Source organism: Mytilus edulis, chromosome 3 (genome assembly GCF_963676685.1).
Source record: "Mytilus edulis chromosome 3, xbMytEdul2.2, whole genome shotgun sequence".
Lineage (NCBI taxonomy): Eukaryota > Metazoa > Mollusca > Bivalvia > Mytilida > Mytilidae > Mytilus > Mytilus edulis.
This window is the reverse complement of record NC_092346.1, coordinates 80,664-224,842: the sequence shown is the minus strand read 5'-3', so window position 1 is coordinate 224,842 and position 144,179 is coordinate 80,664. Positions and strand designations below refer to the sequence as shown.

At 33.9% G+C, this 144,179-nt stretch overlaps 3 protein-coding genes and 1 long non-coding RNA gene across 5 annotated transcripts in view; 1 reads left to right on the top strand and 3 right to left on the bottom strand.

The window, feature by feature from the left end:
- The window catches only part of LOC139515576 (uncharacterized), a 23,105-nt gene extending 17,195 nt beyond the window's left edge, over positions 1 to 5,910 (bottom strand). Inside the window, exon 1 of the long non-coding RNA XR_011662802.1 lies at positions 5,730 to 5,910. This is a non-coding gene — a long non-coding RNA (uncharacterized lncRNA). The remainder of the gene's footprint in view (positions 1 to 5,729) is intronic.
- A 24,190-nt stretch (positions 5,911 to 30,100) lies between these two features.
- LOC139515575 (furin-like protease 1) lies at positions 30,101 to 53,643 on the bottom strand. The gene is made up of 15 exons (XM_071305153.1): positions 53,440 to 53,643; positions 49,341 to 49,457; positions 48,361 to 48,441; positions 47,026 to 47,154; positions 45,052 to 45,119; positions 44,568 to 44,656; positions 43,674 to 43,849; positions 42,784 to 42,987; positions 42,318 to 42,421; positions 41,880 to 41,989; positions 39,326 to 39,443; positions 36,170 to 36,486; positions 34,066 to 34,122; positions 33,141 to 33,254; positions 30,101 to 30,389 (listed from the first exon to the last, which is right to left on the bottom strand). The coding sequence occupies exons 1-15, from the start codon at positions 53,605 to 53,607 to the stop codon at positions 30,238 to 30,240; spliced, it is 2,004 nt and encodes a 667-aa protein (XP_071161254.1). The 5' UTR covers positions 53,608 to 53,643; the 3' UTR covers positions 30,101 to 30,237.
- Positions 53,644 to 58,960: 5,317 nt separating this feature from the next.
- On the bottom strand, positions 58,961 to 108,655 carry LOC139515574 (furin-like). 2 transcript variants are annotated; one of them, XM_071305151.1, is made up of 15 exons: positions 108,014 to 108,655; positions 106,322 to 106,441; positions 83,640 to 83,720; positions 77,905 to 78,033; positions 76,357 to 76,424; positions 73,603 to 73,691; positions 71,529 to 71,701; positions 70,557 to 70,760; positions 69,802 to 69,905; positions 67,962 to 68,071; positions 67,356 to 67,476; positions 66,145 to 66,458; positions 64,198 to 64,254; positions 61,746 to 61,877; positions 58,961 to 60,109 (listed from the first exon to the last, which is right to left on the bottom strand). In XM_071305151.1, the coding sequence occupies exons 1-15, from the start codon at positions 108,188 to 108,190 to the stop codon at positions 59,949 to 59,951; spliced, it is 2,040 nt and encodes a 679-aa protein (XP_071161252.1). In that variant the 5' UTR covers positions 108,191 to 108,655; the 3' UTR covers positions 58,961 to 59,948. The 2 variants fall into 2 exon arrangements, with proteins under 2 accessions (XP_071161252.1, XP_071161253.1); XM_071305152.1 differs by lacking the exon at positions 77,905 to 78,033 and having other exon boundaries at positions 108,014 to 108,486.
- Positions 108,656 to 115,379: 6,724 nt separating this feature from the next.
- Positions 115,380 to 140,726, top strand: LOC139515572 (furin-like protease kpc-1). Its single transcript, XM_071305150.1, has 15 exons — positions 115,380 to 115,544; positions 119,169 to 119,279; positions 121,417 to 121,497; positions 122,111 to 122,239; positions 123,628 to 123,695; positions 124,670 to 124,758; positions 126,898 to 127,070; positions 127,442 to 127,645; positions 131,097 to 131,200; positions 132,189 to 132,298; positions 133,163 to 133,280; positions 133,747 to 134,057; positions 134,925 to 134,981; positions 136,433 to 137,119; positions 140,274 to 140,726. The coding sequence occupies exons 1-15, from the start codon at positions 115,392 to 115,394 to the stop codon at positions 140,438 to 140,440; spliced, it is 2,562 nt and encodes an 853-aa protein (XP_071161251.1). The 5' UTR covers positions 115,380 to 115,391; the 3' UTR covers positions 140,441 to 140,726.
- The last annotated feature ends 3,453 nt before the right edge of the window (positions 140,727 to 144,179 follow it).

Here is a 144,179-nt window from a genome sequence, read left to right as displayed (position 1 = left end):
AAACCTACCTTTCTTTTGTCTATTGGTGTTCCGTCATTGTGCCGGATGTTAGATAGCATCGAGTCCGAGCAAATTTTGCCGGTGTGGTTTAGACACAGTGAATAAGTATACAAGACAAAAAGAAAAGGACAGTACAAAATATGTTAAGAATCTAATCTAAAATAAAAATGAAATTATCCTCGTACAAAATAAATATTTATATATAAAAAAGGTAACTAGATGCTCTGCAAGGGTAATTAGCATATTTCGAATTTTACTTAATATGTTTTTGACCAGCAATTTAAAAATAAAAAAATACATATTTGAACAATAAAAAAAAGAATTTTTCATCATAGGATCGGGATATTGTAACTTGATAAAGGAATTCGAATGTGAAATGATGGTAGCTAACCACGGATCCAAGAAAAGACACGTATTATATGTCAATAAACACGATATTAAAATAAGAAGATGTGGTATAATTTCCAATGAGATTTCTGTTTACTACAAGCTATAACTACTGGAAGAAAAAGCTCAAGTAAAATTAAATGTTATCAAGGATTGGAGAGGCCTTGTTATCTGAAAGACAGAGAAAACAACATGATTTTTTTTTATATCGGGAACTTTTCAATATTCCCAACTATAGAATCCGACAAATTAACGGAAATAGAATCCGACAAATTAACGGAAAAGTTTTTTTTTAGTGAGAACAACATTTTATCAAACCATAATTATTTATTTCTTCAATATAAGAAGAAGGAGATGTGATAGGATTTTCAAAGTTAAAAAAATAAATGGATTTAAGCAATTATAGTCGGCAATAACAGGTTCCGGCATGAAAAATAAGAATTAATACACAAACTGACGGCCTAATTCATAATAAAACAATTTACGAAAAACATATATGACATACACGAAAAAACGACAAACACTGAACTACGGGCTTTTGACTTAAAACAGGTACATACAGAATTTGGCGGGGTTAAAAATGTCTGTTTGCGCTCAATTTCTAAAAAAAAAAACCTATCACAACACAAGACCAAACTATAAAAAAAATCAGTTGAATGATCGGATCATCATTCAATACTATCAATGACGATATCAGATCAGGTGCGGGATCGAAACCACGGAACACCCTGAAATTCCACAAAATAAAAATAAAATCGAAAAATTTGAATGGGGTTTCAATCACCAACACTCCCTCTCCCCTCATGCCGGATCCGCTCAGTCAGACTCAACTTTTGAGTGTGTAATTTAGGTATAAAAAATTGATTACAATACAAAATAAATAACTGATATTAAATTGTAACACAAAAAGGAGAGAAAATCATTCCAGACATGTGTTGCAGCATTGGATTACAGTAGTTTTAATAAATATTTATATGACAGAAGTATCATGGAAAACATAAACTAATCATGAATGTGGCAGAAGAGATAGTACACGGTTTATGTTCTTCTCATTGATATTGTCCAGGAAGGCTCAGAGTGATTGTACAGTAAACTTGCAAGCGATTGTACAGTCAATAAAAATATCCGACATGGAGAAAATGAATATATTTGGATTTCTACTGGAACAATGACTTCAAAACTTTCAGACAGGTACGACTATATATCAGAAAAGGTACATGTGGAAATTCAGGTAGCAAACATTGATTTTTCGATGTTTTTTTAGACATTTTTCGTCGGTTTTTTTATACATTTTTGATCCCTGTTGTGTGGCAAATTTGATCGTTTCACACATCATGGAACTCCATCATTCTAAGGAAAACGTTTGGATGCACATAGCTTTCTTATTATTTTATTGGTTCTTTATGAGAATATTTAAGCTACCAAAACCTGAAGCAGAAACGTTACATAGCTATATATAGTAACATAAGAGTTCATCCAATTTTCTTCAAGCAACTTGTTATTTTGCAAATGTCGGGGCCCCTTTTGACAGTCTCCCGAATGACCAAATTATAAGAAAACCGTACAGTTCCGTTTCCACACTATGGTACTGGTCATTTCGAATAGAATCACGCTTTCACTACGATCTCGCTATAATGATACAGCGACCTTTGCGATCTTACAACGACCTTAGTGCGAACTCACTAATACCTGATTCCACCACGATTGCTTTGAACATGTTCAAAGTTGTATACGCTCATTACGAACTTGAAGACCTCGCCACGACCGTGATACGACCTCACTGTGATCTTCAAGATCGCGCTACGATCGTCAACATTTGCATTTTTTCACAGATCGTAGTGCGATCGTTGCCTAGTGTGATCGCAGAATTAAACTTTATTAGTTGAATAGAGCTAAAGAGCTTAACAAAAAAATATTACTTCCCTTAGCCCCATATGTTTACCATTTCCTGGTAACAGGACTCAATTTGGCAAAAAAGAGGGAAAGTGCAGAGTTTATAAATTAGCCAAATTATGTTTAATAAAAAGAAATAATATAGATATTCAGACATTTAAAACTTTTTTCAGTTTAAAAAATCAAATAAAAATAGTGTTCAAAAGTAAACTTTCGTTAAAAAAATATGGATTATTTGAAAAGAAAAAAAAACAACAAATTGCACACATTTAAAGAACATTTTATGACATATATTGTCGAAATGCGCATCTGGTGCAACAAAATTGGTACCGTTGATTTTATTACTACCACTGGGTCGATGCCTCTGCTGGTGGACTATTAGTCCCCGAGGGTATCACCAGCCCAGTAGCCAGTACTTCGGTACTGGCATGAAAATACGGATTTTTTGTGTTATTAAAATTTGCTGTTACAAAATATTAGAAATTATTATAAATTAAGGAATGTATCTCCCTCATGCAAAGCTCTGATTCCTTTCACGAATTTGGCTATACTTTTTTGACCTTTTGGATTATAGCTCTTCATCTTTTATATAAGCTTTGGATTTCAAATATTTTGGCCACGAGCATCACTGAAGAGACATATATTGTCGAAATGCGCATCTGGTGCAACACAATTGGTACCGTTGATTTTATTATATATAAAACAGAATTTACAAATAATTTAACATAAAACAGATAATGTTTATCTGTTTATCTTTTAATACAAAAAAGTTATGTATTCCTGTCGACAGGAAAAATATGTCCACAAATCCGAATTTTGAGCGTCCGTCGTCGTTAACTTATAAACAATTTTTCTCCTCTGAAACTACTGGGCCAAATTTTACCAAACTTAGCCACAACCATCATTGGGGTATCTAGTTTAAAAATTGTGTCCGGTGACCCGCCAAACTAACCAAACTAACCAAGATGGCCTCCATGGCTAAAAATAGAACATAGGGGTTAAATGTATATTTTTGCTTATCACTCTGAAACCAAAGCATTGAACAAATCTGACAAGGGGTAAAATTGTTAACTAGGTCAAGATCTATCTGCCCTGAAATTTTCAGATGAATCGGACAATGGGTTGTTGGGTTACTGTCCCTGAATTGGTAATTTTAAGGAAATTTTGTCCGTTTTCTGTTATTATCTTGAAAATTATTATAGATAGAGATCCACTGTAAACAGCCATTATGTTCACCAAAGTAAGATCTACAAAAAAATCAACATGATTGAAATGGTAAGTTGATCCCTTAAGGAGTTATTGCACTTAAAATAGTCATTTTTTTACCAATTTTTCGTAAATTTTTTACAAAAATCTTCTCCTCTGAAACTACTGGACCAAATTCAACCAAACTGAGCCAAACTCATTATTAAAGTATATTTTTATATATCTGCTCTAAAAAAATTCATATGAATTGTACAACTGGTTGGTTGGTTGCTGTCCCCCAATTGGTAATTTTTAAAGAAATTTAGCCGTTTTTGGTTATTTCCTTGAATGCTATTATATATAGAGATAAACTGCAAATAGCATTAATGTTCAGCAAATTAAAAAATACATATAATTCAACATGACCGAAATGGTCAATTGACCCCTTTAGGAGTTATTGCACTTTATAGTCAATTTTTAACAATTTTCATTAATTTTGTAAATTTGGGTAAGTTTTTACAAAATGTGTTCCTCTGTAACTAAAGGGCCAAAATCCTTACAGATAGAGAAAATTGTAAGTAGCAAGAATGATGAGTAAAGTATGATCTACGAACAGATCACAATCACCAAAAAACAATTTTGTCATGAATCCATCGTTTTCCTTTGCTTAATACACTCATAAACCAAGGTGCGCAACACAGGCTCTTAAGAGCCTCTAGTTATACTTCATTGAACTTTTGATGTCGTCCCTTAGGCCGTTAGTTTATTTCGTCTTAATTGTTTCACATTTTTTTGTCGTGGCTTTTTATAACTGATATACAGTATGGGTTTTTGTCATTTTTTGTCAAAGGCCGCACGGTTGGTTATAATTGATAATACTACTTCATTGATCTCCAGTTGATAGTTGCCAAATTGGCAGTCATACCACATCTCCTTACTTGTTATCATATTGTATACATTTTTCGTAAATGACTTTAAATTTCGCGTCCTGTCTTAACTATATATGAAATATTAGTCGCTTGACATTAAAAGCAAACAACTAACAATCAATCAATTTAAACTCGTGTTTAATAAGTAGAAAATCAATTAATTTTTGGAGTTAAAAGGGGGAGGTGCCAGGAGGTCTTTGAATGTAAATATGGTGGCCTGGTAAGAGCTGGAATCAATAGGCATGCTTAGCGACAAGTTAAGACTTTAAAAATAATTAAAAAAATCCGCAAAAAATCGTGCTGCCCCATTCCCATCCTTAGAATAACAAAAGTTCGTACCCTTACTGTTATTGTCCGTGTGTTTTATTATTTATCCAGCTAGTTGTCCATATAGTGTCCTTCTAAGGAGGCAACTGTTTAATATTCGGGGGGGGGGGGGGCTTGATAATCACAAAAATAAATGGTTTGTTCTGTGGTAGTTTCAAAATACATAACCTGACTTACAATGCATTGAAAATAAACTCTAGGTCTATTCGAAAGTATTAGATGGCAACAGATACTTCATAAAATTCATTTTTTCCCTCAAAAAAGTCGTGAAACACTTCCGAAAAGTTCATATAATAAAATTATTAATATTATTTAAAATATACTTGAAATGTCTGAAAAAAGGTTTCATTTAACTTGAGCTATATTGTGTCAGATACACATACCTCACTTTTATTACAGGGCACTAACTACATTGAGGCAAATTTTATGCTTACGTTATAATTTTATATATACTCAAAATTGGAATAAAAAAGAAGTATCAATTTAGATATTTCTCATCAGACTCGTTATTTTTCCTTAAATCTTTTATTTATTTATTTATTTATTTCAAAGTCTAATTTTCTGTCAACCAGTGTATTCGCTGATACTGTTTTTCTCTTTAGCCCTTTCTAGCCTATTTTGCTGCAATATACTTGATACATAATTTTCTAAAGTTGTTACTTTACAATTTTTTATGCCTCAATTATGGGCATTATGTTTTCTGGTCTGTGCGTGCACTCCTCCATCTGTCTGTCCCACTTCAGGTAAATGTTTGTGGTCGAGGTAGTTTTTAATGAAGTTGAAGTCCAATCAACTTGAAACTAAGTAAACATGTTCCTTTTGTCTTTGTCTGAGTTGTCATTATAGATGGTCCTAGCTGTCTTTTTTAGACGGTCCGAGTTGTCCCAGGACGGACATGTTCTGCAACTAACTAAAATGCCCCAAGTTTGAACACGTTATTTGATTTCGTGATCACCAAACTAACCAAATGAAATGAGAACTACATTGATATATTTCGTAACTTTTTACCTTAAAAAATCCTGGTCCTATGTAGATTTGGAAGTTGTCGTCAGCAAAAGATTAAAACACCGTTCATGGTGGGCTTCCGTTGTCGTTGATTTCTATATTTTATGCAATGTCAATTTCATCATGCAATACTTTCTCCGCAATCAGGGGTTCATTAAGGGATACACACAGTTTGATATTCATGCTAATAATATATGGGTCATTTTCAAAAAATGTCGAATTTTGAAATTGAAAAAATTATTAAAAGTTACTTATTCAAACAACCCTCTACATAAGCAAATCATAACAAACAGTACTTTAAGAACAACATATTAAAAGATGCAATCTTAATGATGTCATACAAGAATATGTTATAACATTTTTTGATCGGTGGTACATTATTTTGTCTATCCTGTTACCATTTTCAAAAGAAATTTTGGGTTATTAAGAAAAGGTTAAGATAAAATGTTAAGCTTGTTTTACGTAGAAAATTAGATGGTTTTCATGAGAATAAACTTCTATATATATTCATTCTGTAATATAATAGATAATTTGCCAATTTTCCAGGTTGTACTGAAAAATGCCTCTAAAAATTGGTTTTCAAAGGTTGTAAAAATTAGCACCAGTAATGCAAGTCTAAGATAGCAATTTATATTGTTCGGCATTTTTTCACCCTTTCAAATAAACCCAACATCAAGTAAATCCCTCATAAGTTAGTTTACTTTTCTCTATATTTCATTGGTAACAGGAACGTACGTTTCTGATATATTACTATATAAAAGTCTATCCTGTTACCTTTTTGTCTATCCTGTTACCGATATCAGTATTGCACCTGCGAATGCTTAATTGGGAAGATTAAGACGTTATAACCTGAAGATGACTTCAAACAACGAAATATTTCATTCGTTTTGCACCTATATGTTAAGATAAAAAAATTAACGACGTTTTTGTCTACAATTGTCTATGCTGTTACTGTAACCATAGCAACCATAGTAACAGGATAGACATAACAGGATAGACAAATTTCTTCGTTTTTGATTGCTGTTGTGAAATAACTACTCCCTTTGGAGAAGTGATTATGTTTTTCTATTGTGAATTTGGTTTCCAACACGTTATTGCACTTTTTACAAATATACTGTTGGTGTATTTAATCAAAATTGGTGGTAACAGCATAGACATAAAAAAAAGTACGCTATATTTTTTTCACTAAATGTCTTGAAATTTCTTTTCTCTACACTGTCGTTCAAGAAACGAGGCGTTTTAAATGTAAAGATTACTTTGCACTTTTGAAATCAACACTGACTGATTCAATATTCATAGGGAGATTAATTTCACGGCTGATATAAGTAGCGGTAACAGGAAAGACATGAACCTCCTGTACGCAGATTCAATTTAGTTTGTAGATAATATGTTACATACAGTGATATAGAAGCTATGAATTTTCGTTAGAATAATATTTAACGTTCTTAAAAAGTCCCTTTTGTTGATATCAAGGCGATCAGAAAATCGCAAAAAAAATCATTTGAATTGTGTTTTTCTGACACTGTACGCAGACAAATACCCCCAAAATGGGTCTTAAATGCAGTTTAATCTTATCAAAATAGATGTAAGGTGTGTTTGTTATTAATGTTCTGAATCACAAATCCGACAAGCTTTCATTTAAACCATTACAACTGAAATTTCCATTAGAAATAAAAAAAGTTAGCATGGGTGTACTGAAAATTCGACGTTTTTTGAAAACGACCCATATAACAGTTACGATTTAAAAATCAATTTGAATTTAGGTTGCAGTAAGAAAAAAACAATATTAGGTCAATGTCATAAAGATATAAACTTTTTAGTATTCTGAATAAAACTGGGGAAAGGAAGGGCGCATTTAAATCTTGCCCTATCCCAGTTTCGCAGTCTCATACATATTTTTTGTATGAGGCTAAGAAACTGGGGAAGGACGAGGTTCTGCCGAGCCCTTCCCCAGTTTTGCGCCAAGCACAAAAAAAGTTTATATTTTTCTGTCATTGACCTAATATTGCTTTTATACTGCAACATAAATTAATAAATTGATAGCTATTCAAATCGTAACATCCCTTCATGGACCCCTGATTGTGGAGAAAGTGTGCCATGATGAAATTGACATCGTACACAATAGAGCTTTGTTACAATATTTTATATAAAATAAACACAACTAGTTGCAGTATAAAAACATTTTATATTTTTCTGACATTGACCTTATATTGTATGTGTAGAAGTACTTAAAGATGACAAAAATTTTTAGTACTGAAAAATGACTGAAATTTTCAGTACTGAAAAATGACTGAAATTTTCAGTACTGAAAAATGACTGAAATTTTCAGTACTGAAAAATGGCTGAAATTTTCAGTACTGAAAAATGGCTGAAATTTTCAGTACTGAAAAATGGCTGAAATTTTCAGTACTGAAAAATGGCTGAAATTTTCAGTACTGATAAATGACTGAAATTTTCAGTACTGTAAACAACTTTTTCTCAGCATTACTGAAAATGATATACAAATTTATGTACTGAATAGTAATGTTTCCTTAAAGTACTGTTTATATAGCGGCATTTGATGTACTGTTTAGTAATGTTTCCTAAAAGTACTGTTTATATAGCGGCATTTAATGTACTGTTTAGTGATGTTTCCTAATAGTACTGTTTATATAGCGGCATTTAATGTACTGTTTAGTAATGTTTCCTAAAAGTACTGTTTATATAGCGGCATTTAATGTACTGATTAGTAATGTTTCCTAAAAGTACTGTTTTTATAGCGGCATTTAATGTACATGTAAACGCTAGTCAAATTGTTGGTAGTGTACTCCTGGTAGTTTAAGTTGACATGTGCAATCCCATACCCAAAGGTTGGCGTAAAATATATTTCACCAATATAGAATGCCGCCGATGGAAAACATAAATAATGCGCAACAAATGACGAAGCTGACATAATTTTAATTGACAAACGTGGGATCATCTCATAAGACTATTTATATTACCGCGTAATTAATAAGCTAACATAACTTTAATATATATGTTGTGTACAAATTGTAATCTTGTACAAATTATAATTTGTACAGATTTTTTGTACAAGTTATCAGTGTTTCCTGAACTGCTGAACAGAAATTGACGATGCAAGCACACAGTATTTTGCTTCTCATATTTCTGTCATATTTTCACAACTTTATAAATAATGCAGTCTAATACTGAGTGTTGATACAAAAACATGTTAATACCACACAAAGATTTTGTATGGATATAAACATGGTATAAGGAAAAAAATAAAATTAGAAATTAAAACAATGACAGAGGTATAATTATTTCCAATTTGAAGACGAGGAGAATAGCACTAAATTTTAGGATGAAGTGTATTTTTTGGAATTTAAAACATTACACTGGTACATTTTGTAAGATAAACCTGTATCACCTGTTGCAAGAAGATAGGTGTCAAAATATTTATAACTTGTATAAAAACCCTGTGAAAATTATAATTTGTACAAACTTACATCTTGTACACAATATTTACATATTTGCTCACTTTTATAACTCCTTCTTGTATTGCAGATTTTGTCAAAACTCCGGGGTCCCAAAAACCATACCCATCTGTCGGTCCCCAACTATTAGAATATATGTCTACTTTATCAAGACAATGACTGAGGGCCTGTGCCTCTTGTGAATCTGTAATTCCATTACTACCAATAAGCCGTACACCTCAGTAAAGAAATACATTATCTGTCTATGTTAAAATATACTTTTAAGAAGAATATCAATGATAAAGTTTGGACTGCTTATATATATAGATGTGCTAACTGAAATTTAAAAAAAAATATCTTCAATTGGAACTGAAACTAAACATGTTTGTTATGATGAGGTCTGACGATAAGGTTTGTCTTTATATTATATAGGATATTGCAGTTGAAATAAAAACTAGAGGCTCTCGAAAGCCTGTGTCGCTCACCTGACTCTACTATGGTTTTGGAAATCATGTAAAAATAGATAAAAATCATAACAGATAATCAAATAATGATTGATGCCAAATTTAGTTTAATATTCGTTACGTAATCTAATGAAAAATCCTGGTGGCCATCTTAAACAGCAAATCGACAACAAATTAGCAACACTAAGTCTTCATAAGCACCTCATAAGGAATATTTTGTCATGTGTAGTTTCAATCCATTAAGTGGTTCTCTAAAAGAAGACATTTGTATGTATTGTTCATAGGATCCTATGTTTAACTAAGTCCCGTGATGGCGACCATCTTTGATAATTGACCGGCTTCAAAGTAACAACACTTGGTCATCACTTCATAAGGAACATTTATGCAATTTTTGGTTTCATTCCAGTTTGTTCTCTAAAACAAGACATTTGTATGTATTTCCCATAGGGTCCCTTGTTCATCCCTAAGTTTTTGGTGGGATTCGTGTTGCTTAGTTTTTAGTTTTCTTTATTACGTCTTATGAACTATTATTTGTCTGTTTGTATTTATATTTTTGTGCCATGGCGTTGTCAGTTTGTTTTCGATCTATGAGTTTGACTGTCCCTTTGGTATCCTTCGCCCCTCTTTTTCAACTCAGTCCCCCGCTGACGGTCACCTTTGATGATGAATCGGCTTTAAAGAAACAACACTTGGCCAACACCTCATAAGTATACTTTATGCCATGTTTGGTTTCATTTCATTCAGTGGATCTCTAAAAGTAGGCATGTGTATGTATTTCGCATAGGGTCCTATGTTAAACTACTTCCCCCGCTGGCGGTAATCTTGGATGATGGATCGCGCAGCTTCCAAGTAACAATACTTGGTCAACAACTTAAAAGGAACATTCATACCATGCTCTGCTTAATTCCATTCTTTTGTATGCAACTTCCTTAGGGTCCTATGTTAAACTATGTTCCCCCGCTGGCGGCCATTTTGGATTTCATACTTTCCGACAATATTCATTTGTTGATTTATTTTCATCCACTGTGACTAGTTTAAACATCATGAACATTTTCAAATATTAAATGTATTTGTATATATATCCGCCGAAATTAGGATATGTCTTTCATATTTGTTAATTGTTAATCACGGCCGATTAAATAAAGATTGTGCTTCTCAAAATAATGATTTCATTTCATTAGTTAAATACAGAAATGTGTGTTCCCCACCTATTATTTTACAGGCGTATGCTACTCCCACAATACATTCATTGTTATCTCTTTCTGCCGCTATCAAACCTGCAACATTGGTACCATGACTGAAATATATTTATAAATCATGCTTTATTATTTGCACATAATATCTACACAAGGAAAGGTATTTTTAAGGGTAAACTTATTGTACTGAATAATTCGTTATGTTTTGTTACAGGAGTAAATAAAAACGAAATATACAAGAATTTAGTGATTCAATAATTAGGATTACGAAACAAAAGAACAGTGCTCTTCTATGAATCCGTCTCTACTACAGAACTCTGTGATCAATAAATACTTACATTTCCATTTGCCAGATATTTTAAGTACATGTATAAGTCTTTGACTATCTTTAATTTTAGCATCTTATTTTATGGATCTTTGTATTGTCTTCTTCTTTGCCATTATCTTATCTGTTCTTAAATTATTTGGTATCGCCGTACTTTAGTCAAACGCGTATATTTTGACTTGGTTTTACTGCTTGGATTATTTTGTTACATTGAAATAAGGAAATGATATGTGATATCCAAAATGAACCGCAGAAGTGATCATAGTGATGACAGATAACCGCGTCCACATGAACTGACTGATCAGGGTTTTAGGGGTCAAAGTCCACATCAACTGACTGATCAGGGTTTTAGGGGTCAGAGTCCACATGAACTGAATGATCAGGGTTTTAGGGGTCAGAATCCACATCAACTGACTGATCAGGGTTTTAGGGGTCAGAAACATTCCATAAAAACTTCAACTAATTTCTAAAAGTATAGTTCTCGATATATTATCTAAAAAGCACATTTGTGACTGACAGGCAAAATGATTCCCAACCGAACTATTTCCGACTGTCGAGCTGGGGTATAAAAAGACATAGACTATTTGTATCCCTATGATGACTAAAGACTCTTTCAAGTGATTTTATAGTTCGCTCTTATATATGTTGTACGATAACACCGCTAACATGTTTATCCACGCCATGCACATTCTGTATGTAAGTGCCTGTCCAAAGTCAGGACATAATTCAGTGGTTGTCGTTTGTTGATGTGTAACATACATGTGTACTTGTTTTTCGTTCATTTTTTGTACATAGATTAGGCTGTTAGTTTTTTCGTTGAAATTAATGTCCCTTTGTCATTTCGGTGCTTTTTATAGCCGACTATGCGGTATGGTCTTTGCTCATTGTTGAAGGCCGAACGGTGATCTATAGTTTTTAGTTTCTGTGTCATTTTGTCTCTTGTGGAGTGTTGTCCCATTGCCAATCATACCATATCTTCTGTTTTATATAGAAAAAGGAATAAGATTTGAAATAAACATGTCCGTCCTGCTTATGCATGTAATATTTGCCACTGAACCAACAGGAACATTATAAAAACCATCATTTTTACCATTTAGCAGGCCATTTTTATTAAATAAACTTTAGAATATATACAGTTTATCATCAAAGGGCACTGGTATATATGTATCACGTTATTTAACAAATTTATGATATCATGATACTTCTTTTCCTTGCTAGTATTCTGATCAAACTTTGACAAGTTATTTTTCGGAATAAGTACCTGCTTCCATTCGGGGGCATTGGAGAGTCATCCCAATCCTGATAGTCATAATCATTAATTGTGTCCTAAAAAAAATATATTGTGTTAGGATTGAATTGTTGTTTGCAATTCATCATTTTTTAGAGTAAAATGCTGGTGAACCAGTTCTATCTTGATTGTATTCGAAGTTTATATTTCCTCTCTTTGTTCGCCTCAAATTTCAAATACTTAATGTTTCAGTATATATATCATACTTCTTAGCAGGGTTTATAAAACCAAAAGTTCATTGTTAACCTTTTTAAATTATTTTTGCATTTCATAAATTATTGATTAAATTATTTTTACTGATCAGAAATGTTTCGGTTACACAAGCATCAACATTCATTATCCTCATCGTCATCATGAATAATGAATGATCTATTTATATATATAATTAGTGTCGCTATTTTAAAGAGAAAAAAAACACACCACGTTTGCGTCAAGATCCGAATGATTTGTCTGCAAACCATCATCTAGTATTGCAACCGTTATACCACTCCCATTGTATCTGGCGCTCCAAGCCTCGCCCACTTTCATTGAAGGATATACGTCTTCATTCTAAAATTATCAATAAATGATTTACGTAATATGATGTCGTATGCGATTTACAAGCTAAAATACATGAATAACAAGATCACTGCTGAGTCGAATAGGATTAAAAGACAAGATTATATACTGACCATAAAAAATCTAGCATATTTATACAAACAGACGGAGATGCGAGGTATGAGATGAGACAGCAACCCAACAACTAAATTAATTATTTAGAACCAGACAAATGTTTGCCATTTATCCCTCATTATTTATTAGCCTTCTTTAGAAACTGTGATATTGTCGCGCCGTAACGGTAAACCAAGATGTGATAATGTAAGTAAAAGAAATAAAAGTTTATCCGATTTTTAAGGTAGTTTTATTTAACGGAATTTAATACAGATCGACTAAAAGTAGAAAAATGTGTTATGATAAAAAATTGAGAACGCAACTCTCTAAATATCGTACATGTTTTCTTTATTAAAAATTATTCATTCATCCCAAAATAAACAACTTCTTTCCGGTCGCTGACATGTCTGGTGTACAGTATGATTTATCAGCTTTTGCTCGTATTATAATTTAGGTCAGTTGTGAGATGTAGAAAAGTTTATAAACTTTGCTTTTAATTCATGATTTTGTTCTCGTATGCATGTAAGTTTCATTTACATCATATACCGCGTCTAAGATAATAATTCTAACAGTTAATCTGTAGTTCGATGGATAACATTTTTACATTGTTCACTTAGTGATAGAAAATGCCTCAACATAAATTGGAGTCGATGCATCAAACAATTATACAAAATATTATCAAATATAAAATGTACATATATTGTTTTTATCCTGCAATTTACACCCGATTAATTGTTTTAATCCAAATCATTGCGTCTGATTTTTGCAAAGAAATCGACATAGTTAAACGCGGACCGCGAAGAGGACACCAAAATGAACTGTTACCTAGAAAGAAATATCCGTATTACCGATTGCTCAACAAAGCGGGTAATAGGCCTATAGCTAGGAGACTTTATCTGTTCATCTTGTATTTTCTTTTGAGGCGGGATGTATAGTAGACACACACACGATAATTTTTATCTCTGAAGTCGCTCCTCACTATCCTACTACCTGTCGATACATTTCTTTTTTGGCATTGCACAAGTCATGTCTTCTATGAATGTTCATGACGTTAACATGCTAAATCCCTGGGATGTGTTTTAGTTGATTTTAGTCTCTGATGCATGATTTTTTTTTATTAATTGTTTTTCGCTTTTAACTAGCTGTCAGTAACTGAGAGTACTCTCAACTCGTACTTTCTTGTTAATTTAAATTTGACCTGTTGATACTATTTGTAATGATTTTTTGTTATTTTGTATTAATATTGATCGTGTCTATATACCAGCTTTGATTATTTGGAATATCTACTAATTTTCACTTTTGTGTACTACATTTGTATGAACATCAAGACTAGTATTCTCCTTATATCTGTACGGGGAAGTTTTATCCAGCTCTAATTGACAATGTATAGTTTTATTGCTGATATTCACCCCATATGTATCTAGTGTTAAATTAGCTATTTGTATGACAGAACTTTCTTGGTATTCCTTATTATTGGAAAATTTTATAACACAGAAGTAGTATACCTAAAACGACAAAGTTATTTTTCATTTACCTGTATATATTATGAAAACCGGTTTTTTTCTAAAGTGAGTTGTTAAATATTTCGCGGTGGTGTCTTGCCATGGCTTTGTTTGGACTTGTTTGTTTGCTTTTTGGCCTTGAATGTTTGTCCCTGATATTTGATTAATTAAACAAAAATGTAACTATGTATTTGCATTCAGGTATCGCAAATCAAATTCATTCGTTCATAAAGTGTTTATTTACGTTTTTTGATTGAGTTAAGCCTTCCAATTGATATTTTGTCGTGTGTTTTTCTATGTTGTGATGTTATTCTATCAATTCAGAAAAAGGAAGAAGGTTTGGTACCGTTAAAACGTTTAATCCCGCTTCAAATGTTTGCACCTGTCCTAAGACAGAAATCTGATATACAGTAGTTGTCGGTTGTTTATGTAATTTATACGTGTTTCTCGTTTCTCGTTTTTTATAAAGATTAGACCGTTGGTTTTCCCGTTTGAATGGTTTTACACTGGTAGTTTTGGGGCCCGTTATAGCTTGTTGTTCGATGTGAGCCTAAGCTCCGTGTTGAAGGCCGTACTTTGACTTTTAATGGTTTACTTGTATACATTGTTATTTGGATGGAGAGTTGTCTCATTGGCACTCAAACCACATCTTTCTATATTTATGTACAAATAAAGCAAAACATCATTTGTATACATTTTATTTGTACAAGGGTAGTCTGATTGCAGGATAAAATCTTTTTTGAGAACGAACAACATCTCTGGAATCATATAATGAAATTTGGGTGTATTTTTAACCGCAATATATTAAGTTTCCCATTCAAAATAAGAAATCAAATTCTCACCAAATGCCACAAGTTTTCCCATTCTGTATCTGCTGTCTTTAGGACTCTATGGTATCGTCTTTCTTGTTGTACATATTCTATCTACAAACGTTCTGTACTTTAGTTACTTGCATGTAGATACATTATTTTAGCAATTTAGTATGTGGACATTGATTGCATGAGTCAAGTTCAAGGTCAGTTGTAATCAGCTTTAATGTTATAAGAGACATTCATAGTTGCAACCAGAATAACCGGACAAGATTGCTCTATATCGTACGTATCGTATTGGGATGATTTTGTATCTAAGTCTAAATTGTTTACATTAGTTACATTTGGACAGAAGCCTTATTTTATACATTTTTATAATACTTTTTTAAAAAATAGAAAAGAATAAGATGTTTGGCGGATAAATCTTGGGTCAGATCAAATGTAAAGGAGTGTTCCAAATGAAACTGTAATACGAGTAATGGGGAACTTTGGTAGAACAACCCTCATTCAAGAATGGTACGGCTTCCATCGGGGTATATAAGCAGGTGACATTCTTAGATCAGGATCGACCGTGCTAGGGATGCATATCCAGTCAGGGTCGTTAAACACTTCCAGTTAGCTCAGGGTCGATTGTCATAATTCTACAGAGACATAAGACCACGGCACGTTGATATTTGAGATCGGTATTTCTTATATAAAAGTTATTATTACTTATGTGTAATAAGGAACAGGTTGGTGCCTGTTAGAAATACGGACTTGTACAAATTGGAGTTTACAAGCTGAACCGTAGTGTACCAAATATGACAAGTGTAAGTCTGTGTAACAAACTTGTAAGGTACATAATTGTACTAAGAGAACGAGTGACGTATTGGACAAGTGGGTTAACTTTTAGGGTACTAAATTGTACCAGGAGATCAGTTTGTTCCTGACACATGACAAATTTACCAGTGTATATATGTATTTAAATTAGAACAGTTATACAAAGAATATAAGGGTGACGCAAAGAGCAATTGTATAGATCATGGTTTATAGACGTTAATTTATGAATCAAGTTTACTTGTTATATTTTTCTGTAAATAGAATTTTTTTAGACTCATTCTAGAATAGAAATAGACACGCTTACCCTGTGTACACGTAACAGTATGTTTAGTTACACCACCCACAGGGTTTTAATAACAATAATAACAAAAACTCAAGAGGAAGCAATATGTTTAGAACCAATTGTAAAAAATGAAACAATAAAATTATTTTCTCATTTCTTTTCATTTTTTACCTCGTAAATCTCGCGCACTTATTCTCCTTTCAAATAAAGCAATTTGAAATGAAGTGGAATCCTCTAAAAGTATATTGCAAACTGTAGTTACATTAGTTAGTGCATGATACCTTTTAATACAATATGAAGCAGAATTAAAAAATCGATATATTTAGACTTCATGCTTGTACAGAATAATTATCGCTGAATCTTATTTCTGGATTTGAAACGTATATATATAACTGTATTTAACTTTTATAATATTACCGATTACATTGCTAATCCTTATAGTTCTCAAAGGTATCATATGTGCAGAAATAGATGTAAATTATATATAACCTTGTATACATGTTTATGGGAGCTTGGTGTCTATGGCTGTATTTAAATAAGTAGTTAGGTTCAAGTACCGGAGTGTACGTATACAAAAGGCAAAGCCATGATTAACTCGATTCGGAATTTATCTAAGACAGAATATGCATATAGTTTTGATTGGTTTACTTATATAAATTGTTATTTGGATGGAGAGTTGTCTCATTGGCACTCATACCACATCTTCCTATATCTATATAGATCTGTATTAAAATCTATAAATGATTATTAAAATTATCTTAATACTTTATACATGTACATAGTGACAATAACGATTTTTTTTTGTTATGATTGAAAGTAAACTCGAAACAAAAATCCATGTTAAAGGTTAGACAGTATTAACAAGTGTTGCTGATCCTTAACGTTATGATTTGACATGTTATCAGCTTCAGCTCCATACATAGTTTTATTTCATGTAAAGACATACCTCAGGATCCGACCTTATGTTTCTAACATCTTCATATTCTGGCTTGAAACTTCTGGAATTCTTTGGCTGATACAATTTGAAAATGAAGTAGAATCTAGTACCTATCTGAAACTTAAAATACAATGAAACATTACTGAAGATCGTTCAGAAAAATAAAGAATTAACAGGAATACCGAGCTCCCAGGAAAATTCAAAAGGCGAAAGTCCATAACACTTGACAAAATCAAACGCTCCACTTTGTCAAGGATTGTAACGGAACAAACGGAAAGCAATTGTCATATTCCTGACAATGTACAGGTAGTTTCGAACCATCCTGAATAGTAAGTTATAAAATGCATCGAAATGACATATTCACAACAGTTCAAACGAGAAAACTAATGGTTGGATTTTTAAAGAAACAATAAGCAAAAAAAAAAAAATGATATACAGAAACATATTTCAACCTTTGAATTACTAGTCTTATAACATAAGCATTCATAGATTCATATCGTTTGCTTTCGACGTTTTTTATCGGAAATTGCTGAACCCCCTATTAACTGTGCATTAACTACAATACGAACATCGAAAGAAATTTACTCAATAAAAAGATTAAAAATTACACCCATCGCATTAATTGTAAATTATATTGAATAACATTGTATCCTTTAGACAATTTCATTAATCTATAACATTATTCCCAGCATTGTCCTGTATTTTCATAGAATAAATTCTTTATTTTCCACTTATCCTGTACACACGGATTATTTTATTGATAATTCCTATAACGATCAGAACGACAGGAAAGCAGAAGTAAATCCTATCCCTAACAGTAGTTGTCACTAAATATAAACCATATTTGATGTGTGGGTCACTCACTTATTCCTGGGGAAATCAAAAGTCAATCCTATTCCCAGTCGTAAGCATCCAAAACATAAAAAACAAAACTCGTTTTCTGATGAGTAATCTGAAACATTTACATTTTTTGTACAACTGATTACCGGTACGTATTCGGTCGAAAGTTCTCGTACTTTTTCCGCTTGACAATTTAAAGGAGAGAAATAGTGAAAAAACGTTTCAAAATAGGCTATATATACCTCCACAATTTGATAAGATCAAAAAGGACAATTATTTCTAGTATTAATAACAACGTCAGAAGCAAACGATCTGAACATACAAAGGCTTGTTGTATGTTATAGGACTACTGAATTACAGGCTCGTGACTTGAGATGGGCACATACAAACATGTTGTGTGGTTAAACGTGATATCGGTGCCACACCAAGGAAGAAGTTATATTTCACTACGATCATTTTAAAAGTTTATATTTCCCACAAAAATTACTAAGATTGCTGATTTAATTTCAAGTTATGATAAAACTTTATACGGAGTCATCTTTGACATATTGCCCTTTGAAAACCGCTGCAAATGTACTTGATGGTCGATTTTGGACACATACGATGTATATAAACTGATTATGTATTCTTCAGAATGAACCAAAGGGTAGACAGACCGGTTGTGTTGGTAGGACTAGCTTCTCCTGCTATGCATGTACCACACGCAATTCGAGTCAACACTCAGTCATAACGTCACTATCGGGAATAGTGATCGGAAAACTTACAGTTAACACGTCCTCGGACTTGTCTGTTTCTGAATACATTAGACCGCCAAAAGATGTCGCTAAATAGTTGAGACACAGACACTTTGATTCGGTCAATACAATCTGCATTTAAACTGTAAAACGTATATATAATGTCTTTTGCAGTCGTTCTTCCTCTTAAGACTTTTAAAGCAATGTTTGCAGATCCCTTTAAATGAAGTCCATCATGTGTGAGCAAAGGAAACGTAAAGATTCGGATAAGGGAAATTGACATTTTGAAACTTATAATAATCATAATTACATCTTAGTTTGAGGTCGTAAAGATGTGTCAACATCGAACGAGAAAACCAAGATATGAAGCATATATTTTCAGTTCATTTCAGAAATAATCAAACGAAACAAGATATATTTTGAAAAGTAATTCGCATAACTAACAACACAACGAGTGTCACCTGCATACCCTTCCGAAGCACATGCTATCACCCTAAGTTTTTGATTGGTTCGTGTTGCTTAGTCTTTAGTTTTCTATGTGGTGTCTTGTCACAATGTGTACTATTATTTGCCTGTTTGTCTTTTTCTTTGTTATCCATTGCGTCGTCAGTTTATTTTTGATCTATGAGTTTGATTGTCCATCTGGTATCTTTCGCCCCTCTTTTTTAACAATTGCACCATTATATACATATTAAGCTTGTGTATCAATAATTTATATGCCTTTTTTCTTAATTCTTATAGTAAATCGATTAACCAGTGTTTATGTTACACAACTGTACATGCACAGTCCTAACGGTGACTATGCATAATTTATATCAATTTCGTCTAGGTATATAGGTGGTAAAATACGCTCATGGGACCGTCTGGATACAGTACATTGTCAATAATTATAAGGAAATAAATCTGTGCAGGCTTGTTTTTTTTGTTTGTTTTTTTTTCTAAATTTTATTTAACACCAAACAGCAAGCTATAAAGGGCCACAAGAATGCGTATTGTAAAACCATTCAAAGCATGTATCAAAATGCATAAATGTTGCCAATAATAATAAGAAAAAGCATTAGACATGTCTGCACAGATAACTATTGACGATACACTGTATCAAGTCGGTTCCACGAGCGTATTTTACCACAATTACCTCATTTTATTCAAAATTACATAGTTTGAAAAAATTAATTAAATTAATTCAATTATCCATATCTAGACACAATTTCAATTAATATATACTAGATATATAGATCTATCGTAACTTGCATCGAAGATATCCGAGCTCAATATTTTAATTAAATTGAAACTGTATCTAAATATGGATCTGTGTAATTTTGCATTATTGTTTTAAAAAAAGAGTGATTTGTTTCATATTAAGGAAAACATGTTTGAGTTTATACTATACATTTATGAAATCTAAAGTGCGTAATTATGTAACTAAGTGATCCAAATATCTAATTAACTTATATCCAATACCTTCGATTTTTACGTTACAGAGTAAAGGGACAATGGACATATAAAATGCTATATCGTTCTTTTCTTCTTTTAAATTCTATTTTCTAACCCTAACCCAAGTATGGCAAGCCGTTCTCGTCAAAACTATGTTTAAACCATTTTTCGAAAAATTTACAAACTGAGAATTACAACAAAGCACACTGAGAATTACAACAAAGCACACTGAGATTTAAAAACTTCAAAACGCACATTGAGAATTGAGAATTACACACTGAGAATTGAAAATTACACACTGAGAATTGAAAATTACACACTGAGAATTGAAAATAAATTACACACTGAGAATTGAAAATTACACACTGAGATTTCAAAAAGACACACTGAGAATAAATAAACTGAAAACACACACTGAGAATTTTAAATTACACACTGAGAATTTAAAATTACACACTCAGAATTTAAAATTACACACTGAGATTTGTGCGCATAAAAAGCTTTAGAAATACAAGAACAAGAAAAATACCCACTTACTCTTATTAAAAAGTATAACCAAATGGTGAAAAACTTTATTAAAATTATAAGAAAACATTGGAACTATCTGCAAAAGAATCCAGTGAAATTTTTACTCAAGTGTCTATATAGCATGTAAACGTAACAAAAATATAAAAGATTAACTAGCGAAATCAGGGAAACAGTTGGAAGACTTTGAAAAGGGACACATGTTTAATTACTGGTAGTAATGATCTGAATTATAGGCAACAAACTTATGAATATGAGCGATGTTAAGTCTTGAAATTTATTACGAATGTTGGTTGAAGGAATCGCATTTCATTATAATGACAAGAGTTCTTGAGATCAAGATATAAATCTGTTGAATTATTCATCTCATGAATATTCATTAGTAATTTGCATATTAATCTCAGTGCGTATTTTTGAAATCTCAGTGTGTAATTAACAATTCTCAGTGTGTGTTTTTCAATTTATTTCATCTCAGTGTGTCTTTTTAAAATCTCAGTGTGTAATTTTGAATTCTCAGTTTGTGTTTTTTATTTTTTTAAATCTCAGTGTGTTATTTTAGGTTTTTAATTCTCAGTGTGTATTTTTTTCGAAAAAAGGGTTTAAACATAGTTTTGACGAGAACGGCTTGCCATACCCAAGTACAAAATTACCCCGGAAAGAGTTTCAAACCTCAGAAAAAAGAAATGTTAAGATTCCAAAGCACAGAGGGCTAGGTGGAATTTATATTCCTTTTTTCAGGATTCTAGACTACGTTACTAGAAATATGTACAATTGATAAAGGGCTACTAGCGCTTTACAATACCTATATAAAAAAAAAAGATGTGATATGATTGTCAATGAGACAACTCTCCACAAGGGACCACTTGAATGTCGAAAGACGCTCTTTTACCCTCCCTCGTTTTGTAAAATTATTGAAAAATCTATGTCCCCGTGGCTGTTCGTAATATTCATCTGACTGTTTAGTTACCATCCGAAACATTTTTATCGTTTTGATTTGAGCTTTGAATTATTATTTTTTTATTTGTATTTTCTCATTTATAGGATACCATATAAATTGAATGATACATATTTGATCGGTTGCGGAATTAAAGTAGGGGAGGAATTGGTGCGCAGAAGGCTGTAATATTGAACGTTGGCTTGGGGAGAGAAGGCTGCAATATTGAACATTGACTGTAATATTAAACGTTGAAGAGAGGCATACAATTTTGCCTAAAATAAGTAAGGTAAATAGAGATCACCAGTTCACGTAAGTCACTTAAAATTGGTACCGTTGATTTTATTACTACCACTGGGTCGATGCCTCTGCTGGTGGACTATTAGTCCCCGAGGGTATCACCAGCCCAGTAGCCAATACTTCGGTACTGGCATGAAAATACGGATTTATTGTGTTATTAAAATTTGCTGTTACAAAATATTAGAAATTATTATAAATTAAGGAATGTATCTCCCTCATGCAAAGCTCTGATTCCTTTCACGAATTTGACTATACTTTTTGGACCTTATGGATTCTAGCTCTTCATCTTTTATATAAGCTTTGGATTTCAAATATTTTGGCCACGAGCATCACTGAAGAGACATGTTTTGTCGAAATGCGCATCTGGTGCAACAAAATTGGTACCGTTGATTTTATTAAAACATACATTTTTTTCTGTATCCTTCTATGCACATCTTGGTTTTAAATAAGACGTGTATAAATTTACCGATTGCCTCTTAGTAAAAAGATCTTCCACTTAATGCGGGGTTCACACATTGCCGATTAATGCCCCCGTTTGAAATCAGACAGCGATACGACACGAAAAGTAAAAAAGTCGGATTACTATCCTTTATTCTCTGGAATGTTCTATCATTGTCTGAACGCAGTCGTTTAATTTCGTAACAGATTCCTACGGGTCGGGAAGGGTCCGTAACATTCGGGAAAACTCAGCCTTGTCTTTGTCTTTGTCTAGTCGGATTTCAATTCTGTTGTATCGGATTAAAATCCTTAAAATGTTCTGTGTATTCTGGACGGTATCCTGTGGAACGGAAATGATCTGAAGAAAATTTTCATTGCTGTTTTCCTGCCGATTGAGTCCAGATTGCATCCAGATCTTGTCGCTTGCGAACCGTTTTTGCCGAAACCGTTCCGGAACAGTCCCTTTATTAATACGAAATTCGTCAATGATACCCACGTCAGAGTCCCGACAATTACAGAATAAAAGACCAGACAAAACCGTTTGTAATGCGATAAAGCGGACCGTGATAGGATTACGTTCCGACAGTACCTGATCATCCCGAGTATGCGGACAGTTTTTGAACGGATAACTTCCGTCAGCATCGGTTTACTGTCTGATCTCTGTCGGATTACATTCGGTAAAATCGGGACGCAGTCGTGACAGACTCGGTCGAATTTTACCAGGCGAAAGATACAAATTGAAATAGAAGCGGATTGAACACGGGATTATCGGGATAAATTCGCTTGAAACGGTTGAATATCGACGCTTCCTGAACATAATCTGATTGTTGTCGTGATTAAATTATTTTTTTTTACAAATTTGAATTAAAGTTTGAATTTCCATCCACGATTCACAGAATCTTGATCTGGCGTTTGACAAAGCCAGTTTAAATCGGGAATGGTCCTGTCAAGGACGGCAGTAAAAATCGTGAATGTGTGACCCCAGCTTAAAGACCTACTCCAAGGGGTGTGATCAGTTACACAGAGGTGTGTATAAAATGAGATATGCATTGGCATCATTATAATTTATTTATGGAATCACTGTAATATTTTTTTCATTTCAGTGTATGAAGAAATAACATAAAAAATGTAGCGAGTTATCTAAAAATGTTAACTAAATTTTTTTTCGTTATTTAGAAAAGACATTATTGGAATAGTCCAATCTAGAAATGACATAAAAAGCAATTAAATTTGTACAAACAAAGCTCAAAAATAGTAAATGAACAATAAAACATTAATGTTTAACCTACCCTATGCTCAAATATATAACCAGTATGTTTTTCGATAAATCTTTCTACAAAACCGTCTGGTTTAGTTGGGTTAACTATTATCTGTCCTGTTAATTCTCCGTCTTCTTGCAATGCACAATGACTCCATTCATAAACAATGAAATATGCTAAACAAAAGTCTAACACAATAGTCTTCATCGTAAATGTTTTTGTTGTTACATGTAACGTACATGTACATGTTTTGTAATATAGAATAAACATAAACTGTTCTACTGTAATTTTCTATCTTGCAACGTGAGTTATGCTGCCTTACGGGAATTCACATATCATAAAACAATTAGTGTGTGATAAATAAGTATATCAAGATACTTTACAAGTAGTTCGTATTGCGTATCATTCACCGAAAGAAGAACCAACGATTTACATAAATTGAATGACAGTGAGGTTTAGTAGACCAAAAAAGAGGAACGAAAGATACCAGAGTGACAGTCAAACTCATAGATTGAAAATAAACTGACAATGTCATGGCTAAAAATAAAAGACAAACAGACAAGTAATAGTACAAAAGACACAACACAGAAAACTAAAGACTAAGCAACACGAACCCCACCATAAACTGGGGGTGATCTCAGATGCCCTGAAGGGTAAGAAGATTCGGCTCCACATGTGGCACTCGTCGTGTTACTTATGTTATTACAAACCCGGTAAATAGTCTTAATCGGTAGGTCACATTTGTGAAACGGGAAGTGTATTAAAGTTACGACATAAGGAACATATCCGATATCATCTATGAAACGGTTATTCCATCACGGTCAACCAAATCGTGATGGCGTCCGTAAAATTTACGAAGGGATGCTTTCAACTTCAACATTTGGAACTCTTGGTTTAATAGTTTCCTTGTGAGCAGCAATCCTCTATCAAGGAAATCATGATATAGGAAATACAAAAACTGTATTCAGCATTATGTCGTCAGGTTTGCTTCAATCGCAATTATAGACGAGAATGATGTACCTGAATGCTGACATTTAGGACTTGCAAGGTAGTAAATTACTTCTTCATAAATGGTAGAAATGGAGTATATATGGTGTGGTGCATTACATGCATTTCAATGCAATCTGAGGCATTTACAGTTTTTGCTGATTGATTGAGATAATACAAATTGAATGCTATTCTTTTCAATTTTGTACTTGTTTGGCTTAATGAATATTTTGATATGAGCGTCACTGATGAGTCTTTTTTAGACGAAACGCGCGTCTGGCGTACCCAATTTTAATCCTGGTACCTTTGATAACTATTTACACCACTAGGTCAATGCCACTGCTGGTGGACGTTACGACCCCGAGGGTATCACCAGCCCAGTAGTCGACACTTCGGTGATGACATGAATATCAATAATGTGGTCATTTTTGCTAATTTCCTGCCTACAAAACTTTGAATTTTTCGAAAAACTAAGGATTTTCTTATCCCTGGCATAGATTACCTTAGCCGTATTTGGCACAACTTTTTGGATTTTAGAGCCTCAATGCTATTCAATTTTGTACTTGTTTGGCTTAATAAACATTTTGATATGAGCGTCACTTACGTCTTATGTAGACGAAACGCGTGTCTGGCGTTCTAAATTATAATCCTGGAAACTTTGATAACTATTTATTTGATAATGTTTTTGATATTATGTCATTTTGGTCATTCGGCTTTTCGTGTATGATTTTATGTATAAATTATTGAGTAACTATTTGTAGAGCTGAACATTACCGATAAACAAGTAACAAAGCTTATGACACCCTCGTGTACTAGAAGCTCAACAGCAGCGGTTTCGCACAGTGCTAGACAATACAATATGACAGTCTCTGCATTTGGTGACTCAAAACCGCTTCTTTAATACTACCATCTTCCACAACGTTATCACCTAAAGTTTGAAACCCGAGGCAGTAAAAATATTTGAATACAGGCGGGGGTTATATGATCAAAGTAACCTAAAAATAAAATCAATACCGGCTTGTTTTGCATCCTCTCTCTTAGTATTTGAAGCTTGCTTGTAATCTACATATAATAATATGAATGTAAATGCAATCAATTACCGTGAATGATTGTGTCCTGTCTGTGATTTTGTTTTTATGTTTTTCTTTGTATCAATCTGATGATCTGTGCCTTTTTCAATCTTTCTAGTTTTTTCTCACATTGTGCTGTTACACCACTTTCCGAGGTTAGAGGGAGGGTGGAGCGCTAAAACATGTTTAACCCCGCCACATTCTGTATGTGCATGTCCCAATTCAGGAGACTGTAGTTCAGTGGTTGTCGTTGGTTCATGTATTTCATATTTGTGTTTTGTAAATTGTAGTGTTATAAATTAGCCCGTTAGTATTCTAAATTAAATTGTTTTATATTTTCATGCCGATGCCTTTTATAGACGACTTTGTGGTATTGTTTTACTTCTCATTGTCGAAGTCCGTATAGCTGTCTTTAATAATAATATTTGTACATACATGTCTCGTTTGAATTGTTTTACATTATATATAAATATTGTCATTTCGGGGCCTTTTATAGATGACTATGCGGTATGGGCGTTGCTCATTGTTGAAGGCCTTACGGTGACCTATAGTTGTTAATTTCTGTGTTATTTTGGTCTCTAGTGGAGAGTTGTCTCATTGGCAATCATACCACAACTTTGTCTTATATTACATCCACTTCATGTGAGCATTGATATATAATTGTCTCATTGGCAATGATGCCACACCACTTTACTTTTGTATATAACAGGTCTGCTCTATATTTTAATTTCTTCTAGTGTGCAAAGACTATCTATTGCTAAACTAAAAATCATCTCTTTAAACCTTTCATAGACACCATCCTGGTTTGGAAGACAGTTATGGCAGCCATGTTATGCCACATTGGACCTTATTTTGACGAGAGATGACTGGTTGTCTCTTTTCAAATATCATATTTCTTTTTTGTCGTCATAACGCAAAATAAATCTAAGATCATAAAAACCCTGGACGGAAACCAAAGTTTGTTTTAATCTGTTGATCATCTATATCTTTAGACAAAACCATGGACAGAAACCAAAGTTTCTTTTAATCTGTGGATCATCTATATCTTTAGAAAAAAACAAATTGTCTTTCATAACCCAAAAGTTTTATTATCATATATTGGTAGTGTCAGGTACATTCTCCAAAAGATACAGGGGATAACTATTTTCATGACAAAAAATGTTTGATTTACCATTTTATCAATCGTTTAGTGAATCTTTTACAAATAAAGACTTTTTTTCTAATTCTAAACTTCCCAAATGGAGCAAATTAAGACGGCAAACATCCTGATTTTCATATCTCATAAATCGAAAGAGAAACAAGATAGATAATGGGTACAAACAATGGGTTCCCCTGAGTTATAATAGCAATACAATATACATGAATAACTCATCTTTTATTCAAGTTTTACTGCAAACATAACAAATAAAAGACAGTGTTTATGGAGACTTTTTTTTTAATCAATCGATAACATAGATAACATTAACAGTTCTTAACAATTACATTATATATATTATAACAACATGGGAATATCACAGATATTTTCTTTAAAAATGTAATACATGAAACTCTTTCACAACACGTTTTCATTAATATATATTGGAACTGATAAAATAGGTTTGCAATTAAATTCACGAATCCCCAATTTTTTTTTATGCATCATTTTGATATTTGCTTATAGATTTTTATTGATACAGCGCCGCAACGAGATTTTCTTTCCTGTAATTGACGAGGACGGTTTTAATTGCAATCATGTTTAGTTTGATCAGATCTTTAAAGTAATACAAAACTTCAAATTTAAAAAAAAAGTTTAATGTTTTATTTTATAAAAAAAAAACCTTAATATTGTCAAAATCTTAACAAGTGTCCCGAAATCGAATTATTGGCTTCCAAAATACTAATTCGCCGACTTTTTCCGTATGCAGTGACCTTATCTACGAGAGCTCTTGTTATAACTTCGGTGCTCTTGACGGTAAATAGAAATATTAAAGATTGTTAAAGATCAAATTTACCACAACAAATCATCGAATACCTGTTAAGAAATAGTCTAGTTAACAAATGGGAACACTTCGAAAAAGACAAAAACACAAATGTCATGACTCTTTCAATTCCCTGATCTGTCACCCTTCCCACTTGCTTTGTTTTTATTGTTTATCAATGTCACGATCCGGTAAATATCGGCAACACACTTGGATGTTAATAAGATTGATACCAACACACACTGAATGGAACAATATTTGTCGATAATACGTTATAAATGGGTAATAAGTATATAAAAAAAAATAACAGTGCATGCAAGACTAGGTTGAGTATGTATGCATGCATGCATTTGGTTGAATAATGTCGATGACATTAAAATTTCAAGATATTCGTATCATATGAACTAAAAGTTTGTATTGTTTTTTTTTATTTTAATTCATTTTGGCCTCGAAAAACTCGTCAAGAAACTACGCGCATATGATGTATTACAGTTGTACTGGAAATAAATAACATGCATCAGTATAAAGTTATAGAGTTTGGAAACCAATCCTACCTTAAATTTAATACAAACAGGAAACTGTAGGGAAATACGCTCAAAAGAAGAAAATTTGGACAAAAACAAGAGCTATTATAGCGGTGAATATACGGTCATCAATAAGCAGCTATAAAATGCCAAGAATCAGATATAAAACTTTTGTTCAATTCAAATCACTTCGAAAAAATAAAAGATTGACCAAAATAATTTAAAAAATGAAAAAAAAACCATTTGATATGTCATTCCTCACGAAACGTTTCGGACTTTGACAGAAACATAGCAATTTTGCTGGTTCTAACAAGATTTAATATAACCGCATCATATGTCTCCAACAGTAAACAACCAACCATTGGAAACATACTTCAAAACTAACAAAAAGTCACGAAAACGCACAGTATAAATGTTTTTGATAAATAACAAAATCACAGATCACAATCAAAGCAATAATGAAATTGTAGGAAACGCTTGCAAAGAGCACATTGCATTTCTTTAGAATGTTTTGTAAGGTTGTTTGGAAAAACATAACGCTAAATTAGAGATGGATCAAGTACACAATGGTTGCAAAAAAGGAAGCGCACTCGAATAAAATTGTAACAAATATTCAACTTGAAATAATTTAAATCACATGAAACAAAGTCTTTCTACGAACACATATTATTTTTGACACTTTATCAAACATATCTAACATTCGAAAAGAATTGTCCGCCTTTTCAAGTTCTTCTTTCAAAATTGAAAATATAAATAAAAAACATTGCACATTAATTAAACATTGATTGAACATATTGGAAGGGACGAATAGTTTTTTTTTTGTAATTTGCTTCTAGACATTATACAAATATAAATTAATAGATTATATCTGTATATCTCTGTATCATCTCAGTGCAATCTAACCGAGATTTGGAAAACATCAATTCACGTTTACAAGTTTTTTAATACACCTTGCCATTTATTGAACTAGAAGATTAATAAAAACTGGAACAATTTTCGTATCATTCCAACAAATTCTTCAACTATTAAATCCAGTTTCTTTAAAGGAAGATTTCGGATTTTTTTTTAATATAATTTATGTACAAATTAATGTTTTGAATGATGTTAGGCCTGTGTTTCAATTGAAAAAGTGGTCTTTTTCAAGCATAATTTTATAACCCCAAAGTAAATTTGTGAAAACTTCTCAAATGAAGCCAACAGGTATATTATTTGTTAGCATTAGCTGATGTTCAGATCGTATCTTCTAGAATATTGCTGGTTGTATTCTAAAACCAAAGATATGCAGTTTAGTATGACCGTTGGTTAGTAACAACCATTTACATTCATTATTCAATGCATTTTTATCCAATTAATTAAGTGACTAGAATTGTCAGATTCCTTACTGCAGGTCTTTTGATCTGTCCGGACACTTTTTTTCATCAATCTTAACTCACCTCCAGGAAACAGTAAAATAGTGCTGAAAGTTGCGTTAAAATAAATATGGCAGTTTTCCATACATTCGTTTGATATGTTTGAGCCTTTGATTTTGCCCCTTGTTAGAGGACTTCCGTATTTGATTTTCTTCTTTTTAAAAAACGCCCCCCACCCCACCCCACCCAAAGTTGTCGGTCATACCTAAGGTTAACCCCTTTAACCCCTTTAATTCACAAAATGTCAAATTTAAAAGTATCTGAATATTTTTTTTTTAAATTGCACTGCATGAATGCAATAAATAGCCCTGATCTTATAATGCTGTGTGTATGATTAGTTATTTTTTAAACATATCATCATTCCTTCTTGTTATGCAAATGTACCACCGGCAGGACCCACTGCTGCTCCAGCTGCAACACACTTTACAACTACACCTATAATGAAACCAACCACAACTACACCAATAATAACACCCACTGCTATTGCTACAGTTGAAGTACTTGAATCACTATCATCAGCAGCTGAAAATATGGAAAAAGTTTCGTGCAATAATAGTATTTTAAATATGTTATGACATCATTACTGGCGTTCATCAGTAATAGTAATAGTAATGTTTATAACTCATAAAATTATTAACGATTCTAATAAAAAAAATGAAAAAATACACTGGTGATATTTCGACCTGATTTCATACAACGCCTTAGTTAAGTTATTTTTATCACTGGCTTAGTATATTTCTAGGATTTTGATTGGTTAACGCACGTCGTTACAAAACCCATAGCCCCTGAGCGTTGCTAACCCATATCCCGGACGTTGCTACCCATTACATCGGGGGAAATTCACGTGCGTTCCTTACTTCCATGGTTGTTACTTATGAAATATCGAACTCTGTAGATTATTCATGATGTCTGTATAATTAGATACTTAATACACTAACGATTTTATCTTATTGTGTCGATTATTTGCACTCATTTTAATAAATGCATCACTATTTTGCCACATTGTCAATGAATGGGACTACTGACCTAGCTATGCAAATGACCCATGTTGACGTCACACCGTCTATGATGTAACTCTTACAACTTTGAGCGCCAAATTCGACCTATTTCACTTTCTCTGTCTTTAGATTAAAAACGTCTTATATTTGTCTACCTGTAGGGTTCTACCACAAGTTAGTACCCTACACCCCGTTAAAAATATGTCAAAATCCCAAAAATTTAAAAAACGTTACTTTCACGGTAAACTTTGTGGTCGGATTTCTCTAAAAATTGCCAGATTTAGACTAAGACCCGGGATAAATTCGTTATCTACGTTCATATTCGTAGATATGGCTATTTCAATACCCTGAAGTATCTTAGAACACCATGAGGCGCAGCTTTGTGAAATCATGTTTTGACAGCCCAGTCCGTGAAATATTAAGAACATTTCTACAAATACGAACACTAAACATTTCAATGAGAACTAGTTGGTTTGGTGCGTAAATACTATTAAAACTAGTTTGTTTTTCCACGTTTAGAACACGCGTCTTATGTAGACGAAACGCGCGTCTGGCGTATTGAATTTTAATCCTGGTACCTTTGATAACTATTTATCCATCAAAAAATATGTACTTGTTTTTCTTAGTCTGACAGCTAATCATTGAAAATATAAAAACTAACAAGGAAGACGGCTCTTGGTTTGACAGCATGTATAATCAACAGAACGTTTAAAGGTAGGATAAGTAGGAAATTGCACTGCACGCTATGTCGTTCAATGATAATATTCTTTCACTCAAACACATTGTAAATAGTTATCAAAGGTACAAGGATTATAATTTAATGCGCCAGACGCGCGTTTTGTCTACGTAAGACTCGTCAGTCGACGCTAAGATCAAAATAGTAAAGCCAAACTAGCCCGAAGTTGAAGAGCATTGATGACCCAAAATATGTCTGTCTCATTTGTCATCTAGCTATAAAGGAATTGACGGATAATTTGTCCATAAACATGCATCATGGTACTAATAACTATAGAAGTATTCGTGTTTTTCTACATTTTCCCTCACTCTGACATGTAAATTATCTAACTCACGAAACAAAAAGTTATAACAAGGCAATTACAAAAATCGCATACACGATATAACTACCGGAACTTTAAAATGCATATTTAAAAATACTATCAAGTTATATCCAAATACCTTGTACATGCACACGCACAAAAGCCTAATGAAAATTAATATATTTCCATGTATAGGTAGAGGAATACTTGGACAAGAGTTTTAATCCTCTTTGTCGTTTTTTTGACGTGGTCGTATTCTACTGTTATACCTCTAAATAACTTTTTTGTCGTTTCAACACTCTTAGTTAATATCCAAATTTTATTACATTCACACCAATGCGAAGAACCCAAATTCCAAGACAGAATAGCACTGTCTGTTCTTGAATTATGCCCGTTTTTCACTCAGGAAATTTCAATTGTTTTCGTTACTGGACTGTTACTAAAGTTTATCTAATCATAATTTTATAAAATTAATTCACAATGATAAGAAACACACACGTATACCGAGTTAAAATGTGTGTTTTGAATTATGCCACTTTTAACTAAGAAAATTGCAAAGCTTGAGATGGGGGATCCGATCTGTCAGACATATTCGTCCTTTGATTACTTTTACTGGTTATATTTTTTTCGATGTTTGTATATCAGAACAGACCAATGTCTTTATGATGTTTTTACCTGCACTCGTCAGTTTTTGGTTATTAAACAAATAGGACATTAACAACTATTTAAAATCAGACATTATGAAAACAACAAGACGATCTATGTCTTAAACACGAATATATGAACCAGATTAATCCCTCTGATCACGTAATGAGGTACTACCACGACATATCGAACAATATTTGACACGGCCTTACTTCTCATCATACATTATGATTAGAAGAAATGAGGAGCTATCATATGTTATGATCAGCAGTTCAGCATTAATTACTTACATGTTTAATTCGTCGTTTTCAACATAAAAAGTTGCCTGTACCAACTGACAGATATTATCCAAACGTTTGATGTGTTTCAGTTTTTGATATTCCCATTTGATTGGATACTTTCTCTTTTGAATTTTTTTTTAGTTCGGTATTTTTGTGATTTTACCTTTTGCACGTCTCTTATAATGTACAAAATAGATTAATGCATAGTAATCATAAAAGAATATTAAGGTTCAGTATATTCTTGTCTTTCTCGGCACTTTGTCATTATGTAACAGTCCAAAAATTGAGATTGATAGTATAATATGTACTTACATGTCTGACAGCTTGTCCCTGAATAACCATCAGGGCACTCACAACTGTAGGAATAAACGTTATTTGTACAGGTCCCGTTGTTCTGACATGGTGTTGATATACATTGGTCTATATCTAAAAAATGAAATATCTGCTAAATGAACCGAACAAACTAGACAGTCAAACACTTATAACATATCGCACCTGGTGACATACAAAGATAATTTGCACCTTTTGTACATATTGTTTTTTTCTCAACACAAATTACTGGCCTGGTGTTCTTTTTTATATTTAAATGCAGGATAATTATAAAAACAATCATGTTAAACACATATTGCTATTAAAATTATCTTTGAACGTGGACATATTTTTTTTAATGTGCTATTACATATATTCGATGGTCTAACCTGTGATTGAAAATCATGATTTGTTTTGTATATACATTGTTCTATGTGAACGAAACCATCGTTTGAAAGCAAATAAGAAATTGAACATTACTACATCAGGAAATCCTTAACAATAAAAGTCCAATTCGAATTTAAAATTCGAATTTCAAGTTTTGTTTTTTTACAATAAACCATTATAAAAAATGGTGGCATGAGTGCCAATGAGACAACTCTCGCTCTAAGTCACAGTTTGTTAACTTAACAATTGTAGGTCAAAGTACGATCGTCAACACAGAGCCTAGGTTCATACCGAACATTAAGCTATAGAGGGATAAAAAAATGGACTAGTGTAAAAACATCCAAATAGTAGAAACAACGACATGAAGACTGTTTGTTATCATTTTGTTATATGGTTGTATTTGGATTGAGGCTTTATTCACGACCCTTGAGATTTAATTTAGACTTGCATTTTAAAATTGTCAATTGTATATGCATATATGTGTATGTGTTCTTTCGTGAGTGAGAGTGTGTATTTATACCTTAAAGTAGTTCCAACTTACTAGGAAGAGGATCTGTTGCAGTTCCGTAAAATGTCATCGACCAAGAACTGACAGTAACTGAAATATATTGAATAAAAATACTATAGGAAAATCGTTCAAGTGGCATTTTAAAGGTTGACTGCGATGTAAACATACACATTCCTTGTCGGTAGACTATGCTAAGACTAAATGATCATCATTCGAAAAAGATAAAAGAAGTTACCCAATCAATCTCAAGAATGATTTGTTTAGATATAGGAAGATGTGGTATGTGTGACAAATAACAATTTATAAAAGTAAACAATTATAGGTCAATGTACGGCCTTCAACACGGAGTTTTGGGTCACACAGAACAACAAGCTATAAAGGGCACCACGAATACTAGTGTAAAACCATTCAAACGAGAAAACCAACGGTCTGATCTATATAAAAAAACGAGAAACAAGAAACACGTATAAATTACATAATTTGTTTTTAACATAACATTCATTCTAAAACTCCGCGTCAATTTGTATTTTTAACAATATTCTTCGTTTGTAGCCAATACCAACATACTTGCTACTGAACTAATGATATCCTCGGGAACATATAGTCCACTTTCAGATGTACCGACCCTTAGGTCTTAAGAACATTAATGTACTTATTGTATTGCAAAAGTTTGTAGTATAGTATAGTGAGATTTACAAATGCTACCGTATGTAAGTTTGAAACAGCGAAAGATTTTAATCAGACAGAGGATATCAAAGGGGCATTCGATTGGTATAATTCGGAGAGAAAACAACTATTCTGCAATGGCAAAATACGATAAATTATAAATTGTATCAAGTCGATAAAACCCAGTATGCTATAGAAAACTATTGTCACAAATTTCTGATAACGGGAAGGGCCCAAATGTTGAATCCTTCGTGTTACAATGTAATATTGATATATACTACCCGTTTCCAGAGACGCATTTTAATTTTAATTTAAAGCATTGCTTGCTATTTGAAGAACATTATTTTGTCAACGCTACTGGATTTTCAGGACAACATACAGAGGAAGATACTAATAGTTAAGGTTGTGTAGAATCAGTCTTGATAAGTATGAGCTTTTAAAAGAAATGTACCCAAAGATTAAATGTTTTACTGCAACTTTTATGCCATTATTTAACCTGTATTTTTTCTGATCCATTCCATCATCTATGTGTATTTGTATTGACCTTTTATATTATGGTAGGCATTTTTTTTTATTTTATTTTATTATTTGAATGATACACTATGTTTGTTTATGTTTTGGTCTTTGATTTGTTTTAATTCCCATGCTGAATGAACAGCGCCTTAGAGTATTTTTTTTTTATATAGGGCGCTCTATACACTTTCATTATTATTATTATTATCTATGAACATGATGAACATTTAGGAAATAGTTTCAATCAAAGGTTTTTATTTTCCTTATTGACATCGATAGCGATCCTTAAAAATCATTTGTTTATGGCTGACTATGCGATATTGGTTTTGATCATTGTCGAGGGCCGTTTGGTGATCTTTCGTTGTTAACATTCATGTTATTTGGTCTTTGGTGGATAATTGTCTCATTGGGAATCATATTCCATCTTTTTATATGTGAATCTTCTTCATTGATTAATTTTAATAGCTGAGGTTAAATGACCCGAATACTTTTATTCTTGATAAATGACTCGATTTCTCATATCCTTGTTAAATGATTCGATAACTAATATTCTATTTAATTGCCCCATTAATACATTCTTGTTTATGTCGACCCAACTGTTCATATTCTTATTAGATGAACCGATTAATTATATTCACGTTATGAATATCGACATAAATTTTGATTATAATTTGTGCAAAATAAATGTTTACTTTCAAGACTTTATTACACCATTCATTTTTATACTGTATTTTTTTGTGTCTTATAATATGCTGTTACATCGTTTTATATTTATATTTTCTTGTTAACACCATTTGCATATTGTGGTATTCTTGCTTGTCAACACAGTGTTCCTCAATAATGTAATGCAGCCATTGCGGGATAAAACAAAATTTGGAGATCAATCACGTGAAAATCAACTTAATATAACAAAAAAATACCGTTTCGTATTTAAACAAAAACAATCACAATAACTCACCGACTGAGTTGCCGCCGTATGATCTAAACTTCAAGGTCCATTGTCCAATGGGACTTTCCCTCCAAAAATGAACTGACATAAATGTCCATGATAATGAACCAGCTGAGGAAAAATACATCGCGTCATCATATCTATAGTGCATTAAATGACTTTCTGTTCCTGAAGGTGATACTAGGTTAAATACAGTCACACCTCGGTATTGAGTGTAAGAGAAAGATATATCAATTGTAACATGTTCTAAATACGATATTGAGGAACAGTCAGAACTTGAGATAGATTTACTGTCTGTTCTGAATGATGAACCACCCGATGTTGATCTGTAAAAACAATAATATTAGGCATTTTATGTGTCTTTAGCTGTATTTGGCAAAACTTTTGGTCCTCAATGCTCTTCAACTTCGTACTTTGTTTGGCCTTTTTTTTTTTTTTTTTTAATTTTTTGGGATTCGAGCGTCACTGATGAGTCTTTTGTAGACGAAACGCGCGTCTGGCGTATAAATTTAGTCCTGGTATCTATGATGAGTTTATTTAATGTGAATAATTTGATTAAAATGAAAAACAAAAATTCATTAAACCAACTGACAAAACTTAAAGTAGTGCAAGCAACAGTGACTAACGTTCCCTTGTAAATCAATATTTTTATCGGTCAATCGAATAGAAGAAAAAAATTTAAAAAATCAGCATAGAGAAGGTTGGCGAAGTATTGAAACAGTTTTATCTGTGTTGCATAGTTCTCTCATTGGGTATTACATTGTATCACCACAACTTTCATTTTATGCATATATTACATATTTGCGATACATGGTAAATACTTTAAAACATTCATGGGATTTGAATATTGAGAATTGCAAGATGAACGAGAGAAAACGTGTATCGTAAGAGTGGTAAAAGGCATACTGGTCAGGCTTTAGAAAAAAACACCTTTTTACCATAATTGTTAGAGGTGAGGGAGATATAACAAATATCACTATAGTTGTATACAGGTACGACATAGAAAACATACTGCCATAGCTAACTGCAAACATTCGAATGACAAAAAAACCAAACAGAAGGGAAATATCCACTGCTATTACCTCACAATTCAAGAAATATAAAAACTAGAAACTGTAATCACATTGTCCCGACCTGAACTTTGATACCAAGTGGACATGCATAACTTATTAGTCAATATAAACAATAGCACAACAGAAAGAAAATTAAAGTTGCCAAAAGACAACAAGTTCACAAATCACAACATAGACAACTATTGCATGAGCAAGACGAATATAATAGCGATCTAGTGTGCATAGAACGGTGCACATATCCTGATTCCTTATTGTAATCGGTCGTGTTGCTCTAATGACTTAGTGATTACACAAGCCTAATTATATTATGCAGCAATCAAGGGAAAGCTGACAGAACTATGGTTACCAAAGTAGGTAAACAACCGTTGTCATCTGTGAAAACAGATATTTTACAACGAACTACCACCTTTTAACTGAGTCCTATTTCAAGAACGATTTTTACTTAACTCCTTGGAACTTATGGTCCTTATTTGAAGAAACCCATAATCAAGGAAATCATGCCATTAAACATTAGATCTAGAATAAAGTATCAACAAACCTGCGACATGTTTACTCCATATAGAAGCGCTGCTTTGTTGTAGTCGCACGGAAAAGAAAAGTCACTTCTTAGTTAGATGAAATCCTTGTTCTAGGGCGGGACAAGATAGGGGAACGTCAGTTATTGCATGGGCTAAATTACGTATAGTTTTAACTGTCGGTACGTGATTGGAGAATTGGGTGATACGTCACATGTTATGAACTGTTTAAATGGTAGACGTCAAGTACCAAACTTAAAAAGATTACCAACAAAAGCTCAAATCAGTTCTGAAGATTCTAGTAATGCAACTAAGAGCTATGAAACTTTTACGGAGCATGGGATATCGTTGTATTTCAATAACTATCCAATAGATGTGACCTGTTATAAATCATACGTCACAAAATCACAGAGATCAATTCAATTTAGTAATGATAGTGTTGTAATTCCGAACTATAATTTAACTTCACGTCACCTAAAACCTCAACAACAGTCTTTCCTGTTATCGGAAGAGCGAAACATGGCACATAGCGCTTACGGATATCTAAGTATCATCACGCAAATGGAATGTGAATTTTCATTTACTTTGAAAAACGAACCACAAAGATGTATTATTTCAATAAAATATATTTTCAAATTTTTACTTAAAATCTAATTCTCCGTTCACACTAGTGGAAGTATGAATAAATCAAAATTTAAAATGCTTGCAAATCCTTAAAGTCACTATATAGATGTTTTCCAACTGGTTGTGATAATTATGAATCATAACTAATATAACCAATGAAGTCAATGGTAACGTAACGTCACGGTTATTAGTCTGTAACAATACACAAAAGAGACGTTACCATGCACTACATCAGATGCGTATTTATTCTTTGTTTGTTCTTTTTGATAAGCATATTATTTTTCCGTATTTGCATTTCTTCAGTAAATTGCTCGTCCGTTTGTAAAATAAGAAAACATAGTATTTCGGTTTCTTTTAGGTAGCGCATAATTTCATATGTTTTCTAAGGTAACATGTAATCATCGTTATTTCGGGATGTTGGATTATTGCCGATGAAATTTAAATGTTTGGCGTATTGAGTTTCGAACGTTAGCCTTCCTAACAGAAGGAGGTAAATATTTTGACTATCTATATATATTTCAATTATATAAACGGAATATTTTCACTGTTAATGCTTTTGGTTCTTAATTCGGCTCTGATACTAGATCTTATTTTCTGTATCATTTTTTTTTGTGTGCAGATGATCAGGAATTACATACTGTAAATGTGAATTAAACTATCAAAATCTGATACTAGGCTTTGGACACATTTCCAAAAAATATAAACATACTACAGTCATAGATAATTTAAACAAAGACGTCGATTTTTTTTTTCGAACAATTGAACACAATTCAATGTATTTATACTTTTTTTTTTATATAAATATCATAATATTTGTTTCAGGTCACATGTTAACCATTTTAATGGATGTTGTACTTTTTAGATCATTACCCACAAAAGATGTTTTTGTAATTGTAGCAGATTTTTGCAGGTGAATTTATGTTTGGACATTTGTTTATGTAGTAAAGATTTACCCAGATCCAGTGAATGTTGCTGTTGTGCATGTTTGTTGTGTCGGAACATTTGTCCAACTTGCAGCCTGAGTTACCATACCTTCAGCATTCATCAAACCAAACCCAAGCACTTGACTATCTGTATCAGAAAAGAGAGTTACTGATTACACATGTTACAACTTTAGTACATTGTCCAGATATAGATTTAGGATACAATAAGTTAAATCATGTTTACCCATCACTACCGAGTAAAAGGAGGCATAGAGTATAATATCAGCATTGAATATGATATTAGGAACTTATATTTATCTCGGAAGTGTATTTTTTTTACGGTTGCCATTAACCATAACAGCATATGTCTCTTGCGTTAGAAAAGGTTTACCTCATTTATATCTTTCTAATGGAAAGTTTTTATTTCTTACCTGGCTTTAACAATACGTTTTTGTCTTGTTTTTGGTTTATCTATTTTTTTTTAAAGATTAAATAAGGTTTTGATTTTCTAAATCTTTCGCTTATAGCACACATTTGTTATCGAAGATAAGCTCATCAAGGAATTGCTCGTTGGTGCAGTTGTAATGGAATCGTTAATTTGACCAGTAAATGGTGACTAGGTCAACTCTTATATTTTCTATTGGAAAAACAACAGATAGAATGAAAAAAACGGAATGACAATGCACGAAATAAGGAAATACCCAATACGTCAGTTCTTTTCAGTTGAAATTATTTTTAAAAATAAAGGAAAAAAACAAGCACTATAATATGCATGTAACAATCAATTCAATTTACAAAAGCTATGAGTAATGTAATTTAGTAGTTAAAAATTACGAAACTTGACTTTTAAACGTCTCTTAGTCTAAGATTTGAATCTTTATGATAAACATAACAGTCATACTGTGTTATTCAACCATACGAGTATATGTATCTTGGGTACTTGTCCGGCGTTAACTATGATTTATCCTGCAATTAAGTGTCTTAATTTACAGATGCAGCTATACCGATATCGCTATGTTGTATCAGTAAACTATACAAATATCGATGTAAAGCTCCGCCCACTGCTGAACTACGTTTGTGTATTGCTGTTGACGAGTGTTGTATGAACATGTGTGACCTCAGATGTGTATTGCAGTAGCATTCAATTGACCTATTGTTTGACCTTATACGAACTAACGATTACTTTTATACGTTCTCGATGTTTTCAAACATTTCTTTAGAGCAATAAGATTTAAACCAATTTTCTAATAACAGACAAACATGAAAAGCAGTATGTTCTACGACGACAATCATCGATTTCAAAACTTGAATGTGTACATGTGTAACAAAATCAACCATGTCAATTTAAGCATACATGTTAAGTGAATGTCAAGTTCAGTTCAAGGTTCTGAAGCGTAGGACAACACGTACACTTCTGTTTCAGATTGAACAATGTTTTGTTATGTATTTTCACTGTTGGAATTATTTGTTATGTTAACATAGATAATTATTCACCTTGAGGAATGAATTATTGTTTACCATTCGAAATTGGTTTTTTGCAAACACGTCTGCAGCTGAATGTGTGATTTTAATATTACTGCCTGGGCCTCAATGGATTTTAAATCGAAAATAAATGCAGTGTGTCTTTCAAAGCATAAACAATATACAGAGTTAATTGAAGGATAAAGACAATAACTGTTTAGTGTCTTTTAATATCAGCTGTAATTGTACTTGGATCGAAACAGGAAAAATTGCTCGCTAAAGCTCGCATTACACTTGTTTCTTAGCCTCGTACAAATACAGCTGATATTTAAAGACACTAAACAGTTATTGTCTATTTAATCTCAGTTGTTGTCCATTCGTTTAGTGTTATGTTACATTATAGTTCGCTTCTGTGTGTCTTACATTTCGGTGTTGTGTCTCTGTTGTGTCGTAGTTCTCTTATATTTGATACGTTTCCCTCATGTTTAGTTTGTAACCCGGTTTTGTTTTTTCTCTATCGATTTATGAATTTTGAACATCGGTATACTACTGTTGCCTTTATTTGTGATTTGATTTTGCCATTTGATTAGGGACTTTCCGAGTGGAATGCTCATCGGTGTTCAGTATTTTTGTGATTTTATTTTTTATCTTAGTAGATGCCTATTCATAGAATAAATGATTATACGTTAAGATAAACGGTGATATTCAAATCTTGCTAATAATAATAGTCTTAAATTTCTTTACCATGTTAACAGATATACACCAGTAAATAATCAAATGTGAGGGTCTCATTGTGTCATTCAATCCGTACAATTAAGCGATTCTTAGTTCCTTAATTAGCAGATATTAACAATTATAAGTCATTCGTTGAAGTCATATTGTTTCATATATACCATGCAGGTGTTGAAGGCTGGTTACTTTTATAAATTGTTACTTGGATAATGAGTTGTTTCACTGGCACTCATACAACATCTTCCTAGATCTAGGAAATTGATTTCTTGTCTCTCAGAAGACCATTATATGATGATCTAAATGAGTGCAAGTTTCTAAGCCGCTGTTTTTGTATTTTCCATTTTACAACACCGTAATGCAATCTGTGACATGTATTTAAGACAGTACATACATTCTTTTCCCGCTCCATTTGTTGCCCAGCTGGAATATGAATCTGTAAAACCATTTCTGGATGACGTCAAAACAATCATGTGCTGGATATCTCTCCATGTGAGTGCAGAGCTAAAACAGAAATACATATGAAGAGTTCTACATTGATTGTGTGTCAAAAGCATGTAACCTAAAAAAAAGAATTACAGATTAAGTAAAATAAAGGCAACAGTAGTATACCGCTGTTCAAAATTCATAAATCGATAGAGAGAAAAACAAATCCGGGTTACAAATTAAAACTTAGGGAAACGTATCAAATATAAGAGAACTACGACACAACAAAGGTTTATTAAGAAGATAATTGTGAACTTTAAAACGAATTTTGAAGTCTTAAATGGCCTTTTCATAGTCTTCTTTTGCATAATACATTATCCAATTGATATATGTTAAATTGACTCACTTTGCTTGAAGGGCTAACGCAATGATACCAGAAGCTATAGGTGTTGAAAACGAAGTACCCTGCATACGATCACTTGTACATCCGGAAGAAGTTGTAGTTGACGTCTACAGAATGATAAAAATATAGTTAGAGACTTTATGATTAATTTGGTATGCACAACAAGTTACTATATTGCTATTTTCAGAACATGAGTCGGTCAGGAATTATAATGTTATTTCGCAGTAAATATGTGCATTATGTATATGAAAATAGAAGTCCTGCTTCTTTTTGATTCAAAGGCACAATATTTTGAATAAAAACACCCCGATAAAACTGTCCAGAACGATGTTGCTAGTTTATAATAGGATTTTTATAAATTAGTATTGACCATTGAGGACTTTTATTGTAAAGATCATTTAACATATTGGTCAATTTGTTCTTGTTACCAATTTTGAGCATATCTATACCAATATATTATAACTTTTACCAAATATCTGTCGTTGCTACTCCCACCGTAGGTTGCCACTAATGCAGCAGCACAGACTTCGGAGTACCATGCATTCTTTCCTTCTTCTACACTTGTTACGCCTATAGTATAAATGCTATTTGTATATCCGTCTCCATTACAATTATCGGTTGTTTCTCCATTGCCTGCTGCCCATGTATAAATAACACCTTTGCCACCTCTACCCTGTTGATAGAAATAACAAACATAGAAAAACAAAACTCATAGTTTACCCTAGAATAAAAAGAATAAACAATCTTAAGTGTATGAATACATTGAAGACTTGGTATATATAATAAGATATGAAGTACTTTGATGTTATCTTCCAGTAAAATTTAATGTAAAAAATTAGTTTTAACAGTAATGTTTACAAAATTTATTCGTTTTTTACATAAACAAAACTATGATATTGGTCATCAGTATTTACAAACACGAATGATATTTTCATTATCTATGATAATAGTCTTATTGCCGACGATATCTCATTTATTGAGCACGTTTTTATGGTGTTTCAAAAAAAATAAAAAAATTACTGAAACAGATTCAAACTGCAATACATTGCTTTAATAATAGGAACTACGCTGGATCAGTAATTTTTATCAAACTATTTTCGTCAATATTATATATTTTCCCTATATTCAATTATTTTCGATGAAATTTTATTTTCCTTATAACAATTTAATTAAATTTATTTACGGGGTCATGTTCATGTTCCTCTTATATCTATTATGTCAGAAAAGAAGCATAATGGACAACATCGAATATTTTTGAATTCTTTCTTAATATGTTCGATTCCTTTAATAATTGGTTAAATTTTATTTGCAAATGCAACAATTGTGATCGACTGCGGAAACCCTGTTTATTGTGCATACATTAGTAGTTCCTTCTTGAAGGGCGCTTTGAGTGAGTGAACCCGGTCCAGAAAATCCATATCCATCTGTTGGACCCCAGCTGTTTGAATAAATATCTACACCACCATTTAGATAATGAGTAAGTGCCTGTGCTTCTTGCGAATCTGTCAATCCGCTAGTACCGAGAATTCGGACACCTTAAATGGAAGGTAAACTCGTAATATACGGTGGCAATTAAACTGGCCTTAAAACAATTCAATTGTATTTTATATAGCTGAAGATTAGACAGATTAGATTAATGCTTGATGTAAACAATAGTATGCATATATCTAAGCTGAAAATATTGTTGTTGTGACGTCAAATCTAACTGATTATACTATAGAATGCTTTTAGTAATTAGAAAAAAAAACAGACATTGTAAAGATGTAACGAATATTTTTGTACTTAACACTTCAGTGACCAGGTAAACACTATCACTACACCTACTATATGATTAAATTCAAACCGCTCGATTGAACAGTAAAAAAACTTCAGTCAGCTGGGTACTGCAGTTGTTTATCATCTTAATAACGCGTTAAAGTGTTCTGTATTTTTTCGTGGTAATTTACTACTTTTACTGTTAACTCTTAAAAAGTTTATTTTTGTTGTATCAGTTTGACGTGGCGCGGAACTTACACATCGAATCATTTTCTATTTTTTTTTTTTTTTTTTTATGATTTTTATACAACTGTCTTTTTAATTTAATTGTATTAATCGGTAGTATGTTAATGTTGTCATGTTCCAATTGCATATTGAAGGCAATTTTACATTCTTTGAAAGCTATTTTGTGGGTTGTTAAAATAGTTGATATTATTTTAAGTCAGTTTTATAACACATGCAATAGTTATAAAAAGTCATGTTACAACTCATAATTACCAATTAAAGTAGACTCATGTGCTACTCCTACTGTGCATATGTTGTTATCCTTTACTGCAGCTATAAAACCGGCTACTTTCGTACCATGACTACAATAATGTCAGAGCATTAACACTGAGGTAAACAAAAATCATTTTACACATGGTTTTAACGATCAAGTCCATCTTCGAATTTTATTAATCGTACAATTATCTTTGATTGTCAAAGTTACGTAACAACTAATGTCCTACGTGTAACTATTCAGTTTAATATTTGAGTAAATACTAAATGAATTACAAGCCTTGAATCTTCTTAAATCTGTAAAAGTTGAAAATCATATATGGTCTACGAGCTCTGTACATGATGCATTCTTTCTGAGCCTCACATCCCATTCGATTCAAACATGGTGATATTCTCTTTTTCATTTTTATGCAACAATTTTTCATATATTACAAGTATATGTATACGATATTAACATCTAGATTAGATAGCTTATTTGTCCTACCTGTCGTCGGCAGAATCTGGTGTCGGATCATTATCTGTACTCTGATAGTCATAATCGTTAACTGTATCCTGAAATAAAAACACAAAATCACGTTTCTGCAGAAATATTAATTGTTGTTATATATATATTTGGTGTCACGATATCACAGAAGCATGGGTTCGAATCCCGGCGAGGGAAGAACCAAAAATTTGCGAAAGCAAATTTACAGATCTAACATTGTTGGGTTGATGTTTAGACGAGTTATGTTACAGTAAATAGGTGAAATTAGGAATTACATGTAATTACTAAAATTTAGGAATTACTTGTAATTCCCGATACACTTAGTAAATACAAGTAATTCCTAAAACGGCCCAGTAATTACCAGTAATTACTAATTTTAAATTGAATTTTTACACCTATTTACTAACTGTTAAAACAATGTTGTAATATGGTCAGCTGATCAAAAGTTATGGTAATACTAACTAGAAAATTAGCGAGTACTCTTAAAAAGGTGATCAGCCTAAAATGTATCTTTTTGTTGTAGGTGCACTAGCTACGAGAAATAAGAAAAAAACTAAATAGGATTTTTTTTTATTGTTAAATCATTAATAAAAATGATATAATAGTTAAATTATAATTCACTTTTAGCAGCCAATCTGGTTCTATTTTGTTAAATAAGCTGAGGAACATGGTTGATGAGTTGTGCACTTGCAAGTTAATAATTTGACCTCATTGAATACGTATTCATGTGACCTTCAATTCAACCCCTGCTGGAGATGGGTTACTGATGTATTTAGCTATTAAAATTGTAAGGGTTTTACGGAAACCAGTGCCTCGCCTACTTTTTCTGTTAGTTGCAGGCTCAACAAAAATGGGAGAAACAAATCCTCTAGATACTATCTTTTGACTAATACTGTAAGAAGTTTCTGTCCAAATTTCGTAAAAATCCAGGAGGGGTTGTGAAATCTAATAAATGTTTTAAAAACCTTAGCTGCAGAGTGTATGCAATATTAACTGAAAAAATAGTCCATTTATAAGCTATATACGAAAAGGATTTTTTTTTTACAAATATTACTTCTGAATCGATTATCTTAATATGATCATAAAAAAGCTTCTGTCCAAGTTTGGTAGAAATCCAGGATATTTTGGAAAAGTTGTTAAAATTTTAAAAACTTTAACCACAGTGTGAATGTAATGTTACCTGGCATAAAAACTAAGTTCATAATTTCATACAAACTCGAAAAAACTTGAAATTTATCTTATGATCATAAAAAGGCTTCTGTTCAAGTTTGGTAGAAATCAAGGATAATTTAGGTAAGTTATTAAAATTAAAAAAACACAGAGTAAAAATTTGTGGACGCAGCTGATGAAGGAATGTAGGTTGGTTGGCTATGTCTCACTTTTGATTTCTCAATTTTGGATTGTCATTGCCTTGCATGCTGAAAAAGACTTTTAGGGGGTTTCAAAACTTATATAACAACCATTTTCCAGTTTCAATTTACAAACACTAAAGAGTATACACTTTCGATGTGTCTTATATTCCTTAATCCTTAAGTAAGCCCTAAAAATTCCTACACTTTTACCTTCTTATTTGGTATCTTGAATTATGTCTTTAATTTTAAAACAAAAATATCAAGTTAGTAAATAGCTGTAAAAATGACAAAAAAAATCAGTGAATACCAGTAATCACTGAAACAACTAGTAAATACATGTAATTACTAAATTGGCTAGTTATTACAGGTATTTACTGAAATGTTTAGTAATTACGTGTAATTCCTGATTTCACCTATTTACTGTAACATATATATATATATATATACACACACAGACGTGAACCTTTATTAGTGATTGGTGATTTAATGTACAGCTGATAGATTTTTGATCATTTTCAAGACAAGGTCGAACAAAATATCTTTATGGTTTTACAAAACAACAGAATGACTGGTTATTCATAGGCTATTCTTTATCTTTATTTGACTACAAAGTTTTATATACCACATTTGAGTTTAGATCAGTATGGTCGGTCTGTAAACCGTCGTCCAGGACAGCAACTTTTATTCCACTTCCAGAATACCCAGCATTCCAAGCTTCATTGACCTTCATTGAAGGGGATACTGCATCATTCTGTAAAATATTGAATTAAATTAAACCAAATGAATAATGCTGTCGAGTTAATTATTATTTAGGACACGATTATAATCTCAATTGTCTGTTAGTGCGTTCAGCACAACTAATTTAAATATAGATACTATTCGTAAATGTTCCGTTAAATGCAAGATACATAAAGAAAGATGACAGCGAGATAATCAAAAATAATTAGCCTACAGCTAACACAATGACCTACAAAAAAGACAAAAAGACTAAGTGCAAAATCAATACGGCACTGTTACACGTTTATCTGAAGATTTTGTCGTCCTTAAATTGGAAACAAATGTTTACATGTCAATATCATCATTATTGAATACAATAAATGGGATGAGGTCGATAGTCTTAAAGATTTCTTTATATAAATTGATGAGGTTGAACAAACGAACAGCGTCGATATGTTAAATGGGGAAGTTTTAAATTAAATTTTAATGTTATAATTAACACTGCTATTAAAGCGGGAGTTTTGGCATGCCACATAACCAGGTTCGGCCCACCATTTTGGCATAAAATGCCCTGTACCAAGGCAGGAAAATGGCCATTGTTACATTATAGTTCGTTTCTCTGTGTGTTACGTTTCGGTGTTGTGTCTCTTTTGTGTCGTAGTTCTCTTATATTTGATACGTTTCCCCCAGTTTTAGTTTGTAACCCGGATTTGTTTTTTTCTCTATCGATTTATGAATTTTGAACAGAGGAATACTACTGTTGCCTTTATTAAATGGATTGCATGAGATGGGTTTTAACTATGAAAAGAAGTAAACCATAAAAATAAGGTAGTACATTTTAAATATATTTTATTCATCTGAAATTTCAAAACAGTTTACTTGAAATTGATCCCCGATTTTGTGTTTTTCTTATAGTTAAGCCAGTAAGCAATTAACCTTTCACAATGAAATGTCATCATGTCATAACCATGATAACGGAGTAAGCTCTACAATGAAATGTCATCATATCATAATCATGATAACGGAGTAAGCTCTACAATGAAATGTCATCATGTCATAACCATGATAACGGAGTAAGCTCTACAATGAAATGTCATCATGTCATAACCATGATAACGGAGTAAGCTCTACAATGAAATGTCATCATGTCATAATCATGATAATGGAGTAAGCTCTACAATGAAATGTCATCATGTCATAATCATGATAACGGAGTAAGCTCTACAATTATTTATCTTACCAAGTGCCACAGATTAGACCATTGTGTGTCTGCTGTCTTCGGTACTCGGAGGAATCTTTTTTCTTGATTAACAAAGTCCAACTAAAAAGTGAATAATACAGCACTATATATACTTAAACAAGTTCATATCTTATTTTTATTGGTAACAATCAAAAATCTATTAAAGTACAAACAAATATGTCTGACAAGAGTATACTAACATAAGAATAAAGGTCATGATTAACATCGTTATGTAGACGATCTCAATCAGTTAAATTAGTATCGTATCTATTGACATAGATCTATGTTGACACAGTCATACGATTTCATATAATATACTTTGACACGTCGTTCTTTTCATATTTAAAAATATATATTATTCAATATAAACATTACATATATATTTCATTACAATAAGTTATTTTTATTGGCCATCATCGACCTCAAGTCATTCTGAAATTGACATTAATTTCAAAATAAATCATAACATTCTTGATGACACGAGATTCCACAATAAACATGATAAAGTACATAGGCAAATGAAAGAACAACTGTATAGAAATCATGTTTAAATAAAAATCCAACAATCTGATTTGAGTATAGCTAAAATTATAAGCTCCGATGTTACTGGATGCCTTATTGTACTATGAGTTGCTAAAACTTAAAACATAACGTAAATGTAATTAATTGTGTTTAAAATTAAAATACAAAATTCTTTTACAAAATGTTGTATTTTTCTTTGACTATTAAATAGTCTTGATAAAAATTGATGTGTACACTGTTTTGGCTTTTTTTATCTTTAAACATCAACATGTAAAACATAACAACTCTTTTGACTTCTTAAGAGACAAAGATCAAAGAAAAGAGTAAAACAAATTCATTGGACAAATAAGAAAAAAAGAGAAACAACTGCCTTTGACAATTAAAAATACAGAAGTCAAGACCGTAACCAGAGGTCTATAATACAGTTTTTATTTGCGTCATTCATAAAATTAATATACCTCTAAATCAAGTTTTAAGTTCTTAATGTCGGAGTCTTCTGTCTGCTTGCTGGTTTTACGTGTGCGCTGTGTTTCATTTATTTCAAATACAAAGTACTCATGTGTTCCTATATGAAACTATAAAAGAAAACATATGTTCCGTTAAAACTACTCATTGAACAGCATTGTAATTGAAATCCATTTAAATTAAAACCAGCTGGCTATAAAAGAACTATAAACCCACTATTTTCTTTTTAAACAAATTTTCTCCTATTTTTCGGACTTCCTCTTTTTGAATTTACCTTGGACTTTGGTATTTTTTGTAAATCATTGCCTCGTCAGTTTGTCTGTCCGTCTGTTACATTTTCCGTAATACGTCAGATACAGTACGCATTCACGAATTTAAAGAAGAATAGACTTTACATACGGTTGTTACATCCTTGGTTTCAATTATCGTTTGTTTTGCCAAAACGCAGAAAAGAGATTTAAATGAAAATTGTTGGCCTTATAAATGTGAATGTTTTCTAAACTACTGTACTATTAAATTGCACAATGTATAAGTTGATGTATTCCAAATTTCTCATAATCATGCAATTTCATTAAATCAGATAACATGTGTATTGTTATGACATCAATGGTATCCTTACAATGAAGGTCTGTTGTTATTATACTTTAACCCACTTTGTATGAAATAAGACAAAAGAAAACAAGTAATGAAAATTATGAAGACAAGTAATAGGAGAAAAGAACTAAATTTATTATAATTAATGACTAAACTTTTGGGAGATATTCTTATTGTAAAAATCGATTCATGAAAATAAATTTGAATTTTGGCACTATGCACTTCTTGAATAACTTCTCCAATTAAAATTCACAATAATTATCACATGTATAAAGATTCAATTACATAAAGAAATACGTAGTATGGAACAATAAGACAAAAACACATAAAACATGATGTATCGATAGGACACGAACAGGTTTTGTATGGCATTGAATTGTAAATCGTTAGTAGTTTGAGTATTGAAACATTACTGTGTTAACTGTTTTTTCTTTGTCGAATTAAAGCATTTCCCGTCGTTTTGCGTTTTAGCGGAACAGTTTCAACCCTTTTCCAAATTTAATATGAATATTTCCAAATATAAAAAAGAAGATGTGTATCATAGGCAATGAGGCAACTGTCCACAAGAGACAAAAAATGACACAGACATTAACAATTATAGGTCACCGTACGGCCTTCAACAATGTGCAAAGCCCATACCGCATAGTCAGCTATAACAGGCCCCGATATGACAATGTAAAACAATTCAAACGAGAAAAATAACGGCCTTATCTATATAACTAGAGGCTCTCAAGAGCCCGTGTCGCTCACTTTGGTCTACGTGCATATTAAACAAAGGACACAGATGGATTCATGACAAAATTGTGTTTTGGTGATGGTGATATGTTCGTAGATATTGGCCCACCCCTGTGACGCCATATTACTTTACTGACCACTCTTGCTGTTAACAATATATCTATCTATAATGAAAATTGTTAAAAATTGACTATAAGGGCAATAACTCCTTAAGGGGTCAATTGACCATTTTGCTCATCATGACTTATTAGTAAATCATACTTTCTTGTACATTATTGTTCTTTACAGTTCATCTCTATCTATAATAATATTGGAGATGATAACCAAAAACAGCAAAATTTCCTTAAAATTACCAGTTCAGGGGCATCAACCCAACAACCAGTTGTTCGGTTCATCAGAAAATTTCAGGGCAGATAGATCTTGACTTTTTAAACAATTTTACCGTTTGTCAGATTTCCACTTAATGCTCTGGTTTCAGAGTTATAAGCCAAAATCTACATTTTGCCCCTATGTTCTAATTTTAGCCATGGCGGCCATCTTGTTCGGCTGACCGGGTCACCGGACTCATTTTTTTAACTAGATACCCCAACAATGATGTGGCCAAGTTTGGTTAAATTTGGTCCATCAGTTTCAGAGGAGAAGATTTTTGTAAAAGTTAACAGACGACGACGGACGACGGACGCAAAGTGACGAGAAAAGCTCACTTGGCCCTTGCCAGGTGAGCTAAAAAAAATGAACTAAAAACAATTATGTAATACATAATCAAACGACAACCACTGAATTACAGGCTCCTGACTTGGGAGAGACAGGCACATACATAAATAATGTGGCGGAGTTAAACATGTTAAACCTACTTATCGAATTGCATTGCTTTTAACGGAGACGATGGTTACGTATCCGTCTTCTAGAGTTATTATGTATATTATATAATTCTAAATTATACTAGGACGGACATGTATGCGCCTTTATGCAAAGGATTTTCTTTCGTTTTACCTTCAGTAGCAGACATTTACAATGATCATATACAATATTCCTTCAGTTTGAAAGACTTAAGGTAGCACAATACAAAGATTTTTTCACTCCGAACTCAGACAACTTTTAACTGATGTAATTCATTTCATCCTTCTTTATATTTTATAAATGAGGTACCAAAAGAAAGAAGAAAGATTAATCTTTTAACTGTGATAATTTTATTATGACATAATTATTATGTAATTAGTTGCTATATAATGATGTCCACACTTGAATGAATTTAACGTCTTTTTTATTCATAGCATCCCAAAATATTTTATAGACTCTTGTACAACACAGCTTGACCTCCAAAATCGTGTCTCAGATTTCCAAAAACATCAATAGAACAAATTTTATACCCAATTGAATTTACTGGGCTCTTATGAATTGATGTTGCAAACTTCATTGAAGATTTATGAGAGAATGAAATACAATAGGAAAAATCTGAGACACAGTTTTGGAGGTCAAACTGTGTTGTGCAAGAATCTATAAATTATTTTGGAATGCTATGAATAACAAAGAAGCTAAATTCATTCAAGTATGGACATCATTATATGGCAACTAATTACATAACAATTAATTATGTAATAATTATGTCATAATGAAATTATCACAATTTAAAAGATTAATCCTTCTTCTTTCTTTTGGTACCTCATTTATAAAATTTAAAGAAAGTTGAGTGGAATTACATCAGTTTAAAGATGTCTGATTGGGGATGAAAAAATCTTTGTATTGTGCTACCTTAAACGTGAATTCAATTAATATTTATCTGTTAAACCTAGCAATTTTTTTCTTTTTAATTTATCACCATAATGATGACAGCGATTATCACTGTATTGTGGCCACACAATCAGAGTAAGTTTATGATTTAAAGTGATTGTCCCATTATGGAATCAGTCATTGCTAAATCTTAAAATAAATACATTCTCAAACATTATTACTACTTGACTTATTTCTATCGTCTGAAGCATTTTCTGTGTTTGATTTCGTCAATAACCACATAAAAACAAATAACTTAATCCCAAAGAAACGAGAACTTAGAAATTGAAAGGAGGGAGACTCAGGTTACAGTGTATTTAATACATTTATGTTTATGTTTGTATGCAAAACTCCGCTTTATAATACAATATTTCGAAAGTTTGTAAATTGATTTATATGTTATAGTGAATAACTGTAAATTTTATAAATCACTATGGTTACTTCCTAATACATTTTCTGGTGGTTTGGAAAAAAAGTATGTTATATTACAGAAATAGCGAACTCCTATGTAAATCTAAAACGGGTTTAATTGCACAGAACGAAAGGAAACTAGGTGTATATTAAATCAAAATTTACCAGGTTATCGATGTGGTTTTTATTACTTTTCATTTTGTATAAGAAAAATGCATAATATTAATGAATGAGAAGAAGGGATATAAATAGTATATTTTTTAAACATTTATTTTAAACCTCCCCGTTTTGAATTAACAATTGATTTACGGTATTTATTTTTTTCTCTTTTTAATTTTTTTTCTAAGGAATACGCGTTTATTTATGTGATATAAATATTTTTCTTTATTACAATCTTCCTATTTTTACTTTTGATAGTTGGATAGGTGAATCTTAGTTGTTGTCTTACGTGGATCAAACCTGAACGCAGATCATATCTACATCTGTTTCTTGATTAAAACAACCTCCATGTAACAATGAAATATGAATTAAAAAGTAAAACTGCTCCAAAATAAGTTGATGCGTTTTCAGAAAACAACGTACCCTCCTTTGAAATGTATATCCATCATGTTTCTTTGTAAATCTTTCAACAAACTGCACGGAATTGGTTGTGTTTATTACAACTTGACCTGTAAACTCGCCATCAAACACTGGAGCACTGTAATACATTTTTAAACAACATAACATGAAAGGTATTAAATAAACGTGCATGATATATCCTGTGCTAGTTAAGTATAGTGATTTAAATGATCGTTATTGAAGTTTATGATATATATTTTTTATGTATGACTGCGTTTCTTAATATTTGTTAACAAAAAGGAAATACCCAAACAGTGATTTTAAGGACATTGTTCCAATGATAATTTGTCATGCGTATAGATATGAATGAAATGATATACGTCAATGAGATAGTAATCAAAATAAAACAAAAACAAAATAGAAAAAAAGTTTCATATTTATAGGAAAAAGCAAAACTAAAAGAATTATATAAAAACAATTCAAAATCAAGGTATTTAATTAGAATAAATCTAATGTAGACATCACAAAGTTTCTGATATTTCATTTTCACAATGTAGACTATATTAACAAGTTTGCGAAAAAGGAAGATTGATCGTTTCTGATTGGTTATTTTCCTATGGTTTTTGGGGACGGTAATGTTCTTGAGGCCTGCTTATCTCACAGTATGTAATCCCATTGATACTTTGTATAAACGTTTTCTTAAATTTTGTCTATCTAATACATTTGTATTTTAGTAAAAATATTTTTTTTTATTTGTACTTACAATATTGTCTTTTTACAACATCACTTTGCCATATGTGAACAGTGCTGAGAACTCAGTATCTACATCGTCATGATATTGTTCGTTTATATGTTGACAAAAGGGCATGCGTTTCTCAGAAGTCTATAAAGTCTATAAACTAAATCTGTTGGATTCGTTCTGATTGATGCTTTTATTGGAGATCATGATTTATCTAATAAATGTAATTGCATATGAACTAGCTTTCATTTTATGGAGAAGTTGTTTATCGAGCCCACAAATTTAATACAAACCGGGTAAACTGATCGATCCTACAGATAAATTATTCTTAAATTATAGTGTGTGTCTTGTTGTTTTGTTTTGTAAATTGTTTGTTTTAAATGAGGCTGTTAGCTTTCTATGTGATTGTTTTCACATGCTGAGGTCTTTTATTGCCTACTATCTGGGATTGGTTTTTTTTCTTATTTTTGACAGGGTGGCCAAGTGGTCTAAGTATCTCTACTACTATATTCACCCGGGAATCCGGCTTCATGCAGCAATAAAACTGACGGCTAAAAATTAGCCCAACAGTGGCGCTTCAACGTGGCGTTTAACCACCAACAAATAATTAATCTATTATTTTGTACCGCATAACGGTTGCCTATGATTGCTTTTAACCACTTAATTTGAACTCTAGTTGATAGTTGTCTCATTGCCAATTAGACCACATCTCCTTCTTTTATAATGATCCGTTATGTTCTTTAGATTTGTGTCATCTATCAATAAAACTTTTTAACTTTTTCTTTAGACACTTAACAAGTTTTTCCATCCAATAAATATGACCTTCATGATATAGCACTATAGTGCTGAAAGTGGCGTTAACAACAATCAATCAATCAACAAAAATAATAAAGCTTTTTTCAATTGATATTGATATATTCAATATTCCTGTTCTGTATTGAGCTGAAATTTTACAAAAGGATGTTATTTGCGTAACTGAACAAAACTGTACTCATACATTGACGAACAATTAGGGTCATACACAAATAACACTCTTCTGCATCTTCTTGACCAGTTGACGTAATGGAATAAAATATGTATATTTGGTGTTGATGGACCAGTATATTCAGCTTGTCCCAAAAATGTGGGTAGTACATCCGGTGAGTTTAAAGGTCATGAGCTGTACTTGACCGGGTATCTGGTCTATCTTTTCAAATTGATATGCTGTTCAATAACAAATATGTTATCAATATATGCATGTATGACTCTGTTACGTTGAGCCGTTTATTTTCATTTCTAACGAACTAGTATTGTTCTTATATATCTGTCAACTTCATCACGCTTCTTGTTCTTAAATTTCAAGTTTCTGTTCTTAAACGCTCATGTCAATGCATGCATGATACTTCTTACGGATTTGTTATTCGTTATAACGTGATTTCAGGTACATTTGTATTTACTCTGATTACACAGAGATACGGATGTATTTAGGTATTTTTTTGCCAAAAAAAGTATATCGTATAGGGCATATAACTTCTCTTAGGTCGATAAAATCTCGTACTGGGCGCTGGTAAATAAAATTGAGAAACGGGTAATGTGTCAAAGAGACAACAACCAGACCACAGCACATAAAACAGCCGAAGGCCACCGATGGGTCTTCAACACTGCAAGAAAAGTCCGTACCAGGTGGCAGCTTAATCTACTCCAAACAAAAATGATTACTTCTTCAGTAGAAATTAACGTCACACTAAACTCCAAAATATAAGAATGAACTATAATGAAAAAAAACTATACAAGACTAACAAAGGACAGAGGCTCCTGAATTGGAAAGGCAGGAAAAGGCAGCAGAGTTAAACATGTTTTGTGAGTTCTCAATTCCTTCTTAATACATGTATCTCTAGTCAATGTCAAATAAACAAACGCAACGCAGTATATACTCACAGTAAAACCCAGTTCAAAAGCAGTCCGAGGCCGATATCAGAATAGATTACAAAATAATCTAAGCATAATAACAATGACAACATAAATTAACAAAGGAATACAAGCACGTACTGACATGCTAGCTCTAGACTTCAATTAAACTGATTAAAATGTTATGTCTTCATCATACATGTCAGAATAAGGCTATAATTGTATAAAAACCTGCAAATATTGACAAGGCATTATTTCCTAACTGGCTATTTATGCAACATGTTTATACGGTCATGGTCCGCAATTAAGAAAATATCGTGTATGTCACGGGTCGCACGTTTCACGTTGTCTTCGATACCAGAAATGTCATCTTGTGGCATGTTATTTTACATAGTATGTGATGTACGCATAAGTGGAACAAAGTCGAAAACAAACGATCTCGTTCCTTTGTGAAGTTTTTTTTTTATTCAACTCTTGCTTTGTTTTTGATTAATTGCTTTTTAAAGATTCATGAGATTTGAAAACCGGTAATAATAAAAAAAAAACCAATACAAATACTTGCCTCTTACTTTGATAAAATGTAATGATATCGACAAAAGAGGGACGAAAGATACCAAAGGAACAGTCAAACTCATAAAACTAAAACAAACTGATAACGCCATGGCTAAAAATGAAAAAGACAAACAGTCAAACAATAGTACACATGACACAACATAGAAAACTAAAGAATTAACAACACGAACACCACAAAAAAACTAGGGGTGATGTAGAATATAGGGGCTTTGCTCATTGTATACCGTGCGATGATCTATAGTTGTTAATGTCAGTGTCATTTGGTCTCTCGTGAAGAGTTTTCTTATTGACAATCATACAACATCTTATTTTTTATAACTGTGCGACTAATTAGTCACTGGTTGGAGTGCTTCAATTCCTCATTGTTCTTTAAAATATGATTTTTTAAGACGTTTTTATTTATTATGTTTTTTTGAATTTACAAAAAATGTCGCAAACTCCTGTATATTTACGTGAAGATTTTTTTTAAATAATACACAATTGTAGGTTGTTATATTAAATGATTTCTTATTATATTCATATGTTTAAGTTGTTTGGTCATATATATTATTAAACCATTTCAAATAAAAAAATGATGTTGTCTTAATTTCTTTTTGGTCAAATTATATTTATTACTCCATGGTGACAACCAAACTTCCTTGTTCAATATTTGCGTACATTTGTTAGTGTTAATTATTTATTTGAATGTAGTTGTTAATTGTACTCTCCCGTTATGACTCCCAGTTTAAATCCCACTTCCTGGTTCAGATTTCAATTGCACTTTAAATAAACATAGCCTGGGTTTTTTTAATTGCATTATATTAAACATAGTCAGGGTTGTAAACATTAATAAGGAGCGTTATGTTACTCCGAAATTTAAATCATATGTCAAAGTAAACTATTACAGGGCCATGGTTAACCAGTTCATGGCAAAAATTGTAACTATATTCTACGTTGGTGAAATTGAACATGCAAGGAGTATGACTTGGCGATACATAGCTGCTAACAAAGTTTGAAATAGTTGCATTGCATAAAGCGTTTACTGTAAATATATGTTTTATTTTGTTCCGAGGTTCTTTTTTTCACAGAACATAATCTATACATTAGGCAATACAGTACCGTTTTGTGGTTCATAAATGTATCTCGTTTATCGTTTATTTCTTGTTAAGATTATACCGTTGGTTTTCCTGGTTGAATGGTTTTACAATGGTCATTTTTGGTACCCTTCATGGCGTGCTTTTCGATGTGCGCAAAGGCTCTGTACTTTCACCTATAGTAGTTTAATTTTACAAATTGTGAAGGAGAGTTGTCTTATTGACACTCCTACCACATATATTTATATTATATTGGTACTTCTTTGGTCACATAACGATACTTTGTTTTTATATTTTAAAGTGTTAAAGTTTAAAAGCCCCAAACAAATGTTAAGCACCAAAAGTGATATAGCCTTTATTAAGAGAATACGGTCTGCTGGTTATGAATTAACCTAAAAGAAAATGAATCGTTTTATCGTTTCTTCTTCTGTGTTTTGTTCTTTGGATCTTTCTAATTTGAGTAATTTTGTCCTGCTTTCATATCCAAAAATCACATTACAAATTTGTCCAATGACTGAGTCTTTCTTTAATTGTTTTTTGTTTGTTTGTAAGCATTTGATGCTGTCGAATTACATTGTTTGTTCACATGTCATGTCAATTTGTCATCTAATGTTTATGAATTTTTTTTATAGAGGTTAATTGAAAAATACTCACAGGAAATTCTAAACGGACAGTCCTATATCAAATGACAAAATCAAAAGCTCCAACACATCAAACAAAATGAAAACAACTGTCACAAATCTGAGTTGTACAGGCATTTTTGTATGTAGAAACTGGTGAATTCAACCTGGTTTTATAACTAGCTGGTATGTCAATTTCATAACCTTTTATTATATTGACAACGATGTGAGGACAACACAAACAAACTTAATAGGTAAACATTTGAAAAAGGGGGTAAAGCAGTCAATAAAAACAACCAAATGTGTATCAAACAAACACAAAAACAACGCACAGTAATAAAAATGAAAGACAAGAATACAAAACTGGGGGTGATCTCAGGTGCTCCGGAGCGGTAAGCAGATCTTGCTCCACATGTGCACCCGATGTGTTGCTCATGTTAGTACAAACTCAGAAGATGGTCTGAATCGGTAGGTCACATTCGTGTAAAGGGAAGGGGATTGTAGTTGCGACAAAACGAACATATCCTATATCATTGGTGAAACTTTTTTTTTTATAACGGTCAATCTCCTCGTGATGGCGTCCGTACTTTTCAGCTTCACTCTTTGGAACTCTTGAATAAGATTAAATTAAATAAGATCAAAAGATACCAATCTATGCTGTAACAATTTAATTTGAAAATATCATGAAAAACAAAACAAATGTATGGACGGAGTGGTGTATATGTTAACATAGTTAAGAGTATTACTCATTTTAATTTAAATTACATATATATAATTTCTTACTAGAGTCGTCTCAATCGTTTTATGCAAAAGGATAAACACAACTAATACAATGCTGCCTCATTATAGATATTACGGGGAGAAATCCTCTTTCATAATGTTTATGCATTTAAACCATTGAAATTAAAAAATAAAAATAACTTATTCTCTAATTGATATCAAACTTATTAATACTATAGATTTTTAAAGTTGCTTTAACGGTTAACTCTTGTCAAACAACATAACTTAAGATAATATTTATAGGTTTACATTACTTGTGAAATATGCAATGCAATTTCTTAAATCTCAACACTATCATAAATGAACGAAGTTTATGATACACAATCAAATACATATATGTCATTTATCAAACATGTGCAATATCAATCAGCGTCAGCGACTCTAAACAAGTACATTTAAGATAAACACTTGATTCAACATATTCAAGTATGGTATGCTGAATAACTAGTCAATAAAACACATACTAGATAAATCTACAGTTAGTATTTGCTTTTAAAAAAATGCCAATTTTAGATTTAAACATAGACAACAAACATATGTTGTGTAAAAAATATTAAAAGGAAATGCATAAAATGTGAAACGCTTAATGTTTTACATGTTTGGATGCGTTAAAAGAAATATGTATTTGATAATTTTTATCGGTTGGAATCATTAACACCTATATATTGTTTTTCTCGTTAAAAATTGCAATGAAAACAAAAATCACATAATCTTATTAACACATTATATATTTGTCATGAATAATATCATCAAGCGTTAATTGTAAAAAACTTGAAATATCATTTTTTTCTCGTTGACATAACTTAAGTCGATTAATTGGTTTTGGGCGATGATGCTGGTATTGCAATGACACATTCAAAATCAAACATTAGGCTTTGTTGTTGCAATTTTAGCAGTTGGGGAAACCCTGGAGGGAAAATTGGCGTAACGTACTACGGCAATTATAACACAAGCACATACAATCAAACCACCTAAGACTGCTGCTATAATTGGTCCATGATTACTTCCATCTGTGTTATTATCTGAAAAGTATGTCGAATATATCAATTTTGTATCATGTTTATCAGTCAATAACCAAGACAATCAATAACAGGTAAAATATGCTGCCTATCAACTACAATAATGGCGGTGTCTCTGTGATTTGTTTTAATATTTGTCGTAAACCACGTTAAAGATCTTGTAGTTTTTAGCGTTTCAACGTGTCCTTTTTTCTCCGTTATCATAGTGACTTTTTTAAAAAGTTCGAAAGATGGCTGGAGAAAAAAAATTAAGATTTACATTTTTTCGAAGCTGTAATATATTTTGTATTGGGTCATGATAAACTATCGGGTTTTTTGTTTACTTTAAAACATTTTTTTATCCATTCATTGTTGTCCTAAATTTGTAAAGAACATGACTGTATACTATCAATTTTCCATTAATTAAAACTATTGGAAAAATTATCATTGTCAAAACTAGAAGCCAAAACTTCAAAAGGGACATGCAAACTGAAATTTCGAAAACAAAACTGACAATACCACGACATAAAATATAAACAAGAGTATATAAATACCACACAAAAAAGGTAAAGACTTAGCTACACGAACACCCTTAAACCACGTTATGTAAGATTTAGTTTCAACATATGTATTTATAGTGGATTGGGAAACAAGTTTTGCAACTTATTTAAATCCCTTTCCATTTTGCGGATGCGAGTGCTGCCTTGTAGTGGCATTGGCCTGCTCTTTTTCGAAATCTACAACAGTGTCTTTAATGTGCAAGAGAAATGGCTCTCTCTAAACACGGGTCAGCCATTTATCATCCCCTTCCGACGGACTATCATCGATTTCTCAAGACCATACTCGCAAATGGTGTCAAGGGTCAGATGCTCCTGAAGGGTAAGTAGAACTGGTTCCATATGGAGAACCGGTTGTGTTGCTCGTATAATTACAAATCCGGTGATAGGTCTAACTCGAGTAAAAGAAGAATGGTGTGGTTCCGACGATTTGAACATATCCGTTTTCATCAGCGAAATCGATTTACTATGACAATCAACCAACTCGAGGCAGCGTCCGTAAATAAAGGAAACGGTAGTATACCGATGTTCAAAAGTCATAAATCGATTGAGATAATACCAATTCGAGTAACAAACTAAAACTGTAACATTTTTAAAGGGATGGTTTTAATCAAATTTGATGAATAAGAATTACAGTGTATGAGTCCTATATGAATGAAGTGTCAATACACAACGTAAAAGAGGTAGAAGTGGAATGAAACGCAAGACAATAGATACATTACAATTTAACGCAGTTACATGTAATATGTTGTGATAATGCGAATTGTAAACATACCTTTTTTATCTTGTTTTTGATAAATTAAATGTAATAGTAAATAAGCAACATGTGAAACGCGTAATCCCGTTTGAAATATACCTTCAAAGTCATAAACCCATTTTGGAGTCATAACGCATGCGCTTCCCTTTCAGCATGTTCAAGTGTGTCTTGCTATGCATGAACCTGTGCAAATATAAACTAGAGCCACAACTTTCATTCTAACAAGTGTTCAATATTTGTAAACTCGAAAAGTATCTTTGCCAGGTTTTAAGCCTTAACTGTATTTATAGCATTTGTTAAGTAAATTGTGTCTATTTTAATACATCAAGATAAGAATATACTTTACCATCTATAGATGTCACTGTTGAGTCACAGTTTGTGCCTGAGAAATCATCAGTGCATTGGCAGCTGTAAGAGTACTGGTTGTTACTACATGTACCGTTATTCTGACATGGTGACAATACGCAAAAGTCTGTATCTGTAAAGCCAAGAACCCATTTTAATAGATGTAATCATAAAAGCCACATGCTTTTGGCAGTTATTGATTTTTGGTGTAGTTCATAACGACACATCAAATTATCAACAATAAACTCTTTGTTTAAATGCAAATATTCTCTATACGTCAACTAATTTTTGAATAAGCTCATGGAAATACCGTTAACCCACTCTGCACATATATTTAGTGACTGCGTAAACTGAATATGTTTTTTGCAGACGTGCAACATTGTATAAGGTAAAAAGTAAAATCAGATAAATACTGAACCCGAGGAAAATTCAATCGGAAAGTCCCTAAAACATGGAAAAATCGAATGACGCCACACGTTAAAAAAAACGAATAGACAACAACTGTCATTAACCTGACTTGGTATTCTAAACTAAATAATATATAACATGCACAAACATGTCCTCTTATTGGGTAATCTTAAATTTTCTGACTATTTCGATCGGATGTCTGTTTCGTATAATCACTTACCGCCTAAAATTGGTTGATTGGTTGCTTGGTTGGTAGATTGGTTACTTCTCGTCTAGTGGCAAATATTGAATGCATGTTCAGGACCAGATCAAATTAGCAACAAATACAATAATAAGGTCATTTAAAAGAGACCGTTCGGAATGATGTTCGGCTAAATTAAGACTGCAACTAGAAAATGAGGGTAAATGGGATATAAACAGAACGTGTCTTGCGACAGGCATCAAACGGCACTCTTAAAGAGTTGGTGGAAAGGTTCTAAATGTGCACAGAGCGTGAAACTCTCTCTCCACGAGTGAATCGGATTACACATCCACGTTCTCATCGGACGTGGAAATCTCACAAAGCAAATAAGACGCCACGCTTTGATATACTTTTTAAATTTTCTTTTGAATGAAAGCTTGCGATGGTACATGTGTTTTCCTAATTATCAGTAAAATTATAACTAAATGATATGTTATATTATGTCTTATGCATGTGTATCATTTACTAATTTCAAATGGAGATAATGTTCTTTTTATAAACACACTTAATTTACAAATGATTACATTATTTCGAAAATATAACACCAAAAGAAGAGCCAAGAAGAAAGATTTGGTATCAATCAGATAATTTAGCTCCCGTTATAAGTACATGATGAGGATGAACGATTTATTTATTGTCTTGGTAAACGTGTTTCCTTGTTCAATAATAAGGATATTCAAAATAAATTTTTAACACAGAACATAACAAAAAGTTAACGTGTAATTATATTAGTTTATCGCTATTTTACGATATTTTCCTTTCATCTTACTGACTGAGAGTTTTCTTCCTCAGCATAGTAGAGTAATATGAAATATTATCGCTAGTAACTAAGGCTGCACGTGCACGTTGTCAATAAAATAAACAACGACGTCATTGGTATAACACGGATAAACAGATTATCATTGGTCATCTCAACTCGATTCCCTTTCTCACTTATCCGTACCGACTCAAGCGAGAATACCGATCTCGTTGAGATGATCAACGATAATTTATAATTACCATACTGCACTAGTACAAATGAACTTTACGTTTGTGACGTCATAAGTGACACAGTTATATTAAAAACAGGTCTATATGCTGTTAATGCAATATACTCTTACATGCCACTACAAGAATATTGATTTCCAGATTATATATGGAAATAGAAAGCTTTAAATACTCAGGCAAAACATTACATTACACTTTTTAAAGAGAAGGTGTTATATTGTGATCTATTTTATAAATTTTGCACGCTTTGTATATTTTGTAGAAATTTTAGAAAAATGTCGGTACGTTTCACACAGCATGCGCAGCAGCAACAAAGGGATATTGATTACATATAATTGATCTGATAAGAGAATGAACTAGATGATGGTTTTGGGTAGTAACACTGAAACTCATTCGGTAACACTTTTTTTTATATCAAATCATCTATCATTTCAGAATGTGGAAATTGTTCCGTAACGCAACAAGTATTTAGTTCTTTCCCTGGTCGCACGTAGTTGCCTTTAATAAATTAATCATTGTTCATTGTAACATGATATTAAAATATATGTATTTTTGTTATTTTACTTTTTTTTTTAAATATTTCTATATATACAGAATTTAATGTTCACTAAGTCGTAAATTCTACAACCGAAAATGACCATAAAAATTTATAAAACTCGTGTTTTGCTTCTTATAGATAACAGTCTAACGACAAGAAATAATAATATATCCCCATGTGTCAAGTTATTTTCCAGTGTTAATGTTACAAGACAGAAAACAGCGTACGTCTTCATTAGTTCAGAATTGTCATACTTATATATAATACATTAATAGTTACCTGGAACTGGATTTGTTGTCGTTCCATATAATGAAAGAGACCAAGAAGTTACAGTGACTGAAAATAGATATAAATCTAATATCCATAACATAGTAAAGGCGTTTGTAAACTTTCACTCAAACACATGATGGATTTTCGTAATTCAGTTTTTGAAATTCACGGTTTCGTGTTCTTTATTTTCGTTATTGGTTTTGGTTATCTTACTGTATTTGGTTCGATAGTCAAATGTGATTTTTTTTCCTTTCTGTGTAGCAATATTGCAGCAGCGCCTGCTTACGGAGTATATATCTCCCAATTGATACGATATTCCCGGGCTTGAATTTCCTATCATTATTTTCTTGATGGAAAGTTGTTACTCACAAAGAAGCTCTTGAGCCAAGACTTCCAAATGCTGAATTGAAACCATCCCTTTGTAAATTTTACGGACGCCATCACTAGTTGTTTGATCGATTTGAAATATCCGTTTCACTGTTGATATCGGATATGTTCCTTATGTTGTAACTACAATTCCGTCCCCTTTTCACGAATCACGAATCTGACCTACTGATTGTGGATTATTACCGGGTTTGTACTAACATACGCAACACAACAAGTGCCACATGCAGAGCAGGATCTGCTCACCCTTCTAGAGCACATGAGATCACCCTCAGTTTCGGTGGGGTTTGTGTTGCTTAGTTTTTAGTTCTTTGTGTGTGTTTTGTGTGCTATAGTTTTCTGTTTGTCTTTTACTTTTTTAGCCTTTGCATTGTCAGTTTATTTACGATTGATGAGTGTGCATGTTCCCTTGAGTATCTTTTGCCCCTCATTCACGTATTACTGTCGTAAATCATAATGAACATTTGGTTGGCTCAATTTACGTGCCTAAGTAATTATATGAGTGAACAGTTTCAAAACCCCATATGTGAATACATGTTGATGATCACAACCCAACTATCTTGCGACAAATGAAAAACATCGTCAATCCACAAAACCTGTCTCCGACCCAGCTTATTCTAAACAAAATTCGGTGTATCAGTTCATTCAAGTTAGAACTATTGTGTTACGAGAATATGACATTTTCACAAATTTTAAATAAAAAGTATAATACATGCGAGATAAAAAAAATATGGCTGAAAGGTACTTTTTGTACTTTTTATACACTGAAATTACTAGAATGTGTTAAATAGAACGTGTTAGCTGGTGGGCGGGCCTACTGTAGGACAATCAGGTATATCTGTGTAGCTTCGAATTCTGGCTAATTATATGTCATTTTTTTTTTCATTTACTACACCGATGCCGAGTGTCATATTTTTATAGTTAAAATCATGTAATAATACCAAAATCATAGTGTTTATTTTGACTTTAAAAACTTCAAGGTACTTATTGTTAAAAAAAAAGTATGATGAGATATTAATTAAAACTATTGTTAACATATTCGTTTATCTTACTTGCAGATAAACCTTGGTATGATTTATTTGTCACGCCTGCAGATAAACCTTGGTATGATTTATTTGTTTGCCTGCAGATAAACCTTGGTATGATTTGGTTATCTTGCCTGCAGAAACTCTTTGGTATGATTTAGATGCTTAGTCCGTTTCTGTGTGTGTTACATTTTAATGTTGTGTCGTTGTTCTCCTCTTATATTTAATGCGTTTCCCTCAGTTTTAGTTTGTTACCCCGATTTTGTTTGTTCATAGATTTACGAGTTTTGAACAGCGGTATACTACTGTTGCCTTTATTTATTTATCTTACCTGCAGATAAACCTTGGTATTATTTAGTGATATTACCTGCATATAAACCTTGCTATGATTTACTTATCTTACCTGCATATAAACCTTGCTATGATTTACTTATCTTACCTGCATATAAACCTTGCTATGATTTACTTATCTTACCTGCATATAAACCTTGCTATGATTTACTTATCTTACCTGCATATAAACCTTGCTATGATTTACTTATCTTACCTGCAGATAAACCTTGGTATGATTTGAATTTCAATGTCCATTCACCGATTGGGTTTTCTCCCCAGAAATGAACTGACATAAATGTCCAACTTAACGACCCCGCGGATGAATAGTATACAGCATCAGAGTATCTGTAATGTAATAAATGACTCTCTGTTCCGTCTGGTGAAACCAGATAAAATTCAGTCACACCTCTTTTTTCGGAGTATGAAAAGTTTATATTAACTGTCACGTGTTCAAGATATGAAATAGCAGAGCAGTCAGAATTCTGAATAGCTCTACTGTCTGATGAATGTAATGAACCAGACGTAGTTCTGAAAAAAAAGAAGAAAATGAAGATGTTATATCATATATCAATTCTTATTCATGTTTACTATCTCATAACCTCGTTCGACCGCAATAATTGTGTGTATGGATTTATATGTGTGCTATTAAATTACAATTATCATGATGTGATTTAACGGTTTGCAACACAAATTGCATGTGTATCAGAACGGACACATCAGCCTTGTTTAATACTTCATTGTTTTCACGTTATTTCTAACAAGTTTAAAAGGCTTGCTCTCATTCATAAATGCCTTAAGCTTACTGGAGCATCTTTTCTCAATTATGTCGCATCTACTGACAAAGGGTGAGCAGGCTTAGAAAACATGAAAGTGAAGGCATTGTTACAGTAGTAATGATTATGACGTCTATTTGTATAAGAGTCGGTTTAAAGTTCGAAGGTTATACAAAGGTTAATTTCAATGATCCCTGAAACATGTGTGATAAATCTGCAGACGTCAGTAAATCTTTATCACAGAAACCCAAAGGAAAGATACAGGTGAACATGGTAACTTGGATTTAAGGTTTCTAAACACTGTGTCAAGTTATAAACTGGTGAAGTGGATTCGTCCATAGGTTCATTGAGAAATAATATTTATCGAACGGGAATGTAGTTCTTGCAAATAAAACAACACAAAAGATCCCTACCTTTTCGAATGTTAACATTTACATACATATATACAATATTTATTTATTTCCAGCTCCTGTGAGCAAATTTAGAGACCTTTGGGTCTATGTCATTAGATGTTAACAGTTTGGTTATTCATTTCGATTGTAGGATAGTATTTTAGAAAACATAGTGACTAGCTGACGTTAGGCTTTTGTAAAGAAATAATCGATTGTTGAAAATTTACATTGGATTTAAACAAAGAACAGACCTATCTTACCTGGATACAGTGAACGTTGACGTGGTGCAAATTTGTTGTACAGGAACGGTGGTAGTCCAGCTGATAGCTCGAGTCACCATAGAATGTGCGTCCATAAAACCAAACCCAAGTACTTGACTAACTATAGTGAAAACAAAACTTTAACATTTACATTTATATACTTCAACTGCATAAATTAAACTTGTATATATCATTTACTCGATTATATTAACTTTCCATTCAGCTTTTCTAAACATGGGATTGATCCCAATTGCTGCATAAAGATAATCAGATCCTGCACTACATGTTATTTTCTAAATTTGATGTGGTAGTGAAATGATAATCTCATAGGGTAACAATCAGCAATGAAATGGAGTACTTCAACTCAGGCTAATTAGGAAAAATTGTTCTGAAATGAGGATGTTATGTTGGTTTTTATCCTTTCTGAGTAAATTACATTACTTTTGTTTTCTGAGTAAGTAAGTTGCATTTGTTTTGCTTCTAGAGATAATAAAATACTGAACTACCTTTATCCACAGAGTTCTCAATTTTAAGATTCATTTGCATGTCTGAAAATAGTATTAATTGTTTTTTTTCTCAAAAAGGCTGATACAAATGAGAACATACATTCTTTTCCAGCGCCATTTGTTTGCCAACTAGAATAAGTATCAGAAAATCCACTTTTAGTTGTTGTTAGGACTATTAAATGCTGTATATCTCGCCAAGTCAATTTCGGACTGAAAAGAAAATAAACTAATAATAACTTCACCGTTTGTTATATGTATACTTACCGATTGATATTTTAGTCTTAGATACATGATTTTATTTCTAGTTGATATTTGTTCTTAATCAGCTCCCAAAAACTTCAATGACTTCCAGACATGTGCAGTGTGTTTTTTGTGGGTTTTCGAGTCTGATAAGTTCTGTCTTTTTAACTGATTTTTTTATTTTGCTTATATGCTTTGTCTATAGAGTGCACGTGTCTACATGCTGTTTTCTTTCTTTTTTGTTTGAACAGTTTTTTTTTGTTTAATATCATTAAGTTGATAACAAAATATGTTTGTTTTGTTCGCACATTGTTCTAAATTTACAATTGAGATGTTTAGTTGACTATCAAATGAGGCTTTTGTACTTAAATAAGACCGTTGGTTTTGCTTATTTGAAATATCTATCTTTCCATAGGATAAACTAGTAGTTGTAGGTGTATCAAATGTTAACTATGACATATGAAATTGAGAATGGAAATGGGGAATGTGTCAAAAAGACAACAACCCGACCATAGAACAGACCACAGCAGAAGGTCACCAATAGGTCTTCAATGCAGAGAGGAATTCCCGCACCCGGGGGCGTCCTTCAGCTGGCCCCTAAACAAATATATATACTAGTTCAGTGATAATGAACGCCATACTAAACTCATTTAAATTAATAAGTTTCAAACTTTAGTTAGTTTGTATACCAGACATATAATAGTACATCTTCTTTGTACTGCATTTCATGTTTGATGTATGCACTATACCATCGCATCCGCTGATTTCGCTCCTTATAAATATACTTTCAAAGCATTTAAAATTTCTCATAAATTTAACATTAAATGAAGATAACACTACAAATTCTCGTTGTCTAAGGCGCTACGCTAAATCTTACTTCATCCAAAACGCTAGAAGGTAGGTTCTTTGACAGCCAGGAAAGAATAAAAAGTTATGTACATTACAAGATATATAGTTTAAAGGGACACAAAACGAAATTCCAAATATATCTAAGACAAATTAGTAGGAGCTACAAATATCTTTCTTAATTTAAAAAGGTAATATTAAAAACAAACACAGTTATGCAACAAAGCATACAATTACCACAGCACTATCTTCTCAACTGACATAGGAGACTATCAGTTGAGTCTTTGTGTTTTTGTTGTGTTTTTGTTGTGTTTTTGCTGTTGTTTTTTTTTTTTTTTTTTTTGCTTTTTAAATATTTGTTTTTTTATCAATATAAATAAGTGTTCACTAATCCGTTAATAACCTATTAAGACCCTTATTGCCAGATGACAATGGTGTGAATAGTTATCAAAGGTACCAGGATTATAATTTAGTACGCCAGACGCGCGTTTCGTCTTCATAAGACTCATCAGTGACGCTCATATCAAAATATTTATAAAGCCAAACAAGTTCCAAGTTGAAGAGCATTATGATCCAAAATGTCAAAAAGTGCCAAATACAGCTAAGGTAATATATGCCTGGGATAATAAAATTCTTAGTTTTTCGAAAAATTCAAAGTTTTGAACTACTGGGCTGGTGATACCCTCGGGGACGAAACGTCCACCAGCAATGGCATCGACCCAGTGGTGTAAATAGTTATCAAAGGTACCAGGATTATAATTTAGTATTTCAACCTTTAATAGTCCACCGGTATATAAAAGAGAAAAGAAAAGAAGAAACAACAATATTTTGCATTTTCATATTGCAATACTTACTTTGCTTGAAGCGCCAGGGCAATAATACCAGATGCTATTGGCGTTGAATACGACGTCCCTTGGACATTTTCACTGATACAACTAGAAGATGTGGTCGTTGTCGTCTGTAAATGATAGTATCAAATTAAATATTGGACTGGATAAAAAGTTATTTCTTAATATGAAAAATCAATTAACATTGAAAACATATGTGTGTCTCAAATAGAATGGCTATGAATTTTAATACAAGTTATGTAATAAATATCGGCTAAAGGGTGTTTTTTTTTGTTGGTTTTTTTAAACATATTTATTTATAGTGGATTGGGAAACAAGTTTTGCAACTTATATTAATCCATTTCCACTTTGCGGGTGCGAGTGCTGCCTTGTAGCGGCATTAGCTATAGCCTGCTCTTTTTCGAAATCTATACTACAAGGGTGTCTTTAACGTGCAATATATATGGCTCTCTCTTAACACGGGTAAGCCATTTATCGTCCCCTTCCGACGGACTATATCATCGTTTCCTGAAGACCATAATCGGAAATGGTGTCAATGGAGAGCCAAAAATTCAGTCCCTGAAGTTTTCATCCCAGACGGGAATCGAACCAGGAACCTTTGTGTTAGTAGTCCGATGCACTAACCACTACACCACGGCTCTCTGGCTAAAGGGTGCAGTTGGCTACAAAAGGCTTCAAAGTTTTTTATACTCTAAATGGTAAAATGGTTTTCAAGCAACCTTTGTATTTATATTATTGTCAGTTAAAGTGAGATAACATACCAAATACTGGTCCCTATTACTACCACCGTATGTTGCGGCCATGGCTGCAGCACACACCTCTGAATACCATGCATTTTCTCCTTGTTGTACACTTGTAATGGCTATAGTATAGATACTGTTAGCATATCCGTCGGCATTACAGTTATCACTTGTCTCACCATTTCCTGCCGCCCAGGTAAATATCACACCTTTACCATCTCTTCCCTACAGAAATATCAGATGTTTTGTTATGTGTGCAAACAGTTTGAATATTCGCATGGAATTATCTAGATTAATTTTTTTAGGAAGCAAATTTTGGACAGCAATCTTATTTAGAAGTACAACACAAATTTATTGCTGAACAAATTAGTTTTAGCTCCATACTCGAAAGCAGAAGATAGGTATTATAATTAAACAAATTATAATTTTAAGCTAACATATAAATCCACTCAAAAGTATATAATTCAACAAAGTGCATAGTACATATTAAACATGAAACGTTTGATCTGGGTTGCAGATATATATTAACCTTTATAACTGTGCCGTAGTATATTGTTAGCTAAAACGAAACCTATTGCATTCGGGGATGTTTTTCTTTACATACTATAATATACGATATAATTTGACGGCTAAAGGTATAGTTAATGTTCGTGTTGCTCAGCCTTTAGTTTCTTATGCTGTGTTTTGTGTACTATTGTTTGCCTATTGGTCTTTTTTACTATTTTAGGTATGGCGTTGTCAGTTTGAATGTCCCTCTGGTGTGTGTCGCCTTTTTTTTTAGATATAAGTTAAGGGAATACACTTCATCTGTTAGTTTTGTGTCATTAATTTTTCATTAATAAATTCGAAAAAAAAATACGAACGCATGAACCCCCGCATTAAAGTAATTCCGTATCACACAAATGCTTAAAAAAACGCGGGAACTGACTTTAACGAACGCATTACTTGATGCAAGTCAATTCATTTACCCAGCACAAATTAGTTATAACATACGTTAGTAACGCCATTTTGAAGAGCAGTTTTCGTTATTGTTCCCGGCTCCTCAAACCCATAACCATCAGTTGGTCCCCAGCTATTGGAGTAAATATCGATGTTAGATAATTGCCATCCTAATGCTTCGGCTTCCTGTGAATCTGTTACTGTACCAGGCCCAAGTATTCGTATTCCTGAACGAGAACAAAATGAAAACAATACAGTAAATTAGTACAATTTTGTGTTTTCTAATGTCTGTCCTGTACAGAATGTAACTATGCTGCTGTTTTGGGATGGTAATTGGGATAAACTTTAATTGTAAAGTTTTAGATTACAAGGTATGATTGAAGATGCATTTGTACCAAGATGGTTTGATTAGGGACTTTCCGTTTTGAATTTTCCTCGGAAATTCAGTATATTTGGGAATGTAACAGGTTTAAGATAATTTGGCATGCAATGTTATTGTTTTTACAATCATCTTAATTTAAATTGCATTCTCTCAAAATTGTTTTAAATTTTGCTTATTAAAAGATATTTTTTCAGCGGAAATTGAATAATTTTGTTTTCTTTCTGTCAATAAATAAATACAGAACAATTGGTAAAACTAATTCCTGAGTTTGATTGTGTAATGTTTATTGGTCGCTAAGGTTACAGTTGAGTAGAATCTTAGTGTAGAAATGCATGGTTTACGCTAGAGAAAGAGTAACGAAGATTTAGACGTTTGGCGGGAAAATTAGTGGCCGGGTCGAAAGTTATAGGGGTGATCGTAAGGGAATCTCTATGCTCCGTGAGGATAACATTTAGAGAACACCCCTATCAAGTAAATAGTGGTATCGACCCCGGGTATATAAGAGAGTGAGAAACAGCACTCGGGGCTGTCGGTTGGCTGTCGATGAGCGTACGTTGGTTATATTAAGCGCTAGTAAGAGCCTTAATATTCAAAGGACACTTTGTACCGGGTACAAAGTAAAAGTACAAATTGAACGGATTGACAAGGCGGACTGTCCCACTCGTCTGGTAGTGACAGGTTGTCCCACTCGGAGGACAAGTTGTTCCAGCCCGCACTGTCTGGTAGTGACAGGTTGTCCCACTCGGAGGACAAGTTGTACCAGACCGCTCTGTCTTGTATTGACAGACTGTCCCATTCGGAGGACAAGCTGTACCAGCTATACTGTCTCTAAGTGACACATCGTCCTATCTTGAGGACAGGCTGGTTTATTGTATTATATTTGTATATATATAATTGTCCGTTGTTACTTTATTTCGACAAAGAGTCAGTGTGTATATTTTAGTTCAATGTGCATAATTTAGATAGTTGTAGTTTTTAACATTACCGTATTGTTTGTGGACAACTTGGATCCAAGTATTTACTGGAACGGATGTTTGAGATATAAACGCCTGGTTACACGTTACAATTGTATTGCACTGGGTATGAAATGTTTAAATATACTAAAGACTTCGTTGATTTTCTTTGTTTTTCACATGATACATTGTAGATTATACTTTCAGAAATTATCTATACAGTTACATATTACGCGTGTCTGGTTTGATTTTTGTAACATGTATACTGGCTTATAGGTCAAATTTGTTGATAATGCATGGAGCATGTGTAAACATCTTCTCATTCCTGGCTTGTGAAAGACTTGTATCAGCTTTTAATTGACAGTGCCGCCCAGGTATTTAATTCTTGTAATAAACTATCCCCTGCCCACCTCTAATTTATTTTTTAACTTGTATTATTTTAATTTTAGTTTCTTGTGTACAATTTGGAAATACGTATGGCGTTCATTATCACTGGACTAGTATATATTTGTTTAGGGAACAGCTGAAGGACGCCTCCGGGTGCGGGAATTTTTCGCTACATTGAAGACCTGTTGGTGACCCTCTGCTGTTGTTTTTTATTTGGTCGGGTTGTTGTCTCTTTGACACATTCCCCATTTCCATTCCCAATTTTATTAAACACCAAATAGTTGGTATCATGTAGGATATGAGATTTACCGAGATCATACAGTTATTTTACAGTGATGCCGATTGTTTTAGAATAAAGACGATATTTTTGCTGAAGCCGCATTCTAACTATTTCCTAATGAATTACCTACTAATGTTGCTTGATGTGCAACACCAACTGTGCAGTCGCCATTATTTATCTCTGCTGCCACAAGTCCTCCAACATTGGTACCATGACTAGAAAGCAAAATAATTCTAGATGCTGAATTTTATAGTCAGAATGACATACATGTATCCTATTACAGAGATCTGTAAGTAAGCAATAAAATTGAGATAGCAATTGGGAATGTATCAAAGCGACAACAACCCGACCATAGAGCAGACAACAGCGGAAGGCCACCAAGACTGCTTTTGATATCTTTACTTTAACTACAAGTATGTTGGTTGATGAAAAAAATGCCTCTCACAAATGAAATCAAAGTTTATTTGAATACGGCACATTCCGATTGATCTACAGCTAAAATTATTTGATGCGTTGGTGGTTCCTATTTTGACCTATTCCTCGGAAATATGGGGGTTTGAAAATAAAAATAATACTGAAAAGTTACATCTACAGTTTTGTAAGCGCAGTTTGGGTGTGCGATCATCTACGCCAAATTTTATGGTATATGGGGAACTTGGAAGATTTCCACTTGAACTGCAGATCAAGTTAAAAATGGTATGTTTTTGGCACAAGCTAGCAACAAATGATAAAAAACTATCGGGTAAACTTTATAAGTTACTTTGGTACATGCATGAGCATGAAGGTAGTAACTTTAAGTGGTTTAACTATGTAAAATCTGTGTTCAATGATTGTGGCTTTTGTGAACTATATAATTTTCCGGAGCAAGTTGATTATAATTATATTAAAATTAATGTAAGGCAGCGTCTCCAGGACCAGTTTATTCAAAAATGGTTCTCAGATATAAACAATTCGTCAAGGGGGGAGTTTTATCTACACTTTAAAGAAGAGTTTTGCTTGGAAACATATCTGTTAAAATTAAGACGGGGGCATAGAGTAAACATATGTAAATTAAGGGTATGTAATACAAAGTTTCCCATCGAAACAGGAAGATGGAGAAATGTACCACGAAATGATAGGATTTGTCCACTCTGTAAAGCTGGTCTTGGAGATGTATACCACTATATATGTAAATGTACCAACTGTGAAGTTAAGGATTTAAGGGGGAAGTTCATACCTCCCTATTATTTAAAATATCCAAATGAAAAAAAAGTACTTGGCATGCTTAAATATAGTAATAGTAATGTGCTGTCTAAGCTGTCAATTTTTATTCAAAAGGTAGAAAAGATGCTTGTTTAATTTAAAACTGTAATAAACACAAACTTATTTCTGAAGATGTATAATTTAAAAATGTATTCTGTTTGTATAATGAACTATGTTGTAATTAATATTGTGTATATAAATATGCTCCTGTTACGCAGTCTTCTGCGGCTGAGTTTTCTCTAATAATAAACTATAAATAAACTATATAAATAATAACATTACATACAATTGAGAATGGAGATGGGGAATGTGTCAAAGGGACAACAATCCAACCATAGAGCAGACAACATGTATATTTCATTATATAACGGTACCGTCGGAAGGCCAAAAAGAGTTTTAGAACTGACTCATCGTCATAGAAAATCGCAGAAGGTACAAGCGAAAATATAAAGAACTACTTGAATATATTCGTGATGACAAAAATGTGTTTAACTAATGTTAATTCAGAACTAGTAACCATGCGTTTCCTAAAGGGAAGATGGTAAAACATTGCCCACAATGATTGGACATGTCCGTCTTGTATTACCGGTGATATAGGCTACGAATTACATTATTTGTTTTGCTGTTCGCAATTGAAGAACGAACATTATTTCTACAAACTAATTTTCACATAGTCCAAAGATAATATACATTTGCTCTCAGTGTTGAATACTAGAACATGTAAAAAGCAATAATATTAAGAAAATGTGTTTATTTACAAAAGTGTATAATAAAAAGAAGTTATTCCTTTCATGAATAAATGTAAACGTATATGCATGATACATATTTCTTTCTAACAACTTTAACCTTTTATTATTCATGTTACTATTGTATTTGTATTTATATTGTATGTTTCTCGGTACACTTGTATATGTTTTTAGAGAATAAAGTATCAGAGAATAAAGTATCTATCTATCTATCTAGATTATAATACGTTATTTTGATTGGATAACAGCAATCTGTAAAAGTTATCCTTTGAGGACGCGGTGTGTCAGTGTAAGATCAACCCGATGGCCAGTCGTCTTGGTGTAGGGGTATGTGTAATGGGTTGGTATACTAAAGGTCTTGATTTCTCACCCAGCATAGACAATGGATTTTTTCTACATAAATTTTGATAGTGTGTCATTTTTCAATAAATAATTTTAACTTTTAATGTGGATTAGGCATTCCCGCCAAAATGTTTCAAAGCAAAGGGAAGCATGCAAAACAAAGAAACTAAAGCTCGGCTATTCTGTTAGGCTGCTCCGGCTTAGATCACCCCTGGTAGAACAAAGGAGCTGGGATGTAACTATCGTTGAAGACCCTTTGGTGACCTTCGGCTGTTGTCTGGTTTTTGGTTGCGTTGTTGTCTCCTTGACATATTCCCCATTTCCATTCTCAATTTTATTTGTTCACATCTTTATACTTTACTTCCGACTTTAGCATAATGGCAAGAAGGTCAGACGCAGACAAAGTTAATGACTGCATAAAAGGTAGTCTACCTAAAATAACACATTTCTATGAATTAATGTAGATAAGATTGAAACAACAGGGAAAACAGAATTTGAAAAAGGTATCCGTAATTATATTATTTAGATCTTTTTTAAATAAGGGCTTTACCTGTCCCATGCTGATGAAGGCGACGGATCATCGTCGTCGTCGTAGACATCTTTATCAATTGTTGTGTCCTACGAAATAAAACATGTTTATCCTGCAGTAGGAAATATCTATTTTCAAAGTTATATGAATCGAAATTCTAGTGATTATACAATGTTCTGCTCATGAAGTTTATGGACCAATGCATACATATTATGGAGGTAACTGTTTTGTATTTTAAGCTCCAACGGCATCAAATTGGTGATTTGATGGTCGCAAATTAAGTTTACTGGCGACGCGTTAGCGGAGCTAGTAAACAGGTATTTGCGACCATCAAATCGCCAATTTATGCCGTCGGAGCTTAAAATAAAATATTGTTATCTTCATTATAATGAAACTGATAGAAAAAAACTTAAAACATACATTTAAAATATGTCATATTTCGTGTGTACTTGCGCGTACGTTTTCATCGCATTAACTGTGAATTGATGTCATGAAAATTAGTGATGTTATCCAATCAAAATGAACATTAGAAACGATGTTGCATTAGAATTCCTAACCTTAGTTCTCTCTACACGTGTCTACATTTGTAACAATTTCTGCTAAGCCATAACGTAAATTCGACAAACTGGCGGCGATTAATTCGGTGAATGGTGGTCGAAAACAACGAAACTTAGTTTAGTATGCCATTGGAAATAAGGGAATAATTTGGAATAGAAAAAGCAAGTTTGCCTTGTCAAAAGGAGTGTGGTACTCTACCTAAACTAGGTTCCTAGACTTGACTTCAACCATACATTTTTACGTTGTGGTTTGATAAACTATCTAATATGATATGTTAGAGTTATGATTTGAGTTTGAATCCTTTGAACTGATATGATTGAACTTTATACAAATTGTTTCAGACCCCGGACAAATGTAAATACTGTCTGTTGACCTTTACTGGTCTTTGAATTGTTAATGTGTGCCGTTAGATTGTTGTCTTATTGACGTATGTATTATATGTCACATGTTCTTGTGTTCATTTCTACACTGTGTAAAGTGTGCTCCTAAAATCAGAATTAACAGTATGCCACCATACTCATGTCTAACGTGTGCTCCTAAAATCAGAATTAACAGTATGCCACCATACTCATGTCTAACGTGTGCTCCTAAAATCAGAATTAACAGTATGCCACCATACTCATGTCTAACGTGTGCTCCTAAAATCAGAATTAACAGTATGCCACCATACTCATGTCTAACGTGTGTTCCTAAAATCAGAATTAACAGTATGCCACCATACTCATGTCTAAATTATGTAATCATACTAAAACTTCAGTTCTTTTTTTCTCAATGAAAACAATCAGAGCATAAGAATGGCAATCATTCAAACTTAAATTGTTAATCTCAATGTCTGAAAATCTTTAACAAGAAACGAAAGATTTGTTTTATTTCCGCTAAGGACATTTGTCAAAGATATATACGTTGTGGTATACTTCTCTTAATCTAAAAACGGTAGTTGTGTAATTATCATCGGCGTTGTTTTAAGATTCAAATATGTATTTTGACAATGAGAACAAAGATATTCCTTACTACGTTTTCGTCTAAATCTGAATGATCTGTCTGTAAACCATCGTCCACAATACCAATAATTATACCACTACCATTATATCCAAGTCCCCATGCCTCACTTACTTTCATTGAAGGTAAAATATTGCCATTCTAAGTAAATAGATCAAAACATTTATATATATTACGTAACTGTTAGGAACTTTCAAATATGCCGGAATGTTCATTTCATTTTCCAATTCTATGAATATGTTTGTATTTGTATATCGTATATTCAGATGTTTTATAAAGTAGTTTCTAACCATCCACCATGAACAAGATAAATGCCACCAGAGGAGCGGGAATTGTTTTCCCTAACAAAAGATTTCGTCCATTTTTCTACCCGTAAAATATTGTCTTTCTTCGTAAAAAATAAAATATTGCTGCACTGATATATTAGGAGTGTCATATTAATTTTCATTTTTGAAATACAGACTGATATAATTTCATCTGCTCCCCTCTTGCTTTCACTTTATAAACGTTTCTGTCATCGTTTTTAGACAATATTAAGGAACTATAAACAACTATCTTCCAAGTGGTAGGATCAGATATCTATTAAACCAGTGGTAGGATCAGATATCTATTACCAAGTGGTAGGATCAGATATCTATTCCAAGTGGTAGGATCAGATATCTATTCCAAGTGGTAGGATCAGATATCTATTACCAAGTGGTAGGATCAGATATCTATTCCAAGTGGTAGGATCAGATATCTATTACCAAGTGGTAGGATCAGATATCTATTCCAAGTGGTAGGATCAGATATCTATTCCAAGTGGTAGGATCAGATATCTATTAAACCAGTGGTAGGATCAGATATCTATTCCAAGTGGTAGGATCAGATATCTATTACAAGTGGTAGGATCAGATATCTATTAAACCAGTGGTAGGATCAGATATCTATTCCAAGTGGTAGGATCAGATATCTATTCCAAGTGGTAGGATCAGATATCTATTCCAAGTGGTAGGATCAGATATCTATTCCAAGTGGTAGGATCAGATATCTATTCCAAGTGGTAGGATCAGATATCTATTCCAAGTGGTAGGATCAGATATCTATTCCAAGTGGTAGGATCAGATACCTATTACCAAGTGGTAGGATCAGATATCTATTCCAAGTGGTAGGATCAGATATCTATTCCAAGTGGTAGGATCAGATATCTATTCCAAGTGGTAGGATCAGATATCTATTCCAAGTGGTAGGATCAGATATCTATTCCAAGTGGTAGGATCAGATATCTATTCCAAGTGGTAGGATCAGATATCTATTACCAAGTGGTAGGATCAGATATCTATTCCAAGTGGTAGGATCAGATATCTATTCCAAGTGGTAGGATCAGATATCTATTCCAAGTGGTAGGATCAGATATATAATCCAAGTGGTAGGATCAGATATCTATTCCAAGTGGTAGGATCAGATACCTATTCCAAGTGGTAGGATCAGATATCTATTCCAAGTGGTAGGATCAGATATCTATTCCAAGTGGTAGGATCAGATACCTATTACCAAGTGGTAGGATCAGATATCTATTCCAAGTGGTAGGATCAGATATCTATTCCAAGTGGTAGGATCAGATATCTATTCCAAGTGGTAGGATCAGATATCTATTCCAAGTGGTAGGATCAGATATCTATTCCAAGTGGTAGGATCAGATATCTATTCCAAGTGGTAGGATCAGATATCTATTGGTAGGATCAGATATCTATTGGTAGGATCAGATATCTATTCCAAGTGGTAGGATCAGATATCTATTCCAAGTGGTAGGATCAGATATCTATTACCAAGTGGTAGGATCAGATATCTATTACCAAGTGGTAGGATCAGATATCTATTCCAAGTGGTAGGATCAGATATCTATTCCAAGTGGTAGGATCAGATATCTATTCCAAGTGGTAGGATCAGATATCTATTACCAAGTGGTAGGATCAGATATCTATTCCAAGTGGTAGGATCAGATATCTATTCCAAGTGGTAGGATCAGATATCTATTCCAAGTGGTAGGATCAGATATCTATTACCAAGTGGTAGGATCAGATATCTATTCCAAGTGGTAGGATCAGATATCTATTACCAAGTGGTAGGATCAGATATCTATTCCAAGTGGTAGGATCAGATATCTATTCCAAGTGGTAGGATCAGATATCTATTCCAAGTGGTAGGATCAGATATCTATTGGTAGGATCAGATATCTATTGGTAGGATCAGATATCTATTCCAAGTGGTAGGATCAGATATCTATTCCAAGTGGTAGGATCAGATATCTATTCCAAGTGGTAGGATCAGATATCTATTACCAAGTGGTAGGATCAGATATCTATTCCAAGTGGTAGGATCAGATATCTATTCCAAGTGGTAGGATCAGATATCTATTCCAAGTGGTAGGATCAGATATCTATTACCAAGTGGTAGGATCAGATATCTATTCCAAGTGGTAGGATCAGATATCTATTCCAAGTGGTAGGATCAGATATCTATTCCAAGTGGTAGGATCAGATATCTATTACCAAGTGGTAGGATCAGATATCTATTCCAAGTGGTAGGATCAGATATCTATTACCAAGTGGTAGGATCAGATATCTATTCCAAGTGGTAGGATCAGATATCTATTCCAAGTGGTAGGATCAGATATCTATTACCAAGTGGTAGGATCAGATATCTATTCCAAGTGGTAGGATCAGATATCTATTCCAAGTGGTAGGATCAGATATTTATTCCAAGTGGTAGGATCAGATATCTATTACCAAGTGGTAGGATCAGATATCTATTCCAAGTGGTAGGATAAGATATCTATTCCAAGTGGTAGGGTCAGATATCTATTCCAAGTGGTAGGGTCAGATATCTATTCCAAGTGGTAGGATCAGATATCTATTACCAAGTGGTAGGATCAGATATCTATTCCAAGTGGTAGGATCAGATATCTATTCCAAGTGGTAGGATCAGATATCTATTCCAAGTGGTAGGATCAGATATCTATTCCAAGTGGTAGGATCAGATATCTATTACCAAGTGGTAGGATCAGATATCTATTCCAAGTGGTAGGATCAAATATCTATTCCAAGTGGTAGGATCAGATATCTATTACCAAGTGGTAGGATCAGATATCTATTACCAAGTGGTAGGATCAGATATCTATTACCAAGTGGTAGGATCAGATATCTATTACCAAGTGGTAGGATCAGATATCTATTCCAAGTGGTAGGATCAGATATCTATTCCAAGTGGTAGGATCAGATATCTATTACCAAGTGGAAGGATCAGATATCTATTCCAAGTGGTAGGATCAGATATCTATTCCAAGTGGTAGGATCAGATATTTATTCCAAGTGGTAGGGTCAGATATCTATTACCAAGTGGTAGGATCAGATTTCTATTCCAAGTGGTAGGATCAGATATCTATTCCAAGTGGTAGGATCAGATATCTATTCCAAGTGGTAGGGTCAGATATCTATTCCAAGTGTTAGGATCAGATATCTATTACCAAGTGGTAGGATCAGATATCTATTACCAAGTGGTAGGATCAGATATCTATTCCAAGTGGTAGGATCAGATATCTATTCCAAGTGGTAGGATCAGATATCTATTCCAAGTGGTAGGGTCAGATATCTATTAAACCAGTGGTAGGATCAGATATCTATTACCAAGTGGTAGGATCAGATATCTATTACCAAGTGGTAGGATCAGATATCTATTCCAAGTGGTAGGATCAGATATCTATTCCAAGTGGAAGGATCAGATATCTATTAAACCAGTGGTAGGATCAGATATCTATTACCAAGTGGTAGGATCAGATATCTATTACCAAGTGGTAGGATCAGATATCTATTACCAAGTGGTAGGATCAGATATCTATTACCAAGTGGTAGGATCAGATATCTATTCCAAGTGGTAGGATCAGATATCTATTCCAAGTGGTAGGATCAGATATCTATTCCAAGTGGTAGGATCAGATATCTATTCCAAGTGGTAGGATAAGAAATCTATTCCAAGTGGTAGGATCAGATATCTATTCCAAGTGGTAGAATCAGATATCTATTCCAAGTGGTAGGATCAGATATCTATTACCAAGTGGTAGGATCAGATATCTATTACCAAGTGGTAGGATCAGATATCTATTCCAAGTGGTAGGATCAGATATCTATTAAACCAGTGGTAGGATCAGATATCTATTCCAAGTGGTAGGATCAGATATCTATTTCAAGTGGTAGGATCAGATATCTATTACCAAGTGGTAGGATCAGATATCTATTCCAAGTGGTAGGATCAGATATCTATTCCAAGTGGTAGGATCAGATATCTATTCCAAGTGGTAGGATTAGATATCTATTAAACCAGTGGTAGGATCAGATATCTATTCCAAGTGGTAGGATCAGATATCTATTCCAAGTGGTAGGATCAGATATCTATTCCAAGTGGTAGGATCAGATATCTATTCCAAGTGGTAGATTCAGATATCTATTCCAAGTGGTAGGATCAGATATATATTACCAAGTGGTAGGATCAGATATCTATTAAACCAGTGGTAGGATCAGATATCTATTCCAAGTGGTAGGATCAGATATCTATTCCAAGTGGTAGGATCAGATATCTATTACCAAGTGGTAGGATCAGATATATATTACCCAGTGGTAGGATCAGTTATCTATTCCAAGTGGAAGGATCAGATATCTATTCCAAGTGGTAGGATCAGATATCTATTAAACCAGTGGTAGGATCAGATATCTATTACCAAGTGGTAGGATCAGATATATATTCCAAGTGGTAGGATCAGATATCTATTCCAAGTGGTAGGATCAGATATCTATTCCAAGTGGTAAGATCAGATATCTATTACCAAGTGGTAGGATCAGATATCTATTACCAAGTGGTAGGATCAGATATTTATTCCAAGTGGTAGGATCAGATATCTATTCCAAGTGGTAGGATCAGATATCTATTCCAAGTGGTAGGATCAGATATCTATTAAACCAGGTTGAAACTGACTTTTACTGTGCGTATTGACAATTCGCTATGTGTTTATATTTATTCTATATTGACTTGAGGTATAAGGGCGGGTTGATATCTCACAAAACATGTTTAACCCCGCTGCATTTTTTCGTCTATCCCAAGTCAAGAGCCTGTGGCCTTTGCAAGTCTTGTATGTTATTTTTTAATTTTAGTTCATTTGTATGTTTTGAAGTTTATATATAATGTGACGTCCATATTCACTGAACTAGTTCCACCTCAGGATCTTTCTCGCTGCATTGTAGTGCCATTTGGCTGTTGTCTGCTCTTTGGTTTGTTGTTGTCTCTCTGACATATTCCCCATTACCATTTTCAAGTTTACTAATCTCCCATTTTTTCCAGAACATGTCTGTACCAAGTCAGTATTAAGACAACTGTTTTCCGTTTCACCCATTGGTTAAAATAGTCTAACGTTTTACTTTGTCAACCTTTATGCACTTCCAGTTTTAGAATTGACATTGGAGTTCGTTATTTTTTTAATGCTTTTTAAAAAGATCTGCATTTATGCTAAAAAAAAATTTATTGTCTATGACCTTCATTCTAGACAAATTATTAAGTCTTTTGTAGTAGTTTTTCTTTTCTCTTTTCTGTTTGTTTGTTGAATTGGTTTTACTATCAACCTAAGGGGGAAAAATACTTGTCACACGGTAGAAATTTCTCCATTATCCTGATGATTGATTTGATATTTTATATCAGAACGTAAACCATGTTATACTTACTAAATGCCAGAGATTTGACCATTGAGTGTCGGTTGTCTTTGGTACTCTTCTGTATGCTATTTCTTGTTCAAAAGTTATGAACTGTAACAATAAAATTGTAGAATTCATAACTTGTCCAATAGCAACTGATACATGTAACGTCTTTCAATACTTCCTTTACTTTTTAAAAATATAAAAATAAGAAGATGTGGAATGACTGTCGATAAGACAACTCTCCAACAGAGACCAAATGACAGAGTATAGGTCACCATATGGCCTTCAGCAATGAGCAAAATCCATACCGCATAGATAGTTATAAAGAGCCCCAAAATGACAAATGTAAATTAATTAAAACGAGTAAAGTTACGTCCTGAATTATTCGTAAAAGCAATATGAAAAATTTACAGACGTTTACCTTGAAATGTTAAGAAAGGACCAAGAATAACATTAATTGCCCATGATTCATCGTCATATCGCTATTGAATTACGATTCCACGTCTGTTCTTTGAAAGAAATAAAAAACAGGAAGCATTTTGTCGTGCAAGGACCAGTTTACAAAATAGAGTTTTCGAAATGACACGGTTAATAGAAACTATCATTTACACATAATGACGCAAGCCTTTTTAAAATGCAAAAAGTTTGTTAACATACAACGTGATAACTTTAGACTTGTTTTAACAGGATGCAGATAACCAGAATTGAAAAAATGAGTTATATAAGTCCATTATAAATGTTTATCTTAAATCTACCTAAATAGACTTATTCAGATATAGTGTTTCTCCATTATAGGAACGTCTTTGTTCTCAATTCTCTACTTGTCAAAGCACTGGTAGCTAGACCTCGTGTTTCATATCCTATAGAAATAATGTTATTATAAGTATTGAATACTTCTTTTAGTAATCTTAAAGTAATAACGATTACATTTATTGTTCACACCGTAATCGATTACATCATGATTATTTGTAATCAGAAATTGCACGATTACTGATTACATGGGATATCGTTGCAAAATGTAATCGATTACAGCTGATTACGATTACTGATCATGATTACCCATTACCTGGTTTTAGGTAACCTGACCTAAAGGATCAAGTGAGCTATTTTCATCACATGATATAGCCGTCGTTTGTCGTTCGTTTAATTTACAATAATCGTCTCCTCCTAAACCTCTTGGGCCAATTAGAACCACACTGGACCACTATCATTAAATATTTGGGTATCTAGTTTAAATAATGTGCCCGATGATCGCGTTTGCCAATCAACTTAAATAGCCAACATGACTAGAAAAAGAACTCAGAGTTAAACTGCAAGTGTTTCCAACAATCTTCAAAATTGCTATCATGGTAGAAAACAAATCTGACAAAGGCGAAAAGATCAAAAATATTTAGATCGACCAACTGTTCATGTTTGACTTTTAACATATTTTCTCACTTTTTAGCTCGTTCTAAGTGTAGATCAAGATGAGCGACACATGCTCTTAAGAGCCTCTAGTTTCTATTTCCCAACAAACAATAAACCTATAATAAATTTAATTTTCATTTTTTTTGTTAATTGGGTATTTGCTAATGTTTTTTTTAGAATACTATGTAAGATCATTTACACAGAATATGACACTTCTGTATGATATCAAACTTTTGAATGTTACACTGCTCCTAACTATCCGAATTCTTAATATTAAGATGAATAAAATAACGGTATCAAAAATCACCAAAATGAGCTTTTACATCAGGACAAAAGTTAATAAGAAAGTCTTCAGTATTACAATATACAATGTAGTTCAAAGTAATCCAAAGTAATCATGGTTACTTTAAAGTAAAGTAATATAATGCAATCAATTACATTTGAATTTAGGTGTAGTTGTAATTTTAATCGATTACGTTAAATTAGAAAAATAATTGTAATTGAAGATTCAGATTCAATAGTTTATAAAAGTCTCACCACATACATACAACTATAAACACAATATAATCAGTCAGGAGTCTACTTCGTCAAAATTATCTCCCCATTACGCCAGTTCATTTTCACAATCGTAGAAATGGAAGCCATTGTAGGGATGACGCGCTACCATGGGCGTCAAGTTGGTTACCTATTCCCTATTCCCTATTCGTTACCTATTCCCTATTCCCTATTCGTTGCCTATTCGTTACCTATTCCCTATTCCCTATTCGTTACCTATTCGTTACCTATTCCCTATTCCCTATTCGTTACCTATTCGTTACCTATTCCCTATTCCCTATTCGTTGCCTATTCGTTACCTATTCCCTATTCCCTATTCGTTACCTATTCGTTACCTATTCCCTATTCCCTATTCGTTACCTATTCATTACTTATTTGATTTTTAATATCCTTCCCCCTTTTTAATTATGGCATGGAATAGTTTAATATGGCTGCCGTTACCATGGAAACGGCACAATTGTGAAAAAAATGAGCTTTTGGTTTTTGGTGAACTGTTTGGATATGCTTCAACTCAGAATCATCATATTTTAAAACAATGTAGGTGCTCACTATATACAGGTGTTGGATGATTTTGGCGATTATTGGAACTACTATGTTGCCATGGAAACTACACCAAAATTTTCAAAATTCTAAAAATGCTCAAAACTTCATGAAACTTCACAGTAATGATGAGCAACATTGGAGTTGGAATTTCCAAAATAGGTCTTGTTACCATGGAAACAATGCAAAAAGGTCAAAAATTTCAAAAATAAGAATTTTCCGCAAACTGGATGAAACTTTACAGAAATGATAACTGGCATAGGCAGAGTTGGATTTAGAAGTTAGAATTTTCAAAATGGCCGCCGTAACCATGGAAACAGCAAAAATATCAAAAATTCAAAATGTTCAAACTTAATGAAACTTTGCAAAAATGTTACTAGACATCTGTAGATGCTCTCTTTGACTTTGGAATTGTCAAAATGGCTGCCGCTCACCTGGTTATAGGGGGAAGGGGTGCCTTCCGTTATTGCTAGCAATTACAAATATAGTTGTTAATAGTCTTACATATGGTAATAGTTCTGAATTGGTTGAGGTAAAATGATCTTTTTATGACCTATTTATATGTGTTTGTGCTCAACCGATCCTTTTACTTCATGTTCGATACGCATTTGTTCCTTACTTGTTTTTTATACGTTCTACCTTTTAACTGCTTTATGTCCGTATGTTTGAAGATGGATCTTGGTTCGACGTGATGAAATCACCGTGTTAGCGCTTGCGTAAAAACGAAGATGTGGTATGATTGCCAATGAGACAACACTCCACATTAGACCAAAATGACACAGAAATTATCAACTATAGTTCACTGTACGGCCTTCAACAATGAGCATAGCCCAAACCGTGTAGTCACCTATAAAAGGCCCAGACATGACAACCTCATACAATTCAAACAACAAAACTGACGGCCGTATTTCATATACAAAAAAATAAACGGAAATATGTAACACAAAAACAAACGATAACTACTTAATTTCAGGCTCTTGTCTAGGGACAGGCACATACTTACATAATGTGGTAGAGTTAAACATGTAAGCAGGGTGTACATCGTTTCGGAGCATGCTATTACCTTGTTTAATTCGTTCCATCACTCGCTTATAATTCGCTTATAATACGTGTATCTTACGTTGCACCTTTTAAAACATGATTTTCAATTGTTTTGTTGTCTCTGGTGGAAGATTTGGGCTCTTAGAGGTGATATAACTCTATAAGTGCATTTGTATCCGTTCCAGCGGTCGGATAATACCCTGTTAAATATTCGTTCCTAATTCGCTTTTAAAAAGTTTGTTGTACGTTGCACCTTTTAGAAAAGGATTTCCAATTGTGTTCATATCTCTGGTGGTAATAATGTGTTCTTATAGATGAAATACCCCTATAAGCGCATATGTACTCGTTCCAGCGATCGGTTAATACCCTGTTACCTATTCGTTACCTATTCGTTACCTATTCACTTATAGTACGTTTGTTGTACGTTGCACCTGTTAGAAAAGGATTTTCAATTAAATTCATATCTCTGGTGGTAACAATGTGTTCTTAGAGATGAAATGACCCCATTAGAGCGCATGTACCCGTTCCAGCGCTCGGTAAATAACCTGTTACCTATTCGTTACTTATTCGCTTTTAATGCGCGGGGTATACGGTGCACCTTGAAATAAATCGTTTTTTAATTGTGTTCAGGTCTCTGGTGGTAAGAATGTGTTCTTAGAGATGAAATGACCCTATTAGCGCGCATGTACCCGTTCCAGCGCTCGGTTAATACCCTGTTACCTATTCATTACCTATTCGTTACCTATTCGCTTATAATACATTTTTTTATACGTTGCACCTGTTAGAAAAGGATTTTCAATTATGTCCAGGTCTCAGTGGTAACAATGTGTTCTTAGAGATGAAATGACCCCATTACAGCGCATGTACCCGTTCCAGCGCTCGGTAAATTACCTGTTACCTATTCGTTACCTATTCGCTTTTAATGCGCGGGGTATACGGTGCACCTTGAAATAAATCGTTTTTTAATTGTGTTCAGGTCTCTGGTGGTAAGAATGTGTTCTTAGAGATGAAATGACCCTATTAGCGCGCATGTACCCGTTTCAGCGCTCGGTTAATACCCTGTTACCTATTCGTTACCTATTCGCTTATAATACATTTTTTTTATACGTTTCACCTGTTAGAAAAGGATTTTCAATTATGTGCATGTCTCAGGTGGTAACAATGTGTTCTTAGAGATGAAATTACCCTATTAGCGCTCATGTACCCGTTCCAGTGCTCGGTAAATAATCTTGTTACCTATTCGTTACCTATTCGCTTTTAATGCGCGGGGTATACGCTGCAACTGGAAATAAATCGTGTTTTAATTGTGTTCATGTCTGGTGGTAACAATGTGTTCTTAGAGAGATGAAATGACCCCACTAGAGCGCATGTACCCGTTCCAGCGCTCGGTAAATAACCTGTTACCTATTCGTTACTTATTCGCTTTTAATGCGCGGGGTATACGGTGCACCTTGAAATAAATCGTTTTTAAATTGTGTTCAGGTCTCTGGTGGTAAGAATGTGTTCTTAGAGATGAAATGACCCTATTAGCGCGCATGTACCCGTTCCAGCGCTCGGTTAATACCCTGTTACCTATTCGTTACCTATTCGTTACCTATTCGCTTATAATACATTTTTTTTATACGTTTCACCTGTTAGAAAAGGATTTTCAATTATGTCCATGTCTCAGGTGGTAACAATGTGTTCTTAGAGATGAAATTACCCTATTAGCGCTCATGTACCCGTTCCAGTGCTCGGTAAATAATCTTGTTACCTATTCGTTACCTATTCGCTTTTAATGCGCGGGGTATACGCTGCAAATTGAAATAAATCGTGTTTTAATTGTGTTCATGTCTGGTGGTAACAATGTGTTCTTAGAGATGAAATGACCCTATTAGCGCGCATTTACCCGTTCCAGCGCTCGGTTAATACCCTGTTACCTATTCGTTACCTATTCGTTACCTATTCGCTTATAATACATTGTTTTATACGTTGCACCTGTTAGAAAAGGATTTTCAATTATGTCCAGGTCTCAGACGGTAACAATGTGTTCTTAGAGATGAAATGACCCCATTAGAGCGCATGTACCCGTTCCAGCGCTCGGTAAATAACCTGTTACCTATTCGTTACCTATTCGCTTTTAATGCGCGGGGTATACGGTGCACCTTGAAATAAATCGTTTTTTAATTGTGTTCATGTCTGGTGGTAACAATGTGTTCTTAGAGATGAAATGACCCTATTAGCGCGCATGTACCCGTTCCAGCGCTCGGTTAATACCCTGTTACCTATTCGTTACCTATTCGTTACCTATTCGCTTATAATACATTTTTTTATACGTTTCACCTGTTAGAAAAGGATTTTCAATTATGTCCAGGTCTCAGACGGTAACAATGTGTTCTTAGAGATGAAATGACCCAATAAGAGCGCATGTACCCGTTCCAGCGCTCGGCAAATAACCTGTTACCTATTCGTTACCTATTCGCTTTTAATGCACGGGGTATACGCTGCAACTGGAAATAAATCGTGTTTTAATTGTGTTCATGTCTGGTGGTAACAATGTGTTCTTAGAGATGAAATGACCCCATTAGAGCGCATGTACCCGTTCCAGCGCTCGGTTAATACCCTGTTACCTATTCGTTACCTATTCGTTACCTATTCGCTTACATTATACGTCACCTGCAATTATGTCCAGGTCTCAGACGGTAACAATGTGTTCTTAGAGATGAAATGACCCAATAAGAGCGCATGTACCCGTTCCAGCGCTCGGCAAATAACCTGTTACCTATTCGTTACCTATTCGAATGCATATACGCTGCAACTGGAAATAAATCGTGTTTTAATTGTGTTCATGTCTGGTGGTAACAATGTGTTCTTAGAGATGAAATGACCCCATTAGAGCGCATGTACCCGTTCCAGCGCTCGGTAAATAACCTGTTACCTATTCGTTACTTATTCGCTTTTAATGCGCGGGGTATACGGTGCACCTTGAAATAAATCGTTTTTTAATTGTGTTCAGGTCTCTGGTGGTAAGAATGTGTTCTTAGAGATGAAATTACCCTATTAGCGCGCATGTACCCGTTCCAGCGCTCGGTTAATACCCTGTTACCTATTCGTTACCTATTCGTTACCTATTCGCTTATAATACATTTTTTTATACGTTTCACCTGTTAGAAAAAGATTTTCAATTATGTCCATGTCTCAGGTGGTAACAATGTGTTCTTAGAGATGAAATGACCCCATTAGAGCGCATGTACCCGTTCCAGCGCGCGGTAAATAACCTGTTACCTATTCGTTACCTATTCGCTTTTAATGCGCGGGGTATACGGTGCACCTTGAAATAAATCGTTTTTAATTGTGTTCAGGTCTCTGGTGGTAAGAATGTGTTCTTAGAGATGAAATTACCCTATTAGCGCGCATGTACCCGTTCCAGCGCTCGGTTAATACCCTGTTACCTATTCGTTACCTATTCGCTTATAATACATTTTTTTATACGTTTCACCTGTTAGAAAAGGATTTTCAATTATGTCCAGGTCTCAGACGGTAACAATGTGTTCTTAGAGATGAAATGACCCCATTAGAGCGCATTTACCCGTTCCAGCGCTCGGTAAATAACCTGTTACCTATTCGTTACCTATTCGCTTTTAATGCGCGGGGTATACGCTGCAACTTGAAATAAATCGTGTTTTAATTGTGTTCATGTCTGGTGGTAACAATGTGTTCTTAGAGAGATGAAATGACCCCACTAGAGCGCATGTACCCGTTCCAGCGCTCGGTAAATAACCTGTTACCTATTCGTTACTTATTCGCTTTTAATGCGCGGGGTATACGGTGCACCTTGAAATAAATCGTTTTTAAATTGTGTTCAGGTCTCTGGTGGTAAGAATGTGTTCTTAGAGATGAAATGACCCTATTAGCGCGCATGTACCCGTTCCAGCGCTCGGTTAATACCCTGTTACCTATTCGTTACCTATTCGTTACCTATTCGCTTATAATACATTTTTTTTATACGTTTCACCTGTTAGAAAAGGATTTTCAATTATGTCCATGTCTCAGGTGGTAACAATGTGTTCTTAGAGATGAAATTACCCTATTAGCGCTCATGTACCCGTTCCAGTGCTCGGTAAATAATCTTGTTACCTATTCGTTACCTATTCGCTTTTAATGCGCGGGGTATACGCTGCAAATTGAAATAAATCGTGTTTTAATTGTGTTCATGTCTGGTGGTAACAATGTGTTCTTAGAGATGAAATGACCCTATTAGCGCGCATTTACCCGTTCCAGCGCTCGGTTAATACCCTGTTACCTATTCGTTACCTATTCGTTACCTATTCGCTTATAATACATTGTTTTATACGTTGCACCTGTTAGAAAAGGATTTTCAATTATGTCCAGGTCTCAGACGGTAACAATGTGTTCTTAGAGATGAAATGACCCCATTAGAGCGCATGTACCCGTTCCAGCGCTCGGTAAATAACCTGTTACCTATTCGTTACCTATTCGCTTTTAATGCGCGGGGTATACGGTGCACCTTGAAATAAATCGTTTTTTAATTGTGTTCATGTCTGGTGGTAACAATGTGTTCTTAGAGATGAAATGACCCTATTAGCGCGCATGTACCCGTTCCAGCGCTCGGTTAATACCCTGTTACCTATTCGTTACCTATTCGCTTATAATACATTTTTTTATACGTTTCACCTGTTAGAAAAGGATTTTCATTTATGTCCAGGTCTCAGACGGTAACAATGTGTTCTTAGAGATGAAATGACCCAATTAGAGCGCATGTACCCGTTCCAGCGCTCGGTAAATAACCTGTTACCTATTCGTTACCTATTCGCTTTTAATGCACGGGGTATACGCTGCAACTGGAAATAAATCGTGTTTTAATTGTGTTCATGTCTGGTGGTAACAATGTGTTCTTAGAGATGAAATGACCCCTTTAGAGCGCATGTACCCGTTCCAGCGCTCGGTAAATAACCTGTTACCTATTCGTAACTTATTCGCTTTTAATGCGCGGGGTATACGGTGCACCTTGAAATAAATCGTTTTTTAATTGTGTTCAGGTCTCTGGTGGTAAGAATGTGTTCTTAGAGATGAAATTACCCTATTAGCGCGCATGTACCCGTTCCAGCGCTCGGTTAATACCCTGTTACCTATTCGTTACCTATTCGTTACCTATTCGCTTATAATACATTTTTTTATACGTTTCACCTGTTAGAAAAATATTTTCAATTATGTCAATGTCTCAGGTGGTAACAATGTGTTCTTAGAGATGAAATGACCCCATTAGAGCGCATGTACCCGTTCCAGCGCGCGGTAAATAACCTGTTACCTATTCGTTACCTATTCGCTTTTAATGCGCGGGGTATACGGTGCACCTTGAAATAAATCGTTTTTAATTGTGTTCAGGTCTCTGGTGGTAAGAATGTGTTCTTAGAGATGAAATTACCCTATTAGCGCGCATGTACCCGTTCCAGCGCTCGGTTAATACCCTGTTACCTATTCGTTACCTATTCGCTTATAATACATTTTTTTATACGTTTCACCTGTTAGAAAAGGATTTTCAATTATGTCCAGGTCTCAGACGGTAACAATGTGTTCTTAGAGATGAAATGACCCCATTAGAGCGCATTTACCCGTTCCAGCGCTCGGTAAATAACCTGTTACCTATTCGTTACCTATTCGCTTTTAATGCGCGGGGTATACGCTGCAACTTGAAATAAATCGTGTTTTAATTGTGTTCATGTCTGGTGGTAACAATGTGTTCTTAGAGAGATGAAATGACCCCACTAGAGCGCATGTACCCGTTCCAGCGCTCGGTAAATAACCTGTTACCTATTCGTTACTTATTCGCTTTTAATGCGCGGGGTATACGGTGCACCTTGAAATAAATCGTTTTTAAATTGTGTTCAGGTCTCTGGTGGTAAGAATGTGTTCTTAGAGATGAAATTACCCTATTAGCGCGCATGTACCCGTTCCAGCGCTCGGTTAATACCCTGTTACCTATTCGTTACCTATTCGTTACCTATTCGCTTATAATACATTTTTTTATACGTTTCACCTGTTAGAAAAGGATTTTCAATTATGTCCATGTCTCAGGTGGTAACAATGTGTTCTTAGAGATGAAATTACCCTATTAGCGCTCATGTACCCGTTCCAGTGCTCGGTAAATAATCTTGTTACCTATTCGTTACCTATTCGCTTTTAATGCGCGGGGTATACGCTGCAAATTGAAATAAATCGTGTTTTAATTGTGTTCATGTCTGGTGGTAACAATGTGTTCTTAGAGATGAAATGACCCTATTAGCGCGCATTTACCCGTTCCAGCGCTCGGTTAATACCCTGTTACCTATTCGTTACCTATTCGTTACCTATTCGCTTATAATACATTGTTTTATACGTTGCACCTGTTAGAAAAGGATTTTCAATTATGTCCAGGTCTCAGACGGTAACAATGTGTTCTTAGAGATGAAATGACCCCATTAGAGCGCATGTACCCGTTCCAGCGCTCGGTAAATAACCTGTTACCTATTCGTTACCTATTCGCTTTTAATGCGCGGGGTATACGGTGCACCTTGAAATAAATCGTTTTTTAATTGTGTTCAGGTCTGGTGGTAACAATGTGTTCTTAGAGATGAAATGACCCTATTAGCGCGCATGTACCCGTTCCAGCGCTCGGTTAATACCCTGTTACCTATTCGTTACCTATTCGTTACCTATTCGCTTATAATACATTTTTTTATACGTTTCACCTGTTAGAAAAGGATTTTCATTTATGTCCAGGTCTCAGACGGTAACAATGTGTTCTTAGAGATGAAATGACCCAATTAGAGCGCATGTACCCGTTCCAGCGCTCGGTAAATAACCTGTTACCTATTCGTTACCTATTCGCTTTTAATGCACGGGGTATACGCTGCAACTGGAAATAAATCGTGTTTTAATTGTGTTCATGTCTGGTGGTAACAATGTGTTCTTAGAGATGAAATGACCCCTTTAGAGCGCATGTACCCGTTCCAGCGCTCGGTAAATAACCTGTTACCTATTCGTTACTTATTCGCTTTTAATGCGCGGGGTATACGGTGCACCTTGAAATAAATCGTGTTTTAATTGTGTTCAGGTCTCTGGTGGTAAGAATGTGTTCTTAGAGATGAAATGATCCTATAAGCGCGCATGTACCCGTTCCAGCGCTCGGTTAATACCCTGTTACCTATTAGTTACCTATTCGTTACCTATTCGCTTATAATACATTTTTTTATACGTTTCACCTGTTAGAAACGGATTTTCATTTATGTCCATGTCTCAGGTGGTAACAATGTGTTCTTAGAGATGAATGACCCCATTAGAGCGCATGTACCCGTTCCAGCGCTCGGCAAATAACCTGTTACCTATTCGTTACTTATTCGCTTTTAATGCGCGGGGTATACGGTGCACCTTGAAATAAATCGTTTTTTAATTGTGTTCAGGTCTCTGGTGGTAAGAATGTGTTCTTACAGATGAAATTACCCTATTAGCGCGCATGTACCCGTTCCAGCGCTCGGTTAATACCCTGTTACCTATTCGTTACCTATTCGTTACCTATTCGCTTATAATACATTGTTTTATACGTTGCACCTGTTAGAAAAGGATTTTCAATTATGTCCAGGTCTCAGACGGTAACAATGTATTCTTAGAGATGAAATGACCCCATTAGAGCGCATGTACCCGTTCCAGCGCTCGGTAAATAACCTGTTACATATTCGTTACCTATTCGTTACCTATTCGCTTATAGTACATTTTTTTATACGTTTCACCTGTTAGAAAAGGATTTTCAATTATGTCCATGTCTCAGGTGGTAACAATGTGTTCTTAGAGATGAAATTACCCTATTAGCGCTCATGTACCTGTTCCAGCGCTCGGTTAATACCCTGTTACCTATTCGTTACCTATTTGTTACCTATTCGCTTATAATACATTTTTTTATACGTTGCACCTGTTATAAAAGGATTTTTAATTCAGTTCATATCTCTGGTGGTAATAATGTGTTCTTTTAGATGAAATACCCCTATTAGCGCGTATGTACTCGTTCCAGCGCTCGGATAATACCCTGTTACTGATTCGTTCCCTATTCGCTTTTAATGCGCGGGTTATATGCTGCACCTTGAAATAAATCGTTTTTCAATTGTGCCCATGTCTCTGGTGGTAACAATGTGTTCTTAGAGATGAAATGACTCTATTAGCACGCATGTACCCGTTCCAGCGCTCGCTTTATATCCTGTTACCTATTCGTTACCTATTCACTTATAATACGTTTGTTGTATGTTGCACCTTTTAGAAAAGGATTTTTAATTGTCTTCATGTCTTTTATGGTAACAATGTCTTCTTAGAGATGAAATTACCCTATTAGCGCGCATGTACCCGTTCCAGCGCTGGGTAAATACCCTGTTACCTATTCGTTACCTATTCGTTACCTATTCACTTATAATACGTTTATTGTACGTTGCACCTTTCAGAAAAGGATTTTCAATGGTGTCCGTGTCTCTGGTGGTAACAATGTGTTCTTAGAGATAAAATGACCCTATTAGAGCGCATGAACCCGTTCCAGCGCTCGCTTAATACCCTGTTACCTATTCGTTACCTATTCACTTATAATACGTTTGTTGTATGTTGCACCTTTTAGAAAAGGATTTTTAATTGTCTCCATGTCTTTTGTGGTAACAATGTGTTCTTAGAGATGAAATTACCCTATTAGCGCGCATGTAACCGTTCCAGCGCTCGGTACATACCCTGTTACCTATTCGTTACCTATTCACTTATAATACGTTAGTTGTACGTTGCACCTTTCAGAAAAGGATTTTCAATGGTGTCTGTGTCTATGGTGGTAACAATGTGTTCTTAGAGATGAAATAACCCTATTAGCGCGCATGTACCCGTTCCAGCGCTCGATAAATACCCTGTTACCTATTCGTTACCTATTCACTTATAAAACGTTTGTTGTACGTTGCACCTTTTAGAAAAGGATTTTCAATTGTGTCCATGTCTCTGATGGTAACAATGTGTTCTTAGAGATTAAATGACGCTATTAGCGCACATGTACCCGTTCCAGCGCTCGGTTATTACCCTGTTACCTATACGTTACCTATTCACTTATAATACGTTTGTTTTACGTTGCACCTTTTAGAAAAGGCTTTTCAATTGTGTCCATGTCTCTGGTGGTAACAATGTGTTCTAAGAGATGAAATGACCCTATTAGCGCATATGTACCCGTTCCAGCGCTCGGTTAATACCCTGTTACCTATTCGTTACCTATTCGTTACCTATTCGTTACTTATTCGCTTTAAATACGTTTGTTGTACGTTGCACCTTTTAGAAACGGATTTTCACTTGTGTTCATGTCTCTGGTGGTAACAATGTGTAATAAGAGATGAAATGACCCTATTTGCGTGCATGTACCCGTTCCAGCGCTCGGTTATTACCCTGTTACCTATTCGTTACTTATTCACTTATAATACGTTTGTTGTACGTTGCACCTTTTAGAAAAGGATTTTCAATTGTGTCCATGTCTCTGGTGGTAACAATGTGTTCTTAGAGATGAAATGACACTATTAGCGTACATGTACCCATTCCAGCGCTCGGTTAATACCCTGTTACCTATTCGTTACCTATTCGTTACCTATTCACTTATAATACGTTTGTTGTACGTTGCACCTTTTAGAAAAGGATTTTCAATTGTGTCCATGTCTCTGGTGGTAACAATGTGTTCTTAGAGATGAAATGACACTATTAGCGCGCATGTACCCGTTCCAGCGCTCGGTTAATACCCTGTTACCTATTCGTTACCTATTCGTTACTTATTCGCTTTATATACGTTTGTTGTACGTTGCACTTTTTAGAAAAGGATTTTTACTTGTGTTCATGTCTCTGGTGGTAACAGTGTGTTCTTAGAGATGAAACGACCCTATTAGCGCGCATGTACCCGTTCCAGCGCTCAGTTAATACCCTGTTACCTATTCGTTACCTATTCGTTACTTATTCGCTTATAATACGTTTGTTGTACGTTGCACCTTTTAGAAAAAGATTTTCATTTGTGTTCATGTCTCTGGTGGTAACAATGTGTTCTTAGAGGCATCACTCGCACCCGAAAAGTGGAAAAGGGTAAATATAAGTTGCAAAACTTGTTTCCCAATCCACTATAAATAAATATATTTAAATTAAAAAATAAAACGTGTGTTATGCGTTTGCTCTAGAAAAAAAGAAATATGTTTGTGTCTTTGGTGGTAACTGTCGGTTTTTAGAGGTGAAATAACCCTAATAGAACATATGTACCCGTTTCAGCGCTCGACTGATAACCTGTAACCTATTCGTTCCTTATTCGCTTTAAATACGCATGGTATACGTTGCACCTTGAAATAAATCGATTATCGATTGCTTTCACGTCTCTGGTGGTAATTATGTGTTCTGTGATCTGAGTTGAAAAAACTCTATTAGCGCATATGTACCCATTTCACCGCTCAGTGATACCCTGTTACTTATTCGTTCCTTATTCGCTTTTAAAACGTGTGTAATGCGTTGCACTTTAAAAAGAAATATTTTTGTGTCTCTGGTGGTAACTGTCGGTTCTTAGAGGAGAAATAACCTTAATCGAACATATGTACCCGTTTCAGCGCTCGACTACTTGAAATAAGAAGTAACAAATAGGTAACAAGGTATAAGCCGAACGCTGGAACGGGTACATACGCGCTAAAAGGGTTATTTCATCTCTAAGAACACATTGTTACCACCAGAGACATGAACACAAATGAAAATCTTTTTCTAAAAGGTGCAACGTACAACAAACGTATTATAAGCAAATAAGTAACGAATAGGTAACGAATAGGTAATAGGGTATCAACCGAGCGCTGGAACGGGTACATGCGCGCTAATAGTGTCATTTCATCTCTAAGAACACATTGTTACCACCAGAGACATGGACATAATTGAAAATCCTTTTCTAAAAGGTGCAACGTACAACAAACGTATTATAAGTGAATAGGTAACGAATAGGTAACGAATAGGTAACAGGGTATTAACCGAGCGGTGGAACGGGTACATGCGCGCTAATAAGGTCATTTCATCTCTAAGAACACATTGTTACCACCAGAGACATGGACACAATTGAAAATCCTTTTCTAAAAGGTGCAACGTACATCAAACGTATTATAAGTGAATAGGTAACGAATAGGTAACGAATAGGTAACAGGGTATTAACCGAGCGCTGGAACGGGTACATGTGCGCTAATAGGGTCATTTCATCTCTAAGAACACATTGTTACCACCAGAGACATGGACACAATTGAAAATCCTTTTCTAAAAGCTGCAACGTACATCAAACGTATTATAAGTGAATAGGTAACGAATAGGTAACGAATAGGTAACAGGGTATTAACCGAGCGCTGGAAAGGTACATGCACACTAATAGGGTCATTTCATCTCTAATTACACATTGTTACCACAAGAGACATGAACACAAGTAAAAATCCTTTTGTAAAAGGTGCAACGTACAACAAACGTATTATAAGTGAATAGGTAACGAATAGGTAACAGGGTATTAACCGAGCGCTGGAACGGGTACATGCGCGCTAATAGGGTAATTTCATCTCTAAGAACACATTCTTACCACCAGAGACCTGAACACAATTAAAAAACTATTTATTTCAAGGTGCAGCGTATACCCCCCGCATTAAAAGCGAATAGGTAACGAATAGGTAACAGGTTATTTACCGAGCGCTGGAACGGGTACATGCGCTCTAATGGGGTCATTTCATCTCTAAGAACACATTGTTACCGTCTGAGACCTGGACATAATTGAAAATCCTTTTCTAACAGGTGCAACGTATAAAAAAATGTATTATAAGCGAATAGGTAACGAATAGGTAACGAATAGGTAACAGGGTATTAACCGAGCGCTGGAACGGGTACATGCGCGCTAATAGGGTAATTTCATCTCTAAGAACACATTCCTACCACCAGAGACCTGAACACAATTAAAAAACGATTTATTTCAAGGTGCACCGTATACCCCGCGCATTAAAAGCGAATAGGTAACGAATAGGTAACAGGTTATTTACCGAGCGCTGGAACGGGTACATGCGCTCTAATGGGGTCATTTCATCTTTAAGAACATATTGTTACCGTCTGAGACCTGGACATAATTGAAAATCCTTTTCTAACAGGTGCAACGTATAAAAAAAATGTATTATAAGCGAATAGGTAACAGGGTATTAACCGAGCGCTGGAACGGGTACATGCGCGCTAATAGGGTAATTTCATCTCTAAGAACACATTCTTAGCACCAGAGACCTGAACACAATTAAAAAACGATTTATTTCAAGGTGCAGCGTATACCCCCCGCATTAAAAGCGAATAGGTAACGAATAGGTAACAGGTTATTTACCGAGCGCTGGAACGGGTACATGCGCTCTAATGGGGTCATTTCATCTTTAAGAACATATTGTTACCGTCTGAGACCTGGACATAATTGAAAATCCTTTTCTAACAGGTGCAACGTATAAAAAAATGTATTATAAGCGAATAGGTAACGAATAGGTAACGAATAGGTAACAGGGTATTAACCGAGCGCTGGAACGGGTACATGCGCGCTAATAGGGTAATTTCATCTCTAAGAACACATTCCTACCACCAGAGACCTGAACACAATTAAAAAACGATTTATTTCAAGGTGCACCGTATACCCCGCGCATTAAAAGCGAATAGGTAACGAATAGGTAACAGGGTATTAACCGAGCGCTGGAACGGGTACGTGCGCGCTAATAGGGTAATTTCATCTCTAAGAACACATTCCTACCACCAGAGACCTGAACACAATTAAAAAACGATTTATTTCAAGGTGCACCGTATACCCCGCGCATTAAAAGCGAATAAGTAACGAATAGGTAACAGGTTATTTACCGACCGCTGGAACGGGTACATGCGCTCTAATTGGGTCATTTCATCTTTAAGAACATATTGTTACCGTCTGAGACCTGGACATAATTGAAAATCCTTTTCTAACAGGTGAAACGTATAAAAAAATGTATTATAAGCGAATAGGTAACGAATAGGTAACGAATAGGTAACAGGGTATTAACCGAGCGCTGGAACGGGTACATGCGCGCTAATAGGGTCATTTCATCTCTAAGAACACATTGTTACCACCAGACATGAACACAATTAAAAAACGATTTATTTCAAGGTGCACCGTATACCCCGCGCATTAAAAGCGAATAAGTAACGAATAGGTAACAGGTTATTTACCGAGCGCTGGAACGGGTACATGCGCTCTAATGGGGTCATTTCATCTTTAAGAACATATTGTTACCGTCTGAGACCTGGACATAATTGAAAATCCTTTTCTAACAGGTGCAACGTATAAAAAAATGTATTATAAGCGAATAGGTAACGAATAGGTAACGAATAGGTAACAGGGTATTAACCGAGCGCTGGAACGGGTACATGCGCGCTAATAGGGTCATTTCATCTCTAAGAACACATTGTTACCACCAGACATGAACACAATTAAAAAACGATTTATTTCAAGGTGCACCGTATACCCCGCGCATTAAAAGCGAATAGGTAACGAATAGGTAACAGGTTATTTACCGAGCGCTGGAACGGGTACATGCGCTCTAATGGGGTCATTTCATCTTTAAGAACATATTGTTACCGTCTGAGACCTGGACATAATTGAAAATCCTTTTCTAACAGGTGCAACGTATAAAAAAATGTATTATAAGCGAATAGGTAACGAATAGGTAACGAATAGGTAACAGGGTATTAACCGAGCGCTGGAACGGGTACATGCGCGCTAATAGGGTAATTTCATCTCTAAGAACACATTCTTAGCACCAGAGACCTGAACACAATTAAAAAACGATTTATTTCAAGGTGCAGCGTATACCCCCCGCATCAAAAGCGAATAGGTAACGAATAGGTAACAGGTTATTTACCGAGCGCTGGAACGGGTACATGCGCTCTAATGGGGTCATTTCATCTCTAAGAACACATTGTTACCGTCTGAGACCTGGACATAATTGAAAATCCTTTTCTAACAGGTGCAACGTATAAAAAAATGTATTATAAGCGAATAGGTAACGAATAGGTAACGAATAGGTAACAGGGTATTAACCGAGCGCTGGAACGGGTACATGCGCGCTAATAGGGTAATTTCATCTCTAAGAACACATTCCTACCACCAGAGACCTGAACACAATTAAAAAACGATTTATTTCAAGGTGCACCGTATACCCCGCGCATTAAAAGCGAATAGGTAACGAATAGGTAACAGGTTATTTACCGAGCGCTGGAACGGGTACATGCGCTCTAATGGGGTCATTTCATCTTTAAGAACATATTGTTACCGTCTGAGACCTGGACATAATTGAAAATCCTTTTCTAACAGGTGCAACGTATAAAAAAATGTATTATAAGCGAATAGGTAACGAATAGGTAACGAATAGGTAACAGGGTATTAACCGAGCGCTGGAACGGGTACATGCGCGCTAATAGGGTAATTTCATCTCTAAGAACACATTCTTAGCACCAGAGACCTGAACACAATTAAAAAACGATTTATTTCAAGGTGCAGCGTATACCCCCCGCATCAAAAGCGAATAGGTAACGAATAGGTAACAGGTTATTTACCGAGCGCTGGAACGGGTACATGCGCTCTAATGGGGTCATTTCATCTCTAAGAACACATTGTTACCGTCTGAGACCTGGACATAATTGAAAATCCTTTTCTAACAGGTGCAACGTATAAAAAAATGTATTATAAGCGAATAGGTAACGAATAGGTAACGAATAGGTAACAGGGTATTAACCGAGCGCTGGAACGGGTACATGCGCGCTAATAGGGTAATTTCATCTCTAAGAACACATTCTTACCACCAGAGACCAGAACACAAGTAAAAAACGATTTATTTCAAGGTGCACCGTATACCCCGCGCATTAAAAGCGAATAAGTAACGAATAGGTAACAGGTTATTTACCGAGCGCTGGAACGGGTACATGTGCTCTAATGGGGTAATTTCATCTCTAAGAACACATTGTTACCACCAGAGATATGAATTTAATTGAAAATCCTTTTCTAAAAGGTGCAACGTACAACAAACGTACTATAAGTGAATAGGTAACGAATAGGTAACGAATAGGTAACAGGGTATTAACCGATCGCTGGAACGAGTACATATGCGCTTCAAGGGGTATTTCATCTATAAGAACACATTATTACCACCAGAGATATGAACACAATTGGAAATCCTTTTCTAAAAGGTGCAACGTACAACAAACTTTTTAAAAGCGAATTAGGAACGAATATTTAACAGGGTATTATCCGACCGCTGGAACGGATACAAATGCACTTATAGAGTTATATCACCTCTAAGAGCCCAAATCTTCCACCAGAGACAACAAAACAATTGAAAATCATGTTTTAAAAGGTGCAACGTAAGATACACGTATTATAAGGGAATTATAAGCGAGTGATGGAACGAATTAAACAAGGTAATAGCATGCTCCGAAACGATGTACACCCTGCTTACATGTTTAACTCTACCACATTATGTAAGTATGTGCCTGCCCCTAGACAAGAGCCTGAAATTAAGTAGTTATCGTTTGTTTTTGTGTTACATATTTCCGTTTATTTTTTTGTATATGAAATACGGCCGTCAGTTTTGTTGTTTGAATTGTATGAGGTTGTCATGTCTGGGCCTTTTATAGGTGACTACACGGTTTGGGCTATGCTCATTGTTGAAGGCCGTACAGTGAACTATAGTTGATAATTTCTGTGTCATTTTGGTCTAATGTGGAGTGTTGTCTCATTGGCAATCATACCACATCTTCGTTTTTACGCAAGCGCTAACACGGTGATTTCATCACGTCGAACCAAGATCCATCTTCAAACATACGGACATAAAGCAGTTAAAAGGTAGAACGTATAAAAAACAAGTAAGGAACAAATGCGTATCGAACATGAAGTAAAAGGATCGGTTGAGCACAAACACATATAAATAGGTCATAAAAAGATCATTTTACCTCAACCAATTCAGAACTATTACCATATGTAAGACTATTAACAACTAGGTTTGTAATTGCTAGCAATAACGGAAGGCACCCCTTCCCCCTATTACCAGGTGAGCGGCAGCCATTTTGACAATTCCAAAGTCAAAGAGAGCATCTACAGATGTCTAGTAACATTTTTGCAAAGTTTCATTAAGTTTGAACATTTTGAATTTTTGATATTTTTGCTGTTTCCATGGTTACGGCGGCCATTTTGAAAATTCTAACTTCAAAATCCAACTCTGCCTATGCCAGTTACCATTCCTGTAAAGTTTCATCCAGTTTGCGGAAAATTCTTATTTTTGAATTTTTTGACCTTTTTGCATTGTTTCCATGGTAACAAGACCTATTTTGGAAATTCCAACTCCAATGTTGCTCATCATTACTGTGAAGTTTCATGAAGTTTTGAGCAGTTTTAGAATTTTGAAAATTTTGGTGTAGTTTCCATGGCAACATAGTAGTTCCAATGATCGCCAAAATCATCCAACACCTGTATATAGTGGGCACCTACATTGTTTTAAAATATGATGATTCTAAGTTGAAGCATATCCAAACAGTTCACCAAAAACCAAAAACTCATTTTTTTCACAATTGTGCCGTTTCCATGGTAACGGCAGCCATATTAAACTAGTCCATGCCATAATTAAAAAGGGGGAAGGATATTAAAAATCAAATAAGTAGCGAATAGGTAACGAATAGGGAATAGGGAATAGGTAACGAATAGGTAACGAATAGGGAATAGGGAATAGGTAACGAATAGGTAACGAATAGGTAACGAATAGGGAATAGGGAATAGGTAACGAATAGGCAACGAATAGGGAATAGGGAATAGGTAACGAATAGGGAATAGGGAATAGGTAACCAACTTGACGCCCATCGCGCTACCAATATTGCTCTTGGAAACCAATAAATTTATCCACATTGCACCATTACGATCCTTATATGTCAGTTGTATTTTAAAAGACAAATGTATCAACTAGCTAATGAGCATCAGTTAATAATCTTGTCTGCATTGATTCAACTTAAAACTATTGTCTGATCGGTTGTCAGGTGGAATTTTCGAAAATTCATAAACATTTAAAAAAATTCTAATTAATATTTCGTGGAAGGGCAGACTAGATTTTTTTAGTGTATGAAGACTATAAACCCTAGTTATCACACACAAAAAATTAGAATTTTTCGAAGATATGCATTTTCATCACCCAACTTGAAAGACTGTCGTCAAGTACTTTCAGTAAAAAAAAAAAACAGCTATTCGAACACACCTTCTCTGTTTTTTGTGACTCATTAGATAGGTCTTTCACTTGACCCATATATTTGATCTTTTAGTACTGTGATTTTTTTGTGTTATAAAGTCAACCTGTAGCTTTAATATATAAAAATGATAGAATCTGAAGCGAGACGATGTATGAAATATTCTTATTTTGTACGATATCAAGACAAAATACTCAACTCAAACACGCCCTTACATAAAAAGGCGCACTCGATTTTCTCTTTCCGATACAATTGTTACCCATTTTTTGAAATTTTTTCTTCAGTCACATAATGGAAGGGCAGACAAGAAAATTACTGAACTAATAGATTGATATGTTTTCCGTCCGTGGTAATTTTTTCATAAAAATCGGAGGTTATGCATTTTCTTCATCCAACTTGAAAGATACATGTACCCATGTCGTCGACTGATATCTAATTGTTCTGCTTAACTATGTACTAGATAAATTGAAAACTTATGCAAATGGTGTTTTTAAAATAAAACACCTCGTAGTTGAGAAGAAAATTGCAATTTTGTTTGTTTCTATTAACTTTTTAAAATTTTGTCACTATAGTAAACAATACAGTAAACATTTATCGCCTTCTCTAACAAAGAGATTCGATTCTTTTGTTCTATTTCAACCTGGTTTCCGACTGTAATATAAAGTTAAGTTAACAATATAAAAATTTAGAATGCATGTGCCATTCTTAAAAGAATTATGAGAGACTGTTATATACAATTATAAAACAACAGAATTAAAACATAGTTTTGTTATTCATGTTATTTACACAAATAAAAACATAAATTTAAGTGGAATATCACCATGCACATTCAAGGATAAAACCTGATACATGTACATAATAAAAACAACAATGATTTTAAAAGTATAAGATACTATTTCGTCGCAATAAAATATTATGGCAGGTTTTGGCAACAGAACTACAAACATTTTCATTTTGTGAATGTGAATTGATTACATTTTAAAATTAATCGACCCAATCCCTGCGGCCTTAAACTGGGGAGGGGTGTAGAAGAGGAGTAATAAAGTGCAATGGCAGTTAAGTTCTAACACCAATTCGAGACTTGCGTGCTGTTGATCCCTGTCGATCACAAGTCATCCAAGTCAGGAGCCTGCAGTTCAGTGGTTGTGGTTTCTTTTTGTATAACATATTGTTTTTTTTATTCATTTTCTCGTTTGAATTGCTTTACATTTGTTATTTCGGACCCTTTGGTAGCTGAGTACCAGGTACGGGTTTTGTCTGTTGTTGAAGACCGTACGGATACCTAGTATGGTTGTTAATGGCTTTCAGCAATGAGCAAAATCCATACCGCATAGACAGTTATAAAAGGCCCCAAAATGACAAATTGTTTAGAAAAAATATATAATATATTTAATTTCTGTGTTATTTTGTCTCATTTAGAGATTAGACAAATCCACATCTTCTTATATTATATGTTCTTGAATATGACCAATCGTTTTCATAGATATAGGATGATGTGGTGTGAGTGTCAATGAGACAACTCTCCATCCAAATAACAATTTATAAAAGTAAACCATTATAGGTCAAGTTGTTGTGGGAGGGGGAAATTATGATAACAAATTATTGAACGTCCATATCTTTGATCTACGAAAAATAATCAATAATTGGCGTACGAAAGAGGATTTAATTATAGATTGTAATGCGAATAAGTTTCTAAGTTTCCTTTTTATATGTTATTGTAACCGAACACCAATAATACTGACTCTTGGTATTGTCTTTTTAATTTTAGTTATGGGGTTGTGAGTTTAATAACATATTATTTGAATATCCCTTAGGTATCATTCGCCTCTCATTTAACACATGTCTTGTATAGTGTGTGTACTTACATTATTACTATGTTTGTGTGTTCGTACAATTGGATCCTCTATATCTTTACTGATAGCTTTCGAACGTTTGGATTGGTCTAGTACAGCACGATAATAGATCACATCTCCAAATTCTAAAACCTGAAGAAAGTTGTATGCATTTTAGAACCAAGCTTCAGTAGTAGTGAAACATAAAGCATTAATAGGGGACGAACTGTTTTTGTGTTTCGCCTACGATTACTCTTGTCAGTGTAAAGGTGTAATGTTGACCTCAAAAGTGGCCTTTGTTAGTCTTGTATTATTTTTAATTTTAATTTCTTGTTTGCAATTTGGACTTTAGTATGGCGTTCATTATCACTGAACTAGTATATATATTTGTTTACGGGCCAGTTGAAGGACGCCTCCGGGTGCGGGAATTTCGCGCTGCATTGAAGACCTGTTGGTGACCTTCTGCTGTTGTCTGTTCTTTGGTCGGGTTGTTTTCTCTTTGACACATTCCCCCTTTCCATTCTCAATTTTATGATAAATGGCAACACGTACACGACTTAACTGAATTATTATAGACCCCTGACTTTGGACAACCTACATACCAAATGTGGCGGGTTTAAAACAATTATGTCGATCTTTATCAAATCTCAAACAATGTGTGCAGCCATTTAAAAGTTACTATGATCAAAGATCTGACCTCAACATTAAATTATCATAATAACAAATCAAGGTTAGTGTAAGAAATATCAAAAACACAGGTCCAAACAAACAATGTAGGTAACAATAATATCTTGTACCACGGAATCATGCGATTCTACCTATACTACACCCATAAAATTTCCATACAGATTACACTGTTTCGCTATACGAACAAACCCTGCTGCTTTGTTCAAGACCAAGGCCAGCATGACGAGTCAACGTTGTTACGTAAAAAGGCATAATTGATAATAATTATCCAGGTACCCTAATTATCCTATCATTAAGTTTTTCAACTGCCCCCGTTAAAGGAATACTTTTGCTCTAGTTTATTAATACTACACGATTCCGAAACAGTGATATGCACCTATTTTTAAAAATCTGGTTTGACACATAGGAGGGACGTCACTAGTCTACTACTGACTAGTACCTTTGTAATGGGACACGTTGTTATGCTATCATAAAATTATCTACATTCAGAATGCATCGTGCACACAACATATTCAGTGAATGATTGTTGCTTTATGTCCCATAAAATTAGTAGTTCATGCACATTTTGGAAGAAAACAAATCGAATTAAGCATTTAATAATTGTGTTCCGCATAGTGGGCAATAATCAAGACTTCCTCTACAAAAAGAGGAATTTGGACATGGATATCATTTGAACCTGTAAAAGAGTTTTTGTAAAGGTTATAAACCTGCACAAAGCATGGTAATCATATAAATGCTATGTTAAAGTTCCCAATCAGATTAGACGTGGTTATGTATTTATACCTCCAGTAAAGCCAGACAATTAAAAAAAAATCTTTTCAGTAGGATGTTTACTGTCTGTTGACAGAAGATTAGCTAACCACATGTTTATATCCAGTCATGCATGGGGCTGTTCAAATTTTTTTGATTGTTTATGATTAAAAATCCAAAATGCGCTACTGGACTAGGACAGCCCAATCATTTTCTAATAAACTGATGCCATAAATAGAATACAGTCTTACATCACATGAAACTGTACATAGCCTGTGTATTACTTACTTTTCTTAAGCTTTCACATTTAAATTCTGGATACTCCTTACAAAACCATTCCTTAGGATCCTCTTTTCGTGTTGTTCTAAAACAAAATTTATCTGAATATGTTCCTTTCTCTGAGGTAATACTATTGATTAGTAAGAGAGAATACGCCGTGTACAATAGTAAAAAGAAAAAACTCATAACAGTTTAGTGACATGAATGTTAAACGGAAATTAAAAACAAATCAACGAATTAAACACTTCCAACGATTCCATATCCAATTCTTTTCTTCCAAACTTCCTGCTTGAATAATTAATAATAAACCGACGTCTATTTTAAATACAAAGATTAAAATCCACAAGTTAAATCGTGCATTTAAATTTAATTTATCAACAAAATCATCAATGCAACACATGCAGTTTCGTTTTTAAATTGAATTGATTAAAAGCCATTACAGAATTCCAAACGTTTGTTTAGGTTTATCGATTTATGAACTTGCCTTTGTGTAAGTGATTCTTTTGTTTTATCCAACCGTAATAATTATACATGTATTTATTTAAATGAATGAATGTGTATTTCAGTTATATTTACATTTTGTTATAACTGAGTTTTTTGTTTTTTGTTTGTATATTTCGTGTCAATACATATACTTTAATATCTACAACTGGTGGTTTAGCTACCCCACATGGTCGTGGTTGTTTTAAAAAAATATATTTTATTGTCGTTTTACCTTAATGAACATCTAATACAAGTCTCACCTGTTTTACTTGGCCATTTAAATAATTTGTTTATGTTAGTTACTATCTGATCACTAACGGCTTTTTTTATTACTGAAGTTATGTCTATTTTTGAATGATCAATTTATAGTTCTCATATTCTATTACTTTTCACAAATTGGATCAATATATGGATGTAATTAACATTCTGCACTCTAAACCATGTGCAATGTTACGTATTTATAGATTTTAAACAGTAGAAATTCTGAATGTTTTGTTGGGAACATTATATATATATATAGTCTTCCAGGGTACGTTAAAGGACTATTGATTCAGTTCTCTGATGGGTCTGTAATATGTTGGTTGCCCTTCGTAAATTATTAAGTATGCCTTCTGATTATACAAACTTGTCAAATAACGGCCGGCCTCCAGTCTATGTCCATAAGTGCCTAAAGGAGTATGTTCGGTAAGGACCATATTTGGCCCCAATTATGATATTGAATGATACAAGAAAAAAATATGTTTTAAGGTTCTTAAAAGACATGCGAGAAAGTAAATTAGAACTACATTTGTGTCAAAGTTTTATTCGAAAGCGTTGATTTCTACATCCAAAATAGGTCACTTTAACAAAATTGACAGGATTTCAACCAAATTTAGGACCAGGAAACATAGAGCGCAGGCGTCGAGAAACTGATTAATCAAACTAAACATGTAAAATGTAATTACAAACATTGTGTCCAAAGATCTTGTTTGTCGACGTATGAGCTCTATGTTTCCTGTTCAATAATCAATGCAAAATTTACCAACTATCATTGACACGGCCGACACTCGGCTAACCGAGAGATTGGTCGGTTAATCTATATTGAGTATCCGGCTATATCGGCGGTTGGTCTGTTAATCGGGTTGGCTAAAGTCTGTTAATCAGGTGTTATCGAGAAAATCATTGAAAACTCAGCATGTTTCATTGTATAGCCTTTTAAATATATGTTTATCATTAAAAATATGTATGTCTAACAAAACTATTCAATGTACTGAATCCAGTGGTGTAATTATTATTTTTCTAGCTTCTATGTACGATCTATAAAATGAAAAGGCAAGTTACTCATCAATAAATTTATACACATTTTACACACACAAAATGTACACAAAATGACACTTGTGTTGAATTTACTTGCATGCAATATTTTGAACATCGAAAAAAGACAGGCATTATGTGTGTTAACCAAATTGATATCATTGTGTGAAAAATCTACACGAAAATCCGTATTTTGGTGACATAAATCAATCTTTTTTTTAAACCTGGTCTGTTAATGGGTTGGATGTATAAAACCCGGTCTGTTAAGTGGTCTGTTAAGAGTTATGAATGACAATAAAAGTATAATTTTATTACTATATAGTGTGTTAATTTGGTAGGCTCAAGACGAGCGGCTAAAATATACGGAAACAACACTTGAGCAATGGAACATAAAATATATACGGAAACAAAACATGAGCAATGGAATATAAAATATACGGAAACAAAACACATGAACAATTAACAATTCAATAGGCAATGGATATTGAAAATTGATAAAAGTGGTTTCAAAAAGTGTTAAATTAGAGTAAAATTAATTTTATCCGAGAATGGTCGCATATATTCTGTGAATTATGTTTTATTGTCATGAATGACACCAATTTGTCATCTACATTGGTGACCAGTACATAAATCAGAGATTAACGTCGTAATGTAACTAAACATCAGTAAGTAAAATATATTGGGATGCCTAAATATAAAGAATAGAGAAAGAATAATGAGCAAGATAAATAAAATGTATAGAAAAGTAACATAACAATTTAAAGAATACAGAAATAATCAACACCCCAATCCGGACCCTCATGGTATACACGAGAATCTGGATGGAGATACAGAATATAAATAAAAGATAAGGACAGTAGAGAGTGATGCATTGCTAAAAAAGAGAGAAAAAAAACAATAATTGTTTAAGAATAAAGACATGAAACCACCCTGGGTGTTGAAACAGTAACGGATTGCGATGTACTCATATTGGTAACAAATGCTTGAAGTTTACATGTGGACAACTGCAGTTCTCCACTGCAAATATGTAGATAAGGAACTAAACGGAATAACATGAATTTAAACTTAATACAACCAAATGTAGCTGCATTCGCTCCTTTCCATTAACTTCTTTAGAATGATTTATAAACAACAGATGATTAAGTAATAGAAGAAAAGAACCAATTGGATGATGCTGACGAATTTGAGTTAAACGTCCAGTGACAAATATCATGTACATATGAGAACGACAACACGTTATATGTACCCTGTGTTGTATTAGAAAGACACGTTCAGTCGGATTTGAGAACATGCTACTTTTTGCAGACACAAAAATTAAGGCTGATTGAAATCGTTAATAATAAATTCATGCATATTCCAGCGGCCAACCCAGATCACGCTATATTGAAGTGACACACTCTTCAATAAAATGCAAAGAAAGTCAAAACAAAAATGCGTTTACTGGAAGGATAGTGCTGCACCGTGTTATCATTTTTTTTACTCAAGAATCTCTCATTCTTAACTTTTTCAATGGGAAAATATAAAGGTAGCAAAACTATTTTCGTGGCTAAATAACTCTTAACTGACACAATTTCAATTGTCCAACCCATTAACAGACTTAATAACCCATAATTTTCACTAAAACGTGGTATTACTCACGTTATATTACAACTATGAATTATTTACTAATGTCAATTTATATGAAAGAACCAAAGTAGTATTTTGTGTCTTTTAAATGATATCTAAAATTGTTTGTTTCGCCTTTTATTAAAAAAATTGCTATGCGTGTAGTCATAAATACTACATATTTGCGCGACGCCTTTTACTTTTACTGAAAACTGCGTAGACTATGAAATGTTTTTAAAGGTGGAAAATGTTCTATGATAGATATCATTTTGTCAGACACTTTTCTTTTTTTGATTTGATTCTTATAATATGACAAAAATCTGTATATTTGATAGAGTTTAACATTAAATTGTGCGTTTTACTCTTAGCAGACGTATAGCCAACCCGATTAACAGACCAATCTCCCATATAGCCGCATACTCAATATAGATTAACCGACCAATCTCTCGGTTAGCCGAGTGTCGGCCGTGATTGATAGTTCGTCGAAATTAAAAATAAGTACTGTTTATGACATCATCAGTAGAACGCAGGAAAGTAAATTTTCAACAAAAAGACTTAGTTCCTCTATTGTCAATGTATAAGCTGTGATTCCTTGTGATATTGGTCAATAAATCCTAATTTGAAATTTTAGGTCAACTGACAAGAGGGCCATTGAAGGGCCTTATCGAACCTACTCCTTTTTGCCCATATCCAAAATAGGATTACCTCAAATTTCCAATGATAGGCCAACTTTCCGCCTTTCATTCCGATTGTCCTAATCACCTATTGCATTGTCCTCAATAAACATGAAATAGTTGCCACTGGACATTTAACCGAGAACTGAAGACACATTATTATTATTATTAAAGAACATTTAATAAAAAAAAACGTTTACATATACATATATAAACAATGTGATTGACAAACATTAAGTCATTTGTAAGCCTACTATGTTTTCTTAATCAATTTATAGACCTAGGCCTATGAGAGATAACTCCTGATCGATTTTTGTTGTTTAGCAAGTATTACAGTATAATTGTATTCATGTGGATATATGGCCTTTTTAAATCCAAACATCGTATATTCAATGAAAATTACGATTTTAAAGGTGTCCATCTTTTGCATAAATATGTTTGTAACGTAATTTATATGAGGATTTTAGTTTAATTTAAACTAAATATTATTTAATCGATTCCATTTCTTTATTTACAATACACAGTGTTTAAATAGAGAGAGGGCTGCATGTGACTGGATTGAATTAGTGTATCAGAATTTTTCATTTTCATTGCAGATGGAATAGCACATCCTAAATTTTACGGTGATGTTGTTTACCGATCCAGAAAACTAATAAAAATCCGGGTAAACTTATCAATGACTTTTAAAAAAATTTAAGAGTTACCAATTCAGCACTTTAATTATATTGTTTTTATTGGTATAAATATTGAGTATGCACTTGCTCGATACTACAATCTGTCGATATCTATCTTTTGGCCGTGCACAATGTCATGTTTGGATGTTGGATAAAATTATGTATTAATTGATATATAATTAATCTTAGATACACGATGTCTTTTATAAGTTGTTATTGTCTTTAAACTAGCTGCCAGTAACTGTGAATGTACTCTTAGATATGTACTTTGTGTCTTTCGTTGTTAAGGATGTATAAATACCCTGCCACGTCCAGTCTGTGTTTTTTGTTAGATGTTTTTATGCTGTATATCGATCTAATAAGTTCAGCTATTTTCAATTTTTTTTATAAATTGCTTTTTGTTGAACTGTTACAACACTGTCACAGGTTTACATCGTTCAAATTACAGTCCTGCAAATGCAATAATACTTACTTCACATTGTAAATTCAACTGACTTTCGTGAGATATTTATTTTGGATTTTAGGCAAATAGAAAAAGTCAAATACATGTAAATCTTAGCACATCCTCATTTTTACGGAAATATTGTTAACCGTGCCCGGAAATTTAGAAATGATCCATGTAAACTTGTCGCTCCATTAAATAAACTTATTCTAAAAGGTTACCTATTCAACATTGTAATAAGATCATTGAATATTGTTTTTATTGGTATATATGTTGATTTTGTTATCAGTAAATTAAAAGGTAACGTAAATATTATATGTATGTTATATACATATACACATTCATGGATCTACAATCTGTCGGTACCTGTAACTTGGCATTGCACAAGGTCATGTTTTTTCTCTGACTGTTTATGACGTCTGTACACTAAATCCATTGGATGTTGGATGTGTACGGATTGATAGTTTAGTCTTAGATGCATGATTTTTTTATTAGTTGTTAGTGGCTTTGAACTAGCTGTCAGATAACTGCGAGTACTCTCAGATCTGTTCATTGTGTCTTTTTGTGTAGGAATGTATAAGTACCCGGCCACGTCCACTTGTATTTTTGTCCATCTGATAAGTTAAGCCTTTTTCAATGATTTTTATAGCTCGTTCTTATGTAGTACTGTTATACCACTGTCCCAGGTTAGGGGGAGAGTTGGGACCCCTCTAACATGTTTAACCCCGCCACATTGTTTATGTATGTGCCTGTTCCAAGTCAGGAGCCTGTAACTCAGTGGTTGTCGTTTGTTTATGTGTTTCATATTTGTTTTTCGTTCATTTTTTTTATATAAATAAGGCCCTTAGTTTTCTCGTTTGAATTGTTTTACATTGTCATATCGGGGCCTTTTATAGCTGACTATGCGGTATATGGGCTTTGCTCATTGTTGAAGGCCGTACGGTGACCTATAGTTGTTAAAATATGTGTCATTTTGGTCTCTTGTTGACAGTTGTCTCATTGGCAATCATATCACATCTTCTTTTATATTAGATCTGTCCTCATATAATAGCATAACGAAAACTAGGAAATTACACAATGCACAATCTGCTCGAATTCTCAGGAGGAAATGGTTTGATTCAAACTACTTGCTGCATGTACGGAATTTCACCAACAGTGGTCGCCATTTAGTTTTTATGTGTTAAGCTGTGTCAGCACATAATTCGGTGTAGGTTAAATAAAAACATACAGTGATATCTCCGATGAATCGTTTACTGAAGACACGATGATCTCGATTTGGTTAGGGGGTCCGTCATTTCTGTATTCTTCAATAATTATTGTTTAATCCATATTTCTCTATTCTATAGGGAAAACAGTACTATTACATTTTCCCAGCATTAGGTTGGCCTTTTGTGTACCCAAGACAGGTGAAGGAGTCAACTTAGGAGCGCTGTGATTGGATGTAAGGGTACAATATATTTTTTTATTTATCTATGATTAACTGCAGTGTTTATATTTACAATATAAATTTTAAAACCTATTGAAATATTTTCTAGAGAATTATTCGAAAAGGCTTTCAAAATTTTATAAATTTGCTGCAAAATGACGGTGGGCATGTATAACATAAACAAGCTCCGTTGGAAATTGGTCATGATACTATTTGGCTTCAATTTTTAAAATAGAGTAATAAAGTACTAACACCACACATAACTGTTTTATCCAGGTTTTTATTATAAAAAGTGGTAAAATTAGAAAAAGTTAGTATTGTCGCCTATGGCAGAATAAATAGTACCGTTTTCCCTTTACCCATAATTCTCTATTCTTTATTTTTAAGTCCATTTTTTTTATTCTTTCTATTTTTTGGTCATTATTCTCTATTCTGTAATTCCCATCCACCCCCTCATACACATCATTATTTTAGTTTAATAGCAGTTACAACATTTTGCTGGTATAACTAGAAGATTGTACATAATGAATATCGGTTTGTTTTTGTGAGAAGTAACAGAAATTTAAATAACACGATGTCTGTTCTTGTAACAATTTACTAACAAAAAAGATCGATTATTGTTTTTTGCACTTTGAAAAGAAATTATATTTTCTAACAAAAGGTGATCGATTCAACAAACTTTTAAACTTAACTGTAAAGAAAATCTATTGACAATCATACAATTACTTTACTCCTATCTTCTAAATTAAGTTTGCTTGTATTTCCTACTCTAGTGAATGTTCTATCAAAAATGGTTCTACAGTGTATAATATTCATCCTAGTGACTATAGTTAAAATGTCTGTTTCAGAAGACATCACAGACACTGTTGTTGTGAGATTATCTACAGACCCAGAGGGTTTTAACAGCTTACGACATCATTCTGGCTTAGTTATCAAAAAGAAGGTAAATTAATATCTTAATGTAGAATCAATCTCCTCGGTGGTCTTTTGGTATCGTGACTTCAGAGTAAGAAGTCGTTCATTCGAAACTACGACCGGTCAAACCAAATACCTCAACATTGGAAACTACGACCGGTCAAACCAAATACGTCAACATGGGAAACAACGACCGGTCAAACCAAATACGCCAACATTGGAAACAACGACCGGTCAAACCAAATACGTCAACATTGGAAACAACGACCGGTCAAACCAAATACGTCAACATTGGCATCTGTTGCTTCTCCGCTAGGAACGCAGGTTTGAGGAGTAAGAGCGATGACTGGTCGGCTAGAAGTCAGGATATTAGTAATGTGCTCTGATTACTAGTATTTTTACATTAGAAATATTACATTAGAAGTACGCGTAACAGGTCGTTCACGTACACTAGAGGTACGCGTAACAGGTCGTTCACGTACACTAGAGGTACGCGTAACAGATCGTTCACGTACACAAGAGGTAATCGTAACAGGTCGTTCACGAACACAAGAGATACGCGTAACAGGTTGTTCACGTACAATAGAGGCACGCGTACCAGGTCGTTTACGTTCACTAGAGGTACGCGTAACAGGTCGGTCACGTACACAAGAGGTACGCATATCAGGTCGTTCACGTATACAAGAGGAACGCGCAACAGGTTGTTAACGTACACTAGAAGTATACGCGTAACAGGTCGTTCACGTACACTAGAGGTACGCGTAACAGGTCGTTCACGTACACTAGAGGTAATTGTAACAGGTCGTTCATGTACACAAGAGGTAATCGTAACAGGTCGTTCACGTACACTAGTAGTACGCGTAACAGGTCGTTCACGTACACTAGAGGTGCGCGTAACAGATCGTTCACGTACACTAGAGTAACGGGTAACAGGTCGTTCATGTACACTAGAGCTACAAGTAACACTTTGCTCACGTACAATAGAGTTACACGTAACACTCTGTTATCGTGCCCTAGAGTAACGCGTAACATGTCGTTTACAACCAAAGAGGCACACGTAACACTTTGTTCACATACCAAAAAGTTACACGTACCATAGAGGTACACGCAACAAGTCGATCAAATACCATAAATGCTACAAGTAACACATTGTTCACGCATCCTAGAGGTATGCGTTATAGGTTGTTCACGTACCCTAGAGGTACACGTAACTATTTGTTCACGAACCCTAGATGCACAAGTTTCACTTTGTTCACGTACTCTAGAGTAACGCGTAACAGGTCGTACACGTACCCGTGAGGCACACGTAACAATTTGTTCACGTACCTTATAGTAACGCGCATGTAACAGGTCGTTCACGTACCATAGAGGCACACGTAACACTTTGTCCATGTACACTAGAGTTACATGTACCATATAAGTACGCGTAGTAGGTCGTTTACATACCCTAGCGCTACACGTAATACTCTGTTCATGCACGTACCCTAGAGTTACGCGTAGTAGGTCGTTCACATACCCTAGCGCTACACGATACACTCTGTTCATGCACGTACCCTAGAGTTACACGCAACAGGTCGTTCACATACCCTAGCGCTACACGTAACATTTTGTTCATGCACGTACCCTAGAGTTACACGTAACAGGTCGATTACGTACCCTAGCGCTACACGTAACACTTTGAACATGCACGTACTCTAGAGATATGCGTAACCGGTCGTACACGTACACTAAAGGCACACGTAACACTTTGTTCGCGTACCTTAGAGTAATGCGTATGTAACAGGTCGTTCACGTACCCTAGAGGCACACGTAACACTTTGTTCCTGCGCGTACCCTATAGATATACGTAACCGGTCGTACATATGTACACGTACGCTAGAGGCTCACGTAAACTTTGTCCACGTACACTAGAGTTACATGTACCATAGAAGTACGCGTAGCAGGTCGTTCACATACCCTAGCGCTACACGATACACTCTGTTCATGCACGTACGCTAGAGTTACACGTAACAGGTCGTTCACATACCCTAGCGCTACACGTAACACTTTGTTCATGCACGTACCCTAGAGAGATATACGTAACCGGTCGTTCACGTACACTAAAAGTACACGTAATTGTTTGTTCAAGTACCCTAGAGCTGCATAAAAACTGTACACGTAACTGTTAGTTCACGTATGCGGAATAACCTGTATACCATATACACAATGAACTCGTCTGCTGGATGCTGGAGAATACCAACCAAGCCTTTTTTTATAAAGTTTTGAATAGAGGATAAGAGTTCATTTTTTTATAATGTAAAACGAAATTATAATGTTTGCGTTAGAAAAGTTTTGTATGCAGATCCCGTAAGTGACGAAAAGATAGCATTAGTCATTTCAAGGTTTATTCATAAAAATTATACTCTATTTCTATCTTATAATGTGACTATAATACAGTTTTGAACATTAGGCGGAATTTTATTGGATAGTTAAATAATTTGAACACATGTCCAAAATGGACAGCTGTTATCACTAAGGAATGAATTGAGCGTACACAATCCTGCTTTATCCCACCAATTATATACAAACATGTTCCAAGTCGGGTAATATACAAACCTGATCCAAGTCGGGTACTTGTTATTCGATAGTTGTCGTTGGTTGTGTGTCCTTCTTTTCTTGGTTTTAGCACAGAACATGCGGTTGATTTCGTTTGAATGTTTCAAATTTTGTTCATCATGTCTGGGTCTTAAATGCTGACTATACATTTTGACTGATTGTTGAAGTCTAGTGAGATAAATTACTAGCAGTTAAGATCCTTGTCATGTGGACTTTAAGAGGTACTTGTTCAAATCTGTGTCATTTGGACTCTTTTATAAAGTTGTATCATTAATAATAATACCACATCTCCTTATTTGACACTCACTTCCTGTGAAAACAAAACAAAATGTTCAATGCTTTTAAAGTTATTAAAGCTGGAATGGTAGTAACCTGTGAAATTATGTAACTCACATTTGTGAATCGAAATTGCTATTCTATTAACAGATTACTATCAGACGAACGCTTTAAAAGTGTCATTGCCTTCAATTTTGTGAATCAAAAGACTTCCACGACAAAGCATCTTCAAAGGTGTTGATTGAGTTATATTATGATGTCTTTTTGTGTGGTTTGGGTCTTTGTTTGCAGTCCATTTTCTAATTTAAAAACAAAAGTGAAAATTGGAATTTTGACTCTCTAATAGATAGATATAGGAAGATGTGGTATGAGTGTCAATGAGACAACTCTTCATCCAAGTAACAATCTATTAAAGTAACCCGTTATAGATCAAGGTATGGCCTTCCACTTGGAGCCTTGGCTCACACCGAACAGCAAGCTATAAAGGGCCCCACAAAGTTATTAGTGTAAAACCATTCATACAGGAAAATCAACGGTCTAATCTATTTCTATTTTCAAGTATGATTTGAACATAACTAGTGATTCTGGTCAAGATCCCATCGAGTGTTCTAAAATTTTGTGAGTTTGTATTGTTGATGATTTTTGTACAGCTGCAACAAGATGTGAGTACATCATAAAACGTAAACAGTCCTGGGACTACATTCATAACATAAACAATCACAACTGAAACCGCCAAGAAAAATACGTTTCAGTTCAAAATATAAATACAAATTGTGTACAGTTTCAGATAAACCATAAGCAATACTATATTTTAACGATAAGAAAAAATAGAAATATGGAGACGCCATTGTTCCATTTAGAGTCATTACAAAGCTTAAAGAATGATAAAAATGTAAGTATTATTATAAATACCTGTATATACGTTTATGCAAATGATTAGTGATAGAGAAAGCTGAAGGTGTACATCTTTTTTATTGAAAAAAAACAATATTACACAGTATCGGAAGGACTTAGTCGAAATTTAAGTACATGAAAAAAATATGTCCATTAACACGGCAAAAGTTCGACTATAGAAGATAACGCCTTATTTTGATATTGAATGTCTTGGTTTTTAAATTAATGAAGGTACTAAATATACACAGGATTCATTGGTGTGTACATCCAAACATATGTTTTACTTCAACTTCATACAAATAATTAAGTAAATGGACGATAAGATCAAGATGATCAAAGACATATTAAAAATCATATGTTTTATCATATATTATCATACAAACAGATTACTGTTACTTTAACAAACTATTGAATCCATACACCATGTACACCATATACACGAGGGCGGAGGAAGTTCACGCAGTGTTGAAATTTACCACAAGATGATGTTATTTTGTTCATCAGGCCAAAATACTACAAATTTCACAAAGAAATAGTATAATGATATAACTATCAAAAAAAAAATACAAAATAACTTCTTTTTTGGCACTTCATTTTATATAGGACGAAAAACATCAAGTATACATAGGGGCCAGCTGAAGGACGCCTCCGGGTGCGGGAATTTCTCGCTACATTGAAGACCTGTTGGTGACCCTCTGCTGTTGTTTTTTATTTGGTCGGGTTGTTGTCTCTTTGACACATTCCCCATTTCCATTCTCAATTTTATAATTGTGGTGTAACGTTAGTTTTGGTAAAATAGGCACTCATACTTTACACTTTTTTACATCAATTCTTTTGGCCGCCAAATCTGATCAAGAAAGTTTTTGTGTCTAGGATTTCAATATCCTCAGCAGCAGGTTTGTGCCACAGAATATTTTGGATTCTATGTTTATATAAATAAGATGTGATATGATTGCCAATGAGACAACTCTCCACAAGATACCAAAATGACACAGAAATTAACAACTATAGGTCACCGTACGGCTCCTGGCTTGGGGCAGGTACATACATACATAATGTAGCGGGGTTAAAGATGTTAGCGTGATCCCAGCCCTCCCCTAACCTGGGACAGTGGTATAACAGTACAACATAAGAACGAAGTATAAAATCTGTTGAAAAAGGCTTAATAGTCGTCTATCGCAAAATGCACAAAAACACCGTTTTTGACAAAATATAAAAAATGTAATGACTTTGAAGCCCACAATGAACTCGAATAAACAAACTTATTCAACCTTGATGAAATAGATCCATTTAAGAACCAAATAAAGGGCATTTTGATATTTTAAGATAAAGTTGAATTTCCTACCTGACGTGAAGTGCGTTTAACTTGATTCATCATGCGCAGACATACTGATGCCCTTCTTCAGCAAATATTTACTTCTGGTATGGAAAAAAAATCAGGGGTGATCGTAAATCTTTACCCCATTCAAGACAGCTCACATGATTAGAATCTACGGTCTAAATTTGATAAATATAGAAAGCTAATTGAGGTAGCAGCGAGTTGTCGTGTCGTGAATAACTCGTTAAAAATGCCGTATGCATTTAACAGTTTTAATGAAGTCACCTCATTCAATTCGTCTTCATTGGCTACAGGTATGTATAGGAGTTTATTGTGACGTCCATTTTCAGTGAACTAGTACACGTTTTTGTTAAGTGGCCAGCTGAATCCCGCCTCCGGGTGCGGTATTTATGTCTGTGTTGAAGACCTATTAGTAGTCTTGGGATGTTTTCTGTTCTGTGGTCGGGTTGTTGTCTTTGACACATTCCCCGTTTCTATTCTCAATCGTTTCTCTGTAAATTCAAATGATGATGGTGGAAGTTTTTAATGGCTTTGACTGGCTGTACCCCTTGCATGGTCGGAAAATAAAGTGAAAGGGAGATCAGTAAGTAATTAAAATCGACAGACCATTGGAAGAAAGTAATATATATATCGACTAATTAAGTTATTACTATTTTTTATCGCTTGGAAACATGTGTTATTACCCCACCGCTATATTCCGGGGCACAACCTCTTTACTTTTGTTATTATACTGATCTTCGGTATATAAGGTGCCGACTGGTATTCACGTATCTAATGAATTTTTATATCATATCAGATTATTTTTGTGGAACAACAAATCAGACGTGATAGAGTTAAAAGAAGTAATGACCCAGAGTGGAACAGTTCATGGCATTTAGTATGTAGAAATATATTTGACTGTATTTTTACATAATTATAATGAAAGTTATTGGTACGCGTTTCAAAGTCGTACGCACTGGTTTCAATTGCTTTCGCATCTGTCTTGACAAGCCGTACACACCATGCATTCATATAATGAAAGTTATTCGTTCGCGTTTCAAAGTCATACGCACTGGTTTCAAATGCTTTCGCATTAGTCTTCAAGCAGTGCACTCCAGTTCACAAGTCGTGCGCGCATGATTAAATTTGAAATTCATACGGTCGATATTTGGAATATCATGTGCATCAGTTTTAACTTCGTGCGCTCGAGTTTTAAAAAATAGCATTATTTTATACATTATACAAAAGATATTTAGAGTTTCTAAGTGATGATATCTTAATACATATTTGATAATTGTTGTGTGGATCTCGAGTTGTGGATATCGTCTTTATTTTACATGTAAATACTATTTATAATGAAAGATTGTCTCGTTAAAAATAAATTTGTACAACTACATTTTCAAGAGAGAATATTTTGAATATAAACTGGAATTCCTCACATTTGTTGTATACGTTAAATAATTACAGATTCTTGTTACACATGTATGTAATGTGATTATCTAATTTTAAAGAATGACGAGATAGTGCCATCGATGAGGATATCTAGCGCCTGGTCAGCAGGATATAATGGAGACGGAGTGGTCATAGCAGTGGTAGACGACGGTGTGGAAACCACCCACCCAGATATTGATGATAATCTCGTAAATTTAAAATAATGTCATTATTGTTTTTGACCATGATTGAAAAAAAATATGTAAAGCACATATATTTCAGCCTTATTGAGTTATTGTACAGGTTCCATTTTAACCGACAAGGATCGGATTTATTACCGTGTACTATATTTCTAAATACGCTGCCGAAAGCGCTACAAAATATTTGTTCCTTGAATGCATACATCCAATTTGATCTGTAGACAAAATATAGATCAGCACATGCTGGCATTCAATGTCGTATTGGCACAAAAGTGGCACAAAAGCAAAGCCCAACGTTCAAGAAAAACTGTCTAATAAAAATCTCAAGGTAATATTGTGAATTCATTAATTTTCGTTGGATACCAATTTCCGTGGGTTTCGTAATTACTTGTCAACCACGAAATTCAATGTTCAACGAATGACAAACTTTTTATAGGCGTAAATGTAGTAATAATCGAAACCACGAAATTAGATTTCCACGAATATGCAAGTTTTCCTTAATCCACGAAAATTGGTACCCACGAAAATAAAAGAATCCACACAATCATATCTTTTTCTGTTGGATTGAAGATTATTAACAAAACGGTTGGTTGCTGCTGACAGCACGCACAGTGAAATAATGTTAACGATAAATAGAATAATGAATTCCAGAATGACTTTGGAATAAAATATTGTGAGTCTCGAAAGTCATAATTCTATTGAGAGAAAACAAAATCGGGTTACAAACTAAAACCAAGGGAAACACATCAACTAAAAGAGGACAACAACGAAAGAACAGAAACACTAAAGTGCAGCAAACAACAAACGACAATGCAAACTATTACAACTGTCATATTCCTGACTTGGTACAGGACATTTTAAAAACAAATGGTGGATATAACCTGGTTTTGTGGCTAGCCAAACCTCGCGCTTTCATGTCAATGTTAAATACAACATTAAAATGACATGTATATGAAAGGAATACAGAACAAATAAATTCAAGAACATGAGAAGACATACTCCATACGGTTAGAGCTATGTCATTTTGGTATCTGGTGGAGAGTTGCCTCATTTGAAATCATACCACATCTTTCTATTGTATTTAATAAATAAATACAAGGTTTATTTTTATATACTATTTCAATCCTGGTATCTATGATTAGTTTATTTTAAGGTAATGCCTATATCATAATAAATCATACAAGTGAGATATATATACATACATATCCAAAAGCAGTTAATGTATCTATCGGCCGTCCTTATTAGGTAATGCGTAATCATTCTGTGTTTCTGCAGTCAATTTCTATAAAATTCAAAATAGATATAAATATATTAGATATACTATTTTCTTGAATGCAATAATGAATGTCCTATGTTTACATAGTACATATTTAATCACTATTGTGCGTGTTTCATAGGATACAGATAATGATTACGATTATTATGATGATGATGACGACCCAAGTCCTGCTAACAAATTTGACAGGTAAATAAATAAAACAAAAATAGTTGTCTCATCGGCAATCATACAACTTTTTATATTATATACATATTCCCTCTCGCTATACACCCAACGTACAACTATTTGTAATAACATGAATAACACGACGGATGACACATGTGAAGCAGGATCTGATTAGCCTTTTGGAGCACCTCAGATCACTCTCAGTTTCTGGTGGGGTTCGTGTTGTTTAATCTTTAGTTTTCTATTGTGTCTATTATTTGGCTGTTTGTCCTTTCCTTTTTTTTTTTTTGCCATGACGTTGTCAGTTTATCTTCGATCTATAAATTTGAATGTCTCCCTGATATTGTTCGTCCCTCTTTTATATTACATATGTAGATATAAAAAGATGTTATATTAGTGCAAATGAGACAACTCTCGATCCAAGTCACAATTTGTGAAATTAAACCATTATAGGTCAAGGTAAGGCCGTCAACACGAAGCTTTGGTTCACACCGAAAAGCAAGCTATAATTGGCCCCAAAAATGATTAATGTAAAATCTTTCAAACAGGAAAGTCAACGGTCCTATCTGTATAAAAACGAGAAACGGGAAAACACGTATGAACCACTTCAACATACGACAACTACTGAATATCAGGTCCGAACTTATGGCAGGTGCAAGCAAATGAAGTGGGTTTAAATAGACACAAACCTTCAGCCAAACTGAAACAATATTTTAAATCCCAACATAGAAAGACACACTATAAAATATTTATTGAAATGGTGAAACTCCATCAAAAGACATATAAACAAAAACAAGTGAACATACACTGAACGAATAAATTTGATATATGACGCAATGTAAATACAAAATAAATAAAAACAAGAGGGGCAATTATTAAATAATGTCAGAAAAACAATCATTACCATGGACAAAATGCCGCAAAAAGAAAATAACATTATTATTTTTTATAGACAAAGCTTATATTATATGTTATATTTGAATTTGATATTTCAGTCATGGTACACAGATATCTGGGTTGCTTGCTGCAGAGAAGGGTAATGGTCAATGCTCTTTGGGCGTGGCTTATGGATCAACAATACTTGGTATGTTTTTTCCAGACAAACATCTACTCAATGGTCCATCCACAAATAATATGATTCAGATTCAATATTTTATTATAGTCTAACTACTTGCAATACATAAATATACAGTATATACAGAGTATACACAATATAAAACGGACAATATACAAATATAAAAAACAAGTACCATTATATTAAGAATTATGAGAGACTGTAAAAATAATTTCTATATAAAACTAGTTTAAATAAATACGATTATAATATTATCATGATTATAGAAAATAACGTTTTACAAAGTGTCAATGTCCGTTTCTGTGTGTGTTACATTGTAGTGTTGTGTCGTTGGGTCTCCTCTAACATTTAATGCGTTTCCCTCAGTTTTTATACGCCCGTCAAAATTTTGACGGGACGTATTATGGTATACAAATGTCCGGTGTCCGTCCGTCCGTCCGTCTGTCCGTCTGTCCGTCTGTCCGGCGTAAACATGTCGCACCGCAACTTGAGAACGACTTATCCAAATTTCATGAAACTTAATATAGTTGTTTCTTACGATGGTCAAATGATCTGTATACTTTTTGGTGAAAATAAGATTTAAACTTTTTGAGTTACGGCACTTTATAACTAAAACAGGGGTGTGTTTTTTTCACATGTCGCACTGTATCTCAAAAACGATTCTTGATTATGACTTAAAACTTTAAACACTTCTTAGTTATATTAATTTCAATATCTGTATACTTTTTGGTGATGATTCAAAATTTCATTTTTGAGTTATTGAGTATTTTGTAAAAAAGGGGGAGGGTTTTTTTACATGTCGCGCCATATCTCAAAAACTATTTATGATTATTGCTTAAAACTTTACACATGTCTTTGTTATATTAATCTCAATATCTGTATACTTTTTGGTGATGATTCAAAATTTCATTTTTGAGTTATTAGTATTTTGTAAAAAAGGGGGAGTTTTTTTTTTACATGTGCCGTATCTCAAAAACGATTTATGATTATTGCTTAAAACTTTACACACTTATTTGTTCTATTAATCTAAAGATCTGTATACTTTTTGGTGATTATTCAAAATTTTATTTTTGAGTTATTGAGTATTTTGTAAAACAGGGGAGGGTTTTTTTACATGTCGCGCCGTATCTCAAAAATAAGTTATGATTATTGCTTAAAACTTTACACACTTCTTTGATATATTAATCTAAAGATCTGTATACTTTTTGGTTTTGATTCAAAATTTTATTTTGGTAATATTTAGTTTTTGTAAAAAAAAACAGGGTGGGGGGTTTCACATGTCCCGCCGTGTCTCTAAAACAATATATGGTTATTGCTTAAAACTTTCTCATAAACTATTTATGATTATTGCATAAGACGTCGGGCGTATCATGCGCTCATGGCGCAGCTGTTTATTGTTTGTTACCCCGATTTTGTTTTTTGTCCATGGATTTATGAGTTTGAACAGCGGTATACTACTGTTGCCTTTATTTATCAATAACAAGTATCATGTTTTTTTCCATAGAATTTTTTAAAAAAATTGGGTTTTCGTTATGTTATGAATATGTAAAATAATCATCAATCATATAAGTAAGATACTTGCAGTGAAATATTTTTGAATAGTTATTTTGACGATTTTCTCTTGATTTTTTTCACTTGTAAAGACGTTATGTGAAATTGATGACACCTACTAGAATAAGAATATTGAAATCTTTTAGTGAAAAAAATACACATCGAAGATTGTTCAAATTTTCAAAAGATCCACCCATGAAACTAAACTGGTGTGTAGAATACCCCAAAACAATTTTGAGCAGCAATATTTTGTTATATTATAGACATCATATTTTTCCTGAATACTAAATGGAAGGAATACTGGCATAATTGTAATGACACATGTACATTACAATCCTGGTACCTTTGATAATTATGTACATTGAAAGGGGTCGGAGGGGTCTTAATATCAAAATCTGAAATCCCAAGGTCCCGAATTAAAAATAAAATAATCCCGGCATCTCAAAATTCGAAAAAGGAAATCGCGGATCCCAAAAGGGTCTATCCCGAAATCCTGAGCTTAAAAACACCCGATTTCGACGTCCCGAAAAAGGTCTTGCCCCCCTTAATTAGCCCGAATGTTCAAAATTTTCGTTCATTTTCTTCTCTCTTGTAAAGGTGTACGTGTAATTGGAGGCCCCGGTGTAACTGATGTAGAGGAAGCTCAGAGTCTTAGACACTATGTACAGGGGGTAGACATATACAGTATGAGCTGGGGACCACCAGATGGATACGGGTTCTCTACGCTAGGAACATTGGCTACAGAGGCCATCAGAGAGGGTATCGCCACTGTAAGTTCATAATTAACCTTTTTATAGCGAATAATTCTTGTTTACCTTTAATTTACCTGCAGATTGCGTCTATGAATGTGAATAGAAATAAAAGGCATAGAAACGTTTATTTCTAGTGGAAACATTACAAATTAACATTTCTAAGAGTAAACGTTATGAAGATTATAGGCAAGAACAGAATATTTGGAAATCTTATATATTACACTTAAACAGAATATGAAATCTTCCATCAGCAACAAATTCAGGTAAGGGCAAAACGCATTTAAAACCACAATAAAGTTAAACAGTCACTTAAAAACGTCTCGCTGTTTGACAGGCACAAGAATATTAAAGTTAAAATTTTTGCGATTAGTATTTTCTCTTTTTTGTAGGGAAGAAAGGGTAAAGGTTCAATATATGTTTGGGCTGCAGGTAATGGATATTTAGACGATAACTGTAATGGTGACGGCTATGTCAATAGTATATACACAATAGGTATAACAGGGGCCCAGTCGGGGAAGAATGCATACTATTCAGAGGTATGTGCGGCAGCCTTGGCAGCAACGTATGGTGGCAGCAGTCAAGATAGATACTTAGTAAGTATATGCACAATAAGTATAACAGGGGCCCAGTCGGAAAAGAATGCATACTGTTCTGAGGTAAGTTTTGCAGCCTTGGCAGGAACGTATGGTTGCATCAGTCAGGCTAAATCTTGAGTATATATACAAAAGGTATAACTGGGGCCCAAATCGGGGAAGATTCCATACTATTCTGAGGTATTTTTTGCAGTCTTGGAAGCAACGTATGGTGGCAGCAGTCAAAATATATACTTAGTGAGTATATACACAACAGGTATAACAGGGGCTCAAATCGGTGAAGATTGCATACTATTCCGAGTTATGTTCTGCATCCTTGGCAGCAACATATGGTGGCAGCAGTCAATATAGATACTTATTGAATATATATACAAAAGGTATAACTGGGGCCCAAATCGGGGAAGATTCCATACTATTCCGAGTTATGTTCTGCATCCTTGGCAGCAACATATGGTGGCAGCAGTCAATATAGATACTTAGTGAGTATAATATATACACAATAGGTAAAAAAGGGGAGAAGAATGCATATTATTCTGAGGTATGTTTTGCAGCCTTGGCAGCAACATAAGGTGGCAGCAGTCAAGATAGATACTTATTGAATATATATACAAAAGGTATAACTGGGGCCCAAATCGGGGAAGATTCCATACTATTCCGAGTTATGTTCTGCATCCTTGGCAGCAACATATGGTGGCAGCAGTCAATATAGATACTTAGTAAGTATAATATATACACAATAGGTATAAGAGGGGAGAAGAATGCATACTATTCTGAGGTATGTTTTGCAGCCTTGGCAGAAACGTATGGTTGCAGCAGTCAAGATAGATACTTAGTGAGTATATATACAAAAGGTATAACTGGGGCCCCAAATCGGGGAAGATTCCATACTATTCTGAGGTATGTTTTGCAGTCTTGGCCACAACGTATGGTGGCAGCATTCAAGATAGATACTTATTGAATATATAAACAATAGGTATAACAGGGGCGAAGAATGCATAATGAACCGAGTATGTTCTGCAGATAAAAATAAATTAAATTAATAATTTAATCATATGCATATGATACAACAGATATAATAAAATGTGGTATCAGTGCTAATGAAACGACTCTACATCCCAGTCTCATTTTGTAAAAGTAAACCATTATAGATTAAAATACGGTCTTCAACACGGAGCCTTGACTCACGCTAAACAGCAAGCTATAAAGGACTCCCAAAATGACTAGCGTAACATTTCTATATATAAAAAAGAGAAACGAGAAACACTTATGCACCACATCAACAAACGACAATCAAGAACATCAGGTTCCTAACCTAGGACAGGTGCAAACAAATGCAGCGGGTTTAATCTTTTTAAAGGTATCAACCGTCAACTTTACCTTAAATAATAGTGTAACACATAGAAAGATCAACTATAAAATATCAATTGAAATAGACATATTAACACTAACAAGTGAACAATGCATGATCCCGGGATAATAATTCCCCAAGTACACTTGAGAAAAACTTGGAATGACAGACGAGTATTTTGAAAGTATTTACTCATAAAGGACATACAAGCTACATTTACGGTAAAATTTGTTAATTAAATCTAAGGGCATTTTAAACCTCAGTTTCAGAAAACCTACAGATTAATCAATTTCGAATAATATAAACATGGTAAACTACCTGATTAAATTTTCTTGACTTTACCTCCGCGAGACATTTCTCAACTTAAGACAATGACATGGATTATATACAAAATGTGCGTATTGTTATGCATTTACTTTTCTACATTTGCTAGAGGTATAGGGGGAGGGTTGAGATCTCATAAACATGTTTAACCCCGCCGCATTTTTGTGCCTGTCCCAAGTCAGGAGCCTCTGGCCTTTGTTAGTCTTGTATTTTTTTAATTTTAGTTTCTTGTGTACAATTCCGAAATTAGTATGGCGTTTATTATCACTGAACTAGTATATATTTGTTTAGGGGCCAGCTGAAGGACGCCTCCGGGTGCGGGAATGTCTCGCTACATTGAAGACCTGTTAGTGACCTTCTGCTGTTGTTTTTTCTATGGTCGGGTTGTTGTCTCTTTGACACATTCCCCATTTCCATTCTCAATTTTATTTATAAGCAGCCAAGATAAGCAGGTCTTAAAATGTATAAATTCGTTTAAATAATATCAAATTGTATTCGATAGTACACACATTTACATGGAATAATTGACAGAACGCATATTACACAAAAAAGCAAATCTGAACAACATATATAGATATAGGAAGATGTGGTGTGAGTGCCAATGAGACAACTCTCCATACAAATAACAATTTAAAAAGTAAACCATTATAGGTTAAAGTACGGCCTTCAACACGGAGCCTTAGCTCACACCGAACAACAAGCTATAAAGGGCCCCAAAATTACTAGTGTAAAACCATTCAAACGGGAAAACCAACGGTCTAATCTATATTAACAAAACGAGAAACGAGAAACACGTATATATTACATAAACAAACGACAACTACTGTACATCAGATTCCTGACTTAGGACAGGTGCAAACATTTGCAGCGGGATTAAACGTTTTAATGGATCCAAACCTTCTCCCTTTTTCTGAAACAATAGCATAACATCACAACAAAGAAAAACATACGATAAAATATCAATTGGCAGACTTAACTCAATCAAAAAACGTATGATTAAACAATGAACGAATAAATTTGATCTGCGATATCTGAATACAAATGTACAGTTAATTAAATATTAGAGACAAACATTCATGACCAAAAAGCTAACAAACAAATTCAAAAACAGGACATGACTGAGAAATATTTAACCAATCAATGTTCACTTTAGAAAAAAACCGTTTTTTTTTATAATCTTGAAGTTTATACAAATGTTGTAAGAATAAGTGAAGATATTACAAATAATCAAAGCTGATGTACAGACAAGATCCGTATAAATAAAAAATGACAAAAAAGCATTATAAACAGTATCAACAGGTCGAATTAACAAGAAAATACGATTTGAGAGTACTCGCAGTTACTGACAGCTAGTTAAAAGCCAAAACCAATTAATAATAAAAAATCATGCATCATCAAGACATATGACTTGTTGATCAAGCTGATCATTGATATCAGTCATATGATTTGCTACTATCCGTGTTTCGTTTAAATAAGGCCCGGCAGTTGCGTTCGATTGATAACAGTTGGAATGACAAATCACACACGAATTTAAATAGCATTACAACAGACGATTCAAAATTGTTGTGTCAACTACGGCTAAGGCTATCTTTTCCTATGGGTAGAACAAACCTAGTGTTGTGAATAATGAAATACAGAAATAAAGCATTCCCTCCCCTCCTCAGTGTGTTACATTATTAAAATACTGTCTTAATGATTTAATGTAAAAAAGGCGTTTTAACGGATACTTTTCTTTGTTTTCAGATCCTAGTTCTTATAACGTTATTTTTTATTTCATAGACCACAACTTCAATAAATTCCTCTTGCACAAGTGATTATATAGAAGGGACTTCCTATTCCTGTCCCATTGCCGCAGGTATAATTTCTCTAGCTCTCCAGGCAAAGTAAGTTGATATGCCTCTTATGTTTATTTTGAGCTATACAATTATGAGGGCTTGGTTTGCACACTCGTCATTTAAAGTTGGATGAAATTTAAAAACTAAATGAAGTTAAGATTTGTTGATGATTTAACACTTGAAGAGACTCTAGGAATTATATTGGTTCAGCATTAATATTGTATGTTTTCCATTAATATGTATCTATCTTTCTGGTATTGATATGGTAGATATTTGATTAAAGGTAAAATCACAAAAATACTGAACTCCGCGGAAAATTCAAAACGGAAAGTGCCTAAGCAACTGGCAAAATCAAATGATAAAACACATTAAACGAATGAACCATAACTGTCATATTCTTGACTTGGTACAGATATTTTCAAATGTAGAAAATGATGGATTGAAACTGGTTTCATAGCGCTAAACCTCTCACTTGTATTACAGTCGCATCAAAATCCGTTATATTTACAACGATGTGTGAACAAAACAGACATAATAGGTAAAATAGTCACAAAATGGTTACAACAGTCATCACTGTGTTACAATCTCAAAACAGACAAACATTTACAAAAAAGCACAAACACATCTATCAAATTAAAAATCACATTCATTGCTTCGCGTGTTTGACGATTAATTTATCTTAAAATCATTTTTGTTTTCCTCTAAGTTCTGAATATAGTATTTGCAAATAGACAAACAAAAACGACAGTCAAACAAACACACCTTGTTTTAGCTCCCCTCGGGAAAAGTGGATCTTATTTGAACGTATGTCCTTTTGTGACTTTTGGCTCTTACCGATAGTATTTATTTAAACTCCTCTAGCTTTCAGATGTTTATGTTTCAGCATGTTAAATGAGGAATACACTGAAATGCGCACACATCGCAGCAAATTAATAATTGTTGTTTTCGTTTCAAAACTTTTATTTCTCATGTTCTATCATTAACATTATACCATTTCAATGAAAAGTCAGTGTATATTTGTTTCTCCTTATTCCAGTACTAATCTAACATTGAGAGATGTACAATACATAATCGTCTTATCGTCTGACAGATATGACTTGAATGATACATATTCCTCGTGGCAAACAAATGGAGCTTATAAACAAGGTACAAGCTTACAATCTTAATCAGGATTACAGTGTATTAAAATCCAAAACAATGTAACAACTTGGGGTGAATCGGAGATACAATGTTACAGAATTAAAGCCCCTTAAACACATAGTTATGTATGGATGGTCACAAGACTATCCTTGGATAAGATGTCGAATGTTCAACAATACTAATGATAAATACGTTGTTGATCGATGTTTGACGTCCAAAGATATTTTTGGATCTACCTACCCTTCCAAAACACATGAGATCATACTTGGATCTGGACGGGGTTCGTTTGGTGGTCTTAAACTTTTTGCGTAGTAACCTGACGAATATATTTGGGCTTTTTTATGATGTTTTTTTTTTTTTGTTGTTTGCAATTTCTGATCTTTGTGTCGCCTCTACGAGGTCAAAAGAAGCGTTACTAAGTCGTGCTGTTTCCAGAGGCGTCGTCAAAAATGTATAAGCGTTTGATAAGGTCAAAGTAGTATGACATATAGTATGCGGTTATATCATCCTATTTACATGAATATTATATGGACGTATTTTATGAAAGAGGCTTAAGTTATGGTCAATTGACTTTGAAACTTTTGAATAGTTTACATGTTAGAGTTTGTAAATAACTTTTTGTATGTATTACAGTTTGAACAAGAGACAAAATTTTAAAAACTTATACTCGTACGACAAATTAGATAATGTATACATACCACACCGTCTTATTTCTATATCAACCTTATAATTTTATAAAAAGAGAACATTTTTGAAAATTTGAATTGCATTATAGTTACACAAAGTCATAATTCTGTTATTTGAGGCCATATTATGTTGAGCTATGCTTTTAGCAAAATGGATATTTGATGATTCTTATTTTGTTAATAGTTAGTCAAGTCCTTGGATTTGGGCTAATGAATGCAGCTGATATGGTTTACTATGCACAGCACTGGACAAATGTCCCGGAACAGTTATACTGTGTCACAAACACACATTTTCCCAAGATGTAAGTAAAAAAATGATTTTTATTCACAATAGCAAGCAATTTATATATGCATGTGTGTGTGATGCATAAATGAGATTGCAAAGTTTTTATAGATATAATGCTGCCTTAAAATACAGTTTAGCTTTTTAAGTTTTATTTAGAGTCTACATGGTATACTTTAGCTATGATAAGGGCACGATATACGCTCTATTGAGCTTTTAAGCGACATACAAGTATTCATGGGCTGTTGAATCAGTAATGTTATGCGTTTTTAATATCTTTTGTGTGAATCAATTTAATATTGATATATATTTTTGATTTTTTTTTTGCATGGAAACAGGCAAATCAAATGTGTGTTGTATAATATGCGTTTACTTGTAATATATATATTGTTGTCAATTAAGTATTTTCTTAATAGGATGATGTTAGAAACCATTTTTTTGTGAATTATAAAATAGCCTATTGATAAAGTAATTCTATTTTATAGTATGACGACGGCAAATGAAACGTCAGTTGCTAAAACACTTATAAAATCCACAATGTGTTCATTGTCGTACATAGAACATGTGACAGCTACAGTCTCATTTTCATATGATCGATACCGAGGCTTGACTGAGATTTTCCTGGTGTCGCCCAGTGGTACTGAAAGTCATCTTTTAACTAATCGTGGGAAAGATGCTGTTAAGTACCAAGAAGCAGGAAATCTTACATGGACTTTTATGTCGGTGCATTATTGGGGAGAAAATCCTATTGGTAATTGGACATTGCAGGTCCGATCACATAAAGGATTTACAAGGGGTATAATAAATAATTTGACCTTTGAAAAGGCACATAACAGTAACGACTATTAAATTGGCATGTGTATATTAAAATTTAATAAAGAATCGTTACTGTAAATTATTCAACGAAATGAAATACAGTGTTTGATGATATCTTATATTCAGACAACAACTGTAGTTTGAGGTTATGCATAAAAACATTGGAACCATTATAGCTTAAATCAATACCTGTTACCAATGCCGTTATAAATACCAATTCCAGAGGAAAAATTACGTTTAGAGACAATTGTTTTTTTTTTTAAATTCAAGTACTTACAAAACAAAGCAAAGTAAGAAAATATCATGTTGAGTACATGCAGACAACCCTGATCTTTTTTTTGTGATAATTTTCATATCATGCTTCTCGCTTGAGATGGAAAAATTATCGTTAGAAACTACGGAGGCCACGTGGAGCTGCTAACGAAATTGACATGAAATTGACAACGTCGTCATAGGTAAAAAAGCGATAAACAGATTATCATTGGTCATCTCAACTCGATTGCTTTTCTCACTTTCGCTGTGCCAGCTCAAGCGAGAAAATTAATCTCGTTGAGATGATCAACGATAATCTATAATTATCGGAGCTGAACTGAGATGTTCCGGTAGAGATGAACTTACAGGTGCTCCGGAAGGTAAACAGGTCATCCTACTTCTCAAGTGGCATCACTTATGTTACTCCTGGTATCTTGTTATAATTTACATTCAATGATGTCAAAACAAAGGAGTGACATTTCCACTATACTTTGAACATTTGTGCTCATGTATACTAAATATTTTTTGATTATGTAATAAAACATGTTCAGAACATTTAACGTTGAATAAAAAATATTGTAACTTTCCATTTAAGTTACATTGGACTCCTGGTTTCTTACATTATATGGAACTCGTACAAATCCTTTAGCACGTAGGTATATTAGAATTTATCATATCCTAATATATAATTTTTACAGTATGACATGTATGACAAACGCGTAAAAAGGGCGTGAATTCTATATTTGGTGCTTTAAGTTAGTTGCATATGAAAAATGCAATGTATTAATCTATATATATTACGTTAGTTACAAAAATGTACTAACATTGTATTGGAAATGCTAAAAAGAGAAGCACGAGCATGAATTTAACTCTTGCCATTATAAAATACTGTGCAATTTTCTTGAACTTTGAAAGAATCTGATAGATATAGGAAGATGTGGTGTGAGTGCCAATGAGACAACTCTCCATCCAAATAACAATTTAAAAACAAGGTAAACCATTAAAGGTCAATGTACGGCCTTCAACACGGAGCCTTGGCTCACACCGAACAACAAGCTATAAAGGGTCCCAAAATTACTAGTGTAAAACCATTCAAACGGGAAAACCAACGTTCTAATCTATATAGAAAAGTATTATCTGTACATCTTTTTTCACTGTTAGGTCTTAAGTTTACAAAAATACAACATTTTAAGTTTGGTATGAACTGGATATACATGATGAGAAAAGACTGTACCATGTTTATCGTTAAATTCATCTCATTATGATAGAACGCACCAAATGAATATCTGTTTCGATTGACTACACGTTCTACAGTTTTGTTTATGTAACTAAAATAACATAAATTACCTGCGCCCGAGTCTGTAAGTGTATGCGTCAGAATTGCTTTTCTTGATTTACCGTCCTTAGAAAGTCAAAACCGGATATTTGTAAGCCAAGATATTTACAAAATACATAAAATTGAGAACGGAAATGCTTGTGTCTATTTGATTTTGTTCCCCATTTTGTTTTTAAATATCATATGCATGATTTTAAAAGATCACTACCTGCTAAATATGAAACGTTAGAGGGTGGGTATACATGAACAAAGACAGCAACCCAAATAAAAAGAATCAAGATACATTAGTTCATTTGCAGTCATGTCTAACTCTGTTGGCGAAGTTTGATTATGTAGCTCGTAGTCAATTTAAAGTCAATTCCCCTGTAAATATTTATTAAAATTGAGGACTTTCAAACTATGATCAATTTGTACAACATTTCTTTAAACTGTGTATTTGTTGATAGAAGCCATAAAAGTTAGTTTACATGCAGTCAGCTCGTTATCAGGTCTAAAATACTGCAAACTGTAATTAGCTGGTAATTGATTGTGTTTATATGTAATGTTGCGTATGACTCGAAAGCTTATGACAGGCTTCAGGAAGCTTATGACAGGCTTCAGAAAGCTTATGATAGGCTTCAGAAAGCTTATGAGAGGCATACAAAAGCTAGATTTTAGTGAAAAAATACTAGTATTTTACATACGTCACATAATGTAGTGTATCGTGTGTATGTTAATACATTGCATCACTAATGATAATGATAATATGATACCCAAGCTTGTTTCAGATTTTGATCAGTGTTCGAGTACACCTTGTGAAAACAACGGAAAGTGCATGTCAGTGTTTTACAGCTATAGTTGTAATTGCACTGCAGACTATACAGGTGCAAACTGTAAACATAAGAAAACTCAATCTGACTGCAATGGCGATTCAAATGTGACAGACTGTGAACAAGATGAACTAAAGTACAATAACGCTACTGATTATTATAACAGTACAGACTTTGAAGAGGGAATAAACACCAGAAATTGCACTAACAACTTTTCTAGCATCGTTTGTGATCCAGAAATAAATCAGAGTAACTACACTAACGATAATAACGGTACAACTCTAGATGGAGTGAATAAAACAAGCTCCAGTAACTACACTAACGATAATAACGGTACAACTCTATATGGAGTGAATAAAACAAGCCCTACTAACTGTACCAACAACTCGACCGACACAAATCCAGAATGCACGCATAATAACTACAACGATATTCACAATATTACAGATTATAATCGAGCAGGATTCAACTCTAGTAATTGTACCGGAAGTTCTGACGATATAGACTGTTCTTCTCTACAAACAAACAACACTAGTAATTGTACTTCAATGTTAAACAAGACGGAATGTGATATAAAATTAGATAAAACCAACTGTTCACACAATCTTAGTCAGTTCGACTGTACAAACGATAGAAACAGTGAAGGTAAGTAACTGATTGATAACTACGTATAATGACATTGGAACTGGTGACCCTTTCGGATCAACCATTTTACCATCCGTTTTTGTTTTTGCTCAAATGTTTGATATTATTGTGTGTTTGTTAATTAATAGTTCGTCTTCTGCTCATGGTATTTTTCGTATTGTTTGTCCTATTGGTATCTTCTCTTTATTCCTTAACAATAATAAATGTATAGAGGAAGATCATAAAGTGGTAAAATTTTCAAAGAAAAGTAAGAAAAGCAAATGCGAAGAACATGAAGAATTCAAAAGTGAAATGACGGAAATTTATAGTTATTGATAGATTTAAGAAACTTGCTCCCTCAGACCATATTGCCCATGAACATGTAATCTTGAATTTCATTGAAAGCTTAATAACCACAAAAAGAATACTATAATTGTCGGAAATATTTTGGTGACTATGTTGAACGCATCTATCCAATCGATCGAAATTGGGATAAAGGACACAACAGATATCGTTAAGTTTGGCTCATATATTGACTTACATCTACAAAATAACAATGAGGGTCAGTTGAAAACAAAAAAATTACGACATAATAGATGATTTCAGCTTTCCAATTGTGAACTTTTCACTTCTATGTAGCAACATTTCAGCAGCGCCTGCATATGGAGTATATATATGTCTCACAATTAATACGATATTCACAAGCTTGTATTTCCTATCATGATATCCTTGTGTTGTTTGTTTCTTGTTATATTTGAGTGTGAATTCACCTAATTATAAGACGTGTCACGGTAGTTTTCTTTCCCAAATTCATGTATTTAGTTTTTATGTTACATTTGTTATTCATGTTCTTCTCATCGGATTTTGTCTAATGCTTAGTTCGTTTCTGTGTGTGTTACATTTTAATGTTGAGTCGTTGTTCTCTTATATTTAATGCGTTTCCCTCAGTTTTAGTTCGTAACCCGGATTTGTTTTTTTCTTCTATCGATTTATGAGTTTTGAACAGCGGTATTCTACTGTTGCCTTTATTCTCCACACAAGGAAGCTATTAAACCAAGATTTCCAAATGATTAAGTTTAAATTACCCTTAATGCGGGGTTTACACATTGCCGAATATTGCTCCCGTTTGAGATCAGACAGATACGAAACGAAAAATGAAAAAGTCGGATTACTATCCTCAATTATCTGGAATGTCCTATCATTGTCTGAACGCAGTCGTTTAATTTCGTAACAGATTCCTACGGGTCGGGAAGGGTCCGAATAGTTCGGCAAAGCACCCCGACAGTTAGGTGTGTCCCGTAACATTCGGGAAAACTCAGCCGATTTAGTCTAGTCGGATTACAATCATGCCTATGTCGTGACAGATTCTGCTGTATCGGATCAAAATCCTAACAATGTTCTGTGTATTCTGCACGGTGTCCTGTGGAACGGGAATCATCTGGAGAAATTTTTCATTGCTGTTCTTCTGTCGATTGTGTCCACATTGCATCCAGATTTTGTGAGGATTGCGAACCGTTTTTGCCCGAAACCGTTTCGGAACTGTCCCGTTATTAATATGAAATTCGTCAATAATACCCACGTCAGAGTCCCGACAATTACAGAATACAATACGACTGAGACATGACAAAGCCGTTTGCAATGCGATAGAGCGGACCTTAATAGGATAACGTTCCGACAGTACCTGCTCATCCCGATTATGCCGACAGTTTTCGAACGGATAACTTCCGTAAGCGTCGGTTCAATGCCTGGTCACTGTCTTATCTCTGTCGGATTGTATTCGGTAGAATCGGGACGCAGTCGTAACATACTCGGTCGAATTTTACCTGGCGAAAGATACAAATTGGATTAGAAGCCGATTAAGAACGGGATTATCTGGATAAATTCGCATGAAACGGTTGAACATCGACGCTTCCTGAACAATACCTGATTGTTGTCGTGATTAAATTATTTGTTTTACAAATTTTACAGGATCTTGATCAGACTTTTCACAAATTTTAATCGGGAATGGTCTTGTCAAGGACGGCAGTAAAAATCGTGAATGTGTGACCCCAGCTTAAGGAAATTGTCCGGACGTCATCACGAATAATATGACCTTTATAGAGTATCCGTTTCACAGATGATAGTGGATATTTTGAACTTCCTAATGTCATATTTACGATCTAGTCCAATTTTCACGAATGTGACCTACCGAATTAGACTTGTAACGGGGATTGTTCTAACATGAGCTACGGATTTGTCTGTTTGTCGTTTTCTTTTTAAGACATGGCATTGTCTGTTTATTTTCGATATATGAGTTTGAATGTCCCTCTGGTATCTTTTGACCTTCTTTTTCACATACTTTTTGTTACGTAACACACCATGCTAGTCTTCACAGAGTATCGAATTTCCGTAAGAGTTAACCATTTATCGACGTTTATGAATATATAGAGTAAAGTTAATTGAAATACGACTTTTTATATCAAGCATTTGGTACTGATACTTTAATATCTGATTTACCAAGTGCATTATTAATGAACTTAAGATCGATAAGGTCGATGGCCCCTTCCACTCCAGCTTCTATAACCAATAAAAACTGACCGCCACGAAATAGTCAACCTTGCCGAATATGACCTTACACACCAACCAATCACTATTTAAACAGTCAAAACATTATCATCGTTAATTGTTATGGATTTAAGTAGGTTTTGATTGCAAACCTATACAGTTGCGTTATTTGTCTAAACCAATCTGTGAAACATATTTTGAATAGATTATAATAGGGGATGAAGGGTAAATTGTGGGAAGGATTGTATCATCTTGTTTCCGAATCATATACATGTATTTGAATTTTATGTAGCGTTGTACTACTTTATTCTTGTAATTTTCATTAACAAATACTGTTTAAACCAGAATAAACGTTAATGAGGAAGCAAACCAATGGGGAAAAGTATCAAAAACACATTTATACATCTTTTTATATCTAACAGTTTACAACAGTTTACAGGTGACGGGACAATACAGATGATACTAATTGTTTGTGTTTGCAAAATCACTGTTCTCTCAAAAAATAGAGACACAATAATAATAAACATAACTTATTTAGATTAAAGAATGCTCGCAGTTTCTACACACATGCGCAAGACATGGGACTTGCTGATATCTTACCACTGAATTAAGTTTAACCTTTTTTTTTCAGAGTCTAACAAAACCAATTACTCGTTGATGATTGTGATATTATTGGGTTCTATTGTCTCTATGAGTGTTATCATCACTTTATTGGTTGCAGCATTTTACAAACCAAATATGCCGTCATCTATCAACCTACCTACCGTGTCCAATAGATACAGAGTAGAGCCAACATAATGATAAATTGACAATTATATAACAGACTTGTTTATAACAACAGATACACAAACCAAGTCAAAACGAATAGATTACAGGAATAAAGAAGCAGGTTCTATCTCTTGAATGTTGTTGTTTAAATTTACAATGACAGTGAATTATTTCCACTCCAATATCCAGAAAATTATATATATATTTAAAATTACACAGATCATTTAATTTGACATTTAGATGAATTGATGTTGTTCTTTTCACTAACAACACAAACTATGTTGGGTTCCATTACCATACCCTCCAGAAATAAAAATCAAAGAAACGACAGACACGGTTTTCGTTGCCTTATTTGTTTTACTTCTTAGTCAAACTTGACATATACAAAAGTCAAACTTTACATATACAAAAGTCAAACTTTACATATACAAAAGTCAAACTTTACATATACAAATGGAAGAGGTCATCTCAGTACCAGTATCTATGATAAACGAGACGATTTTGATTTTAAATGATAAATTCCCCCCACCTTAACCGCAAATTATACCAACTTCACTTGCATATTTGATATATGGTATATGTCTTCCAAAAGTGGAGTGACAGATCAAGAAAAAGGTGCTTATTTTACGACTTTAATGGACCGGCATACCTGAAGGCCAAAACCGATTATTTTGCAAAGCCAATACCTTAAGCAAACTTTTTCCCCGGACGTAGACATTTCATGCGGTGCAGTTTTTTTATAAAAAGGAAAGAAAAAAGACATTTTGATTTTTTTCAAATTTCAAGATGGGAAAAATTTGATTTTTGTTACTTTTTTTTTGTCTTTTGACATATGATTTGCATTTTATACAGAGTTTAATTATTTATTCATAATGTAAAACTAGAAATCCTTATTTGTTTCTAAATTTTGTCTATTTTCACTAAGTTTAGTGAAAGCACACTCTGTATTATTTTAAAGAAGTGGTTATACTACTGTTGCCTTTATTTACAACATTTCTAAATTTAAATTACATTGATAATTTTATGTTTTTCCGAATTAAATGTTTTAAACTTCCTATTGTAAAGTTTCGATGTTATTCCAAGTCAGTTTATCTTATATAATAACTTTAATGAGGATTTTTAACTTTGCATTATAGTTCAATGAATATGATATGGACCTCCTCGTTATTCTGACGCCCCTTGAAAGATTGTAGTAATGTTTCTAAACTTCCTTTCGACAAACTGCGAAAAGTCTTGGCAATACCAGAATGCATACGGTGGGTTCCTTTATTTTTGTTGGTACCAATTTTCGTGGATTTCGGAAACCTTGAATATTCGTGGATATTTGATTTCGTGGTTCTGCCAAAGTCTGGATACAACTTTATAGAATTTTTTTTTCGTTGAACATTTAAATTCGTGGTTCACCTGTACCCACGAAACCCAAGAATATCGGTTTCCAACGAATAATAATGAATCCACAGTACTTGCTTTAAACATTTAAACCTGTTTATCCCATTCCATATTACTTTGGCATTACAATTACACCATTGAGTTTGGCTCTTAAAATTTTATTGAAAATCCAAACTATCATTGGTTTTTATGCATCCTATTTTGAAGTACGTAGATATCGGACTAGTTTAGCAAATTTGGAAATAGACAGATTTAGAAAAAGTGGTCGTATTATACAGGAGGGAGCAGAAAATATTGACTTAAATGCTGGGACAATCGATGCTAAAAATACGTTTCACTTCATGGCATGAGTTGAATTTCATTTCAGTATCAAAACAAATCATCAAACGCTCACATGAGTTCCATAAAGGTTAAACGGGGACTAGAAAGATCTTTGACGTTGAATGATTCGAAAACCAATCTTATGGCATGCTTACCTTTTGACAGCCAACAGAACGGTATGAACCTCCTAGTTAATATTTATGGGAATAATGTGTCTTGTTTCATCAAAAACCGATATATATATATATCTGTCCTGTCTTTGGTATTTCTGCGACTTCTTTCGAGACAAAACTTAGATTCGATTCAATTTTCTGCAGAAAGCAGTGAACAAATTGTTCTATTTTGGACCGGTTCTTACAAAAAAGCTAAATCTGAAAATTCGTCTGTAGCCTATGCTCCGGTTATAGATGTCAAGCCTCGACATGGCAATAGATTTTACAACTGTTTTATGAAACAATGTTTTAATATGTCAAAACGTGTTGGTCAACAATATGCTGTGCAAACATTTGACAATTGAATGATGTTGTCCAAATGTAAAATGGTCTATTCCAGACGGGTTTGAGGATGAACTTCGGTATATGAGGCTAAAACAAAAAATCGTTAATTAATATTAAACCAAATGTATGTCAAAGTCCATTTGCTGAATCACCCAAAAGCGCTGAAGGTATTGCACTTGGTTTTTTTTCTAATTTTAAAGAACATAGGTTGCCATTGTTTGGAGAATTCAGAATACAGTCTTGTAACCTATCACCAACCTTCGCATTTTGTGATATGTTTCTTCGTGCAGTTGAGAATTTGTTACAGAACATTAGGGATCGGTAGTGGCTTTTACACTTGAAAATGGTAGCTGTAATGTTGTGATGCTTATTCATTACCAATTGGACGAACTATGCTAGGTGGACTCCAGCCTACATATTGGATATGTTGAATCTGTCTGAAACGGTAAAATCTGTATTTATGTCAGGTGAGTTTTCGATCAGCCATAAACATGGAGCCTTAAATAGTATTTGAAGTGATATAGCTACAGAGAAAACTAGTATCAAATATTCTAAAGGTTGTAGATGTATCATATAGGACTGACAAGGACAAAACCGCTGTACTTGGATCGATGCTTACAAGACACATCCAGATCGGGATTAGCCACAGATGCATCCTTTGAACACGAAGAAAACAAGCCAAAGATAATGACACGAGACGAGAAGAATGTCTCTGATTTGATAGGGTATATGCATTCGAATATGACCGATCCATTTAACGTTGCTGATCATCCTTAACCATTGATAAATACTAATATTTCTACAGACATAAAGCCTCAATAAATGTTCATGATTCTCTTAAAATTTCTTGAACGTGGCAACTACGGGGCACCGAATGGGACTCTTGTGGTTTTGTACTCGAAATTCAATTTTATATGGACAAAAGTGAGTTTTGTTCACCAAAAATGAGCTCAGTTTAACAAAATTTGTAGCATACTATTTTAAAATTTTGTCATACAAAATTATCTTTCAGTGGACAAAAGTTACTTTTGTCATGACAAAATTCATCTTTTGTAACACAGACTTAACTTTTGTTAACTAATTTGAAAATTGGGCGACAAAAGTCAATTTTTGCAAATTAGTTTAGCTTAGATTCTGTTAACTAATTTGATATTTTGTCACAAAATTCAATTTTGTGTTTATTTTTGTGTAGACAAAATTGAGTTTCGTTAAACAGAAGTGAAAATTTAACACAACAGTCAATGTTGTGCCACAAAAGTCAATTTTGTGTCACAACAGTCATTTTTGTGTCACAACAGTCATTTTTGTCACAAAGTCAATTTTGTGTCACAAAAATCAATTTTGTCTAGACAAAAAATAAACACAAAATTGAATTTTGTAATAACAAAATTCATTTTTGTCATAACAAAATTCATTTTTGTCATAACAAAATTCATTTTTGTCATAAGAAAATTCAGTTTTGTCATAACAAAATTCATTTTTGTCATAAGAAAATTCAGTTTTGTGTTTATTTTTGTGTTGACGAAATTGGCTTTTGTGACACACAATTGACTTTTGTAAAT

Bases quoted from the DNA above. Each gene is read 5' to 3' on its own strand.
- LOC139515575 (XM_071305153.1), bottom strand. From the start codon at position 53,607: ATGCACGTTTATTTAATACCTTTCATGTTATGTTGTTTAAAAATGTAT. The intron at 42,988-43,673 runs GTATGCACAATA...TTCTATCAACAG, and splicing joins TTCAAGAAGGAACTACTAAT to GGTAGAGGTGGCAAAGGTGT. The intron at 33,255-34,065 runs GTAAGTTGGAAC...TTCATTTTTTAG, and splicing joins TGCAACAGATCCTCTTCCTA to ATATAGACCAATGTATATCA.
- LOC139515572 (XM_071305150.1), top strand. From the start codon at position 115,392: ATGGTTCTACAGTGTATAATATTCATCCTAGTGACTATAGTTAAAATG. The intron at 127,646-131,096 runs GTAAGTATATGC...TTTATTTCATAG, and splicing joins GCAGTCAAGATAGATACTTA to ACCACAACTTCAATAAATTC. The intron at 134,058-134,924 runs GTATAATAAATA...TTTCCATTTAAG, and splicing joins ACATAAAGGATTTACAAGGG to TTACATTGGACTCCTGGTTT.
- LOC139515574 (XM_071305151.1), bottom strand. From the start codon at position 108,190: ATGAGTTTTTTCTTTTTACTATTGTACACGGCGTATTCTCTCTTACTA. The intron at 73,692-76,356 runs GTAAAGCCCTTA...TTTGCTTTCTAG, and splicing joins CCTTCATCAGCATGGGACAG to TCATGGTACCAATGTTGGAG. The intron at 66,459-67,355 runs GTAAGATAGGTC...CTTTTTTTTCAG, and splicing joins TCAACGTTCACTGTATCCAG to AACTACGTCTGGTTCATTAC.